The 140,191-nt window shown below is 39.6% G+C and overlaps 5 protein-coding genes across 12 annotated transcripts in view; 2 read left to right on the top strand and 3 right to left on the bottom strand.

Moving 5' to 3' along the window:
- The window catches only part of ulk4 (unc-51 like kinase 4), an 82,168-nt gene extending 74,045 nt beyond the window's left edge, over positions 1-8,123 (bottom strand). Inside the window, exons 1-16 of the mRNA XM_069693135.1 lie at positions 7,986-8,123; positions 7,540-7,639; positions 7,041-7,180; positions 6,787-6,940; positions 6,164-6,265; positions 5,835-5,918; positions 5,596-5,671; positions 4,194-4,334; positions 3,702-4,042; positions 2,596-2,665; positions 2,206-2,272; positions 1,898-1,990; positions 1,581-1,641; positions 1,268-1,464; positions 584-630; positions 12-90 (exon numbers count right to left, since the gene is read on the bottom strand). Of these exons, the coding sequence (XP_069549236.1) occupies positions 12-90; positions 584-630; positions 1,268-1,464; positions 1,581-1,641; positions 1,898-1,990; positions 2,206-2,272; positions 2,596-2,665; positions 3,702-4,042; positions 4,194-4,334; positions 5,596-5,671; positions 5,835-5,918; positions 6,164-6,265; positions 6,787-6,940; positions 7,041-7,180; positions 7,540-7,639; positions 7,986-8,123 (1,890 nt within the window). The remainder of the gene's footprint in view (positions 1-11; positions 91-583; positions 631-1,267; positions 1,465-1,580; positions 1,642-1,897; positions 1,991-2,205; positions 2,273-2,595; positions 2,666-3,701; positions 4,043-4,193; positions 4,335-5,595; positions 5,672-5,834; positions 5,919-6,163; positions 6,266-6,786; positions 6,941-7,040; positions 7,181-7,539; positions 7,640-7,985) is intronic.
- A 12,417-nt stretch (positions 8,124-20,540) lies between these two features.
- trak1a (trafficking protein, kinesin binding 1a) lies at positions 20,541-61,236 on the top strand. Of its 6 annotated transcripts, none has more exons than XM_069693114.1 (16): positions 20,541-20,739; positions 31,930-32,124; positions 43,857-43,933; positions 45,580-45,696; positions 45,972-46,072; positions 46,358-46,466; positions 47,000-47,078; positions 47,240-47,370; positions 47,474-47,548; positions 48,518-48,655; positions 48,792-48,868; positions 48,987-49,226; positions 49,542-49,870; positions 52,329-52,808; positions 54,312-54,414; positions 57,133-61,236. In XM_069693114.1, the coding sequence occupies exons 3-16, from the start codon at positions 43,883-43,885 to the stop codon at positions 58,223-58,225; spliced, it is 3,123 nt and encodes a 1,040-aa protein (XP_069549215.1). In that variant the 5' UTR covers positions 20,541-20,739; positions 31,930-32,124; positions 43,857-43,882; the 3' UTR covers positions 58,226-61,236. The 6 variants fall into 6 exon arrangements, with proteins under 6 accessions (XP_069549215.1, XP_069549213.1, XP_069549216.1 ...); XM_069693112.1 differs by lacking the exon at positions 20,541-20,739 and adding an exon at positions 28,519-28,707; XM_069693115.1 differs by lacking the exons at positions 20,541-20,739; positions 57,133-61,236 and adding exons at positions 28,519-28,707; positions 55,117-57,120.
- A 32,078-nt stretch (positions 61,237-93,314) lies between these two features.
- ccka (cholecystokinin a) lies at positions 93,315-99,205 on the top strand. The gene is made up of 4 exons (XM_069693109.1): positions 93,315-93,371; positions 95,042-95,121; positions 95,475-95,658; positions 96,285-99,205. The coding sequence occupies exons 2-4, from the start codon at positions 95,044-95,046 to the stop codon at positions 96,422-96,424; spliced, it is 402 nt and encodes a 133-aa protein (XP_069549210.1). The 5' UTR covers positions 93,315-93,371; positions 95,042-95,043; the 3' UTR covers positions 96,425-99,205.
- A 1,138-nt stretch (positions 99,206-100,343) lies between these two features.
- Positions 100,344-124,021, bottom strand: mroh1 (maestro heat-like repeat family member 1). 3 transcript variants are annotated; one of them, XM_069693106.1, is made up of 45 exons: positions 123,889-124,021; positions 123,171-123,276; positions 122,905-123,050; positions 121,132-121,263; positions 120,806-120,968; positions 119,671-119,769; positions 119,270-119,421; positions 118,142-118,282; positions 117,782-117,874; positions 116,750-116,828; positions 116,278-116,391; positions 115,966-116,039; positions 115,668-115,790; positions 115,040-115,147; positions 114,789-114,933; positions 114,583-114,623; positions 113,986-114,127; positions 113,840-113,892; positions 113,448-113,555; positions 112,674-112,793; positions 112,461-112,583; positions 112,220-112,366; positions 111,926-111,952; positions 110,392-110,514; positions 110,214-110,293; positions 109,760-109,901; positions 109,325-109,420; positions 108,879-108,983; positions 108,415-108,550; positions 108,000-108,112; positions 107,554-107,706; positions 107,162-107,218; positions 106,747-106,844; positions 106,381-106,543; positions 105,938-106,107; positions 105,695-105,832; positions 105,230-105,344; positions 104,844-104,990; positions 104,689-104,755; positions 104,376-104,497; positions 103,691-103,840; positions 103,463-103,597; positions 103,118-103,220; positions 102,812-102,877; positions 100,344-102,707 (listed from the first exon to the last, which is right to left on the bottom strand). In XM_069693106.1, exons 2-45 carry the CDS (start codon positions 123,190-123,192, stop codon positions 102,631-102,633), a joined length of 4,908 nt encoding a protein of 1,635 aa, XP_069549207.1. In that variant the 5' UTR covers positions 123,193-123,276; positions 123,889-124,021; the 3' UTR covers positions 100,344-102,630. The 3 variants fall into 3 exon arrangements, with proteins under 3 accessions (XP_069549207.1, XP_069549208.1, XP_069549209.1); XM_069693107.1 differs by having other exon boundaries at positions 123,921-124,021; XM_069693108.1 differs by lacking the exon at positions 111,926-111,952.
- Positions 124,022-125,835: 1,814 nt separating this feature from the next.
- Positions 125,836-133,910, bottom strand: ncam3 (neural cell adhesion molecule 3). The gene is made up of 16 exons (XM_069693105.1): positions 133,673-133,910; positions 133,004-133,075; positions 132,649-132,846; positions 132,417-132,554; positions 131,301-131,444; positions 131,055-131,172; positions 130,353-130,507; positions 130,135-130,268; positions 129,687-129,822; positions 129,417-129,584; positions 129,152-129,271; positions 128,480-128,607; positions 128,219-128,384; positions 127,874-128,048; positions 127,627-127,755; positions 125,836-127,487 (listed from the first exon to the last, which is right to left on the bottom strand). Exons 1-16 carry the CDS (start codon positions 133,737-133,739, stop codon positions 127,445-127,447), a joined length of 2,091 nt encoding a protein of 696 aa, XP_069549206.1. The 5' UTR covers positions 133,740-133,910; the 3' UTR covers positions 125,836-127,444.
- Positions 133,911-140,191: the final 6,281 nt, after the last annotated feature.

Raw genomic sequence — 140,191 nt, 5'->3', positions numbered from 1 at the left:
GTGTTTCATACCTCAGAAACAGGACTTTCCTCATCAAGGTCACTACAGTTGAGAGCCAGCAGACCCATCACTCTGAGAACCTTGCTCCGTCTGCAATAAAAAACAAGATGTATTGATTTCCAGTTTGGATATCAACACATGACTTTCTTTAAGTAGTAATTTCAATTGCTGAAATTCTGAAAAGAACAAAAACATTAAAGCTTGTAACCTGCAAACAAAAAGCACAAGAACTTTGTAAACTCTTACTTTTCTCTCATAGACCATGCTAAACCATGCTGTGTGTTAACAGCAATAATTATTATAGTTGTTAAAGAACTATTAAAAAAGGAAGGAGCAAGAGAGAGACAAAAGTAGAGTGAGTGGGGGATATGTGCACATTTCTAGGTGTTATGTCCTACAAGTGTGTTTCTGGCCATGAGGTAAAAAAAACAACATTTTGGGCTTTTATAGCATTTCTCTGATTGAAAGTTCAGTCACATCAAATGTATTGATAGTAGCCATTTTTCAAAAGTTCCTGCAACTTCAAATAAGCCATGCAGTCATGTCCCTGTTTCCCTGAGCATACCATACATAATGTACTTACACATCCCAGTTAGAAGCTTGTCGCAACTGCTTGGTCAATATTGGCAGCTGAGTGAAGGAGGGAGATCAGAGAGACAAAGAGAAAAAAGAAAGACAAACAAGATTAAAAATAAACATATATGTCAGCAAAACATTGGTTTCAGGTTCATTATGACTTTTTCATAGATTGCTAAAGCGACTGTATTGAGCACTTAAAATAAAAAGTAAAATAATTGTATATTCTTTCATGTCTAATGGATGAGAAGAACAGACAAGATGGACAAAACAATTACCATCATTGTATATCAGTCCTATTATGTCTTACAATTTTTTTTATTGAGTTAACTTTTTCATGTGTTAAGTTGCAACTAAATTCTTAATGTTCAATCGTTACCTTAAAAACATATAATATATGTTCTCAGGTATTCCTTATTTAACCCTGAATAATTATATGTGATTTTGTCCTTATACTAATGTACTGACTGCCACTTGACCAATGATTAGCTGGGAACAAAAATTCATAACATATAGAAATATGTTAACGTTTACAAACATACCAAGAAAAAACAAAGGTCTAAATTGTACAATGTAAAGTTTGTAGTAGTATGTAGTGTTGATATCTAAAACGTTTTGTCAAACTGCACAGGTATGCAATTAAACCAATAACATTCCCACAGGGATCCACAGTAAATATATGTTTTCCTACCAGCATTGAGTTAATCAGCTTGTTAGCAATAACTTTATGTCCGACCACAGACCAGAGGTAACACAGCAGGTTGAGTCTAGATCGAATGGCTGTGGAGGGAGGAGGAACACTGGAGGGGCTCTGTTCTTCCAGGGATGAACAGACCCGTGACAGAAACACAGTCCACTCTTCATCACTCAGAGACCGCAGCTTCTCAACTGGAGGAGAAAGGAGAGGAAATAAAATCAGCATCAAGATAAATTGGGGCCACTGAGATTCTCTTTACTTCCTGCAGGACACTAACCTCGCTTGATACCAACTCCAATAAACATACCTGAATATGCTGGTACACACAGGGTTTTAGGATTGAATCGCACAGGGGCACTCTTATAAATCTGATAAACAGAGAACACCACAAAGTAAGCTTCGGTTAGAGCTGTTTCTAGAGCCACTTGTTCCATTGTGTTCAGCCAAATATTGTTTAGCTTATACACATATATTGTGTGATGGGGTTATAACACAACACAAAAAGCAGGAAAGGCTTCTCACAAGCAGACTTACTACTTAAGATAATGTAAGGTCCAATAGATATATTTGACGGAATTAAAATACCCCGAAATATGGAATAGCCTGGGTACAATGTGCTTGTACCTTGGGGTTGTCAATGATTTGGGTGACAGTCAGATCAGAGTCAATATGGAGAAGACTCTTCACACAGGATGTGATGTCGGTATCAGTTCTGACCTGCGAGGAGGGGAAAGGAAAGAGTGACCATCAAAAAGTTTACCTCAGCAGAAGATAATATACGGGGTGTGTGTGTGTGTGTGTGTGTGTGTGTGTGTGTGTGTGTGTGTGTGTGTGTGTGTGTGTGTGTGTGTGTGTGTGTGTGTGTGTGTGTGTGTGTGTGTGTGTGTGTGTGTGTGTGTGTGTGTGTGTGTGTGTGTGTGTGTGTGTGTAACCTTAGGTGTAGGGTTCTGGTTTGAGGAGTCTGAGGTACTGAAGCTCCTTCTTGAGTTGGCACAGGAACTGGAAGAGCAACAGGAAGAGAAGAAAAGAGTCTGACCCCTGTGGCTATGTTTCGGAGAAGTGAAAGTGGATGTTCATCACTGGGGTCACTCACTCTAAAATTACATTTCATAAATTGATCACTTTTCCATCCAGCATTTGTAGGTGTGTGTAGAAGAATTTTAGAAAAGACTAACTTTAATGTAAAACATTTGAAATACAGTCACATTAGACTGATATTCTTCCACAAAAAGAATACATTAACTATTAGCTAATTGTAAAACAGGTTGACCACCTTAGCAAAATAACTATGACCCAGAAAGCAGAAAGACAAAATGGAAAACCTGAGCAGAAAAATGGCCTCAGTGTTGTCCTCATCCACGCCACTCTTTGGCCTCAGCTCTGATACATTATCTGGAACAGTAAGCACATTAAGTACAACATCAGATTTTGTAGGATATATTATGATACATCTGAAACACATGCCTTAGTGAAAGTTGGAGCAAACTCTTTAATCAGGGGTGAGATCTGCACAAATGAAACCATAGCAAACAGAAAAACAGCGTCATGTCTGGAGGAAACCAGGCATCGCTCATCACCTGGCCAATACCATCTCTACAGTGAAGCATGGTGGTGGCAGCATCATGCTGTGGGGATGTTTTTCAGTAGCAGGAACTGGGAGACTAGTCAGGATGGAGGGAAAGATAAATGCAGCAATGTACAGAGACATCCTTGATGAAAACCTTCTCCAGAGCACTCTGGACCTCAGACTGGGGAGAAGGTTCATCTTCCAACAGGACAACAACCCGAAGCACACAGCCAAGATAACAAAGGAGTGGCTTCGGGACAACTCTGTGAATGTCCTTGAGTGGCCCAGGCAGAGCCCAGACTTGAACCCGATTGAACATCTCTGGAGAGATCTGAAAATGGCGGTGCACCGACGCTCCCCATCCAACCTGATGGAGCTTGAGAAGTCCTGCAAAGAAGAATGGGAGAAACTGCCCAAAAATAGGTGCTAAGCTTATAGCATTATACTCAAAAAGACTTGAGGCTGTAATTGCTGCCAAAGGTGCTTCAACAAAGTATTGAGCAAAGGCTGTGAATACTTATGTACGTGGTATATTTTCATTCTTTATTTTTAATAGAACTTGCAAAAAAATTTAAACAAACTTTTTTCACTTTATCAGGTATTGTGTGTAGAATTTTGAGGAAAAACATGAATTTAATCGATTTTGGAATAAAGCTGTAACATAACAAAATGTGGAAAAAGTGAAGCACTGTGAATACTTTCCGGATGCACTGTGTCAGAAGATGTATACAAAATGTCTGGGTATGAACTGGTTTATTATATTCTAAAATTACATAGCTTAATGTGACCAAGTATTTAAGCCCAATGCCTAACTTAAACCACATAAACGTAACAAAAGACAGACATCAAGGAATCTCTTACCAAGTGTGAATGACGTATTGAGCTGCAGTGTGTGGCACATCTGCCGGGCTCCAGACAGCACGGGATCATCTTCAGGTTTTGGCTCTCCCTCCCCTGTTCTCTTCTTTGCTTCCTCAATTTCCAAGCCCTGGCTTTTCCTTAAGGCTCCACAGGACATGCGCATGTTAGATTGTTGGCTATCAGTCCTTCTGTCAGAGGATCTGTCAGTTGTTTCAGTTGTTTCATGTGAGGAGATTATTTTCTTCTTAGACATCCTATAGGCTGGCTGGGTGGTGTCTGGGTGGCTGTTGGGAAGCTTGTCTGCCTGTCCTGGAGAGAAAAGGTCACACGTCCTTGTGTGTCTGTGAAGATATTTAAAAAAAAAAAAAGACCAACTATGCATTACCTAATGTTTTGTAAGCAAATATACAGAGATGCAGTAAAATATCTGCAACAACATATCTGTCCTGTTGGAGCTTTAAAATCAAGAGAGATAATAATTGATCAACACACCTCAAGCTACCAACTTTGTTGTTGCCATTTCTTCCTCCCTCATCGTTTTTTTCATCCTCCTCTTCACCTTCTTCTAGATACTGTTCCTCCTTTAGTACTTGTGTCCAGAAAGGGTGATTCAGCAGCTCTGGCCAGTCCATCCTAAAGAAGAAAAATATAACTAAACATTAGGACCTATGAAAATTACACTAAGCCCAGCATGCAAAGAAGTAGCAGTCTGAAGCATTTCAACGATTCAACATTAACATTAAATACATTTCACTGTCTGAGAAACTCAAGTATTTTACTTAGATCAAGAACTAGACTTGCTTTATCAATAAAACTTCTTTATAATACTCAGAACAAGACAATAGCTTAATTGTGTGGAGGACTCATCAAAATATAACCAACTTGATTGGAAACCATAACTACTACACAACAATAGCATCTGCAGCATTGTGATGTTAACATCATATACACTCACTGTATTTGGAACATATGTAAACCTGCTTATTGGTTTAAATATCATGTGGCAGCAATACAATGCTTAAAATAATGCACATACAGGTCAGGAAGTTCAGTTAATGTTCGTATTAAACATCAAAGTGTGGAAAAAAATGTCATCTCAGCAACAAGTCAAGTCAGCTGGTTTGAGAATTTCTGTAACTGCTGATCTCACTGGAGTCTCTAAAGTTCACTCTGAGTGAAAAAAAACATTCAGGGACCAGCAGTTTTGCAGATGGAAACTCCTTTTTAATGAGAGGAGTCACTGGAGACTGGCCAGGCTGGTTTGAGCTGACATAAAGGCTACAGTAACTCAGATAACCACTCCGGGGTGAGCAGAAAAGCATTTCAGAATGCAAAACACGTCCAGCCTCGAGGCGGCAGACAGCAGAGGACCATGTCAGGTTCCACTCCTGTCAGCCAAGGATAGAAATCAACGGGCACTGGCTCACAAAAACTGGGCAGTTGAAGATTGGAAAAATGTAGTCTGGTCTGACGAATCTCGATTTCTGTTGAGGCTGCAGAGGGTTGGTTTAGAATTAGGCTTCGTCAGCATGAATCCATGAACCCAACCTGCCCTGCGCCAGTCAAGGCTGATGGTGGTGGTGTAATGTGAGGGGTTTGTTTTCTTAGCTCACTTTGTCCACCTTAATACTAACTATACATATTTTCAATGCCACTGTCTATCTGAGTATTGATACTGATCACATGCATCCTTTTGTGGGGCAAATGAGCAACAAACGCCAACCTGCTCAGTACATTTTTGTACATTTTTAGCTGGACATATGGATATTGAATCGTATTTGTGACCAAATCAAATTGCAAGCTCCCTCAAGTTTTCCAGCCCTGATAAACCTTATGATGATGGTAGTAAAAGCAGTAGTATAGTGTGTGCTGGGACTGTGTGTATGGACTTGACCTTTTATGTGGATTTTTGTTGAGCAAGCCTGTCAGAACACTCTGGAAGTCCTGACTGGGAGGATCTGCAGAAAACACTAACAAACAACAGTAATAACTTCATTAAATAAACCAAAAAAATACTCTATAACAGCAACATGCAAGACAAATGTATTTTGTCAAATATGACAATTGTGTGTGAGCTTATGTCCATGTGCAACCGTGTGTGTGTGTGTGTGTGTGTGTGTGTGTGTGTATGACCTGTCTGTCTGGGGGGTGATGGTTCCTGATGCAAAATCATCTCTGTCAGTTCAGTGTAGCTATCAGAGTAGAATGGAGGTTTACCTGGAAAACAAAAGCAGTTTAGTATAGTATTAGTACAGTACAGTATATTAACATACAGTTCTTTCATCAGCTTTCATCATCAATATTTTTTTCAGTCCAGTATTCATCAGAAATATCATCTTTATAATTCTCAAGAATAACAGACATCCAACAGAGCACAAGAGCAAAATAAATAAACAATAATGTTTTTCATAATTTTCAATGTATGCATGTGTGTGCGTGGGAGTGTGTTTGCATGCAAGTACCAGTGTACACGTAGTAGAGTATACAACCCAGAGCCCAAAGATCAGAGCTCATATTGGTTTCTGATCCCTGTAAAACCTCTGGAGCACTGTACGCTGGAGAACCTGAAAATACACATATAATAATTATAAAAACAAATATAGTACAAGACAATCATATAGTTAATGTTAGAAAACTTATTTAAAATACTGATAGAAATTGACATCTTTAGATCACTAAGCTCGCATATAGTACACAAGCTCCACAATGTATAGAAGTTTTAGTTTCTGATATGATCTCCATGTACCAACAACAACTGCTTCATCACCTTCTACCCCATCCACTGCCTCCTGACATTTTAAATCAAATTGCACAAGAGTTGTTTTTTTTGTCACCTCAGCTGAAATACATCTCCTGATGTTGCACACCTATAAGCATAAGATTCCTGCCTACCTTGTTCACATGATCCCCAGCTGCCACTTAGTTTACCCAAGTACACACAGAATATGCAGTGTCCTAATTCAACGGGATCCAATAAAAATGGTATATCTTGGGGCTCCTCTTAGCTAATCTCCTTAGCTTCTCCATGGATCAACTAAGAAATGACATACAGACCAAACAGGGGGGAAGATGGTGGTCATCTGACCTTGTAATCTTTTCCTCATGTTGTCAAAGTTGTCTCCTTCGCCTGGCTCCTCAGATATAGAGAGTAAGGTAAAGAAATCCTCCAAAGTCTCTCCCTCTGCCTTGGACAGACAGAAGTTACCAAACTTCAGAATGCCACTACCATCTAGTAAGATCTACGGGGAGAAAGAAAGAGAAGTACTGTATTTATGTGATGATAATAATAATATTGTTGTTGTTATACTTTTAGTCTTACACATCAATGCAAATGCAAACCTTTGCAGGGGTCAGGTCAGAGAAAACGATTCCTAATTCATGGATGTGTTTCAGTCCTTTGACCATGTCCCATCCAAACCTTCTCACCACATCTTCTGACAGACTTCCATCACGACTAACTACAGACTCCAGGGAACCGCCTGATATGAACACAGAGAAAACAAAGACATTGGTAATTTATCGGAAAATAGAGAGATGAAAGCAAGAATGAAGTAGAAAATAATATTAGGACCCAGATTGACTCCTGTTGCATTGTTTTAAAAACCAGCAATCAAATCTGTGTAAAAAAAAAAACATGTGCCAGCGTACAATCTAAACTTGAAGTGAATATGTGAGTAATGGCATAAAAACAGATTATAAGGCTACTATTTGTGAGACACTTTCAGTTTAAGATGTGCATCTCACTATATCTTTTTATAGATGAAGTTCAGCAGCATGTTGTTACATCTAATTGTGCATGACTGCTTATCTCAACTCCTTTCCAGACATAATTACTGACCTGTACAAAGCTCCACCACCAGCCAGAGGTGGTTACTTGTCTCATACCACTCATAGAAGCATACAATATTTGGATGGTCCACATCATGGCTGAGACGTACCTAACAGGACAGAGAAATATGTACTGTAGACAAGTTGGTATTCTTCACTGCAAATCTCAGTGGCAAAATCCACCCAAAAAAATTGCGTGCACTAATCACATGATCTCATGATTCATTCAATTTGAAAATAACAAAGGAGCCAAAAGGCTGATGTTCAAAGCATAGATTTATTGCAGAGCAATTTTTAAGCCTGTAACAATAGTGTTAAAAACAATTATATTGGAACCATTGTCGGTGATTTCTGCCTTCTGTAGCAGCTTAAAACAACCATTGTAATAGTAAATGAAAATAATGAAAATGTAACTGATGTCTTAATGAACTCATAAAGTTTAAAATGCTATCCTACATGGTTAGTGATCTCAGGTCTCTTTGCTTTGCCGGTGCAGATGATGGCCACATAGTTAAGGTTGCCCTTCCTCCTTCCTTTATAGACAACAGAGCTACGACCCACTCCAAGCTCCTCATACAGGATGAAGTTCTCCATCTGCTGTGGAAAAGAAATAAGAGGCCCCAAAGTTATAGTTACTCAAAAAGGAGAGTTTGTCATCAATGAGAAAAAGAAGCAGAAAAAGTAGACCCAAAACTAATCATACAATATCATAAAAGTTGAGTGTTTACTGGAATTGTTATCTACTCGGGCAGAAACAACATCATATTTGAAATACTTTGCTAATTATCAAAGTTTACATCATTTTAAAATGACCTGAAATCTCTTTAAAGTTGTGGGTTGTTTGGTCTGACAGTGGCCAAGTATTTATGTAACAAACATATAAATACACACAAATAGAGCACTCACGTTATGGGTTTATATGATCAAATCCAAAATAAATAAATGTAGTTAAATGTACACTTAGTGTGTGTCTACTGTACTCCTTTCCTGATAAGTTCACTATATAAGGAATTGACATCGAGCACAGGCCATTTTTCCATAATTGGTCTATAATTAATCAACGTCACAGCTGCTTGATCAGAGTGGAAAAAACTGTTTTAAGAGGGTTTTAACTTTTAGCCAGCAACACGGGACACTAAAGTGTGTGTTAACAGGGCATTTGTAAAGTAAACAATTTCACGTTTAAGGTGGCAAATAGCATTTATAGCGTTCACATAAACGGTCAATGAGAGATGAGCCGTTGGCCTGTTTGTGGTCTGGCGTCGTTAAAATTGTCGCCTAATCAGTTGTCCGCTTCTAACAAGACGGCAGTTAGATGCAATGCTTAAAAAAAAATAAACGTAATTACGTGGAAAAATGCACGTTACTACACGCAGCCTTAGAAAATGTACGGTCACGATTAGGGATGCTATTTCTTACACTTCAATGCAAATGTCAAAAGTACGTGAGAACTTACTTCTTCAACGACCCGCTGTTTGTTAGCGGAAGAGTGGTGGGCCACGTCTTTCAGACTGGAAGAGGGAAGTTTGGAAGTCTTCACATATAATGAGGGCTAAATCTACCTACTGTGATCAGAACAAATGCATATATACGTATATTTAAGTATAATAAGATGTTTATGTTTCCAAAAATTCAAGCAAAAACGTTCGTATAATGGAAATCATTTTATTGGCATTGACGAAAACACCTCCAAATGGTCTATTCCGACGTTGCTAGGATACTAGAGTGAACACAACAGAAAGCGCATGGAGGAGCGTCTCCATGGTGGATGGACACCGCACATGGGGTTTTTAAAAGGAGGCTATTTTACATAAATGTAATTTATCAGTCACACAATTTACAAAGCACAGTGGGTACGATTAGACATGCTGACAGATATCAACTGTGCTGGTGCACAAAGACCTTGTTGCAGTTAGTTTAGCCTATACTTTTTTTTTCCTGTAGTCTATTTCTTTTTTATTTTGTTGTTATGCTTTATTTTCTCTCTTTAGCTGACTTTTAGTGGCCTGTTTCCATCTAGTAGTAGTATTAATAATAGTAGTAGTGGTGGAGGTGGTAGTAGAAGTAGCCTAGTAGTGGTAGCCTTCAGTTATATTCTAAACAACAACAACAACAACAACAAAAAATCAAGAGTTCAACGACAACAAACGCCCAAAATGCAGCATAGCATTTATTTTGAAAATTGTTGACTATGAAAACTGCAGCCAATGTTGGCGTCGTGTGCAGGACACGAGTCATTTTCCTCCGGGCCACAGGGAGGCATACGAATTTAATCTACAGTTTCTTAAATTTCTTAGGTACTTGCATTTGCATTTTTCCTTAAAAATGTGATTGTAATTATATCCCTGATATTATTCTCTTCGTTTTTTGCACACCAGCCAAAGTTCATATGTGTTGACATAATTTTTTTTTTTTTTTTAAAACACGTCTTCGGGGCGCAAATAGCAGCATTCAGTGTTACATTGTTTAATCCGTACACCCCACCCACATGTCTCACTCACACATACACCATCTAATAGAGTAGCATGACATCATTCATTGAAAGAAACCGGCCGCAGGACACAAGGCACCCCTGGGACTCTCCTGAATGGAGTTTGCAACTGTGTGAAATGTGGCCCGGAGAGTTTCGGTGTAAAGATTTGCCTCGGGCGTCTTGAGGAAGCCATTAATCAGCCTATAAAAATTAAGCTTTTGACGAGTGTAGAAAAAAAGAAAACCACAGAACACACGAAACCGAGTTGAAGCAAAAATAAGCAATTTGAAACGAGTATTAAGAATACCTTCAGAAAATGTAAAGCTTAGGTAGTGCATGTCTGGAGAATGAATGAACAACGAGGGACAGCGGACAGCCTCCCAATGCATCCTGTAACTTAAAATGTTCTAACCTGTAAAGTTACATCAAGATATTAGGAGCACCACTTCCTGCAAACCAATTTCATTCAACAAAATATGTCACTAAAAGATTCAGTTTGTTATTTTGATTCGCATTGTTTCCTATCACAGTTTAAATGAAAGGTGTGGAAATGTGGCACAGTGCAAATCACCGAGAAACATGCCTATCTGCAGTCATTTACAGTGAGTGTCCTTCCCCTCATCACGTTATAATATTATTAGTAAGTAAAGGTTGTTGCTTTAAAAAAAAAAAAAGAGTCTAGTTTAAAAACAAGGAATGCAGCACATTTATGAAGTGTTTTTTGTTGTTGTGAAAAGCAAAGAAAACAGACTTTTAAAAATAGACAAGAGATCGTGGTCCTATATTTGAGACGAACTTGTAACATTAATGCAGTTTATTTTGAAATCCCTCAGACCGGATGTACTTCCATATATTTTCTACTTTGATTCAGCTCTGCAGCTTTGTTTCACATCGAGCGACCCATTCACTCCTGCAGAGGCAGCAAAAAAAAAAAAAAAAAAAAGGCTGCTGAAGTTTTGTGAACAGGCACAGAGCTGACTTTTGGACTCCAACCTTCGGCCTCTCACTTCGCGTATTTTTTTCTGCTGATACCGAGACACCGGTCGTGTCGTCGCGTCCCGGTTCGTTTTACATAGTCAGATAGTGAGCAGGGTCGCACTGAGTGATCCGTTCAACAGTCTTCAACCGGTCGCTCAAAAAAAGAGGAAACTGAATTGTTTGGACTCTTTGGGGAAGTTTGAGCTGCTGAAACGGTAAGAAGTCTTATTTTGAGTTTGTGACGGTGTAAAGTTTTCTGAACATATGGTGCGACTGGAGCAGGTGCAAAGTGTTTACTTGGGTTTCACCCTGCAAGAGCTGTGAAGCTGCGCTTCATGTCCTTTCATCCGGTTTCTCCCGGTAAGAGTGATCGTTTTCTCTTGTTGGATATCAGTGGAGCTGGTCTCCATGTGGAGACCTGGTTTTGCACGAGAAGAACTAGTTTGTTTGATCCTACGAAGCTGACTCTTTTGGCCACTCGTTGTTTGGCTCAGAAGTGGAAAATGTTCTGCCTTTAATCAAGGCATGTGGGCATCTTTAATGAGATTAGTTTCAGTTTTAGGTAGGCTTAATCCTCTCACAGTAAACCTGCCTTCATTCATTAAAAAATGCCGACCAACAGTCCGCAACCAAAAAAGATTAAATTGATCATTCATACTTAATATTCACAGTGAAGAAGCTGGAATCAGAATTTTTATATTTAATTATTAAAAAAAAAAAAAAGCCCCCTGATCATAAATTGATTATCAAAAGTAGGCTAGTTGCCGATCAACTAACCAATTAATCAACTAATCGTTGCAGCTCTTTATTACTCATCTTTTTACTCTGTTTGACCACTACCTTCATAAATCAGACCTGAATCTGAAGTTCTTGTAAGCAAATTAGAGCCAACTGAAGTACATTTATTAAACTTTGCAAACCAATCACTAAGAGGGGACTAGGCATACAGAGACAGACCAGCAAAGGCAGGAGAAGTACGCAGATGTTTTTATACATAGTGTAAAAAATATAATGATAGAGAAGTCGTTACATCACTATTGTAAATTCAGTGGATACTAAACTCTAATTTCTTTCACTCTGGGTTTTAACAGATGTGCACGTTTCTTGTGTAAAGTATGCCAAAGAGTTTCAAACTTTACAAAAAGGAGCTTTCAAAAGTATTAAATAGTTTCCATCAGCTGCACAGCTGAGAAGGAGCCGGTCCCAAGAAGCTAAATAAGGTTCTGGTTGGTTTGCCAACTAACAGCACATGATCTGTGGGAAGCCTGCAGACCGTCTCGCTGCTCAGACACACAGCAGCCCTCCCTGTTACTGGAGAAAGTTCACACGAGCAGCACCTAAACAGATGACCTAAATGTCTGTCAGGCAGAATTCCTGATAGATGGACTGAGCTGTTTGTTCCTATCTGACCTCTGTCTCAAACATACGGACTCATTTATTCAAAGTGCTGTGGCCCAGTGAAAGGGTTAACGTGTGTAGCATGGTAGCACTCAGACCTTCATGTAGGTGTGCTAGAGGCTTTGCATATTGTTAGACATTTCTTTAAAAGGACAGACTCAAAGGTCGCCTTTATGAATAAGGTCCTTAATAACTTCAAACCTATTTCATTTCCATTTTATTATCACTGATGACGTTATGGAATTATGGTCACAAGGTGATGAGTTACTTAAAAAAAACAGTGGGGAAAAAAAAGGTGAATTAGTATTACCTGAGTTTGAACAAATAATTAATTGCCGTTTTCTTCATTGTTATTGTGCTTTTGTCACTGGATTTGACTGCTGTTTTCCTAATTACGACTTATTATCACACTGATTTATTCCACCACTAATATCTCAACTTGGAGAAAAAAAATAGAAGAGCTCAGTGACTTTATTCAGAGACTCTCGTTTCCATTTCACATGAATCACCTGAAGTAATGAGATAAAATAATGAAATGTATGAACAAACAAAAATAAGTCCCTGTGAAATGATTTCCCAAATACAAGACATGTCTCACCACGGCATGTGTATGTACTGTATTGGCAAGCACAAGAGAAATTGTGCAGCCTGTGATTGGTGGACTATTTTATATTATAAAATGTACAACAACAACAAAAAACAAATAAAGCATGTACAACACAACGTATAAAAACTGTAATATAACATAGTATAACACAGTAGTTAAAAAAAGGGGAAAACATTTGTACTTCAGAATGATAGACTTTGGTGCAACACAGCTCAGCTGGTGTAGTGGAGGACAAATATTCTTCCATTAGATAGTAATCTAATTTTTCTTTATGCAGGATGGGTGTTCACAGTGCTGTGAAGTTCTTATTGGTTTCCAGACAGGACTAAATGTATAGATGTTTCTCGAACCCAGCCTTGTATACTACGCTGCTCCGGTTTGTTGTCACGGTTTGAATTCTCACTGCTGACAGAACAGCAGTGGAGAGCAATGGGACGGCTCTATAATACTGCATCATAAATTCAGCCTGACAGGACTGAAGGCTGCTCATAGAGAGGTTTTCTAAAGGCTCCTTAGCCATGCCAACTTTGGTCAATCCCAGCAGGATTAGCTATAAAGTCCAACACCATCTATGGCCTCCTGAGCCATAGTGAGCTGTCTGCTGTGTTTTCATAGCTTTTTCTTGCCTTGTAGAATAACAGCTGCAAATGACCAACTTTGTTTGTGCTTCAGGTCTCTGCTTCTCTGTCCTTTATGTATCACACCTTCTGCTCCTTCATCCATCTCTCTTTCTTCCCTTCACTGTCAGCCATTCCTCTGTTATTCTATCTCTTCTTTCCTCCATCTTCCTCCTCGTCAGTCTTCTTCATTCCTGCGGAGTGTTATGTCTCTTCGATGAAGCTTTTAAATGGGCTGTTCTGTCATCCCTTAACACTCTGCTTTGTTCTTGAATAGCAAAGTTCATTCAAGCATGAAGAGACAAGGGTTTTGAAAAGGGTGTCTCACCTTCCTTTGACTGATCATACGACTTTAAAAAAAAAAAAAAAAAATCCAATAACAGCTTCTGTCTTCCTATTTTTCCTCATCTTCTCTCTTCGTCTTCCTCTTTGTCTCTCCTTCCTGTGAAGACAGACTGAGGCTGTGTGTTTCCATGTGAGTGATGCTATCAGATCTCTTTTGTTTGACAACAAGCTTGCTTAGATTTGAGTCTGGAGGAAAACAAAGGACTTGTTGCCATGTGCCTTTGTGATCGCTCAAATTGAGAGGCTGGAGGAAGTACGTCAGAGACGGATAAAGTAAAATGACATGAAAGGACAGAAGGCGTTTTCTCCTTTATTCATGTTCCTTTCATCTAAACCCTATGCCACTCACCGTCAACAAATCACGTCACTGAGACCACAAGGACTCAAACTAAAGGATTTAGTGATGGGATTAGCTCAACAGGACGGAGTAGGTCTGCTCTGTAACTTTACTCAAACTAGACTTTAAAATGGGACTAAACAGGGTGACCTTGCCACCAACCAAGAAAGACGCCAAACAAGATCAGCTTGTCCTGTCCTGATAGAGAAGGAGGTCTAAAACAGGGGGCGGGTTTCATTTCTGTTTTATTGTGCCTTCACACTGGCAAACACAAGGCAAAGAGGACTGACACTTATAAACAAACGGATGTGAGGATGTAAAACCGACATGAAGTAATTTCTGACTTGTATCAACATTTGTCATTGAGCAATACATTTGACCAACATTTAGCAGATCTCTGGAATAACTTTTGCTTATTCTGTCCTGCAGTGGACATAAAGAAAGGTTACAGGTGAGAGCAATAAGATAAGGTAGCTAATTAAGAGACTATTGAACATAGCATGTTAGCATATCGTAGTAGCTCACTGGTTTGGCTTTTTGTGTGTTACAGAATATTTATGGAAAACAGAATATGTTGTATGCTAAACCTGGTCACAGGCTTATTTAAGCAAGTTCTAATTACATGCCTTTTCCACAACCAGACTTTACAGTAAATATCATCAAAGATGTCAGCATTACATGATTCACAAGTGTTAATCAACAACTTGTGTGGAATCCTTGAAATATATTTTAAATGGAGAATAAATCAGTCAGTGCTGATTTCCGTGTGTGTGTGTGTGTGTGTGTGTGTGTGTGTGTGTGTGTGTGTGTGTGTGTGTGTGTGTGTGTGTGTGTGTGTGTGTGTGTGTGTGTGTGTGTGTGCTAGGGGCCCCTCTGGAGCTCCAGTCTAACTGTAACACCGGTTAGGACAAACGTGGAAGAGCCGTTGGAGAGAGTTAATGTTAGCTGAATGTTAATGAGCAAATGAGGTTCTCGTGAATGTATGAAGCCAGGCAGTGTGATAGTAATAACAAACATTACCAAAGAACCTAAGCAACTAAGTCTCGCAATGTTTTATTTTTGTGTGTTTCAGCGGTTGTTACTTACTGGTTAGTGCGAACATAATAAAATGAATCATGTAAATATATCATGCTGAACATCGCGTTGAGAAATAATGAAGTGAAGTTGATCAATTCAAGTTTTTATTGAATTCTAGATCTGAACTTTTCACAACAAAACTGTTTCAGGTTTAATGAAATCATGTTGTTATTTTTTTGTTTCTTTGGTTTTTAAACAACTTAATTTATTTTTTAGTTGTTTCTGTTATATCTGATTGTTTTTGGTTGGATGTCTGGTCATGCTCAGGATAATGGGGTATTGATTGGATCCATTGATCATATACTGGCTGACAGGAAAGGCTACATCCTGAAATGACCTTAATTCACAGCCTAACACAAACATTTTGTGAACAGTGACATTTCTATCATGTTTTAAGAGAAGAAAAATGCCTCTTAAATTAAAAAAAAAAACCACACACAAAAAAACCGGTTTTTGACCCAACTTAATATGTAGTTTTCTGCGAGATATTTTGTTAAAAAGACACAAGATGTTTTTATGCACATATAACAGTGCTCTAAACACTGGAAGACATTTTCATCTGAGCTAAATAATTGACTTTGTTAAAATCTGGGACGTTGGGTAAATGGACAAAAGGTGGTGGCAAAACTGAGGGACTTTCACATGATGTGATTAACAGGTGAAGGAATAGGGGGTAAATGAACCGTTACCCCATCAAGAGGTAGTTAAAGGCCCCATTCAAACCTAACATTAATGTTCGTGGGGATCCAATCACAACTGCATTGCAAAGTATCTGTTCACACACAGACAGGTGAGACCAGACTAAATCCTGCAGGTCATTTTTTACCTAGTTAAGTTCAGGCTCTCTGTAACATTTAATCAAACAGTACCTGATTATTTTATTTTATATTTTTTTACATGGCTACTGTGTGACTGAGCAACAGGACAATATTGACATTTCAGTTTTCAATCGCAAACGATGTCTGCTCAAGTCCCCTGATTTCCGTCAACTACAACTGGTCCTTGCATGGCAAGGATTTTAATGTGTTGGCTTTATCTCCATGGTGACATTATAGAGCCCATTTTTACACATTTTAAGCCGGCTATTAATGTCTAAAGACTGAACAGGAATATGGCGCCTCACCCATCTGTCACTGAGGCTCTGACCTGTTTCTCAGAGCCGACAGAAAAAGAGTTTCTCTAACATGTCTTAAAGCTGATTTTAAGGTTCCTCCCCTTTGGCCAGAGTCGGTCCCCTGAGTGTTTCATGGCAAAGAACATTGACAGGAAAGTTGTTTGTGTGCACACCGTTTCCTGCATTAGAGCTCCACCTTATAGACCATCAGTCACAACATGTGGGTACACTCTGCTGCTACCAGATAGATAACCACTGGAAACAGTTGTCCATCAGCATGTCATACTATAATCCCATTAGCCAGGACACACCCAAACATGCAGCACATATTGAAGCACTGGAAACTACACTGCTCCAAGTCAAAATGCTTTACAATATCTGCCATTGAAAGTAAAGAAATCCCCTCAAGCAAGGACAAATCAAAGCACTCAGCTGCTAAAAAGTTCTGCAGAGGAATCTATTGTGAACGGATGGTATTGACGTCATGGTGCTTAACAGCAGACACGTTAGTGCAACGTATTGCTTTTCTTATCAAATCAATCAATCTTATCTTAATGCAACAGTGAGAACAAAAGGTCACGGCTCCGTGGGAGACCTGCATGTCAGAAAAGAGTTCAACACATGAGCGCATACACCTTGTAGTATTGTGAGTTGCCACATTAGCCACAGAGCATCACAAAAATATTGTAGTGACTTTGCTGCAGGGTTCACATGCATTGAGACTCACGTGTGATCGCTGAGGTCGTCAGTATGCACTTGAATTCCTGAATGTGGGGACATTTTGTGTAGGTGCATCAGTGCCACGGGACACGTGTGTGTGTGTGTGTGTGTGTGTGCGTGCGCGCTGCATTTGTTAGTGTCATGTGAGGATGTGTAACATTGTCATGTTGTGGATATTGGTCTGTTTTATGTGCCTGGTTTGTGTGTGGTTTTGCTTTGCTAATGTCTCTTGTGATCTAAACGTATTAAGAAGTTTGCGTTGCGACAGTCTTTGCCAGTAACACTAAAAACTCTTTCCATCCACCCAACAGAGGTTTGGGTGGTGCAGCCCTGGTTTCTTTAAGGAACTGAGAATGAATATTTGTGGTTTGTGTTGTAATGTTCATATTGCTAGTGTCAAGCACAGCCAGGAGTAACTGATTAACAGAATGCATTGAGAAATTAACTGTTGTTTGTCTTCTTCCACACACAAGATTAAATAGGACATAAAGTCAGCCTGTGATGGTAAAAGCAGCAAAAATAGAGCCTACATTTTCATTTTTTTTTAAACGGATACTAGCATAGTATTCACATAGGAATCACCACTTATGTACTGTACATGATTTTAATTTTCCTCTTGAAACACACATGATTCTTGTTGGAAAGAATACACTTTCCTAGAGGCGTTGGGATCTATCCCTGCAATTTATCATTTGAGAAATAGTTAGCAAGGTCAAAAATGGGTGCCATTTTATTCTCATCATGCATTTAGGCAGCTGGGAAAGAATAAAGTTCCCACTAGGTAACATCCCACTTTTTAGTTGAGAGTGTTCAGATTAGGTCAACAAATATGCAACATAGTCATCCTCAGAAATTGTGCTGTTTCTGCTGTCTGAATACAGAAAATGATAACCTTGTCATCGTCATTATAAACCAACACAGGAGTGAAATGGAGCAAATGCTATCAATATATAACTTGTACACTACATGTTTCTGTGTTTTTATGCTCTGCATTTTTTGATATTAAATACACCAAACAAACTAGGTAGGCTAGACTAACTAAGTCTGGCTATTTCACTGTATTTTTGGACCAATTACATCTCTTAATATTTGAAAACTGCTATTTTCCTTCTTCCCTGCTGCTCCTGAATGCACCAGAACCAAAATAGTTGATTGGAGAAATTATATGTGTCAAAAACAAAGAACATTCACTGAGTTATAGCAGCAAAAACTATTTTTTAAAGTTGTCAAGAAAACAGTTTTAAAGACAGAGTAAAACCAGACCTTGTCCTACATTTCCTGTTGTGTCTTTGGATCCGTCAGCACATTGAAATCCTCTAATGCCTCAAAACTCAACAAGGCCATGTTATTACCACCCAATGATAATGTTGTGGCCATAACATAGTAGATCCTGCTACCTTTGGTCCTGATGTAATTGAAATTTAACTCAAAAGCACAGTACTGTTCAATCATCATAAGTTATTTTGAATTGACTAATTCTTTATTCACATTCCTAACCTTAAAATAGTTCTGTAAATTTGGAAGAAAACAAGTGACTTGGACTACAAAAAATAATGAAAAATACACTACAGACTATCTCAAGAAACAAGTTTTAAAAAATGTCAACTATTTGCAGTTTAAAAAAAAAAAAATCTGATTTCTTTATTCGTCGAGCCTGGTGCCCAATTTAGAAACTTCTCTTAAATCATAGGAAACATTCAGGTCCTGACTTACAGCAGAAACTGCTGCCTGGCTTATGTTTTGCAGCGCCTGCATGCTTTGTTGTCATTAGCAACAGTGTTTGGGCATTTGGATGTCTGATACTCCTGAATGATGGAAACTTTGTGACCTAAATTCTACACCCAGTAATGCTGCATGAGATCTGACTCATTATGTCTAAGAAGAGGGTGGAAAAAGAAAGCTGGGAGAAGTAGAACGATGAGTGTGGATAAATACAAGAAGGAGAAAGACGTTATACACAGAGTTTTAGATACTGCAGTATCTGTGTTTTTTTTTGTAATAATAATAATAGAGTTAGTCGAGGTGTACACATCAAGAAGGTTGTCTTGAGGGTTGTGTGTGTGTTTTAAAGGGTTGGCTACAAATAGAAACAGAGGTCCCCTGGCCATGTTTCTGTTAATTGTTGATACCGGAGCTGAACTGGAAAATTTGCATTCTAGCAAGTTATGTTCCTGAGGAGCTTAATATCTGGTTTCCTGCCAGATTTGGCATATTTATCCCAACAGCCACTCTCTCAACGTGACTCCAGTTTTCAATGATCGTCATCTTCCAACATGATTTATAGTGATAATTTAATACAGTATTGTTGACACTTGACACTCATATCTTTTGCATGTATTTGAAGCTCATGTAATTTAGGCCACCTTACATGCTTCTTATTGAATGCTGTTACTCCAATAGATTAAACACCGAGTTAAGAGTTTTGTCGGGCTTTGCATAGACTGTATATACAAATGGATGTAGAAGTACCCTTAAGTTAAATTCCACTGAGGACCACTAGGGGCTGACTGAAAAAAAAAAAAACCTCGGGTAAACTTTCATTCAAACCTGGTTTGATTGACATGCCTGGAGTGCGCTCAGGTTGCCGGTATAGGTGGGCAGGCAGTGTCCTCGGGTTCTTAGTCAGATCGACCCCTCATCCAAATATGGTGATTTCTGGCTCCAAAAAAACAAGGTGGCATCCAAAATGTCAGACTCAAGGTTTCAAAGCAGCAGTTCACAAACCAATAGGTGATGTTACAATGGTAACACCTGTTTTTTACAGGTACACCAAATTAATTCATAACAGTGTAAAGTGAAGTCTATAATTATCTACACTTCAGCATGTATTCTGTTTATGAGCCAGTCAGCCATCATGCACATGAGTGTGACACTGTGTCTATAAATAGTACTTCTTGCTCCAGAGTGAGAAAAATACAGACCATCGTGTTTACTGTCTTAAGACTGGATAAACATACAGTATTGACGTGTTTTCATATATTTAAGTAATTAAAGCAGTTCACAGTTTGAACTAAAGCTTACAGTATGATGCGTTGTTTTATTTTTCAGAATCTTGCTGTATTATTTATTCAACTTCAAAAATGTTTTAATTAAAATTAAATTAAAAGTCTCTTTTTGTCCTCTGCTGCCCTTCTTTATCTTTCAGGTATCCAGGTGACCAAGTGAGGAGTTCTGGTTCTGCAACTGCCCCATCTGTCCTGCGCTGGTGAAACGACCTCATCCTTTTTGTCCTCCCCAGTAAAATAATGCACTTAAGACAAGTTTAACTTTGCTCTGCCCGATTCTTGTTTCGGTGGGTCCCAAGTTTTGCCCATGGCTGGTCCCATTTCAAATCGGTAACCACCCAGCGCCAAGCTGGACCCGAGGATCCCCCGTACCTGTTCCCGCTCCTCTGCCCCATCCCCTGATAACATATCTCAGCATCACAGCCCAGAGCTCCTATTGGCCAGCGAGGAAAAGGAGGAGGAGTATGTCAGTGAGGCAAGTCTGCTGGCTGCACCTCAGGAGTTCACGGCCATCTACAGAGATGCTGAGACCATTACTGGTAATGTTGCATGCATATGTTATAACCATTGGTAGAACAAAAGCTTACTGGAATCCATTTGGCTTTGTTGAATCAGCACTTTGTGCATAGGTAATTCATCTGTCAAAAATGCTCTACTTTAAAAGTCCATTTGGTTGCACAACTATATTATCTGAACTTAACCAATTAAAAGTTTACAACAATACCATCCCTAAATTTGGGAACAGTTTTGGAATAAATTGGCAGGAACATTGGAGGCTGAGGGAGATAGTGTGTATGAGCTGTGAGAAACTGGCCCTGTCTGTGACCCGTTTTTAATGTCACATCCTGTCAGTAAAGCAGCTCCAGGGGACCTCAGCTCTGGGTATCAGCCAGCATGTGAAAGAGAGAAGAGCTCCCTGTGGACTGTTTCTGTCAGGTCTCTCACTCATCTCCCCCTCTCTTTTCTCTCCCCATCATCCCTCTCTCCCACAGAGCAGAGGGACACCAAGGCTTGTCTTCAGTGGTCAGAATTTAGCTGTGCAGTGGCCAATCTCCTCTCTGTTTACAGTCTGGAGGAGCCTGTCTGGGCCTGATACCCTCCAGACACTTTTAACTGAAGTGATATTAAATACAAGAATGAATATTAATTTTTGTTTGTTGTAATGCTAATCATGCAGCACTCTATCATGTCCCAACTGGGTAACAAAAACTGATGACAGATAAATCTATCAGAATCATAGAAAGGCTGCAGTGTACAAGTGATGAGTCCAGCACACCATCTCCTGTTATAAAACTTGTCACTTTGAAGTTCAACAACACTGGCTAGTTCACTGTTTAACAGGAGCTTAGGCCCCTGAGCAACAGAAAGGAAGGGACAGGGGGCTGAATAGTACTTTGACACAGTCATAAAGGGTTGCCAAGAACTTGTACAGCACCAGACTAGAGAATCAGTTCAGCAGTGCCTGAGACTATGAAGCTTTCTAACACACAAACTACAGGAAAAGGCCCTCCCAAGGACCTTCCTTCCCACCCCTGAGCATGACCTCAGTTCCATGTATTTTTTGAACAGCAAGGTCCCTTAATTACATGGTGGGGTACCGAACTTCAATACTTTTATGGCACTGACCAAATCTGTCCAGCAATAACTTGCATGTGAGCCTGTTAATTGTAAATTCAGAAAACAACCTGGGTTACACTTTCCCCCTCTAAACTGCAAGAAAACTAAAGATTTGTACTGTAATGTGTAATTTCTTCAAATACATTTTATAAAATTGGTTTAAAACAAATATTTTTAAGGAATCTATATAAAAATCAAGGTATTGGGAGCAATATCTGAATCAAAAACATTTGAACGATGCCCTACTTTATTCTCAACCCAAAAACAGCCACATGGCCATAGCAACTTCCATCCATCTATTTAGCTTCTAAAATTGCTTATTATTTCACAGTGTACTGCAGGACTGCAGTCTATCGCAGCGTACATTTGGCAAGAGACAGGTTACACTGTAGAAAGGTCATAAGTCTATCACATGACTAACACATACAGGTAGACAACCAATTACAACTAAAAGCCACTTAAGACTTGTCAGTGCACCTGAGATCATTTAGCAAGATATCTTGGATGCTTCATGCTTGGTACAATAAATGGTTTTGGGAAAGTTGGACTGACAGGACTTCAATGTTCATGAATACAAGAGCTTCTTCAGGAAAATCCACTGCTGACTGTTGTGTGCATATTAGTAAAGGACCCATGCGGAGAGGGGATGCTATCTTTTCTGTGGTCAATGAATCAGTGCGTTAATGGCTGGACTGCATGCTGCTCAGGTTTTGGAGCAAAGTAAAAGGAACACCATACGGTGTAGTACACCACAGTGAGTTACAGTAGCCCTGCAAAGCTTATTTGATGCTTATTAGTTCCAGTTTTTTAAAACGGTGTCAGAGAAATTTCATAGGAAATTTAGAAGTCTTTTTGCGCAGTTACAAAATAAACTCCCAGGAGGAAAGTACCACAACACTGCATTATTACTACTGCTTTACTTTTCTCTTTCTCAAGTGCTGAATCTATGTCTAGATTAACGCGCATAGCTTTTTGTTTAAAATCGTATCCTTATATGTCTTTTAAATTGTTTTACCTATATTATACAGTGGTGTGAAAAAGTGTTTGCCCCCTTCCTGATTTCCAATTTTTTTGCGTGTCTGTGACACTTAAATGTTTCAGATCAAACAAATTTAAATATTAGTCAAAGATAACACAAGTAAACACAAAATGCAGATTTTAAATGAAGGTTTTATTATTAAGGGAGAAAAAAAAATCCAAACCCACATGGCCCTGTGTGAAAAAGTGTTTGCCCCCTCCTGTTAAAACATAACTTAACTGTGGTTTATCACACCTGAGTTCAATTTCTCTTGCCACACCCAGGCCTGATTACTGACACACCTGTTCTCAATCAAGAAATCACTTAAATAGGACCTGCATGACAAAGTGAAGTAGACCAGAAGATCCTCAAAAGATAGACATCATGCTGAGATCCAAAGAAATTCAGGAACAAATGAGAAAGAAAGTAATTGAGATCTATCAGTCTGGAAAAGGTTCTAAAGCCATTTCTAAAGCTTTAGGACTCCAGAGAACCACAGTGAGAACCATTATCCACAAATGGAGACAACATGGAACAGCGGTGAACCTTCCCAGGAGTGGCCGGCCGACCAAAATTACCCCAAGAGCGCAGCGACGACTCATCCGAGAGGTCACAAAAGACCCCACAACAACATCCAAAGAACTGCAGGCCTCACTTGCCTCAGTTAAGGTCAGTGTTCATGACTCCACCATAAGAAAGAGACTGGGCAAAAATGGCCCACATGGCAGAGTTTCCAAGACCAAAACCACCGCTGAGCAAAAAGAACATTAAGGCTCGTCTCATTTTTGCCAGAAAACATCTTGATGATCCCCAAGACTTTTGGGAAAATACTCTGTGGACTGACGAGACAAAAGTTGAACTTGTTGGAAGGTGTGTGTCCCGTTACATCTGGCGTAAAAGTAACACCGCATTTCAGAACAAGAACATCATACCAACAGTAAAATATGGTGGTGGTCGTGTGATGGTCTGGGGCTGTTTCATGGCCTGGAAGACTTGCTGTGATAAATTGAACCATGAATTCTACCGTCTACCAAAAAATCCTGAAGGAGAATGTCCGGCCATCTGTTCGTGACCTCAAGCTGAAGCCAACTTGGGTTCTGCAGCAGGACAATGATCCAAAACACACCAGCAAGTCCACCTTTGAATGGCTGAAGAAAAACAAAATGAAGACTTTGGAGTGGCCTAGTCAAAGTCCTGACCTGAATCCTATTGAGATGCTGTGGCATGACCTTAAAAAGGAGGTTGGTGCTGGAAAACCCTCCAATGTGGCTGAATTACAACAACTCTGCAAAGATGAGTCGGCCAAAATTCCTCCACAGCGCTGTAAAAGACTCATTGCAAGTTATTGCAAACACTTGATTGCAGTTGTTGCTGCTAAGGGTGGCCCAACCAGTTTTTGGGTTAGGGGGCAAACACTTTTTCACACAGGCCATGTGGGTTTTGATTTTTTTTCTCTCTTAATAATAAAAACCTTCATTTAAAAACTGCATTTTGTGTTTACTTGTGTTATCTTTGACTAATATTTAAATTTGTTTGATGATCTGAAACATTTAAGTGTGACAAACATGCAAAAAAATAAGAAGTCAGGAAGGGGGCAAACACTTTCACACCACTGCAGAAGAATGCAGTCAACATGTTTACTTTGTAGCAAAAAAGTTAAAACATTGAAAATGTCAAACTTGATCTCAGGCAGAAAAACTCTTACTTGTCGTCTTTGTCGGGAACAGATTCGTAACATGCTGGTGGAAAAATCAAATGTTGAGACATGCTGTGGTAATGTCATCTGTATCACTGAAGTCATTCAAGGGCAGGACACTAGACGTTAGGTCAGTGCTGCCATCTGCTGGTAAAATGTAAGTTAAATGTATGAATTGGTCAAATTCAAGTTCTTTCTCCTGTTTCCTCCTGTTTCACTCTCATCCTCCACTGTGTCATTCAGTCTCTCTAACTCTTTTTTTGAACACTTTCTGCCTGAGTAGTGTGTGTGTGTGTGTGTGTGTGTGTGTGTGTGTGTGTGCGTGCGTGATTTCACTGAGTGTAGAGGATGAATTAACATAATGAGCTGAATGGAGCAGCTCATTGCCATGGGGCAGTTCTTGGGTGTGAGGTTAATTCTCCGTGGTTACCAGCAAGCAATGATGTAAACAGTTGAGTAACAGTGAAATTATGGGATGCTCGGTGAGGAGAAGGATCACGAACAAACAGAAAGGAGACAGAGGACAGAGAACTTGAGTGAGACGCAGTTATGTAAGTGGACAAACAGAGGTGAATCCAAACTGCTGCGTGTGCTCCCTGACTCTGATCCAATCACGGCATGCTAAAACGTCCATTGTGCTGTAATGTTTAGAGGAGAGCATGATTTGGGTTCATTGTTTACATTATCACACACAAAGTAGCAACAGAGCCAAGTAACATGAGGTTCAAACTGCTGACCGAGCGGCGGATCTATAAAGTGCTCTGAACTGTTCTGTGTGTGTTGATAGATTAGTGTCAGTGAGCTACAGCCACTCTGACAGTGTAGTCAAGTTTATTTAAGGGAGTTTAGTCACAGTGTAAAAGTTTGACTCAAACTACACACATAAACTTAGTGTTGCCATAGGTACAGTGTTTTTGTACATGGAAAAACTGAATCTGAACAACTGAGAGTCAGGAGACTGTCTGGCTGCACACTTGACAGAACAAGTTGAACTGCATTAGTTTGGTTGTTACAAGAGTCTTTCAGTAACACTGCAGGATAATCTTGTGTTGACTCTTGTAACAAGCTCCATTGCTTTAGGGTTGAAACTATTTGATGGTCTTTTGCATCTGAATATAACGTATTATATAAAATATTGACTGTCAAGGCTGAGTTCATAACAAATGTAGCCAGACTGATGTCACCTTGAAACAGAGTGAACAAAGGAGAGTTTGTTTCCTCTCTTTGGATTTCTATCTCATTTCCCAGGCTCATGAAACTAGTGTTGTTCACCCACTCGTTTACATACAGTATCAGATGGAGACACATTTCCTGCCAAGTCCATGTCTCCTTACTATTCTAGCTCTTACATCAGTGTAGACCACATAACAGGAGCTCTAAAACTACAAGACTAAAAAAGGACTTTATCAACATCCTACACAGTTCTCGTGTTATATTCCAGCTAAGTGTTTTACACAGTTTATGTCTTTGTTTAGTCTTTAAAAAACTTTTTTTTTCTTTTATTGCTTTTAGTTACTAGTCTGGTAGGACAATTATCTTTAAAATGATCCTTCCCTACAGTTATGTATTTTTAGTGCACATGATGTTTATGTTTAACCATCCTGCAAAAGTTCCAACAAGACCAGCTAATCAATATCACCAGCTTACAATCACGTCCTGATCAACTGATACGATGAACTGATTTTGGATCAGTTTCTCTGGTGAGGTCAGATTGTCAGCTTTTCTCAAAAAATGTTCCTCTTTACCCTTTATTGGCAATAAATGACCATGAGGAGACATACTGGAAGTTAAACAAGCATTAACAATTTAAATCACATGAACAATAACCCAACAAGTGTTGGGTTATGTGTTATGTACTGACCAACACAGGAGCACTGTCATGTGTGGAAGTTCCCAGGGTTTAATCCTACATTGTAGAGGCTGGACTGGTGGACATGATAATATTTTTGACCAAATACCTCAATAATTATATTGTGACAATAGATTTTTGATAATAATCATCAGTAATGTGTATATAATGACTAAGTGAGTAAAAGAAAACAATATAGAACAGCTAGAAGAATCTGGTAAGTTCAGAACATTACATTACTTTACTGTGATTCAGCTTTTAAAACCAGGAAAAGTTGTTTTGATATTACAATATCCAAAATCAAGGACTATATCGAGTCTCATATGACATAATGTATGCAATATAATAATGATATATTGCTGGACTGAGTCAGAGTTCAGCCCATATTAAGACTGAGAATCAGTTAACCAAAGAGTAAAGTTTTGTCATGTTGTTTCAACAAAGAATACAAATGTCTCTTCAAGTTAAGTGGTGTAATGATATATTAGAATACCTGGGAAATAACCTGATAATATTTATGCCGCTCTCTGTTATTTCCTCTGTTTATGAAAAGCTGTATTCTCCTTAAAGATGTGATGTGTTGGTACTTTGTGGAAATTTACATTTGTAATGAGTCTGGACGTGTACTACCTGTCTCCTAGGACTAGTGGTAATTTGTTATTATTTCATACATGCTAGCACCTTGGTGAAGACCTGCACACATGCATCTGGACTCGGAGATGTAAAGCGTTGGCAGCATTTGAACACACTGGCACAAACTCCTCCATGTAGATCTTCTGTCTTATTTGACCACAGTGACGTACTCTACTGTATTTCATATGTGCACCCTCTGTGATCAGCTTGTGCTGCAGTCTAATTCTGAACAGGCCTGTGCTGCAGCTGCATGAGAGCAAAACTGGTCTGAAGTGGAGTGTAGTTTGCCCCAGTTAGGTGTTCTCATACAGTATATAGGTTCAGAGACTAATAGAAAGCAGCATGCTCTTTCCTAGAAATAGAGTTCAGAGTTCAAACAACCCAAAATGTGTTTTTTCATAAATATAGTCAATTGAATTAAAATGTATTTTAGATTAAATGAGCACTTTGAAAACATCTAGGAGAATACTTGAAGAACTCAGAGGAGAGTTGATTGAGAATTGAGGAGAAGATTTGGAAGGTGTTACGAATTTCCAGAATAACACTCTCCCAGAGTCAGATTTCTTCTTTGGATGGGTTTTACCAGTGGTAGTACATAAATCCAAGCACAATTTCCACTCAGAGTTATTACTTAAAACGTATTCAAATATTTCTAAACTAAAATATTTGAATCATCGGTTACTTGGCACTCCAACTGCTTGTAAACCACCATAACCACTCAAATAAACAGGAAATGTAGTAAAGTAATTCTAAATTGATTACGGTAGCTTTAATTGTCTTTTACACACACACACACACACACACGTGCAGGAATACATGTACTCATATCAGGTGCCATTCAATGCCAAAAGCTGGGATCTGTGAGATTACATGGGAAACACACTGAGTGGAGTTTTGGCAGTTTATCTGCTGCAGCTTTGCTCGTGTTGTACCGGATATGATTACTGCTGTAACAAGGAGACATCGTTTCCGCTGATTTGTTGCTCTGGCAGTTAAACACTCGATCTCTAATGTAAAACTGTAACAAAATCTCATTTATGTTGAGCTCTTCCTTTGGATAAAGGCCGTGTTTCCACCCCAATGATTAAAAAGCCATTCGTAATGTCTTTAATGTCTCCATCACTTCCTCACATTTGAATCTCACAATGTAAGAGTTTAACAGAGGAGCTGCTAGAAAGTCAAAACAGTACAGCGGTGTGAGCAGCTTCAGGCCTGCCATTGCACACACTGTGTTTATACAGGATGAGGGTAGAGAGAGTGTGTGTGTCTGTGTGTCTGTGTGTCTGTGTGCAGTTCGCTCAGCTCGTAGGAAGAGTCCAGCTGGGTTTGTTGGCTGTCAGAGTGAGAGAGAGAGAGAAAGGGCAAGTGTGGGGCGGTCCATGTGTTTCTCGTCATTGGCATGTCAGGCATGACGGACCAGTTTGGCTCGGGTCTTTTGCTCTTCACTCCTCCCTCCCTTCCTCCCTCCCTCCCTCCCTCTTTTTCTCCTTTCGTCTCTTGAACCCAGTCGCCGTCCTCTGAAACTTTTAGCACCCTCTCTCTTGTTCTTCCTGTTTCTCACCCTCCCAACACTCTTTCTCTCTCTCTCTCTCCTGTTTGTGTTCTTTTCTTGCGACCTTGCCCTCTTGTGGACCAGTGGAAAATGTGATTGGAGGGCAGGAGAGTTGGTGGTTGTCGGGCTTCAGGCACCATGAGTGAGTACCCTGAGCACAGAGTAGTTTTCTGGCAGTTTCAGCTGATCGCTGGTCTCTCTCTCATCGCTTTGTGTCCCTGTTTGGCTCTTTATGTCAGTCCGTTGTTGTTTTTTTGCCTCTTAAACTGTTATAGTTACAAGTAAATTGTCTTTACAAGTTTAAACATTTGTATTTTCAAGCCAATGTTTACTGGAGGTGTCTGAAAAACAAAGTGTCAACCCTTTCATTGGAAGTCCTCTGTGTTTTAACTGTTCAAGAGATTGAAATTTCAGGTGTTAAAGGTTAAAAGGTTGCAATGAATGTATTGTAGGAAGATCAACTTGGCTCTTAAACTTTCTCTTGGCCAAAAGTATCATTACTGCACTGAATTGGTCAACAGGAGGCAGCCATGTTGAACTTCAGTAGAGCTGCTGTTGGGTTCTTCTTTCTGTTTAACAACATTTCTGAAGTCATATCCAGGTGATTCAGAAATCTGATACAGAGACCACGTGTGGTTGGTTTGAGACCAGCTCACATGCTTGACTACCTTCTCTCTTCAGTGACCTAATTTAGGGTCTCAGTGTAGTGACACCACACGTATTCACACAGTACTGTATGTGCAGAATTGGTGCCTGTGTGGTTCGGTTGGTAGAAGGGTAATAAGACACTTCTGTATGACACTTGCACGTCTTGATTTAAAAATTTTCCGAACTTTTTTGTTTTAGTTTGACCAAACGCTGTAGTACTTTGTGTCCTGGACACATTGGTGTGTTTATTGCTCAGACTGACTGTGTGACTGTGGTCTATTCCTCCATTTGAACTTGAACTTTCTTGCTCTGGCAGCTACGAGCTGCTACCAATGTTGGCCTGTCCCTGCAGCTTGTGTTCTTTTTGACTCCTGTCTATGTTTGCATTTGAATATTGGACTTTAATTTCTCTTGGATATCGATAAACATATTTATTGATCCCAATGATTACAAAATTTAATTGGTGTAGGTGCTTTTTTAATAGTCTGATTTGGTATGAAAAGGGACAACTTTGTCCCTGATGGATGTGAAGTTGTCCTTGTGTTGCTTGTCACTGGGGGTGTGGAAAAGTGATATGATAATACTTATTGTCTCAAAGATAAGTGTAAATAAATTAATATTCATATTGTACTCGCAGTTATCACTGACAGCATGGTTACTTTGAACTTTGGACTGCCCCAGTGAGCTTTTTCTGCGCTCTTTACAACTTATTTAGTGAGTTTTCATTTCAGGTCTCTGAAAATAATATCCATGTAATGCAACCTAGATAAGTGAATACAAGTACAGGTTATAAATTACATCTATTGATCTGACAAAAAGAGAAAATGTTCAAATTGAAAGCTGGTCATGTTGTTTTATAACAGACGCACAGCTTCACCTGTCTTCACTGACCTTTTGTCAGCACACTGCACAGAAGGGTTTGGTGCTATTATTATCCCCAAACATGTCCTATCAGTCCTCATTTTAGGAGCTGAAGTGCATCAACCATATTTCATATCATTACAGAAGGAAAATATTGTGATATTGAATAGCAACATCCTTTTCATCATCAGGTTTGCTCATGCATCAGTTAGCTTTTATTACACGCAATGTTCCAAAACTGAGTAAAAACTATAAAGGGAGCTGCTGATTTACTGCTGTGCTGTAGACTGTGTAGTTTAAAGAGTGCTTATGTCAAATAAAGATTCAAACCAAATGATTCACCTAAGACAATAACAAGAATATTTTTCTGAGAATCATTAACACTATCAAGGGGAGACAAATGAGTCAAATTTGATCCCTGGTAAAAATATCCCTTTTCTGACCACACTGGTAATAATTCAGTACTTACTTGTGTGTTGAAACTCCACTGGCTGTGGTTTCTGAATGATTCCCCAGCTGCTGTGTGTGTGTTTCCCCTTTTCTAGCACAGTCAGTCTTTCAGTCTGGATTAGCAAACTGTAAGAGACGGCATTGTTAGAGAGACTTAGACAGACAGACAGTGGAGCAACAGAGCAGAGAAACAAAGGACATTATTTTTACTATGCTAATTCTGTCTGGCCAAGAGTTTCTCTGCTCCATATTTCTGTCGGAAAAGTGCCTAAAACCAGATTTTGTATGGGAACAGAAAGAATGTGAGCTCTAATAGAGCCCTAAATGGATGAGCATTTTAATAGCACACTATACTGATGTGGTCAGAGGCACATAGCTGAAAGCTGAGGTAAGGTGGTGATTCAGATTTGCACAGCAGCACACAAATGTGGTTTTCAGTAGAAGGCTGCAGTTCACTTATATAGAGTTTGTGTACCGGTTTGGCTTTTGTGTCAAAGATGTCTGTTTAAAATCTATAAATGATCACTGGTTTTACTTTTTTTTTTTTCAACCAATAGGAAGATAGTTAGTAGTTCTGTACTGTAAATAGTATGTTTTCTCTGTAGGTGTACTTATCTGATGATATCTATAAATTCGTACTTATTAATTGATTAATTATTGAAGTGCTTATCCTTTTTTTCTACAAAACAAAATTCAATTATATTGGAAAAAAAAATCCTTGAAATGCAATCTAGTTGTTATCACTCATTAAAAATAGATGAATATGTAAACATATATTCTTACCTAAACTTTTACAACTGGACACAAGATGTGTCATACTTCACTTTAAAGTCCATTCTCAGTGTTTGTGAAGTGCAGGTTTCAAGTTTACACATCATATTTGATTAAGTTAAATCAGACTGGGTTGGCTGTTAAACTCTTTATGATGTCACAAATCCTTCTCGTAGGCCTGAGCCCTAAAATTTGAAATTATTTTTCAGTGAACACAGTGAAATTTTCCCTCTTCAGCAGACGGATGTGAAAACGGCCTTGTAGTTTTAAACACAGACATAATTCTGCACAGCGAAGCTCAGACATTAAACAGAAGGAACAACAATGTAAACACATTTTTGATTGGAGGGGCATTTGAACCTTCATTCGGGTCATTTAAGAATAGGCTGTAAGGAAGGCTTGGCTAGTTCCTCAATGGGCCACTAGAGGGCCTCATTCACCTTCAGATCAAGGAGATTGCATGAATGTCTTGTTAGGCCACTTGATAAATGAAACATGTTGTCTATCTTTTATATCACAACACAGTTTATGTCTTGTGTCCACTGTCTATTAGCTATCTGTAATTACTTTAAAAAAAAATCTCACCAAAGAAAAGAACGATGACTGTACGGTATGTGTCTCTCTCCTTGTGCAGATGTGTGTAACAGTACTGATTTGCCGGAACTTGAGATTATCAGCTTATTGGAGGAACAACTGCCGCTCTTCAAGCTGAGGGCCGACACCATCTTCGGCTATGAGCAAGATGACTGGCTGCACACGCCGCTCGTGGACCCAAACTCTTCCCTCGACCTGACTACTGAACAGATCGAGGAAACCCTCAAATATTTCTGTAAGTGGATCACACACTGTATTCAAAAGATATTCACAGATATGTTCCTAAAACTAACACTCAAACAATGTCAAACACTACAGACTGACGGGAGTTTTAGTTTTAACCTTCAGGAGGCTGTTATTGGAGAGTGACAGTGAGAGATTTAAGATTTATGCTGACCTCAACCTCTTGGAATCAGAGAGAGCGATGGCCATCTGTCCGTCACAGTGTGACTGTGACAGCTGGCCTTGGTTGCCCAAACAAACATACTTGATTGGTTGCTCTCTCTCACTCCGTGTTGGTTGATGTTTTGCTCTCTTGCACTCAGCGCTCACGTTGTGTTTTTATGCACATGTCTGCTCCTGTCTTATCAAACTAAGAGCTGCCCTTTGGTTGTCATCTATGCCAGCTGTAAGCCCCCCCCCCTCACACACACACACACACACAAATAAATAAACACACTCAAATAAACACACACGGACACACTGCACACGGCAAACCAAGGGAACGTAGTGGGTTTTTTTTTCTTTCCCACCACTATTAATTATTCAGTTCTAAGTCGTGTCGACTTTAATAGTGACACAGGGTTAAAACACGTTCTAAAAGTAGATCAAGCATCTTATGAATTGGTGAAGCAGAGAACTGAGACTTCACCTCGATGCCCCTTGCTGACATGGTCACGTTGGCCTCGACATTCATCACAGACAGGCAGGCAGAGAGGAAACGACAAGGTCACGTTACATAAGAAAACATTACAAGAAATTATGCAAGGAGTGTTTTTCTAAAGAGTAAATATTGTTGTATGTTCCACACAGATTTTCTTTCCCAGTTATCCTCATACCTACTGGAGGCATGTTGCTCCTCATTATTGCCCCAACCAGATGGCCGGGTATTGACACCCTTAGGGGCCGAGATATCTGAGCAGCAATTGGCCATATTGTTTTCATTCTGGTCATAAAGCTTTTAATTGTTTTGAGTATGATCTTCTCTAAATAAAAAAATAATAATAATAATATTAGCCTTCATAATGTGCCATATAGGTGATGGTATGTAAGCATCTATTTATGTAAAGAATTGTCAAGTCTAAATTACCCGCAGAACTCATGTCATTATATTGTTTAACAATGAAAGGAGTTAGCAGGGTATCATGCACGCTGGTGCATCACCCGAGTGGTGGTTGATTTGACCCGCTCCATGAGAAGGACGTGTCCGAGAAGATTATAACACGGAGGCAGATGACCAATCGTGAGCAGCTATATGTTGTGATGACATCACACCCACATGTCTTACTAAACAATGGAGATGTTCATTGGTAGATTTTTCTCATGGGCAGTCTAGCTTCAGTGTAGCTGGTGTTAAGTAAAGTAAACAATATGAAAAATAATAGTTAATGCGATGTGGATGAAGAGTCATTTTAAACAAACCAGTGAATATTCAACAAATAATACAAATAAATACATGTGTGTCTGATTTCTTATACTTGTGTAATAATCTGGTGTTATTTTTATTTCCTAATCATAAAAGTTGAAATCTACATTTATATAGATTGTAGTGTTTTTAATGATATCTAAATGTTTGAGTGTTCTGGCATGCATACACCAAAAGGTGCTCACGGACGTAAATGGTTTCATGACTATATTAATATTAAAACGGTGTACAGATATCTCTGTATTGTCACAAATGTAGTGATAATACATCCTCGTGCAGAAAAAACATAGCGAGCTGTAACATCATTTGTAGCAGGGGGCTTATGCAACCTCACTGCATTACATAAGTCAAATTTGGAGCAGTTTTATGTCCCTCTGGGTCATCAGTATTAAACTGTGCAAGTCACTTTATTAGCAGCGGTTGCTTTTTCATACTGCCACAGAAACATTTACTGTTTCAGCCAGTCCCCTTTTAATAAGCATCAGTTTGCCTGCGGTTAGCCTGTTAGCACCCAGACTTGTGTTAGCACCATCCTGCGAGCATTAAGATGGATTGAGCCAAATATTTCGGTCTGTTAGCACTTCCGAGGTGGTTGACATCGAATTTGGCTCATATTGTTATTCAGTGGATCTTTTTTATTTTATTTTTTTGGTGCCGTGATCAGCTTTCTGTCCCCGTTGCATGAGCTTCATTATCACTCCCCTGAATGGCATGACTAAACCTTGGATACCCATTGTGTTCATTCATTTTGGGTTAGCCACGTCACCACTGCCAACGCTGCACTGCTTCCATGCTAACTGCTCCTACATGCTGCTCAACCGGAGGCCTTACGAGTCTGAGCCTGTCACTATAGCAACCACACAGAAGGACAAAGTCGAGGAGAGGAGGGGGAAATGCTGACATGTTAATGGTGGGCGGGAGTGAACCAGTGATACCACTTCTCATTGGCTGTAGCGACCCTCTAGGTCCACCCATCCTATGATGTCATCATTATCATCACTTCTGCTGCAAAACCCGTGACTGCTGCTGCTGCTGCTGCTGCCTGCTCGCTCTCTCTCCCTCTCTCTGTATCTCTGTGCTCATCGAGTCATTGTTAGGGATGCGGTGGGCCATGTGCACAGTTACAGCTGTCAGTGAGCAAAAGGGGAGAAAAAGGGTTTTAATATGACCTTATGAAGACAACACTGGCCAGAGGACACAGGAGCAGAAGATAAACTGACATGAAGCCATAAGCAGACGATGGAATTGGATATGTTTGCTGAAGCTTCGGAGTGAGTGAGGAAAACTAATGGAAAGAGAATAAGGAAGGCAGACTGAAGAACTGTCTAACAGACTGACAGGAGATGGTGAATTTGCTGAAACCGTAAAGAATTCCTGATGGATAAAGAAGATAAACTATCAGTGTTTTTCATCTGCTGACAACTGCTGACGCAAGTAACGGTTCCGTGGGATGACATGCAGAAATGGCACCAGCAACACAACAAATGGAGCATAACACGCTGACAGGCTACTAATTAGTGAAGAACACAAAGGACATAAGATGAGAATAGGCCCACTCGCACCAACAATGGCCGTGGTAACTACTAAGCATGCTGGGATAGCGGAACCGAGTACAGAGCAACCGACCAACGGGCACGATCAGTAACTAATTAAACTGGAGAGACAGCTGCTTGTGCCTGACCATGCTGGGACATTGGATTTGCCAGAGATGTTACAGCTAAGTATGCTGGGACATTGGCAACTAAACCGCTGTCTGTCAGAGCAGTGACGATGAAGAGACGAGGCCTGACCAGAAGCCCGAGGTTTGTCAAGTCAGACTACTATGAACTGGACTGGTACTATGAGGAGTGTACCGATGGTAAGAGCCCGCTTTAAGTAGTGACATGTAGTTGTTGAAGAGTCAAAAAACTTACTGTGTTACTGGGAATGCAGTGGTGTGGTAAGAGGTACAGTTGAATCCAATTGACGTTAATAGTAAAATCCTACTCCTTGGGTAGCTGTTGTGGGAATCATGTATATCACAACAAGGCTAATGAAATACATAGAGCAAGGCTGGCTGTAGTTTAACTGTTGTAGAATAAAATACTCATTATCTTTTGTTTTTATCACCAGTGGAATTGGTTTTCATTCCTCACAAACCATGTGAATGTGACCTTGTGGCTTGGCATTAAAAACCATCAAAGCCGCAGCAATAAAGCTGCAGCAGACACTGGCTCCTGGATGCAGTAGGTGTTGTGTGGCAGCTGAGTCAGTGTGGTTTCTAAAATAGAGTCAAGGAGTAGCTGTGGGTGTAAAGTGTAGGAAGTGGGACTGGGTTTTCATTGTAGTTCCTCTTTGTTGTTTCTACATCAGGACCAGAGGGATGGCTTGTGCTTTCTGTCAGCTACCTGCTTCTTACAGGTGCTAAAAAAGAATGACAGAATAACTTCAGTAAAATGATGTTTATTTTGACTGTATGTCATGAAATTGGTGGCAAAGCAACTTAGTGAAAGGATTTTCAAGAGAAACTTAAAGCAGTGAAAAAAAATCTCTACAACTGAGCCTGCACATTTTTGAAACCAACCTCAACATATAAATGATCCTAATGACATTGTATTAAGATTATAAACTTGAATAAATAAAAGGGGGGAAAAAAACAAATGTTAAACAATATAGCTGACAGGAACAAATAAGTATTATGAATAAAAAATGTCTGAAAAGCTGTCAAATGACCCTTCAACTGTAGATTCTGGTGCAGTCAGTGCTTTTATGTAATGTACCCGAGCTTGTTACGAAATCTTGTGGTATTGTCCGTCAGTATGTAACCTGTGTGGGTAATGATTGTAAGGATTGATCTTCTCACACACACATGGAGGATTGGTGGAGCCTGCTCATGTGACAGGGGTGACTTACAGCAGGTTACAGAAGCACCTGGTTTATTACCAGCCTGCCTTTAGCTCGTCCTCTCTCTTCACTCTGAGCCATATCTGTCTCTTCTGTCTCGCCTCGGTCTTGTTTTCCTCACACCTTAAAAAACAGATGCTGACTTGATGTGCTATATTACTATATTTTGCCTGAACACGGTTGTACACTTGTGATTTTTTTGGGGGGGTATTTTGATCGAATTGATCTGTGTATCTAATGTGAAGGGTCTGGTTGATGGAGAGAATATGATAGAGAAGTTGTTATATGTGCGATATTATGCATGTGTCAGAGATGCTCTGTAGAAATTCTTACATAACACTTTGAGACAGCTCAGCACCTTCCAATGTGAGCTGCGCAGCTTTATTATCCAGCTGTGGCAGCACGTCCTAGTTTGACTTCCAGTTTTTGGTGATTTGATTTTTTTTTTTTTTTGGAACAAATGTTCCCTGCTGAATACTGACAGTTTTTACAGTTTTTTGCTCAATGATTAAATAGCAGATGAGAGGGGGGTGTACAGTGTCTTTGATAAATCTTCTCATGGAGTGTAGAGGCAGAAATGGAAAGCAGCGGGTTTTATTCTGAGATGTACAGGGGAGGGATGAGGAAGTAGGTTGGTTTATATTTAGCCCAATGATTTGTATGCAGCTCCACTCTTGTTGATAGCAACCTGCCAAATACTCTTTGGCACTTTTAGCAGCCGAAAAAACAAATGGCTGAATGGACAGAGGACAACCAGGACAGAGGGGTGGGCCTGAGAAAAAAGGGCGACCTGTTCTTCTCGAGGGAATGTGAGGGATAGTTGTAGAAAACATGAATGAATCTGGGAGACAAGACATGTATTTTTGTGGCAGCATTACAGTTTTAATGGGGTTTTATAAATCACTGTGAATAAATTATGTTTGTTTCCATGTCTTTATAGATAATAGGTTTTAAGCTGCATTTGCATTTGCTTATTAACTTTTAAAGGGAAGAATTACTTGATCTCAGAGGATGTGTTAACTTATCTCACATTACCTTCTGTATTTTAGAGACCGGGGACACAACCCAGTTAGCAAGTGGGACACATAGTAGTCCTCTGTCTGTTGCTGTTCTCTTGGCTACAGTCACTATCACAAACGAAACAGTGGGTAAGAAATCTAAGAGGCTGTTTTTCATTTCAGCTAAGCGGATTTCTTGTGTCTTTAGTGGGGTTTTACACGTAACAATTATGTTAAACTTTACTTTTCTTGTCCAATTTAGTAAACATTTTTTCAAATATGCTGTTCAGAACATAGCGGAAGTACAGTATGAGATGGAGAGGTGGGAGGGGGGGGGGCATGAGAGTGAAAAAGGAAAACCTAGTAGAGCGTAAAGAGTGAATGTGACCACAAAAGCGACGGGGAGATGAGAAAACACGGCCCAGAAGCACTGAGTGGCGTTTGTCCAGAACTCTTTTGCTGCTCTCACCACTGCATCCATAGGACCATTGAGTGAGGTTACTCAAGCATCTGGGATGGTACCGAGCTGGCATCAGTTTTCATGACCAATTACAGTAATTACAACACTTGGGCAGTGAGTAATGAGCAGAAAAGTGGGCAGCTTTAATGTAGGATTGGACCTTGCAGGTTTCAGTAGTTCAGCTATGTGACATTGACATACTGCACAATACAGTATTAATTTGTAAAAAAAAAAAAAAACTACTGAAAACTTTAGTCATATTATGGTAACATTTTCTTTGGAATATTTAAAGTATATTTATGCATTATCCAATAAATCACTTGTTTTTAAAGGGAAACCTATTGAACTTTCTAACACTACACCCTCGGTTTATGCACCTTGTACATGGTGAGACAAGGGTTATAAAAGGCTCAAGGAAGACTCTCGTATTGAATGGTTAACTTATTGTTGGTACAGTACTACGTGTCAGTCTTCAGGAAACTTACAAATGTTATGCAGGTTCCACTTTTTAAGTTTGCCATTATGGAGACAGATGTTTAGTAAAAAGGTTTTGAAGTTTGGCATGCGAGTTGTCTTTTCTGGCCATTTTCCCAATTCCCCTATTGCAAATGTTATGCAGTCTGGTATAAACTTGACCCATAGTTGTATTTTCTTTTCTGTGCCAGTTTTCAAAGCTACAGAGCAACCCTCTCGTGCATCTTTAGTGTTCATAAGGTTTTAATTAAATATCATCCAACTGTTCACACTGAGGCAAATATTTTGATTATTGGCATTGTTAGATAAACATTTTTCTGATTTAAAGGAAAAGGATACCCTTTTCTCTTCGGATTCACAGTATATTATTATTTAGAGAGATAAAAGAGGAAATGCTTCAATTGTCGCAACTTTACAGCTTAATGTATAAATAGAATAGTAGATTAAGCTCACTTATTCCACATATCTCACTTGATAATACTGTCTAGAGGTTAAATATGCAAAAAAGTGCCTCTGCGTCTGGCTCCACCCTGGAAACAGGTGGATGTTTGTTATGTTTGCTCTGCCCTATTTTCACCATGGAGGCAAAGCGGGACTGTACCAAGTTGCTTTCCCTTGAGGGGGATTGTTAAGTGACTTATTTTCATTGTCAAGGTCCATGTTAAGAAACAGGTGTGTCACTCCTTCAGCCTTTTGTTCTTGTGATCAATGTGATTCTGAACCACTGTAATCCAAACATCACACGTGTTGAACAGTTGAGGATTACAGGGATTAAGATAAATATTAGAGATGTTAAATGCCCTCATCTGCTGTATTAAATCTATTTTAACGTAGTTTTTTTTTAACCTTAAAAAGGTGATAACCTACAAACAATTGTGTGTGTGAGCCAGTCTACCCTAATGTCTATGGGGAAGTAGAATAGGCCATTCACTGACCAGTCACAGACGAGGAGGGGAGGAGTCGGGTTATCTGGTCATCTCCTTGTGCTGCCACAGGCGACAAATGATAGACACACTTTTAGAAATGCATACTGCTGATACTACCTGGGACCTGATGGATATAAACACAGAGACTTTTTCCAGTTTTTTTTTTTTGAGTGGAGTGTTTAGAGAGACAGACTTCCAAAAAGAAACACACACCCTCTCTTCTTTGGAACAAACCTGGTGTTAGATGTGCACTTTGACATTTCGGCACACAGATTAGAGTGTAGATTCCAAGATTAAAACACACACACACAGGTACAGGTAGGAGCCATGGTGTCACACCTGTGGGCTTTTTGGTCTACTGGTTAGCTGCAGTGCCAAAGTGGAGGATGGCACTCTTCATGTCTGGCACTGAAGACGAGCTGCAATTTACTAACCAGCCTGATGAGGACGAGGAATATGTTTGTGTGCCCACTCATGAAAGCACAGAGCAGGAAGAAGAAAATGAAGAGGAAGAGGAAGAATATGTCGGTTTTCCTCATGAAAACTCCAAGCAGGAGGAGGAGGAAGAAGAAATGGATGAAGAGCAACAGGTTTTGTGTGAAGGTAGTTGTGGTCACATTTCTAAAGTAGGGCAGTATCTCTCCTTTTGTTTTTCGCTGGGATGTGCACTGTCTCTGTGTGTCAGACCTCTGTTGTTGTTATCTGATTATTTGTTCAGAAGAGATTGTGATTCTGAAGAGAATTCATGGATACCTGTGTAACCGTTTTGAGAGGTGCCATGTCTCCTGTGGGGCGTGGCTTCATCCTGCAGGTGCAGTCGCTCAAGTTGGTAACTTGGTTTTTGTATTTGGTCTCGGCACAACATGATTCATGTGTCTGCTTATGTTCAAATATGGGCTCGGCCCTCTATCACAGAGGTCATTTCAGTGTTGTGTATTAGGTGCCAGAACGTCAGTTTAAACTGCATTTTAAAATGCAGAATTATTTTTTCTTTGACATTTAGATGGTTCTCGTGTTTAATAATGTTGGTGTTCCTTTCAGGGATGATTACACTGACAGATTAAAGGCACTAAATGTTACTGTGGCATGACAATGTTTTACTGTGGCAATTAAGATGGAAATAAAGCCAGGTCCGAAAAGGAAATATTAGTGACATGCACTTGCATTACATTTTAACAGCTCTCCAGAGGCTGTGTTTGGGGTATTGATTTGAATAACAAGGCATCCTTTTTGTGCGTTGTCTTGGTGTTTGTTTGTTCTTTATTGTACTTGTGTGTTGCCCAGTAGCAGTCAGGGTCATTAGGCTGTCTGTAACTCCAGACCTTTGGCTCAATCAGTCCCCAAAGCACACTGACAGAAAACCAGGAGTGTCTATGAATAGCTTCATTTGGAGGTTTGATTACATTTCAGCTCAAAACTCGAGTTACCAAATCAAATAAAAGTTCTGAGTTTGTTATCTATACAGTAGCTCTGCTCATCTAGTCGGGTGGAACATACTTTCTAAACTTAACTCTGTTGTTATCCATATGGGTGTTGCTGAATAAGACCATATGTCTTTACTTTTCCTCTTTGTTATCCTCTGGGCACAAAAAAGAAAGGGAGGGAGAGAGAGTTAATTTGTTTGTCTTAAATTACCTATTCGTTGAATAAAATACCAAGAAAGCCTCCTGATCACCTTCCAATATTAGGTTACACCTGTTTTTACACAGTCCAGGTCATAGTTGCCTTCTGTGACCTGTGTTTTGTTTTGAATACCCATGTATGACTGAAGTGGATTAATAAAGTAAATCAGTAACATAATTATTATTTCCTGTATGTATATAAGCTTTTGCTGGTTAAGCCGTCTCCACTTGTTTGACGTGGGTGGAGTTTTACCATGGAAACTAACCAACATGTTATTTGATAGAAAGCACACACACTAATAGAAAGCAAGACATGTTGCACCTCGTCCTATCAAGTGTACAAACCCATAATGGGTCGGATAGCAAACGAATGCAAGTGATGCAGGTTTGTGTGTTTGCGCGTGTGTACATACATGTGTCTCCTGGTGATCCTCATGCCGATTTGTTCCCACAGTAACAATCTGTGCCTTAACAACCACCACCAGTGTCTTTATTGTGTGTTCGAATCACACTTGTGTCAGAAAGATCATTCTTTCATCGAGATGTTTGAAGTGGAAAATAACCCCTTCACTTTGAATGATCAAACTCGTATCTGTTTTTAGCAACACTAGCTTCAAGGTTAGCCTGTCAGTCCACTACTTTGACGTACATTGAAATACCTCAACAATAATTGGTTGTATTGCTATGAAATTTGGTGAAGTCATTCATGGTCTCCGGAGGATGAAGCCTTCTGACTTTGGTTTAGTTTAGAGTACCAATGTGGCAAAGTACAGCCTGACTATTGCTCACAGCTTCAGTCTTAGCTGTGATTACAGTCTGGAAACCCTGTTCACATTGAGGTTAACACAGCCACTCTGAAGTCAGACCAATCCGTGACCAATGGGAGGTAGCTAAGTGCGATGACACTTAAGTGTTTGTGACATTGGCAGCGATGGGAGAGTTTGGGCATATAGTATATAAAGGCTGCTCCGATAGTATTAGTTAGCCCGTGTTCTAAGCCCATTCTGATGCAACAACTGGAAAAGCCCTCAATGGAGTGTCCCCAGACCAATATATTCATGCAGTGAATTTGGATCTGATAATACCAGCCTATAGAAAAGCCACCAGCATGGCTGTAGAGTCTTAATGTGTAGTGCCTTGTGATTGCAAAGACAGCTTCAGTGTTTCCACTCATGAGTTGTTTGACTTGTGGTGGAGTCATTTAATGTGAAATGGTTCAAGTCTTTGACCACTCAGGACGCCGTAGAGTAAAGATAAACAACAGTGAACACGTTGACACGGCCTCATTTAATCAAACAAAATGACCCTGTGAAGCCACTTGGTGTCATGCATGTTCATTCAAACTTGCCTGGTTAGAAAAGCTTATTTAATAATGGATGATAATTATCCTTAACTAACATGTAGGCAGCTGAGGCCTTATGTGTATGTTTCCAGCAGCTCTGCACTTTCTATAATGTATGAAGATATGAAAATAAGCTTGTTTGCATGGGCCGAGTCTCTTTTGCATTCGGTGAGGCCTCAGCAACACTGTTGTCATTGTTCCTCTAGTTTTACTTTATCAATTACAATAAAAATAAAGGTCTGTGTGAAATCATTCATTTGTAAAGGCATGTAGTAGGCAGGTATCACATTGTCCTCTACACAGTGCGAGATGACACACATTCTCTCTGCAGCTGACGGTGCTAAAAGTGAATCATGATACTATTCAAAAATAGACCAAATCTGATACATCCCCACAGAGTAATCTCATCTACACGGACAAGTGAATGTTACTTCAGAAAAATGGCAACACATTTTTCCAATAAACCAAGGACGAGCTATGAAATCAATTTTGGGAATCAGTTACTCATTTGTTGTTTAAGGTGGCTGTTTCAGGTGTTTAAATTTAGACATGTAAATCATATTCATTTTAAGTTAGAACTTTGTTTGAGGAAGGAGTGAGTTCAGCTTGAATAAGGCAAAGCTGAGGTGTGGCCTTTCACACTGATGTCTGCACTCAGTCACTTATTTTTTGTGAATTACTTGGAAGTGGGCTGTGTGTGGGTCAGTGTTCAGGGTGTGTATGGGTGTTCGTCCTAGGAATATCATATGATTCATGAGCGTTCAGTGGAGTGGAAAAGAAATAGCAGAGTGAACACGGGCACATTGTTTACCAGTCAATCATGCAACTTGCAATATGAAATCCAACACGTAGACATGTTGCGTTAAACAGGGTTAGATCATTTGGACTTTATACTTGGCTGACTAAAACGAATGCCTTCCATACCCTTTATATCTGTGGATAAATATTGGAAACACCTTTTCTTATAATGCTATCAAGCTCCATACAGTTAAATCAACATCTCTAAAACTGAAGCTGAACATCAATATAAGGATCAGATTTGTCGTAGCATTAGGTTTAGGTAAATGTACCTAATACACTTGAAAGGTGTAATGTTCATGGAAACAAGGCTTTTTAGGCAAGTTATCATGCAAAGATTTGTATTATTAAAAAAAAGAGACAACATTTCAAAGAATAGGCATCAAGCCACCCAAACATTTGTGTCTAACCCTATATTTTATCCTGTTAAAAGGGTTTTACTGTACATGTGTGAACACTTGCCGTCAATTTTTTTTTTTTTTTAAAAGATCAGAATTTAATAAATTATTTAATATTGTGGCTAGCTGGCATCTAGCAATTCCATGTAAGGCATTAAGGGGACGTCTGTTAATTGCAGCTACAGAAAACAACCCGAGTTAAACTCTCCTCCTCTAAACTGCATGAAAACTACAGATTGGTACCATAATATTATTTAAAATGGATTATATAAAATTGGTATAAAAAAAGTAACATTTAGGAACCAGAATCACAGTCACATTGCATTTAACAGCCCTATTATTGAGTGCATTGAATGTTCATAAATCTTATTAAAGACCTAACCACTCTTTTCCCTTCCTTTGTCTGTCTTTGTCTCTGCAGTGTTGTGTGCTGACAGAGTGGGCCAGATGACGAAGACCTACAGCGACATAGACGCCGTCACCCGACTGCTGGAAGAGGTAAGATCACGGAGTAAAATAAGTCAAAGTACAGAGGACTGCAGCACTTGCAGACCGACTGTGAGGTACTTTGGTCAAATGCATTATGTAATAGTTTAAACGGGTTGGTTTATGAGGGGTGACAAGGGAGGTTCGATAGAAGGACATCACAAAACTTGTTTTGCCAGCTGATATTCAAATCTGACTGACCCTCCTCAGCTGCTAAGGGACCAACAGAATGTAAAGCAGGACATAACAAGTAAAGTACAAACAGAAAGGTTCCTGTGTTAAATGAACCATGACGTGCAGCAGCCAAACAGCCAGGCAACTATTGTCTAAACACAGCAAACAGAGAGGTCTTACCAACAGATGACCTTCATTGCTGTGAATTAACAATTGGTATAACTAGAAGTGTGAGGATTTCATTTGCTTTGAACAGCTCAGTAGTAGAGGCCAACCAATATCAGCCTGGTGATTTTATTAGCAGATATATTGGAATATGTTGTATTATTAAATTCCCCGTGAAGTTTTTGGAAGATCTTTTTACACTATATGAACATCGGCCCCGGAAATCCAGTATCGGCCAGGTTCTACTCAGTAGCACCGGATAGTATTTTAGTATTTCTAGTCTCTTTGTTTTCCTAGTACTCCTTAATACTGCCTCATTGTTATTGATATCACTCTGACCTACTGAAAACCAGGAACGTCTGGTTTCCAGAGGTCAAAATAAGCCTCAGTGTTGACTGATGGGAGTTTTCAGGTGCTTCAATGGGTTCTCACATACTGTACTTGTGTAGATTGTGAGATTTGTACTGTTGTGGGCAGTAAGAGGTTGAAGTATTAAGTTTCTTTTTGAATACCACAATTGTCCTTGTTGAGTGGCAAGTGGATATTGTGATGTGTTGTTGTTGAAATAAAACGTGTTAAATGAGCAGAGTGTAGGATTTAGTGGCATGTCCATCCGTCCATTATCTACACCCGCTTTTATCCTGAACAGGGTCATGGGGGGGGCTGGAGCCTATCCCAGCTCACTTTGGGCACACCCCAAAAAGCCCAAAGTACACCCCTCGCCTCACCCTGCCCTTCGAAACTTGTGGGAAAATCTTCGTTGTCCATGAAACTCATGAAAAATGCAAAGGCCCTCTGCAGAGCCAATGTTTGATTTGCTCACTCTGGGCTTCTGTAAAAACATGGCGGTGCAACATGATGTCCTCTGTGGGGGAGGACCTGCTCTGTATTAAGTAGGAATTGGCATTTCAAGCAAAAATACTATTCGGTATTCACTTCACATGTTTCTGCTGTTTGTACCAAAGCAGTGTTACAATGTCAACTGACAAACAGCTTTTAGGTGCATTACTGGCCCCCTCTGACAGTGGTAATGTGTTACTAGTGAACACTAAGAAAGACAGGAAAATGGGCAAAACAATAGTAACATAAACTATTAGATCTTTTTATTTTTTTATGACTTTTTGAAAACTCAAACATTATAGCCCATCCCTACTATTTAGATATATAGGACTCATTCTAAGCGAACTAAAACACTACGGTTCTTTGTTTGAGGTGATTATACACTAATGAGAACATGATTATGAATATTATATGCAAAATGTGTTTTAGTTTGCAAGAAATTCAATTGTTTTGCTAAACAAAACTTTGTGTTTGTGCAGAAAGAGCGTGACTTGGAGTTAGCAGCTCGCATCGGACAGTCACTGCTGAAGAAAAACAAAGCTCTCAGTGAGAGAAACGAACTACTGGAGGAGCAAGTAGAGCACATACGAGAGGAGGTACATGGCGACGTGTGTGTGTGTGTGTGTGTGTGTGTGTGTGTGTGTGTGTGTGTGTGTGTGTGTGTGTGTGTGTGTGTGTGTGTGTGTGTGTGTGTGTGTGTGTTTGGGAGTGCTTTTATATTTGGTGGTCTTCAAATGTGATATTGTCTGAGAAATGTCTAGAAGCATGTCTCCGTACACGCACGCAAAATCATTGTCTGTGGGTTTGGAGCAGTGAGAGTTGACGCCATCTCTTCTTTTACTCTATCTGTCCTTTTTGTTTCCACATCCAGGTATCTCAGCTGCGTCACGACCTGTCCATGAAAGATGAGCTGTTACAGTTCTACACCAGCGTTGCAGAGGAAAGTGAGGGGGAGTCTACCACCTCTACACCGTAAGTCTCCCCTCATCCCCCCTCCTCTTCATTACTTCTTTACAATACCACACAGTTATGCAGCAGAATTCAAATTAAATGCAAACAAAACCACATAATTAAAAATGCTAAATGACATTACTGTTTGTTTAAAAAGCTGATTATAACATCCCATGGGTATTTTATTAGAAGCAGATTGTTCATTGTTCTCTTATGAATCTCTACCGGTTTTTCAGTTTCTCAGTATGAACAGGTGAAGTAGACCAATACTCACAAAGCTCAACCCTCACATGTTTGTGTTTACAGTGTGCGTCCCAGTGAATCCAATGTGTCAACTCCAACTTTTTTCCCCCTGGACTCTTTGCAGAAGAAACTCAAAGATCTGGAGGAAGAAAACAAATCATTGCGATCTGAGGTATGTACGCATGCACACACGCACGCACACGCACACACACACACACACACACACACACACACACACACACACACACACACACACACACACACACACACACACACACACACACACACACACACACACATCCCCAAGCTCTTAGAAATGGCCTCCAATCCAATATGCTACATGCATTTCTTTTCAAAGTACAATATTATTATATTAACACAATGATTATTGTATCGACAAAATGACTTGAGTCCAAGTTTAAACCAAGAATAATCCGTAATATCTAATATTAGTCACATTATGAATAAGAGAGAAGCTCTTGCTTTTATCACAGATATAAAATAATCAAAAAATATATTCAGTGTAGCATTTCAGGACGATCCTAAAGCCTGTTTAATTTAGTCTCTTGGCAGCAGTGTTGTTAATCTTTTCATTAGAAAGTCTTACAGTCTCAGCACAACTTTTTCCTTATCTTTAATGACAAGTTATTTAATAGGATAATAATATATACATTACTATTGTCTGATTATTGTATTTCTCTCCAGGCGAGTCATCTGGAGACAGAAACAATATCTTATGAGGAGAAAGAGCAACAGCTTGTCAATGACTGTGTCAAAGAACTACGTGAGTATTTGACTGGATTCATGTTATCAATGTTTTGATCATTGTTTCAGTGCTGTCAACTTCTTCATCCTGTAAAGGCAGTATGTTTGTAGGCAGCCTGCTTTCTGGCAGCTTCTGCCTTTTTTATTTTTTATTTTCTGAACACGTGTTCTCCTTCCCAGGTGGTGCCAACCTGCAGATCTCCTCTTTGGCTGAGGAGTTGGCCAGGAAGACTGAAGATGCATCTAGACAGCAGGAGGAGATCACCCACCTCCTCTCTCAGATAGTAGACCTCCAGAAGAAGGCCAAGCTTGTATGAAACCCCTGATATCTCTCACAGGTCATGTTCAATACTGAATAATTTGGATGCAGTTTTTTTTTTTCACACCCACTGTCCTGATTTTGTCTGTTTACAGTACGCTGTAGAGAACGAGGAGCTGACGCAGCACTTGGGTGCAGCCAAAGACGCCCAGCGACAACTCACTGCTGAGGTAAGGCAATCCACAACCAGCTAACCGTGGCCTCATCACTGTACATTCTGCTGTGGTAGCTTCCATCAACTAATATTAATGGTCCAGACTGCTGAAGAGCCTGCCGAAGACGACCTCCAGTTTTTCAGTTATTTGTGTATATTGCCTTGGAGCATGCTCTGTTGTAGGGGATTTTTTTTAAAATATTTTTAGAGAATTATGTCTCATAATTTATCAATTTACTGTATAAAGTGCCCTGAGATGACCTATGTTATGATTTGGTGATATATATGTCATATACAATTGAAAATAAATAAACTTGGATTTCATTCTTAACTTTGGTACCATTATAACCCTACAGCCTTTATATAGTATATCATTAGAAACCATCCTTTAACCACAGATAAAGTACATGTGGGTGGTTTGTGTTAAAACTCAGAGCCTAGCTAAGAATCCAATATTACAGAAATGCATTCATTTACTGTGTATGGCAGGGCCAATCAAGAATACTTACAGTATAATGTTAATACATATATTACCACATGGAGTAAATCAGTCATGCGCACCCCTTTTCCTTTATTGTAACTGTATTATTATAATCAACTCTAGACAGCAGCCAACTATTAGTTACAGCTGCAAAGTGAATAAATACTTGTAATTGATGATTTACACAATCAACTTTACATCTCTTCAGCTTATAGAGAAACATTCGAAGCTTGTTGTCAGTCAATCACAGCACATGCTGTCGCTAACACGCGGGGTTCCCCTGATCCTCCCCGTCCCCACATTATCCTGTCACCAAGGTTACCAACATAGATTGTCGAAGACTCAAGATGCACACTCCTACATCCTACATGGGCCTGGTCTATGGCATTCACCTTACAGACAAACAGAAAACAAATAATCTCTGTCAAGGTTCAACACCATATTGCAAAGTGCTTCATTTTTTTTCTAAAAGGTTTCATGTCTTTTCTTTCTCCTCTTTTTTAGTTGCGAGAGTTGCAAGACAAGTACGCAGAGTGTATGGAGATGCTCCACGAAGCTCAGGAGGAACTGAAGAACCTGAGAAATAAAACTCTTCCACTCAGCACATCGAGGCGTTTCCACTCCTTGGGTCTGTTCCCGATGGTGAGTGAAGGGACTAAAATTTGTTAAAATCTCTGGCATTAATTTAGATAAAATTTACTCAGAATATCCGTCAGTATTACAGAATCTTCAGGCCCCGAGTAGCAAAAGAATCTATTTTAATATCTTTCTCCACCAGGACTCCTTGGCAGCAGAAATAGAGGGCACCATGAGGAAGGAACTTCAGATGGATGACCCGGACGTAGAAGAGCAGAGGTAAATCCAATTTTAAAACAGACTCGTATTAAAAAGAAAACATGATTTGTTCTCACATCATAATGTAGTATTCATGCAGTAGTTCCATGTTTACTGTATACGGTCCTGTTTCCTGCAGACTGCAGCCAAAGAGAGTCTTCCAGACGGTGAAAAACCTAAACCTGATGCGTCAGCAGCGTTCCTCTCTAGCGCCCTCCCCTCTCAACATCCCAGGCTCCAATCAGACTTCATGCTTCACCTCAGGGCGCTCCAGCAGGGTGGGCACGCCTCGCTCTGACTCCATTTACGGTAGCGATACAGGAAGTGGTATCATCTTGGACAACAGAACGAGCTGTATCCTGGAGGCTCCTGACGATGGGTATGGGAAATTTCCCTCCCCGAATACAAACTGTAGATATGAATAATCTAGTGTTTGACTCTCGCTGGATTTGATTTAGATTGGTCAATCAACAGAAAATCAATCTGCAACTTGATATTTCATGTCGTTTTGTTCTGGTTCTAGCTTCTCAAATGTGAAAATATTCTGTGTTTCTCTGCTATTTCTGGCAGTGAATTAAACAGATTCTACTTTTGAACTGTAGTGTCTTCAATTCACAGTGTAAATGTCATTTTTTTAGAGTGTTTTTTTTTTTTTACTGAAAACTAACAAGGTCAACTTTGTCTCCTTCTCCAGGTCAGAGGACTCTAACAAGCGCCCCCCTGGAACACCCGGGACCCCGGGCAGCAGGGACCTGGAGGCAGCCCTGCGGCGTCTGTCCCTCCGTCGTGACAACTACCTCTCAGAAAAACGCTTCTTCGAGGAGGAGAGGGAGAGAAAGCTGGCTTACTTGGCCAAAGAGGAGGAAAAAGGAGGTGGGGAGAACAGCGGAGGTCCAGGGACCCCAACAGAGAGCTTGTTGTCGCTCTGCTCCCATCCCTCTATCGGAAGCATCTGGTCGGGATACTCATTCACCGCACGGTCCTACCTGCCGGAGAAGCTGCAGATTGTAAAGCCGCTCGAAGGTGATTATTCCTCTACGAGCCACAAGTCCACTAATCCTCCACAGGATGAGAAAGAGAATCAAAATCTCAATGTTCAAGAAGTTTTGTACCATGAAAAGGAGATTTTAAAGAAAAAACACAATCTGAACCAAAACCTAGCCCAAAAGTCCAACCTCATTCCTCTAAACACGCCTAAAATGTACATGCAAATTTATCAGACCCAAAGCCAAGCCCTCCACAACCAGCAACAGAATCAATATCTGATAGTTCACAACCACAGTCAGTCCAAAATCATTCTTAGTGCCTCACTGGATCGTCACAAGCTGCAGAGGAGCTCCAGTTTGTTGGAGTTGAGCAGCCTGTCGAGATCACAGCCTCCCCTCAGAGCTCCGCTGGCTTTAGCCACAGGTCTGCTGGAGGTGTTGGAGCAACAGGAAGGTAGTCTGCATCTTCAGCACTCCTTTTATTTTAGAAACACACAGCCACGCTGCTGGTTTGAAATATAGGATGTCAGACAACACGCTGTGTGTGTAACAGTGCGACTGGTTTGAAGCATATAGTTAGTCAATACTCTTTTTAAACCAGATTCATGTTTTTTTCCAAGTCAGATTTGTCCTTCTCAAGCTCCATTCTCGATAATGAGAGTGTATATCAAATCATAAGAACTGCATACTGCTTTTCCAGTGATGAGTCGGTATGTTTTATTTGAAATGGTGCTTCCTGTATTCTTCAACACATGAAAAACCTTCTTATCCCCGTTTTTTTTTAGTGGAGGATCTTTATGATCCAAATATTTTATCATTTCCCTGCTGTATTGGTTGTTGAGTTTGTAGAGCTAAATTGTTAATACAGTACACACTGTATTATAATAACAATCAATTACAATGATGCGGCGCAACTGAATGCAATTGTAAACCCACATCCTCACACTGGCCGAAAAGCAACAAGAGCCTTAAACCTGATTTATTTTGGATGCTCAGTTGTCGTTGTTTTTAAAGCATTCCTCACTTTTAAATTAGTCCACTGAAAAAGGAAATATTTGTTCCTTATTACCTGTTTTATGGCACCACCTAGTGTTCAAATTGAGAGTTACAACCACTTGCATAACAGACACCTGATATCTAACACACTGGATAATATTTTAAGGTCAGAAAGATGAAGACAAAAAGATAAAGATATGAAATGTAAAGATGTTCTTTTACTTTAAGCATGAACAAAATTTCAAGTCTAATCATGGTTGGTTGATGTGAGAAACAATAGAATCATTCTTGGATTTTAAAGATTATTTATTATTTCTTGGTAAACTCAGATTATTTGCATGCCATCTGTCTTTATAATCATGTCATTCATAAATTTCTGGCTGCTGTCACATGTACAGACGGCATTAGTGTACCGTTCACCCCTTAACGTCCCCTCAGTTGGCTTTTTTTCTTTTCTTCATTTCAGCTTCAGTCTCTGCACTTTACTTCTTCTTCTGTTCTACTTGTCTGTTTTCTTTGTTGATGACTTCTTGAATAAAATAGTACTTATTTTCTCACCCTCCTTTTCTCCTTTTCTTTTTGTGTTAGTTTTGTACTGACATCTCTAAACTTGTATCAGGATAAGACAACCACTCATTAGACTTGAAATGAGACCGATTCACTGTGCAAGGACACTTCAGTGAATATAAAGACATTGCCTGCTTTGCCATCACATCCACTGTTACTGCTGTGTGTGTGAGACGCTCCATGTAATGCATGAAGAGATGTGATTAATCTAAGGATATTCCCGTCCCTGTCTGTGTGAGTATACAGTGTGTGCGTGTGCTTACATGACTCTTTTTACCGCTTGGCTGTGTACATGTTAGTATGTTTGAAAGTAAACTTAGAGGATTTTTTTTAACACAAATAAACAGAAATGTCTTGAACAGAATAAAAGGTCCATGTCCTCATCTGGTATGATGCTTTTATTTTTTGCAGCTTCTAGAGGTTAACAGACATAGAAGTTGATCTGACTCTAATTGGGTGACGATATTAAGCAGAGTGAAAGAGGACCTTTATTTTAGGTCTTGGGAGGGAAGTGTCTCTACTTTCTCAATATGCATGTTTAAGCTGAGGTTGACCAGTACAAAATCCATTTTATTTATTATAACTGCCGGCAAAAGTACTACACAACTCATACTTTGTAGAAATGTCATAGACTGATGAAACAAACAGTGTTAAAGCTGGAAATCTTAAGATAATCTCCACCAACACAACCAAAGTGCCTATAAAATCACAATTAAAAGCCATTATGAGACTATATATTTTGTTTATTGGCCAATATTTCCAACCTGTGAAACTTCTTAACAGCTTTTGTGGGAAGCTTCCTGTATTCATGTTTATAGGAGACATAGAGGAAGTGGAAAAAAATAGCTGGAACTGCTTCTGTCGTTTCCTGCCATTATAAGACAGCAGCTTTACTTCAGTTTTTATAACATGAGGTTTTCCTGTTTTTCCAGGCTCGGCTACACTCCATGCATGGCAGCAGTTGGCTCAACCCCACATGGGCGCTCTGCTGGATCACCGGCCTGGTGTGGTCACCAAGGGCTTCCGCAGTTTAGCGAACGAGCAGGAGCAGGAAGACGGCTGGCAACTGGACCAACCAGAGGAGGATGAAGTGTCATGTGACTCATTCACCGGCTGGTCAGGAGAGAGCTCTGCTCACGGGGATCTGCCTCGCTCTACCTCAACTCCCTCCGTCTGCTGCAACAAGGACGGAGACGCTGATGACAGTAGCCAGTCGGAAACACTGAATGGAGCAACTTGCGGGCCGAGAGAAGCAGTTCAAGGAAAAGATGGACATGTTGCAAGCATGCCTCTTCTTTTCTCCAGCCCCTCCCCTTCGTCTTCTCCTCCCCCCTCTTCTTCTGAGGTCAATGGGCACATGGACCTTGAGGAGCTCCAAGCCTTACAGCCCACCTCTGTGGACCGCATGCCTGGTGAGGGAGCCTCTTAGCTGGGGTTCACAGCACTGCAACCTCAACATCCTCATTTTTAACCCTGGAGCATGGGCACACAGGGGAGGAGGGAGAAGAGGAGGGGTGGGGAGGTTGAGGCACTGGGGGAAGGCATTCACTGGACATCTCACAACCCCACTGTGACATCACTTCCTGCATGCACACGCACCCATCCCAGGAGCAGTCCTTGTGTATGCAGCCATCGAACCCCACCAGAGCAGAGTACATTTTTTGGTTATTTGCTCTTGAATTTAATTTAATTTCACTTCACATCTTCAAAGTCTTCCTCCTCAGTTCATACTTTTCTTTCACTGCCACACTTTGCTTGATTCCAGCCAATCACACTCGTCTTTCCATCCGCCGCAACGCCTGTCCTCTCAACTAAATCTTATATTTTACAATGCACCTTGAGAAGTGATTAGAAGCACCACTTATTTTAGGGTTTGGTGAAGTTAAAAGAATTCACATTCGAAAAATATTTCTTTTAATTATCTGGCACTAAACCATACTATTGGCTATTCAATTTATTTAATTCCTGCAACAACCGTGTAGCACACAAACTCTGAGATCCAGAAATATCTCCAGTTAAAGTGCATGTATGTGCATGTGTCTATATCAGGTGTTATTAGTGCAGCTGTTCCAGTCACATGAACGCATACCATCCACGGCTGGTTAATATTGGAATTGAAGCAGCTTTGGTGTAGGGTCACCTTGACACGAACACATGGTACTCTTCATTGGTGCAAATACTACTGGACTGTTCCTCCAAACCACAGCTTGCACAAAGGGAAAAAAAATACTATTACTATTATTATTACTGCATTCAGTCAATATGTATATTACAGTCAGCTTTAAGTGGTGTTGGTAATGATTCTTAAATCCGCTTTAAAAGTAAGATTCAGTTTTACAACTCACCTGTTCTACCTTATTGTGGTGGGCTTTATAATTAACCGCATGCATTTTTTGGTATTTCCTAAAATTATTTAATATGGGAAATAATGCCAGATCAGACTGATAAATAAGTATTAACTAATACATTAGTGTTAATTATATGCATCTTCATATCTAAAATAGTCATCATTCAGGAGTCATGGAGATAAGTAATTTTGAGTTAGCATTAATAACATTAAATAGATACATATTATAATAAATACCAGTCAACAAAACACTTTTATACTACAGAGTTTTAGTTTGTGGATAGTCAGTAAATTCCTTTAATGACTGAATTATTTCGGTGATGAATTTAGCTGATGTCCTTTATCTTTTCAAGGCTCATTGCATGCAACTAAATTCTCATGAAAGACTCACTTGATATTTGGGACCTAACATCAGCTGGTTCTTTTGCTTGGGGATCCTTCTATGACTATGGCCTATTTTTTCCTCCACTTTGTTGTGCACAGTTTTTATGCAGTGCAGTGTTTGGTACATTTTGTGTCAGCACTAACAGCCTTCTCTGTTTTTATTTCCTCTGTTTCTGTCCTCCAGTTCATTTCCCAGGGAAGTGTATGTCCCACACGAGCTCGACGTACACCTTCACCACATGCAGGATCCTCCACCCCTCTGATCAGCTGACCTCTGTATCCCCCAGGTAAAAACACATCTTGCATACAATAAAATGTATTTTGACCAATCACTGTTGAATAATTACACTTAAAAAAAAAAAATGTCTCCATATAATTTTTTTTTGTTCTTGGTTTGTACAATGAATATGGGGGTGGAAAGGTTCAAGTAAAAAAATCAGCAGCTCGGTAATTCCCAAACTTTATGAACGGACAGGGTGAGGATCTGCCTATGATTAGTTCAACACAGCCTTCACAGCTCTTACTACAGACGAATGGACCTTCAGTGCTTCTGAAAGTTAACTGTGACTGCCCACTGCATCATTTTATAGTGGGAAATAAAAAGCTCCATGTTGCAGACTTGACATGAACCAGATCATACAGTTTGTGAACCGTTTCACCCCTAATAGATACAAGAAAGTATAGTCAACTATAATGAACACATGATGGCAGCCATCATATCTTTACCAAATGGCACAGTAAGGAGAGGACAATGTTTGGTAATCATAATTTATCAAAAAAGACCAACAATAATGACAGTTAGGAGTCAATTTTACTTAAAAACTGCTTAAACTAAAATCCCCACTGGGTTCTGTCATATTAGAATAGCTGCTTCTCAACCAAGGCGCAAAGTTTCCTCTCATTTCCCTCCAAAACTGAGTCTGATATTTTGATGCCACAGGACCTGGTCCATAACTCTTTATGTCCCTGCTGTCTGATTGGCTTGACAGGTCATGTGATGAGGATGAAGAAGTGGAGTTGTATCATTTGGTTGTCATGGCTGACGTAGAGCAGACCCATTGAGTGCACCTACTAGTGTGCACATGGGTGAGGAAAAGCATGGAAGTGCATTCCTAAAGACTTTGGGTGTGTGTAAACCCGGATAACAACAGGAGTTTTCTCTAACTCTCTGGTCACACCTAGTGGGCAGTGACGTGTGGGCAGCGATCTAAGGCAAATATTGGCAGTGCTGAAGCCAGGAAAATAACATTTTAGTATCATGCTAAAATGCTTTTGTCTCTAGTTAGCAACAACCCTATACATCTAATATGCATCAAAATGTTCCCTGTCAATATGTCCCTAACTAACAACCTATGACCTCAATCACTGATCAAATCTAACGATGTCCTACTTGACCTTTGGCAGCAGCTTGTGGTGGAAATAATCAAGTCCTAAAGGTCCACTTCTTGATTGGCTCCGGTGTCATTTCATAGCCTAAATCAGGTCCTTTGGTCAGGTAGTAACAAGTGGTCGCGTACAGAGAAAAGTCATAGCACCCATCTCAATTCAAAGTTGACCTTTGACGTCTTGTATAGCCAAAAAGCTGGACCTTCGTCCAAGGACTGGGCAGGTACCTCACGGCAGATAAAAGCCAGTGTCTGAACATCAGACCCAAACTATTCACATAATGTACTGTGAGGAGTTCTCACATTCAACACTAAAGGCTACCTTTGTATCAAGAGTGAGTTTACAATCTCCTCTTTGTGAACTGCTTTGTACGCCCACACGACCCAAAAACCAGATAAAGGCCACGTGATGGTGCCTGAGTCAGCTCAATGTACTGAATGACAGACACGATGTAGTTAAAAGATATGAAGTGGACTTCTTGGTTTAATTTCTTTTGTTCCTGTAGCTACTTCTGACAGCGCTCTAATAATTGACTTAAACTGTCTGGTGTGTGTACGATGGGCCAATAAGCCGTGATGCTCCTGACGCGAGTTAAAATTAAGCATTTGTAACAAATAACTGAGTGTGTGCAGATTAAAATAAGGCCTAAACTTACGAGACTGTTCCTGTTACGCAGCACAGTAATAGGCACAGAGCAGAGGGAAGCAAAAACTTTAGTGAGTCAGTATTCCAAGTTACATCGTATGAACAAGCACCTGTATTATTCGCATTTTTCTGATGCAGTTACAGTTTCACCATGGACCTGAAACTTGAGCAGAGAGTGCACATCAAAGTTTGTGCACATTTTTGGGAACAGAAAGAAGTTGCAGGGAGGCAAATTTGGTGAGGAGTGACGATGGAGTTGTGGCAGATGAGAAACCTTTGTGTTTTTAACGCACTGCGAGCTGGTGCATTGTCATGTTCCAGTTCCATGACGCCATAGTTCAGGTCATTTGCACCATACGTTTTCCTTCAAATGTCTCAGAGAATCACAGTAGAACCTGGTGTTGACAGTCTGACCCTGGGGGGTGAATTCCTTGTGCACAACACTGCAAATAAAAAAAAGTCCTAATTACGCCCAACCTGATGCGCCTATTTCTGTTTTGGACAGTGACGTTCTGCCCCTTTGGAAACGCAAATGTCCCTCTAAACACTTCTCCAGACTCTGCGTCATTGCCGTCGGGTTTCTGAAGCATTTTTGTTGCCGATTTCGCGTTTGGCGCAAAATTGATGTGCCCTCTCTGCTCAAGTGGTCACAAAAAATGTGTGCAACACACAACACTTGGTGTTGATCAAGTGATGTAACCTGGAAATGTTACGGCTACCGCCTGGTCCCTGCACATTCCTGTGTTGTGCAGTCTCTGAAGTTTTTGATGCACTGCTCAGTGGCCAAAATAGGAAAAAGTTTAATTCATGCATGGTCGTGTTTTAGGTTGATGATGTCCACATAATATTGGATGAGTCTTTGCAGTATTGACTTGATAACTTATTCGATTGCTTTCTGTCTCTGCACTCATGCTTTCTTTCATACTCCCTGCACACCCAATCCCTGCGTCGTCTCTTCATTTTACCATCTCCAGCCCAGCCATGGCCACATGTCACAGCAGTACTTACACAGGCACACCCAACCTCAGTCCCTCCCCTATACCCTTCTCAGCCCCGCCGACACCTTCCTACACCCCCTGCTGCACCCCACGCCGCCTCTCCCTCTCCCACTCCCTAGCTGAGTCCTCCACCAACCTTAGGGACTCCACCAAGACCACCAGCACCTCTCTGGGCCTGGTGCACCTCCTGCTGGACCATGGGATCTCCGCCTCAGTGTATGACCCCCGCAGCTGGGACCGAGGGTTGGATACCGGTGAAGCTTCAACGATTGTGGGAGGAGGGCAGACGGAGAGATGCTCGGACAGACTGGCGGAGAGCGAAGTCAGACAGATGAGGAAGCGGCCGGACACCCTCCTCCTCCTCCAGCCTTCTACCCCACCCAGCTCACCTTGCTCCAAATCTGCTTTAGCTGCCACCGCCACACGCCCCGTGTTCCAGTTCAGCCCTTCCACTGATGACCCGCCGTATTATGATGCCTTCCTCGCCTCCAAACCGGCTCGCACCATCCTGAGGGAAGTGCTGGGCGAGGCAGAGAGAGAGCGAGGGGGCCAGACGGATGATGACAGCCAAACAGAGATGACGAAGCTACGACTCGTGGACAAACTGAAACGTTTCCGCACCCTTTCCCCTTTTTCAGCTTCGGCTTCATCCGGGGGGCCTCTGTATGCTCCCTTTGGCTCCACTGGACTGGGGAACAGTGCACTGGGTGGGGGGCTTCCCGGTTTGAACGCAGGACTGAGGAGGAATCGAAGCTACCCTGCCATGGTGGGGGCCAGTATGGCTATGAAAGACCCAGGAGGACCCCCAAGTACAGAGATTGTCATACCACATACCATGCCCAAAACAGAAAATACACAAAAGACAGCACACACCCAGGAAATGGGCAAAGTGCAAACAAATCATACCCGGGTCACCAAGGCCATACACGTCCCACAGACTCTACATGCACTGGAAACAGTGACACCACACACGATAATACAGAGACACACCAGGTCCAACGGTGAACTGTGGGATTCAACGAGACACGACCAATACAGTGATGATGAGGACGATGAAACTGGGACGTAATATTCAGCATTTTAAAACACACAATCTCACATATTTTACACTACATTACTCATGATGTGACTACTCATACATTTATTTACAAAACCAAATACCATACATAACTATACAGCTATCGAGTCTCCCCAGATTAAATGATACCCACACAAACTCTAACAGTCATCTTTCTAAACAATCATCAGTGGATCAATGAGAACTGAATGAAATGTGGTGAAGAAACTGGTAGTGGCTCAAACTGTTACACTGTGTTATATACCATCAGGACAGACGGATGATGATGGAGTATGTTGCCTTCCTCTGTGTCTGTTGTAATTGTATATTGCACATGCAATATACTGTGTCATATAGTGTCATGTTAAAGGCCCAATCTGGTTTATGTACTGCCATTTTAGTACCATGAATGAGTGCAATATTACAACAACAAAAAAACGTAGTATGTGATTTTCAATGTGCTGCACTGAGCTGAAGATTTATTTTTTCTTAAGATTATTTATGAAGAAATTGAGATTATATGCAGTATATATTCTAGGATTACAATCACACAACACCAGATGTTACTGTTACTGTAAGAAAATGCTGTTTCATGGGTCATTTGCGGGCTTATTGTCGCTAACCTAGATGTTTTCTATCAACACAAACATCTCCTGAAAGCATTTCCACCACTAATGCCCTTCATAAAGGACACGTCTGTAAAACTGATGATTTAACAAACAAGGTCTTTTTTATTTTTTGGCTTTGCTTTTAAACTTGATAGCCGTAATTCCTTTGGTACAATTTCTGACATTTTGTGCGCGCAAAATAACTTCTTTATGCGTCATGTAATTTCAGTGTTCAGTCTATGACGAGGTGGCCTTGCCAAAGACAGAGAGACGAAAGTCAAAGTCAACCAAAGCTAAGCCAAAAAGTCTCCATCGAAAAACAATGCTGTTGGTTTTAAGACCATAATTGTCTGTCTGTATTGTGTTGCACTGGATTTAAAGTCACGCAGTGACAATGGCTCTATAGATTATTTTCTACCAGCAACTGTTTTTCCCCCTCCCTCTAATTCTGAAATTTGTACTTTCAAAGATAACCCAGATTGGGGCTTTAATGTGTCCTCTCGCTGTGACTGAATGTTCTTACGTGCCTAAAAACAAACATACTGTATCTCATTAGAAAATTGTTTTGCATTTGTTTTATTTGATGAATATTTTAACTTGCCTTTTATTACATGGTATGCAGTAAAGGTAGACTATATCAGAATATTTCTGCAGATTAATTTATTTGCAGGTGAACCTGCCCGTACATGCTCATTTGAGACGTCGCTTTGTTTGTTTTCCTAACGAGTGTCTGACTCTGCAGGGAACATGTGGTGCATAAATGATGATACAGAGCCGGTCCAGCTGGGTGGAAACCTGATAAAACACTGACTACAGAGAACACAAAACTTGTTTAGTTTTCATTTATGCTCACATCAGTTCTGTTCATATTCATATAGTCGGTGTAGGAGTTTGAGGTCGATGATGAATATAGGGGGAGTTGATTTGTGACCGACTCGTGAAAACGGGCACAAACATCTTAATTCAATAAAATACAGATGGAAGCTGCAACATCAAAAAAATAATAATCTGCCGCAAGCACTGCTGAACCCCGAGCTTTCTCTAAAAACCAAGGCTAGACCCTGATAAAGACCAGGAGTCGCATTTTTCTTTCACAATCATATTTTTTTTCCCAGATTAGAAGCGTGCACCATGTGTCCCTACAAATCAGCTCCACAGCAGATTCACATGCATACATTCTGACATCATATAATTTATTCTGTAAAACCTAAATAAAAACATATAACGCAATATTAAACAATGAAACTTGAATGTAACTAAAAAGAGAGACTTGAAATATCTAAATGATGGTTTTAAGAGATTTCATCTGTAACCGTTGTTTGCTGAAGGGAAGTTTTGGTATTACTAACCCAGTTCCAGAGTCCCACATATAGATTTAGCATGTTTCCTGATAAAGTCCACAAGGGCTCAGAAAATCCAAACAACCGCTTGTTCTAATTCTTCTTTAAACACTTTCTGTAAATTCAACTTAGTTTTATTTGAAAAGTGAGAAACAAACACTAAATTTCCTTAACCTACAAATGTAGTGTGAGCCTGTCCAGGTGACTTGTTGTCAGAGTGCTCAAACAGTGGTTGATCTGTTGCATCCATCAGCAGTGATGCACTTGTGCTGATCATGCAAGTTACATCTCTTAAAGTCTGAAAGTTTGGACATTGGAGCTGGACCAATGATTGATTGATTAATTGATTGACTGATTGATTAATAGAATGAACATGGGTGGCTGTGATGCTGGCAGTGAGCTGATGAATACTTTAGTTTTTATATATTTTGAATCATCGCACTGATATTTGGAGTCACTTTTCATCGTTCAGGTTTATGTTGTTGACGCTATTTTGAATAAAACAGCTTGTTGGAAACATTTCCATTGAAAGCAGTGAGCTGTCTACAAGCCTACAGTACAATGATGCTGCACATTACTTTGCAGCTGTGGCACATTTTATGGGAAAAAAAACAACAATTTACAGTATTTAAAAACAGTACTGAGTTGGAAGACTGAAGCAACAAGGAGTTGGTGTGTGTGTGTGTGTGTGTGTGTGTGTGTGTGTGTGTGTGTGTGTGTGTGTGTGTGTGTGTGTGTGTGTGTGTGTGTGTGTGTGTTTGTGTGTGCTTGGTTTTCTGTGTTCATCTGAATGTAAGTTATTGCAACCAGTAATTCTGCTGTAGAGTCATATATTTATGTACAGTATGTTGATTTACCTTAAGCTTGTGTTAACCTCATGAAGGGATCTATTATTACATTGTAAATGTATGCAACACAGATAGTCATGCTAACCTTTTTTTAATAAACAGTAGAAACAAATGTAAATCAGATGTTTATTTAGAGAACAGAGGGAAGTAAACTTTTCTGGACAGGGATTGATGAGTTCTATTCTACAGAACAGATTGTACTGTCAATAAAATAATAAATACTTAAAGACTGACTTGTCCGTTTTATTCAGCAAATATTATTACAGTTTTTTACTTTGCACTTTGAGTCCAGCTTCATTCAGTTTTAATGGGATGTGAAAACTGCTGGTTTTAAATTCCTACTTAAAGGAATTTGATCATGTCATAATGAGGATATAACCACACCACGACAAAGCTACATTTAAAGACAACGAATTATACAGAATTATTCAGACTCTCACCTTTTAATCCTCTCCAAGTTTCCCCACAACGCAGTACTTCTCTGTTCTGTAACTTAACCAGCCGTCGTCAAATCTTTCACTCCAGCACATGACGTGTAATCCTTTGCTTCTTCTCCTTCATTCTCCTTATACACAAAATTAGCAAGAATATCTATCAATGAGTGCCCAAAATGAAACATGTCACAGCTCAGAGATGGACTCAATCCACAGCGCCGACCCCTTTCATTCTGCACCACATTCATATGCCATAACCTACGCTAGTTCCCTCATGCCTTTATCTCACCATTGATATTTACTGCAGCCCATTCAATCTCAAACTGTCTACTAATCTTTGATCACGCGTGTCGTGATGACATGACGTACAATACAAGAGGTGTTGGTCTGTATTTACAAGAAACCCCCTCTCACATCTTAAAATGCTTATCCATTCTAAATTTTAAATGTACTCTTACCCTTGCAGATGTGGTTAATGAAACGCAGGAATATGGTTATTGGTGCCTGTGAATGTCAATGTGTTGAGTGCAATGAGTTTTGCTCCTGTAGTAATTCCACCTACATCTTTACTCCACAGGGGGGCAGTGTGTCACAGAGAACAGAGCTGACATAAACACAAACCACAGTCAACTCAAAGCCTGGGAAAGAAAGCAAACCAGCACAGAAAAACAACAATAACTTCACTATCACCTTCTTTGTTCAGTTATAAACTAATGTTAATGAAGCAAAGGAAATACAGTATTGTTTCACAGTTTGGTATTAGAAATATGGTAATAATTTGTTGCCGTCTGTGTGATGTCTCCTACTAGCCACGCTCCAGTGGAGAGCTGTTCAGTCGCTAAATCCTAATGGGTGTAGGTCTCAAGTTAATGTTGAAACTATTGGAGCAGCCTTTAACCAATTGGCATTAACCACCATATGACGTATGATGTGCGTCAAAACTCACCAAATGTAAACAAGAGAGACCTTCGAGCCCCAATGTGAGGAGATCACAATGCCATATTGGTAAATGGCCACTGCAGACCTTTTTAAATTGCATACACTGTTATTGCTCTGGCTTTAGTTCTTTGATAACGTGCAAGCATTGCTACAACAGCTTCAATCACTTCGTCTAGCGTGAATCCCGCCGCCATTGTTGTAACTATATTTCAAACCAAACGCTCGACTTCAACGTCATCTCACTTAGCTACCCCCTTCTGGTCACGGAGTGGGCCGCCCTTCAGAGGCGAACAGGGTTTCCAGACAATGATCACAGCAAAGACTGTAGCTATGGGATAGTTGGGCAGAGCCATTCTAGTATCTGAAAGAAAGAATAAAGATATATCATGCTTTACTCTTCCTTGAAAACCAGTAGTTGTGACAGCAGAGACACCCAGTAAGAGATGATGGAGAGGCAACTCCGATGACAGAGAGTATGGCTGTTCTCTGTATGAATGATGGAGAGAGAGCAGGGGACAAATGGATAGGCAGCTCTAAATGGTTGTAAAATGTTTTTTGATGCTTCGAAGAGGACTGGCAGGTGTGTGTGCTCCCACAGGGGAAATGAGAACATTCTGCAGAGCTGAGTCAGCCGGGACAGAAAAGTAAAGACACGCTCAAAAGGCCAAGATGATGGCAGAAAGGAAACTTTTTGTCCCTGGCAATCAGCTTGTTTGATGAGAATATTTCCGCTCAGATTCACATTGGTCTGTTGAAGTTTGTCATCTCTGGAGGGAGGGACTGTAATAAGATGAAGTAAGCTGCACTACACCATGCAGTTTTTAAGATCATTCCTCACGCAAACTTGTTGGACATCATAGAGAAAACATAAAACTAGAAGGGTGGACCAATAGTCCACTTATGATATGCAACAACTGTGGTGAATTTAAAAGAATTTAACAATTAATTAGATTTGATAAAAACACCCCTGATCCACAAAATACAGAAACCCTAAATGTGACTCGTTGAAACTGCCCTGAAGTAAAGCAAGTCTGAATCTCCTCCCTTTCTCCTTCAGCTGGAAATCCTTCAAAGCCAAGATTCCTCAAGAGACTCTTGGACACGGAGTAATTAAAGCAGCTTGGAAAGAAGGTCCACTTCAGCGACAAGATGTGTGATCGTAGCCTCGAGAGGGGAAGCATGATGTGCTGCATCCTTCACACTGTGACCAACACAAGGGTGTTTCAACTTGTGTCAAATGCTTCCAAAAACCTCTAACAAAGCCTTTAGAGAATTTATCTGACAATGGTTTGTAATATATACAATTAAATGGTGAAGGGTTTTACAGGTGAAACCCATTATTATTGTGTTATTTCTGTGAAAAGGGCGCCGGTTGTTTATTTAGCTTCATCTGCCAAATGGAGATTTAAAAGAAGAGATCCACTCACATTCAACTGAACATCACACGCAGGTCATATTCCCACTTCTCCCATCTAATACGGTATATCAACAATTAAATTGGGATGGTACATACAGGCATTCATGGTTCCCAGACAATAAAAATGTGATAATGTTATGGGTTTTAAATGTGCCTCAAAAACTACTATAATTGTCAGGATATTTGGTTTAGACCTTCATGTTAACTCTACAGATAGAGTATAGCAACACTAGTAGTCCTGTAGCTTCACATGTAGCAGCATCAAGTTGTCAAATTCTCTTTAGCCACACTTGCGTTCACATGGAACTCGTGATTACAACATCCAAGTGTCCAACAGATGAACAGAGTGAACAACAGATGAAGTCCAAGTGGTTAAGTCGTAAAAACATGTTGCTAGGCAATGGCAACATGACTTCATCTCGAAGCCACAGAGGCTATCAACTTAGCAAGCGAGAGCGAGGAGATAAAGTAATGCAGGAAGTGCAAAGGCACCGAGGGAAAAGATGAGGTCGTTGGGACGATCAACATTTTCTTCAGACGTAGGCCATTATCTAAGTCATGAATAAAAAACTCTACATGACTAAACTTACAATATATTAAATTAAAATCCAATGAAAAATGAACTTCCATGGATTCTGCCATTTCTGTAAACGTCAGCAAACACGTCACAGCTCGGGAACTCAAGGCTCATAGAAAATTGTTGCGACGTCATGAATACCACAAGGAGCCGTTCATATACAGTGCATCCGGAAAGTATTCACACCGCTTCACTTTTTCCACATTTTGTTGTTACAGCCTTATTCCAAAATGGATTAAATTAATTTGTTTTCCTCAAAATTCTACACACAATACCCCATAATGATAATGTGAAAAAAGCTTGTTAGAAATTTTTGCAAATCTATTAAAAATAAAAAACAAAAAAAAATCACATGTACATAAATATTCACAGCCTTTGCCATTACACTCAAAATTGAGCTCAGGTTCATCCTGTTTCCACTGATCATCCTTGAGATGTTTCTACAACTTGATTGGAGTCCACTGTGGTAAATTCAGTTGATTGGACATGATTTGGAAAAACACACACCGTCTATGTAAGGTCCCACAGTTGACGGTGCATGTCAGAGCACAAACCAAGACATGAAGTCCAAGGAATTTTCTGTAGACCTCCGAGACAGGGTCGTATTGAGGCACAGATCAGGGGAAAGGTACAGAAATATTTCTGCGGCATTGAAGGTCCCAATGAGCACAGTGGCCTCCATCATCTGTGAATGGAAGAAGTTTGGAACCACCAGGACTCTTCCTAGAGTCGGCCGCCCGGCCAAACTGAGCGATCGGGGGAGAAGGGCCTTAGTCAGGGAGGTGACCAAGAACCCGATGGTCACTCTGACAGAGCTCCAACGTTGCTCTGTGAAGAGAGGAGAACCTTCCAGAAGGACAACCATCTCTGCAGCACTCCACCAAGCAGGTCTGTATGGTAGAGTGGCCAGACGGAAGACACTCCTCAGTAAAAGGAACATGACAGCCCACCTGGAGTTTACCAAAAGACACCTGAAGGACTGTCAGACCATGAGAAACTAAATTCTCTGGTATGATGAAACAAAGATTGAACTCTTTGGCCTGAATGCCAAGCGTCATGTTTGAAGGAAACCAGGCACCGCTCATCACCTGGCCAATACCATCTCTATGGTGAAGCATGGTGGTGGCAGCATCATGCTGTGGGGATGTTTTTCAGCGGCAGGAACTGGGAGACTAGTCAGGATGGAGGGAAAGATGAATGCAGCAATGTACAGAGACATCCTTGATGAAAACCTTCTCCAGAGCACTCTGGACCTCAGACTGGGGCGAAGGTTCATCTTCCAACAGGACAACGACCCGAAGCACACAGCCAAGATAACAAAGGAGTGTCTTCGGGACAACTCTGTGAATGTCCTTGAGTGTCCCAGGCAGAGCCCAGACTTGAACCCCATTGAACATCTCTGGAGAGATCTGAAAATGGCTGTGCACCGACGCTCCCCATCCAACCTGATGGAGCTTGAGAGGTCCTGCAAAGAAGAATGGGAGAAACTGCCCAAGAATAGGTGCTAAGCTTATAGCATTGTACTCAAAAAGACTTGAGGCTGTAATTTCTGCCAAAAGTGCTTGGCCGTGAATACTTATGTACGTGTTATATTTTCATTCTTTATTTTTAATAGATTTGCAAAAATTTCAAACAAACTATTTTCACTTTGTCATTATGGAGTATTGTGTGTAGAATTTTGAGGAAAAAAAAGAATTTAATCCATTTTGGAATAAAGCTGTAACAAACAAAATGTGTAAAAAGTGAAGCACTGTGAATACTTTCTGGATGCACTGCAGGCTCTCGTGTACACAGTAAATACGACACCATTTAAACACAGCTTTAGTGTTTGGTGCTAACACAAAGTGATGTGTTAGCGTTGTCAGGGCCACACTAACCGCAACAAAAACAACAACGCAGCAGGAGAATATTGCACTGGTGTTTGCTCTGAATGAGCGTTTCTGCTAAACAAAGAGAAGGTAGAGGAGCATGGAGGAGATGTTTCCCTGACTGTGCAGCATGTCAAGTATGTGGCAACATTTTGGTGTGAAGTACGATTAAATTTAAGATGATTTATTGTTTTCTGTGCCTGAGCACTTGACACTTGCCATTACCACGACCCCATGTGGATACTGTGAGCGTTTGTCGATATTTTTTCTCTCTTTTTTTCTCTCTCTCTCGTTCTCTCTCACGCACATACACGCACACTGTAGGGTTTAAAAGTGCTTTCATTAGAGGTTTTCTTATCCAGTGTAAACACACTAAACATATGTTCACTGTACAACAGGAAGTAATAAATGTGAGAGTGAAGGTGAAAGATACTCCATGTATCTTTGGGTGATAATCAGTCAGTCAAAGTGCACAATTTATACCCAAAGGTACCCGTGTTACTGTGACTGAATATCAATATAAAATACATTATACATTACCTAAGCTGTCAATTTGTCACCAGGCACTCATACCACATCAAAATATGATTGTGGTCAAGCAAAACTATAATTATAACTACAAATGAAAATAAAAGTGGATATGTTATTATAAAACTTAAACTGCTAGTTAGCCACGTGCAGGAATACATACTCTGCTACAAAACTTATGTAAGATACCATCAAACAGTCTGAAAAAAGACAGAAACATGGTAATCGCTGCATTGACTGAATGTTTATCAATGACTTTGACTACTTTCAGCCTGAATAACTATTTTAATATAGTTTTAATATAATTTTTTAAACTACATTCATTACTTAGGGGTCAATCACGTTTCTTTTTACTACACTGTAGTTTCCCTCACTGCTATAATTCACTCCGCATTTCTTCTGTATTTGCATATTCAGAGGTAGCAGTGAGACTTCATGTTAATTAACATTAATGCCAACACAGAAAAGCTCTCTCATTAATATTTATATTGGAAAAGTATGGGCATGCATCTCTAATGTTTTCAGCTCTGCCAATATGCAAAAAAATACAGTATTTATTATCTTAATATCTGTCTCATTATGGTTTTGTTTGATCACCACGTCAGCAAGTTCATAATGTCTATACAAATTGAAACAATATTTTTAGATTTAATGCAGCTTCTGTCACCTTACAATTGGCTGAATCCTGTTAGAAAGATGAGGGCCCTCCAGGTACCTGCCAAGTCCTCAGCAGCAGGAGTGGGACGCTGCTTCATCACCTTTGCCCTGTGTATAGATGGAAACATGTAGGCTGCTATTGGGCTGGTGCAGATAATTTTTTCCCCCTCTAATTAGCATGAGGGCTTTTGTCAAATATATATTTTTATATTACAAAACTACCGAAATATGGACGAAAAGTAGTAATGTCAGAAAAGTTGGCTGCTTTTGCCTGCTGATTTTAAGATAACTGTCATTCAGAATTTAACATGGGAATATTCTCAGGTGTAATTGGTGGTTTAAATATGTTGTGTTTACAAGCTGAAATACGCTGTTCTGTGGTTTAGGGCAGGATTACTTCTGTTGTGTGCTCCATTACATTGTTGAATGCACATTCCCAAGTAAAGGAGGATCCTAAATGTGATTCCATTTTATGAATGGATAGTTACGTGGCTGGAATATTTGGAAGCGAGAACACCAATTTGGTAAGTAAAGTAAAAGTTACAGGTTTTTCTCTCCCTGTCTGCCTGTCTTGTATTGTGGACAATGAGATGATAGTGTGTTTTATATCGTAAGAGTGTCTGTTGTTGTCATTTAATCTCTATGAGGCTGCTGTATGGTTAAATAAGTGAGTTTTTTTCATGCAAAAAAGTATCTGCAGTGGGAAGTGGTACTTGTGAAATGTTGTTTGCCAACACATGTTGGAACATGAGCTCTATTAAACAAAATTGCTGCATCACATCTGCTGGTGTGCAGCTTCTAACTCCAATATTTACATTTTCAGGCTGCAACCACTGAGTCTTAATGTCTAATTTTCAGTCTCATTTAAATTAAACTTGGCTCACTGGTTATGGTTTGTGACTGCAACTGTGAGGCGCACATATCTCTGAGTGTTTGGTTTATCCTTGGAACGAACAGTTCAATACCTGCATGAGTTCAATGTGGACTAGATATCTCCTGCGAGAGGCAAAACAGAAGCTATTATCCACACTGTTATGTAATGAGTGTAACATTCTGATTGTTTGAGACAATATGAGCACAAGATAACTGTTTTCAATTTATTCCAGGTTGTGTATTTCAACACAAACATCCATTCATGTGATTAGAAACGGGTCCTGAAGGAACAACAAAATGAGAGTTAAATGCCTTCCCTTTCTGGGGGCTGTGAAAGGGAATTGTGTAAAGCGGGTCTTCTCCCTCCCCTCTCTCATTGTGACATTTTTAACTGTAACAAAATTTACAGCAGATTATTAGAATTTGCCAGACAGAAAATGTGATCAAGTCAAACTGCATTTCTCTCCATCTGCTTGGGAAACAAACATTAGCTGACATCAGACATTTCCTCCCAACACCTTCTGAAAACCTGAAAAGAACTCATCTGATGATGATCAGAATCACAAATCACCTAAAAACAGTAGAATCACACCATGTTGCTCATGCTGAAGCTTCACCCCTCGATTAGAGTGGATTTACTGGATTTGATAATGCAGGACTGAAAAGAACTAGAATCATAAAAGAGATGTATAATTTCAATCCAAAAAGCAATTGGGTAATATACAATACATCCTCCATGTCTTTCAGAGGCTGACTTTATTGCTTCATCCAAGATTTTGCCTACAGAACAGCACGGGTTCTCCTCATTGCTCAAATTTTGAGGTAGCTTGTTTGAATCATCTTTGACAATCTGCCACAGTTCTTCTGTGGATCGATGCCGCCTCAGTGTCTTCCTCTCCTGATGCACCAAAAGTTTGGTCCGTGTGATTTCAATATCTCACATCCAGCTGCCTCACAAGGTAAAAGTCTCCTTGTCGTCTCTTCCAGAAGTTCCAGACTGACTGAGTGATGTTGAGATCAGGGCTCTGTGGGGGTCGGACCATCTGCTTAAGGTCTGCTTGTTCTTCTTGTGGCTGAAGGAAGCTGTTTATGACTCTAGCTGGGCTCATTGTCACATGCTGTAAGAATAAATTTGGGACTCATCAGATAAACCGTGATGGTGCTTGATGGATAAGAATCTGCCTGTATTTCTTAACAATGAGGAGCCCACCAGTTCTGACCAAATCCCCAACTCCATTTGTATAGCTGCACCTCCAAACCTACAAAGAACCTCTACCATGTTTTACTGTTGCTTGCAGACACACATCCTTGTGCAAGGATAATATTTCACATTTTAACTCATCAGTCCAGAGCACCTGCTGCCATTTTTCTACACTCTAGTTCTTGCGTTTTAGAGCGATGGCAAGTCTTGGTTCACCTGTTTGGTGATCATGAACAAAGTATTTTTTTTTATCTGGTAAGTGATATAAGCACAAAAAAATAGATCTCACTGGAATATTTCACTGAGGGAACAGTATTCAAATACAACACATGTTCCACTCACAAATCCAAATAATATAAAATAACAGTCTAAGACAGTGATTCTCAGCTGGTGAGCCGTAACCTAAAAGTGGGTCAGTTTGGATTGTGGACGTGTGGTGAAAAAAAGTCAAATTGTCTTTGAAAGTAGTTTTTTTGATGTTCTGCTGTTATTTTGAAGGACATGTGTTTTCAATGATGTAGCAGGTGTGCAGTAGCGGTTTGCTCTCAGTGTTTTTAAGACTGTAATGACAAACTAAACGCATCACATCAATAGTTTGCTGTCATTCGAGCATTTGTAAACAGGTTTGGGGTTAAAGAAGTCTGCCTTTTTATTTCATAGGTCAATGGGGATTCTTGAAACTTGATGAGCATCGCTTGTACTTTTGCTACAAGTTTTTCTGTTTATTTCCTGTTTTTAACAGAACATGAAGGGATTGCAGATGACTGCACTATTTTTCTTTGGAATAAATTATAACTGGCTTGAAAATGTCTTAAATTGGTGTCACAATAATAAATGCGGAAAAATGTGGGTCTCCAGGAAAGACCAGCTGAGATGTATTTGTATTTTTTGTGAAACATCTAACAGCATTTTGTACAGAACTCTATAAGAAGTTAAGCATTGGCTTCTGTGCTCCTCCATGTCAAGACAGTAGAAAATCTAATTTATGAAATACATTTTTCATTACCATATTGAACAGTCACTGGGAAGTAAACTGAAAATGTACACAATATAACATCATGAATCTTTTATGGACCCAATGTAAGTGATGTCAGGAAATTAATTCTTGACATTTGTAGCTCATCCTGGTACACCTGAAAGTACATTCAAGTAGTACATATTTTATACTCCTGAGTATGTGTGCTTCAGAGCTGAAACTATTACTTGATGGACACTAAAGTAAACAAGTTTTTTTATATATCTACTTCCCACTATTTCTAGATATGTAACAGGACAAATGATTAACTGATCAAATAATTGGCAGATTTATTAACAATATAAGTAATTGTTTATTATTAGTAAATAAATGTTTGACACTTCAGTTGCAAGAGATGTGCCACAGAGCCTCTTTAAAAGGTCCCCTGTTGCATTAATTCAGTTTTTATTTTGTATTTAACAGCTGTGCAATTTGGACTTCTGTAAGTTTGTGATGTCACAAACTCAGGGTCATGTCATATGTCCGCTTTTAGCACAGCTCACTGTCCAGACTTGGACATAAACACCAAGTGGTCAATCTGTTGCAGAGCCAGAAAGATTGAGGAAAATCTGTGGTTGGCCTCGGCGTACATCACTCAGAAACAAGTCAGCCAATCAGAAGAGAAGGTCATTGACATTAATGCGCCTTAAAGAAACAGATACAAAACAGCTTGTTCAGCCTGGTAGAGCTCCAGAGAGAAGCTTGAGAGAGGAGATGTAAAACTATCTGACATGAAACCAAAACAATATCTTCTTATGGATATCAAAACTGCAAAATAAAACACCTGAAAAGTGTAAAATATTAGATCTTTAACTTTGATTCTGTAGCAAACAAATTGGCTATATGGACTTCTTACGACTGTGTTAAATAAATGTTAGTCATAATTTATGAGTTTCTATAAATTGTTCAAAGAGAAATTGGAGATCATCTGTGTTTGTTCTCACAGTGCCGAGTCAGAAGTCAGCGCCTGGTTAAACCTCTCTCTCTGTTTGTTTCCTGTTGGTCTGTGTCCCTTGAGTCACCATTATTAATGGCTTGTTTGGCATCTGCTAATTACATTCAAACTCCTTTGCATCCTTAGCATTTCTCAGTGTTGTATTTTACAAATTATTAAACAGTGCATAGCAGAAGTGGAGAAGGTGGAGAATAAATGATGAATGAATGCTGACAGTGATGGTGGCGATATATGGAGCAGATGTAAATTAGATTAAAATCCAGAAATTTGCTTTGCACTACCAGAATGTAAGCAGTTTATGTATTAAACATGGTAAGGTTTTTATTTGGGAACATGTCAGTGATGACATTTCCAGTCCAAAGCTATATTTAGCCATCTCTGCCCGTATCACCTGCGTCATCAGAGAGATGTAGAACAAGCTGACATGACATGAAAAAGGAGATGTCGCTTTTTTTTTTTTATTTGTGTCTATATGACTGACTGGGATTACGTTTCAGATTTTGACATTTATTACATACAGTGTGACGTAAAGCTCATAAAAGGGAAGGAAATCAAATTGAATATTGTTCCATTAATTCAAGCAGTTTCTGCTCATTCTTAAAAATAAGCCATACACATTGCGGTCGCACTAAGTGTGGAGGAAACACACAAGAAAAAATTTCGACTGACGTTTACAAGTTTAAAATTTTTTATAACCAATGTAAAACCATTCATAGCGAATGATGAGTGAACCTGACGAGGTAGGCGTCATATACTCGAGATGGTTTTACTATCATTATTTAAACAGAACAAATGTGTCTGAGCGCTGAAGCATGCAGCATTATGTAAGCACACACATTAATAGCGGTTATAAAATAGCATGTCCGTTTTCCAATGCTATTTGTTAACTATTGCTGCTTAGCTGTGTGTGGTTTTTGCATTTGTTACACAGATAGAGATTAATATTAAAAAAAAAAACGTAATTATTCATTTGTTCTTTAGAGTTTCAGATTAAAAGAGTGTCACAAGGACCCTTCATTTCCTTGATAAAATAATAACCCCAGCTCAAGTCTCTGTGCCTGATATTTAATGACCCACAGTAACCTCTCTAAGGCTCAAACCGTTTCCTCTACTGTTATGACGCCAGGTCGCATCTATGTCTTTTCATAGCAGGTACACAAGTCTGATATAACTACGGGAGACTAAACAACTGTAGAAGCTGCACATGAATGTGTAGGACTGAAGAGGATGGGATGAGTCAATGGACAAGAATTCTCATTATTTTTTTTAACCATTGTACTTCCTGTATTGTTACCTGCTAGATTATCATTTTAATGATGTTATGTTTACCAAAAAAAAAACCTCTGGTAAGGTCTTGATTTTGTTTAATATCTCAAGTTTTTTTTTTTATCTTTATTTGATACAGACAGACTGTCCATTTTCTAATTGGCCAATTTCTGTGCTTCAATAAGATGCGGTTACCTCATAATTCACAATGTTTCACAGTAATGTAAATTAGTGTAGCCAATTAAGCTGCCAACTCCCCTCACACCAGCAAATGCAAACGTAAATAGACTTAAGAACTGACCCAACTTTCGCATTGTGTTTGTCACCATCATCACCATGTCTAAAACTTGCTGAGTGTTTGAGTGTCCATACAAGAGACAAACCTCCAATTTTAACCTAAAAGCTGTTGGCAAACTGCCATTAAACAACAAAAGAAGAAGAAGAAGATGTGACTACCAGGTGTCGGTAAAATATGTGTCGCTGTGGGATTGGATGCTACAGTGCAAACATGAGAAACATGCAAAGTCCTTTTAAAAGGTTCTGTGTGGGGAAAAAGTAAATGAAAATGAGGTGTAGTGCAAACTGCCAGGTAACGCAAGGATATAAGTACAGTGAACCCTCGTTTTTCGCGGGGGTTACGTTCCAAATAGAAACCGTGATAGGCGAAATCCGTGAAATAGTAACCTTTATTTTACAATTGAAATAGATAGAACTGGACATTAAATATATCTACGTTACATATAGTCGTAATGTGATTTCAATGCACGATGCAAATCCGTGAAGCAGCGAGACCGTGAAAGGTGAACCGCGTTATAGCGAGGGTTCACTGTATACCACAGTTATGTAAAGTCATTTGAGCAGACGGTGCATCCACAGATCAACAATCAATGGCAACCTTTGTCACCAGACGAAGTGAATTTGATGTTAGACGTGCAGAGAAAACAACTACTCTCATCACATAGATGAAGCTGAAGACATGCCAAAGGGTCCGCGTCTGATGACATTTGTTAAACTCAAATTTACAGTGTGTGAGTCTCCCTCTTTCTATGTGTGTGAGCAGCAGGGTGGAGATGGTATTGATGCTAATAATAGTTAAATAGTTCCCAGTGAATACAGAATAGTATTTTTGCTTAATAAAGCCATTCCTACCACACACACAGATGTTCATATCCAGACTCCGTTTCATGTTTATAACTGGAACTCGTTGTTTCTTATCTGCTCTCCTCTTCGGCCTTTTGGATATCAGAAGGGTCCTATTTATTTGTGTACTTTATACACATTAGGGCCACATTTTGCTCTTGTGTGCGCGTGTTTAATGGCTCCCACCTCCTGTGGTTACATCTTGATGTCTTTATGGCTGCTTGTAAAGGCCAACAACAGATAGAAAAAAAATTATAAAAGGGATTAGAGGAAAAAAAACTGAAAGCTTTCGGACATCAGTACCAACCTGAAATTACACTGGAAGCAGCAGCTCCACTAACAATGTATTATGGTTTATGTCAGTGAAACCACTGTGACCACTAAATACATAAAACATCTTGTAAAAACGAGAGAAACAAGCCTCCCAATCACGTACTGTGTATAAATGTTTTGTTCATGTTATATATTGCTATATATGTTCACTGAAAGCAGTGAGAGGGAGAATCAGAACTACATAACTGTTGGCTGTGAAACCAAAACAATAAGCTAAAGGGCACAACAAGAGACTGCAGGTAAGGTTGTCATGAAGGAGGACACTAGTGAATGAAGGCGTGCTGAGAAGATAATTACAACACCAAATCAACTGAGAAATAAGACTAAGGAAGTACAGGATATATAAAAAAGATATGTCTGTTTGTCAATTTGGTATTTGCATTTTGGGTTTTTTTGACCGTTGCCATTTGGAGCCACAAGTGACCATATTTGGCTGAGCTGGGAAGGAGCGAGCAGTGAATCTGACTCAATCAGTTTGGGTACCCCAGTGCACGACACCCGAACAACGATAGTGGAAACCCAACTGCAGCCTAGGCCTGTCAGTTAAACAGAAATGGCCCCAAACATAGCACTTTTTGAGGCTTAATATCTAATTAATGATAGGATTACTTTCAGATGGCCCACCCAAATAATAATGGGTGACTTTAGCGAATTACACCAAAAAATTTATTGACTTTCCATTTCATGAGAAGTTGAATGGAAGTCTGTGTAGCTGGAGCCAACGCCCAATGGCCGTCAGTGGAATTGCACTTCAAGGTACTTCCGCGTCGGCCCTCCTTTTTAAGATCTGGAAACTACGTCCACTTTATATACATATGGTTTCTATACAGTATATGTCAAGAATATATGACACCTTGCTAACTTTTTTAAAAGCAGCTGCTTTACTCTGCAAGGACAACAACTCTGAGGACTCATCAGCTACTCCGGAGGCAAACGCTATTAAATACGATTTAATCTGAAGAAATTGTGTTAGTTTAAATTTGTTCAAATTTGATCTTCTACATAAATTGAAAGATGATAGACAGGGTTCATCACCATTGGTAACCTTTTCAATCTCATATAGCCATTTGACCCATCTTAAAAACAAAAATATTGATGAATGCAGCTGTGTGTGTGTGTGAGTGTGTGTGAGAGAGAGAGAGAGAGAGAGAGAGAGAGAGAGAGAGAGAACAGCTCCGAGGCCTTATATAGTGATTCTAAATGTTGCGAGCTGGAGCTCTTATTGGACTATTTGCCTGATGAGTTTTGACACCATGATTTATATTTTCAGGACGTCTGACTCTAATCAGACACGCTAATGAGAAACGCCCCCAGTGTAACTATTGAGCAACGGCAAACCAATATACCGCCATTAATTCAAGCCTCCCATTGAGAGAAATAACAACGAAAAAAAGAGAAAGACTGTCCAGAAAATACAGGCTGTGTATCCAACCAATGAGGAAAAGAATTTAGCTGCTAATGTCTGAATGCTGCATAATGTTCAGACATAGATATTAAACATTACAAATGACCTTTAAAACAAATAGGTTTCCAGGTAGGAAGACATGTAAACATGATAGAAAACAAAAATAAAAAATGCAATGCACTCCCGCTCAGCGCGAGAGCCTCACGTAGGAAAAGCATGACATCATCTGCTGTGCAACTTCACAAACACCGTACAAATGCCCCAGAGGTCTTATAAACACACACGCACATAAATAATTTATACCACACACATACATCCATAGAAAAGTACAAAAGAAACTGAGTCACAACACATACAAGCACAGGCTGCTGCTGCTGCTGCTTTCATTGTTCAGTGTGGCCACTTGACTTTGAGTTCATGACACTTGTTCGCATGCACAGGCACGGCGCTTTGCTAATCAGGGTGCTCACATCATGAGTGGACTCTCGCACGCTCCATCTGTCATTGGAAAACAGGGTGGGTCAAAACCGCAGCCTACATCAGCCTCTCTTGTTATGTCTCTGGGTTTTGGTTTGTACGAGTCTGTCATTGTGTCCTTGTGTCTGCCCCCTGCTTCTGACATCAAAAACAACATTGACAACGCTGCCTGCTGTCTTCTCAGCCGTGTTGCTTTTTTAACATGCTGCACACTGGTGAGCTGAAATTCTCAAAACTTCTCCACACTTCATCATCCAGCAGTAAATGTGACAAAGCTTCATAATTTTTACTCAAGATGACTAATCAGACAGGGTCATCAGGGTGACGCTTGGGGGAGCTGCACTTTCATTAAATCAGAAGTGGCCTCCAATCCCACCACATCGGATGAATAAAGAGTGTTTGAATTTTGAGAAGTTGGCTGAATCATATGATAATCCAAACATTTATCTTTAAAAAGGATACATCACTGTAGTCAGAGTTAGAGGAAGTATTTATATTATTTACTGAAGTAAAAGTACCAATACAGTAATGTAAAAATACTCCACTACAAGTAAAAGTCCTGCATGAAAGTACAAGCAGCAAAACGTAGAGTACTAAAGTAAAAGTACTAGTTTGGTCCCTCTGACAGATATATTATTGTGTATAATACCTTTAGATTATTAATAGTGAAGCATCAGTGTGTAAGCAGCATGTTACTGTTGCAGCTGCTGCAGGTGGAGCTGGTTTGAACTAAAGAAGAAACAAACTTTATGATCCATAAATCTGTTTTAAATTTTTTTGATTTGATTATGGATGAGATATCAGATCATTTGAACATCTATTGAAATGAAACTATGTGAGAAGTTTGGAGGGAAAAAAAATTAATTTAATCTGGTAAAGCCGTTAACAATTCAGAGACATCTGAAATGTGACCCTGACTACACACTGATTTCTGAGACAGCAGATGACAAACAGGTTGTAAACCACTTTAAAAAAAAAAAAAAAAAAAAGCTTCTTATATTATCCACTGTCAAAACTAAAAGCAACTATAGCTGTCAAATTAAATTTGTGGGGTAAAAAGTACAATATTTCCCCTGAAATGTCAAAGTGGAAGAATAAAGTAGCAGCAAATGGCAATACTTAAGTAAATTATCTGAAATTATACCTGGGTGCAGTACTGTGGTGTCAGATTCAGTCACAACTTCCTTTAAGTAAGAAAAAAAGACATACATCTGTTTATAATTGACAGTATGGCCCAATTTCTTCACAAACCTTTTTGAGGAGACCTGAGGGGATGATGTCAGAGTGGCACATTGTAGTTTTCAATTGATCCACAATTTTAGTGAGAGCTGTGAGGGAAACAGGTTAAAAGTGGTCCAACAGCAGCAGAGGAAGTGAAACGATTAGTTGGTTCCATGTAATGGGATGTAACACCTGACCTAAGTTTTGAGATTTTATCCTGGAAGAACCTAAGAATGGTGTCACACTGTGCCGGAGACATACTTGAACATGTAGGGATTGGGGGGGGGTTGATAACAGAGTTAATGGTGTTGAAGAGAATTGTTGTCCTGTGGCAGTGATTTGCAATTAAGTCGGAGAAGTAGCTGTTTCTAGCTGACTTAACTGCATTCTGATAGTTTGTGAGGGAGTTCTTCAAGATTTCAAAGGACACATGGAGTCTGTCTTTCTTCCATTTTCTCTTTTCTTCCCTTCTGCACTTCTGCCTGAGTGCCCGAGTGTGCAGTCTTTAATACTGCTTCTATGTATGGCATTGTCAACATTATTCAACATTTACAAAGCAATGTTGAATAATGTTGACAATGCCTTATTATAAAGACTCGTTAATACATTTGTTGTTGAACAAATTTCTTTTTTTAATATATGTCAGTAATTGTTTATTGATATTTGTTTTGCAGTGAGTGTGTATGATGAATTATTCAGCTGTGTATTATTGACTTTTCGAAGAGCCCCGTGTGGATCTACTGTATCCAGTACACCTGAACACTAACTCAACACTTTGGTCCTCAGACCTGTATCTGGCAAAGTTAAATATAAATAAATGACACCTGCGTACTGGTCACCAAGATCTGGTGAGCAAAAACTATAAATTGTGTCACCTGATGCAGGCGAAGGCAAAGCTGATAGCTCTGTTGGATACACAGTTACAGACCTAAGTGGACACACAGGGTTAATTGATTGATTTTTTTTTTTTTTGTCTGAGTTGTTATCATTAAGGTTCAACAGTGTTAAATGTGATTTATGATGCACCTGTACCACTAATAACTGTAACCCATCATGCAGCTCTTACAGTACTATTATGGTAATAAGCACAAGAAGCAGCAGTAGTGTGTGTAAACTGTGTGTCTGCAGAGCGGTAAAAGGGATTATTGATGGAGCTCATTATTTACTTATTTACTTCAAAAGGATACTAGATTTAAAAAAAAAAAAAAATCCTGTTCAGTGATTAATAGTTATTAATACTTTGTGTACATGTATGTGTGCAGGTGTGGGTGTGTGTAGATGTATGTGTGTGCTGTGTGCTCTCTGCTGGAGGGAGACAAATTTAAAGCTCTTGGCTACCAACACAAGAGGTATTGATTATCATTTGATAATTCCCAGTCCAGGATTTTGCCTAAAAGTTCTTCAGCATTTATAGTTAAAGTAATCCACAGCTTCTGCTGCTGATATCAAATTATACTCAGACTGGTTTGATCAGTTGTGTCAGATTGTGTTGACATATGTTAACATACGTTAATAAAACACACATGCCGTGTTCACATCAGGTATTAGCCTGTGATCCGATTGCAAGTGAACAGCTCAAAGTACAAATGTGAACGCACTCAGGATAATCAAAATAATACCCAATAGATAAAATATCCTGTGTGACTCTGCCGAGCGCAGCTGAACTATACTGAAAGTATATATTTTCATTATTATGTGACATGTTAGCAAAGGTTGTCTTTATTCTACGAAAGCTTTGTTCAGAGAAGGCCACTCTATAACCAAACAGTATAGTCTGCCTCTGCATTTTAGAAATAATTATTTGAAAAATATATAAATGTAATTTAATTTAATGTTCATAGCAGGCAAGTTTTATTTTCAGCAGATCTGCCGTTACATTTTCCCTTTTGGATTTGAAAGAATAGATCCAGCATAATTAAGGCTATTTTCATAGGCATGCATTATGGTAATTCCTGATTTAATAAAATAAGGGTTTAACACCCAGAGGGAGCATACACAGAAAAATGATTCCTCTAATCAGCCCATGTGGGCCTGCAGAGACTAGGAATTAAAACAATATGAAGTCAACCAACTTCTTTCATGGTGCCCTGGTGATGGATGGACTACAGCAGTCTCATTAGTTCACCACCCTCAGGTTTAGGGTCGGAGTTAAATGAGCTCCCACTGTGCTGGACAGCAATTAACATCTGAACTGATCGCACGCAGTAAAATTAACTCAATGTATCACTAATAACATCCAACATAAGAGGTGAGAATCACCAAGATACGATAGCATCACGATGATACGATATTGTTGTGATTTTAGATATTTTGTGACATGCTTAGTATTGTGTTATCATATGCTTCTATTGAAATCTGTTGCTTTTTTTTTTAACTGAAAATTGTAAAAACTTGGTCAAGTTTTGAGTCAGTTCTTCTCATTTCAGTCATTTTTATTTCAGCAAAATGGAACTATAAAGCTGTCAGATTGACCATCACTGTCAGAAAATTATGTCAGAAATATTGCATGCAACTGACAAATGAATTCATATTCAATACTATAATCGATGATTGCTGCCTGTGTATTGATACAATATTGGCATGCAATATATCACAATATTATGCTGTATCCATCCCGCCCATCTCAACACCACCCCTTTACAACATTGTTTTTTAACCTCAAATCTATCGCCTTTTCTCTTATCATAAATTTAAAAAAAATAAAATTGCAATTTATCCATTTTTAACAGAAACTCGTAATGATGTAATACTTCTTCACACTGATGGCAATCACAGTAAGGTCTTTTAAATGGACGTGTCCATTGAGGGGAATGAACACTTGTTGGCTCCTGTGACACAAAATCTTGCACTTTGTTTCTCAGATGTGATTATCTCATGACAGTCTAAGTACTTTATGATGTTGTTTGTGTTTTATGGGGCTTCCATAGTTTAGATGGATAGATTTGCTTGGCTGCCAGATGGATGATAATTTGAATAAAAGAAAGATGCACGAATGGGAGGACAGATGAGGATGACTGCACTGAAGATTAGTTACACACAGATGGATTAGTAGAGTAAATCTAACTGAAGAAACACTTAAATCTTTTCTCAGGGGTGATGAATCTTCAGATTAAAACTTACAACAGCTGAGTGGAAGAAAATACAAAATGAAAAAGTAACTTAAAAGCTCAGAAAAGATCATTTTGAACAGGAAATATATAAAATAATATCAAATACTGTTTGAGCCACAGCTGGTAAAGAGGTTAAGTTTGATTACTGTCCTCACTCTGATTACATTTGATATATATGACACATGTTCGTGTGAAAAATTTACAAGTCACACTTTAACTGGAAATATTTTCCTGCCAGACACCAACACTGTTTGGAGGAATTACGATATTCATAATTAATACGTGTAGAGCTCAACAGCATTTCTCTGAGAAGAAGCCTCCACAGACAGTTAAGCTGCTAATGGTGAGTCATAAAACATTGTGGAAGCTGGCAGGTGGTGAGAGCCGAGCGGTTAGACAATTACTTGAAATTTTCTGTTAAGAGCAGAAATTGCAAAACTGAAAAGCACTTAAGGATGCCCTCGTTCTGGCAAACTGTTCAGTGAAACCAACTCACTCGCCTACAGGTGAGAGAGGCTTCAGTTAAAATAAAGCTTCCTCAAATGTTTCTGGTGGTTTAAACTCTTCCCTGTTTTCCTGCATTTCCAGCTTTCACTTTCAGCTCCTCTTTGGAAGTTAAGTTTCCTCTGCTGGTGTTTTTTCTTTGCTGAATATCAGTAGAAATACGAGAATATGAGTTGAATATATGACAGCTGGGCTGTTCACCAATTTCTTTCATGTCTTTCAAAAAGTTATTGATTTAAGTATGCTGTTAAGGATGCTTTGTCAGCTGGACGTCAAAGTTGTCAACTCAGTGTAGGCAATATTCATTTCATCTCTTTCATCTCAGGCTCTGTGTACAATATGTGTCCTTGAGCAACCCTCAGACGTGCAGTTTATTGGTTTCATAGTGAAATCTTAAATTCCAGCAACAGTGAAGTATTAAACAAGATGGCCCACCAAACTGTTGTTGATCAGTGTGTTGTCCTGTTGTTGGCCAATTTGTAATTGTCTAAACTAAAATAATCCACCTATCTAATCCTATCTACCTAATCCAGGTATCAGGGCTGAGAAATCTCAAAATTTCAGTTGAGAGGAAAATAATCCAGTTATAATCAGAAGTAGCCTACAATAATTTAGCAGGTGTTGTGCTTAACTCACAGTACAATTACCTTTAGTTCATTTCTAGGATAAATTAATTAGATCATTTAGCTATTTATAAAGGCCTAATCTAAAGAAAAAAATTGTTTTAAAAAGAACAAATTAATGAATTTCTCTTAGTTATTCTGCTATTCTCTACTACGACACAAGAGAAAAGTTTAATCTCGTTGTCATGTTATATAGCCATGTTATATTTTTCTTTTATAAGAAAATATAAAGTTTTATGACATAAATGTTGCGTCGTTTATCAATAATTTTCAAAGTATTGTGTTGAAGTAAGGGATTGCAGTATTGTTATAACACTATAGTGGACTCCTCGCTGAATGGTAACCTGCAGGAGGGGCAGACGTTTCCCTGTTTTTTTGCCGATTAAAGGATCCAGGGAGTGTACGAGTTAATGTGTCACAGTGAAGTTGAAGTGATGTGAGGTTGCTATGACAACCAGCTACACTGTACAGTCTGTGGTGGAAAACCAAATCCATAATAAAAATGAGTCGAGTCGAGCCGTACCACGCGGTACAAAAACAGCAGAAGTGCGTCTCCACTGACCTCTGACATACTGCTCAACATTAAATATTGTCATCAGGTGGAAAATAAGCATTACGACTTATGTTCTTGGCTTCCAACTATTAGCAAACTTCAAATTTAGCCTTTATTTTGTCAATTTTTTTTTTTTATCACCCAGTCTTTGAACACATCATTTTGTAGCCAAAGCTCCTGAAACTTTTACTTTCCTGCATGTTTGCCTTCCTAAACAGGCACAAAACAAATTGCACATCTTTGCCGAGATGCTTGCCACTTGTTGACGAACAGTAAGGGGACCCCCGAGGCAGTAAAGGAAACACGCCAAATAATGTGATGAAAAAGCCTACATGGAAAATATTAGACTTTTAAAAAAGCAACAAAAATTTAAACATGCAAACAAAATTGCCCAACAAATGATCAAATCTCCTGATTTTCCCTGTCTGCAAAATATTTTTTTAAATTCCCTGATATTCCCTGACCAATGTTAAGCCTGCTCGTATCACTTCGTCCCACCTGCTGTGTGTCTCAAGTAAAGTAAAGTTATCAGCTAATTGGCCACGGATTATATGAATAAAGTGAGAATCCGAACCAAAACCAATTTCACCCTTTCTGTTCCACATGGGTAATTCTTCAACAAACCACTTTAACATTCAGAAAGATTGTTAGTGAAACTGGAAAACAGACAAGATCAGCACACAACACTCCGAGCTAACTGCAGTGCAGCGATTAAACCATAGTGTGTTTGTCTTTTAAATGAGTATCACTGTCAGTGGGTGTGTGTCAGATGAGCATTTCTTTGTTCTCAATGAAACGCAAATGACTCTGCAAGAATGACTCAGATCCAATTAAACCGCTCCTTCTCACTGTTCCTCGCTTCCTCAAGCCTCCTCAATCATGTGTCCCCAATCACAACCTGAGGATGTGTGCTTCAACTCCAACTGCTTTGACCTTCTTTCACAAATGTGTGTGGAAAATAAAAGAGCAATTTGAGCATGTCTGTCCATAAAAACCGCATTAGAGGCGTGATTAAGTTGGTTAACAGTGAGAATAAGTATCATACTGCATGAGGTTTTGGACAAACACCAGCAAGATATTTTATGCCTGTGTGGAGATCAAACACTCTGTCGTGACAGAAATATGTAAATCTGTGTTCATCCAGTTACAAAACCAGATGCCGTCAATTTAGTCCAGAACGGTTCAGATTTGTGTTCCTCTACTTTTTTTTTCTTTTTTTTTTTATTAACAGGGAGCATAATGAGCATTTTATTTCAAACTAAAATGACCTCTCACATTATAATAGATGATTCAATGATGAAGACCTAACCAGCATTTTCAGCCGTAATGCTATTTGTTGAAGTATTGGAGAGCACCAGTGACATGCACGAGTGCACACACGGGGGCATGCAGGGTTAAGTTGATGTGTCTGAGGTCTTTGGTGGCAAGTGTACATACAATAGTCAATAATGTATATTTCCTTCACTTTAATTTAATAAAGTCCACGATATAATCCTGCTAATTTGCTCTTGATTAGTCATATAAAGTGTGATTGTCTGATTTCTTTCACAATAGGCTCCTACAAATGTTTCACAATAAAAATAAAAGGCTTCTGTCTGAAATGCTAGAGGGCTTTTAATTTGAAAAAGGTAAAGGACATGTTGAAATGGTATTTAGGTGTAATGGAGTAACGTTAACAGGTTAACAGTTTTGATTGGCTCTCTTGCATGACATACGCTTTAGAGATAATTGGATGTTTAAGCATTTAAAAAATCTAAATGAATTTCAACCGGATCAAGAGAACTATGAACATGTCATTTCCTCACTTGAAGAGTGAAAGTGGAGGATTATCATTCAAATAAGCTATCACCAAATTAACCAAAATGACAAACTTCTTTTAAGTGTACAGACATTTATTTTTACTTATGATCTGATGAAATCGTCTACATTAAAAAGAGCTCAAGTTGATCAGCTACAATATGAGTAATTAATTTGAACCCATTTCTACCTGTTGGCTAAATATAGTAATAATAATAACAGTGCTGTTGAGAGAAAAACTGGGAGGTAAATGATGAATGAACATCATAAACAAACATTCATCATGCGAGATCATTGAGGGACATTCGTGCTACTCATCCAGCTGCTTTATATCAAATTACACAGAATAACAATAGGTTGTTGAGCCAGTGAGTCACATGCAGCGGTCATCAGCATTATGATGACTGATCACTGAACCCACTCTGGAGACAACGCTTTGACTTGTGTGTGTGTCCGTATATAAAATAAATGTATGACTAAGCACACCGCGTCTACAGCACTTACATGAGCATCTCATCCTCGTGGTTATACAAAAGGTCATCGAGAGAGTGCGTGTGTGTGTGTGTGTGTGTGTGTGTGTGTGTGTGTGTGTGTGTGTGTGTGTGTGTGTGTGTGTGTGTGTGTGTGTGTGTGTGTGTGTGTGTGTGTGTGTGTGTGTGTGAGACTGTATCTTTTAACCATAAAGCTAATGTTAAAGTTGACAGGTTATTCGTCATCTTGACATCCCTCCTGTGTAACTCTGTATTGCAGGCATATCTTACATTACATACACCATTAAAGGCAGATATAAACCAACTAGCTCTTCTTGATCACTGGCTAATTGGATAAGAGGGAATGTGTCCTTATAATCCGTGAAAAAAAAAAAACACACTTAATTCATATCTAAATTATTTTTGTTTTTAATCTTTTGTGGGAAATGATACCATATAGCTGAAGGCAAGGTTGACTTAAAACGTATCGTGTAACTTGGTAGCTGAGCCACATAATAGAAAGGGAACAAACAGAAAACACTGGAACCTTTATTAGCATGCACTCTTTTTTGGTTCAATACTCGTAATATTGCTGCATAAAACTGCTCGAGTGCAAAGTCTGAAACACTGAGAATCACTAAATTACAGTAATGCAGTAATTTAGTCACAATTTTAAGAACAAAACCTTTTTAAAATAATAAAAAACCATGAAGGAACAAAAAATGTTCATTGTTCTCATTTAAGAAGATAACAACAAAAAAAGATGGATAATATAGGATATTATATTAGATATAGATATTCTAGGAAACTATTATTACCAATATAAATATTTATAATAATATAATACACTATATCATACCTCTGTACATACACTATACAATGGGCAACTGTAGAGGGCCAACAGCATTAAAGTATCATCATCATCGAAGCTTAAAAGCTGGTGGGAAAAGGTTTCTATAGCAATTAGTGGCAAAAGGTCAGTGAGGGCAGCGTATAGCTGTTACTTAAAGTCAAACCTCAAATGTCAAACGTTCAGGATAAAACAACCAAACGGGCAGGCTTAGTGCCATTTCTATACATTTTAGTTCATACTTGGTAAAAATGGAATAAACTCATAATTTGAGAAAATAAAGGTGCCAGTCAGCAATGTTTTATAAACATTAAGGCAAAACCCTACAGAAATTGCCAAACACAATGGCCAACGGAGCACATCCTAAAAGCCATTTTGTGTCACTCCCTCCAACTATGGAGTTGTAGTTACAGGGAGATGTGTGTAAATTCAGACACGCATACAAGTTCATCAATATCACATCCAAGTGTTGTGTGGTGTAACTGTAATTCACTTAACGTGAATGTGATTATAGCTTATTATATCTGTCCTGTTAACCCCCTGATTCTCTCGGTATGTGTTTGTAGGTACTTGCATCTGTGTGTGTGCGGACAGTCACACTGATTTCAAGACATTTTCTTCATTCGGCCAGAAAAACCCGTCTATTTTCTGCCAGTGAAAGACCGCCTGAGGCAGGCCAGCAATATAACTGTCTGTACAAATAAGAGAGGAGAGGAGAGGAGAGGAGAGGAGAGGAGAGGAGAGGAGAGGAGAGGAGAGGAGAGGAGAGGAGAGAGAGGAGAGGAGAGGAGAGGAGAGGAGAGGAGAGAAATTTTCACGGTTCCTGTGTGATGCTTTTTAGCATGTAGTTACCTCCGGGTTTTTTTCTACCTTTTATAGCTTACTGTTGATTACGCAAGACAAAATTAATCCACCCCAGGACAGCATTCCCCCCTTCCTGTCTGCAAATAATTCAGAACAATTAAGGATATTTCCCACATCTGATAGTATTTAATAACATTTCACACTGAATATTTCTTCTCATAACAACTCAGTTTTCCCCTGTCTAACTCGCTGCTGCAGAACCTTTTAGAATTACCGTTTTACACACACAAACGCAGTGACATAGATAAAGAGACACATGCAACTGATAATGTGAAAATTACACGCACACTAAACACGTTTTTTATGGCCCACGGAGAAGCATTAGTATCGATGAAACGATCTATTAGAAAAAGCAGTTGAATGTAGACTCACGTTATTTCCCCTGAGATGCCTTAATAAGTCCTCACAGTTCTACACAGCAAGCCTGAACTCACAGATTGTTTATTTTACTTCAAATAGCTTACAGCTTTTTCATTAAATAAACAAATTTGCACATCACATCCTGAGACTTTATCAAAATTTTGATAATCCTGCAGAATTTGATTTTCTGAGTAGCATCAGTACGATGTGTAAAAAGTGTAAGAGAACAGCAAAGTTGCGGAAGATTATTTCCTGAGACAGGAGAGTTCAACAAACAATATCATATAGCAAGACTGGTGCACAATAACTCAAAAACTGCTCATTAATCTGTGCAGTGAACAACGAAATCTCAAGACAGTCGAGGCACTCTGCAGCGAAACGCGCTGCCCAGTGACAGAAAGCTCCGTCTCAGTCACAGATCATGGGTCCTCTAACAGGATAATAATCCAAAACACAAAGCTAAAATCCCCCAGAATGACTAAGAACAAAACAATGGACTATTTTTAGTGGCCTTCTTCTGGGCCTGATCTGAATGAACCCTATCAAACACCTGAGGGAAGAGCTGAAACATGCAGTGTGGAGAAGGCAACTTCCAACCTGAAACAGCTGGAGCAGTTTACTCTGGATGAGTGAACCAAACTACCTGCTGCAGGTGCAGAAGTCTCAGTTAACAGCCTTTAAAGGCAGTTATTGCCTCAATAAGGTTGTGCAGCAAAATATTTTGTGAGGATGCTATAATTTTTTTCCTGTTCCACTGTTAACTCACACAATCCAGGTAGCAAAATCAAGATGATCAGTTTTATGAAATTACAAGCAAAATGCATTGTGTTTTATAGTGTTGCCTCATGGTTGAAGTGTTTATGGTAGTTTTAGATAATAATATAGCCAGCACATTTCACTTTATAGCTCAAAAGAACTTGGTAATTGTTTTAAAAAGTAATCAACATGTTTTTCAGATGATCTAATTAACATTTTATCATTAACCTCATTTTTGCCCCCACCCACTTTGCCCCTCAGTCCTCATGTCTGCCCACGGCCGTCCCTTCATGTCCCACAATAGCGGATAAGCTGGTTGATTAGTGAATAAAGAGGGTCCATCTACTGAAGAGGTTTCTGACCCACACAACACAATGCTGAAATTAAGTCAAGTACCGTGACTCACTACTGGGAGGAGGAGAGACAGAATAAACATGAATGCATTCCTTGAAAACTGTGTGCATGGATGTTTTCTTTGATGACAACAGTGATGTCATTGTGATCACAGGCTTGTGTGTAACGACTTGTTTGGTTATTTTCAGCCGGATAGAAAATAATCGCTCATTCCAGCAGAGGGTTTACTTCATGTTGCATGAAGTGTTCTTGTGGAAGGACCCAGAAACCCCAAGTACATGCAGCTAAGTATTAGGGTTGGTTATTGTTTATTTAAGAAAATCCTTGATTGCAACATGTATGTCGTATAAGTGCTGATTTCTGTCCAGTTAAAAGCACTGTGCTCCACAGACACAAATGTACCTAATGACCATGAGTGAATTATATATGTAGGCCTGTCACAATTATTGCATAATCACCTAATCGCAATTATTTGAGCATAATTGTCATCTTTTTGCATAATCGTCAGATTTGTTTCTAATCATGTCTAAAAAAAAACAAGCTGGATGAAACTACAGAGATGTCATATTTCCATCAATATTTCACATCATTTTCCTTCGTTTAAGGTTTGAATTGTGCATTTTTTTTATTTTATGAGGTCATCCCATATCCCCCTTCTTCCGCTACAGTATAATGGCACATGAATAGAGAATTAGGCCCACAAACTGTTTATCTCGAGGTGCTTAACTTTCAATTTTCGACCAACCACATTTCAATGAGCATCTATTAACATAACCATCATGGATTTAGTTGCAAAGCCAAACACCACTGCCAATAAATGGCTCTTGTTGATTTAAAGTTGCATAAACTATGATCAGACTTACACAATAAATGTGGCATAATATGAACAGAAAAATACAATTAAATCATTAATCACAACTTTTGTTGACAATTAATTGTGAAATACAATTGCATGATCATGACAGCCCTAATGATACGTAATGTGCTATATAAAGCTTGTGTCTGAAGTCCAGGCTCTCCCCTCGTCATCCCTCACATGAACACAACAAGCTCACCACAACAGGTGTTCACAAAACTACATCACAGCTTCACAGAATCCAGCACCATGCAGACTTTATGTTGCCACTGCTTTGAGATTATAGCTCACCTGCCATGCAGAAGCAACTTTGTGAATCATGAATATGCAGCAAATTTACAGTTTTGTAGACTGAGCACAAAAAAAACTTATTTTATTAAATGATTAATAGAGGATAGTCATAAACAAATGGCCAATGCATGCATTTAAGCTCGGAGTGGCGAGGAGAACAGCTGTTAACAGAAGCATAAACCATGGAGAAGGAACTGTGCATCTTGTTCAAAACTAGATGAGGAATGTGTCAAACTGATTCATAACTGTGCTGTGATTGATTGATATTGTCTGCTGAGCTGCATTGTTTGAGGAGAAAATGAGGAGAAAATGTAAATGCGCCTACTTAAATAATACGTTTAAATCATGATGTGAATAATGTTAAATAAAACTCATGCTTACATAAGAGATGCCAACATACAACATAATCATGTGCCTAGTGTTTGCATGAAGCCAACAAACTCTCTCCAAAAAACAAAAAAAAACAGGCCACAACCTCAGGGGAACCACTTCAACCTCACACTCTTTTCTACTGCAGAAATCAGCATAATGAACCTCACAGAACAAGAACCAAAACAACATGCAAAAAAGTTGCACACAGCCAACATTAGTAAGCAGATAGCAGCAACAGGGCAGCAGAAAGCGGCAAAATGACTCCACGTGGCCCACAGACACGCAGCAGCGCGCGGAGCGTCACACAAACACACAAGCAACAACTGTAAAGACCCAAAACACAAACAAGCAGGCAGCACATGAACTCACCGAAGAGAAGCGGGGATCCCACTCGGCATCCCAGTGGGGAGAGAAGTCCATCCAGTCTCGTCCCGCGCGGCAAAATGACAGAAAAAGTCTGACCTCAGACCTCCGGTGCGCAGCAGGTGAGCTGAACACCTGCAGCTGCAGGGAAGGAAGGTGGTCAAAGCTTTGCGACGTGGCCTCCAGACCTAAGTGGATGTTGATACGGACGACCAGAGCAACATCTTGACGGGGGCGGCCCGTGGCACACGCGCAAACCGCTGGGAATGGTTTCATTTGCCAATTGGTTTACTTTTGTTGGGTATTTTTGGTTAATCAGTCTTATCAAGTCATCAAATCATTCAACCTGGTTGACATCGGTGCCCTGAATCTAGTGTGTGAGTTAAACAGACTATTCTTTGTAGGTCTCCTGCTCACAGACACTGTGTGAGTGAAGTTACACCACTGGGCAGAATCTCTATGTTCCAAATTAAAATCATTCTATAAAATTAAAAGCCCTCCTAGGTTGATTCGTTAGAAATGGGTTATTATATTTGTGTATTATTTTTATAACCCAATAAAATTAGTGATACAGTGAGAGAATCTGAGCCAGTAGACGCCTCTGATATGAGTAGAGGATGTGAGAAGGAAAATAAAAGATAAGGGATAGAGAAGGGAAGCTCATTTGGAAGGGAAAAAAACATTTACTGAAGTAATGACACATTTAAGTAAAAGGTTTTGGCAATTAGATTTTAATAATGAGATGCAGCTTCATTGAGTGATGTCCCAAATAAAGATAGGAAATACAGGACAGGACCAATCTGAGTCTAGACGCTGGTGGGGGTGGAGTGGGTCGCAGATAGAAAATTCAGGAGACTCCCTGGACATCCAGGAGGATGAGATGATGATGAGGAGGAGGAGGAGGAGGAGGAGGAGGAGGAGGAGGAGGGTTGTATGTCAGAAAGTGAAAGGAAAAATGACAGAATTTCAACAATTATTAAAGAACAGGGACTGATTGGATTGAAGAGTGCAGGCAGAAAGATCATTGGACAAGTAAAGGTGATGTCAAGATTGTGAATGAAGTGATTCTGACAGTGTGGGAAAGCAGAAGTGATGATGAGGCTTGCAGCTTCATCACAGCACCATAATGATTTTCTACAGGAAGTATTTTTTGTTGTTTAAATAGCCAGTTGTTTAGACCTCACATTCATCTTCTTTTTTTTTCCACGAGCAGCAGACAGAAGCTGTCTGATGAGGCTCACAGCTGTACTTCTGTAATGAAATCCTGAGGGAGGAGAGTGGATTAGTCGACTTCCAGTCATTTGTTCAGTTTGGCCAAAGCGATATCTCAGACACCACGGATTCGATTTTAAAACATGAAGGCTTCAGGCTTGTGGTTTCCACAAAATCTGAAAATACGTACTGGAACAATAAATAAGTCACATTTTACTTTATAAACTGTGCACAGCATGCAGGAGTAGGTTATGTTGAACAATTACCAATTGAATATGCAGTGCAGCCCAATGTCCAGTCAGGTGGTGTGAAAACGGTAAACAATTTCATAATGTTGTGTTTGTGCACGTGTCCTTGTTAGAGGTTCAACAGGTGCCAGTGACTGTCTTTGGGTCGCAGCCCCATCAAAAGTTAAGCAGCTGCTGATGACAGTGTTGGGAGACGGACTGATGTTAGCCTCATTTACATACTGCAGCAGAGCTAAAACAGACTGAGATAGTCCACCGGCACACTCTCACAGACGACACACAGCCACACTTTAATGTGTCTGCAGCCGAGCGGAGAACAACACACAACTCTGTTATGACTTTCTTTCACTTTTTTTCTCTTTGGTTTGAATTGAAACTTGTTTTGCTTTCTTTTCAGAGGTTATCTTTGCAACGTGTGGCTGATAAATGTTAATTTAAAGAGAAGTGGGAGTACAAAAAACAGTCCAACCTGGAAGAAAACTTAATTAAAAAAAAAACATCTCCATCAATAACTAAAATAAAATAAGAAATGAAGGAAAACTAATTCAAAGACTTACATTACAATGTTTAGTCCATATGCAGTAGCCTATTGCACATGATTTGTGCATTACTCACTTACTGTTGTGTACAGTACAAGTAAGTCTAGTGGTGCAGCTCTGCAGACCTCACAGACATGCAGCAACATTTTGTGACGAAATAGACCTCCATTAAAAAAAAAAAAAAACGTTATTCATTTAAGTCGACAATATCGGCAGGGAAGTTAAAGTTTCAGGTCCTGAACTACACAGAGATGAAAAGTGAAAATATTTATCAGAAAAGCTTCAAAGCCATCCTGTGACCTCAGCAGTAGCTGAACAAATGAAGACATTTTTAATGATTCAAAGAAACCCTGCAAAGAAATCACTAGTGAAGGTAGTTTAGTTGTATGTTTCTAAATGTTTTTAAAGCATTCAAGTATTGATTCATTGATGTGTTAAAAGCTAAAGTTTGTCCTCACAGCATTAATTAACCTTTTAAAACTGCATTCATGTTATTATTCCAGTGTGTGGTTCCATAAAATGTCTCGGTTTCATTCAGCCTGCTGTTTCTTTTTCTTTCTCTTTTTCCTTCAGACTTCCACAGATTTCTTTTTTCTAAACAGACATAAAAAAAACAACCTGAATGTTTGTTCAAAACTTTCTCGGTCGTTAACGTTGCCCTTGAAGCTTATAGTACATGCTGGTATTTCTTTTCAGGCTGTTAACGACATCACAACTGTTGAATGATGTTCAGGAGCATTTCTAAATCTTCTGTGAATTAAAACCATTGAATTCTGTAAATTAAAGCCCTGAAGAACCACTGTGTAGGATTTAAGAGAATCTTTTGGCACAAATATAATATCAGATTCATAATTACGTTTTCATTCGTGTAAAATCACCTGAAACAATCATTGTCTTTTAGCTGTATTAGAATGAGCCCTTCATGTTTACATGGGTTATGGACCCTCATCTACAAAGTGCACCATGTTGCACCACACTGTTTCTACAGAAGCCCAGAAGGGTCAAACTAAACACTGGCTCTGGAGAGGGACTTTTACAACCACCATAGATTCTCTTGCACACTTGGAAGGGAAGGGTGAGGGAAATTTAAACAATTTAAAGACTCATTGGATTTGCTGAAATGGATAATCACAAAGGATTTTTTTTTTAACTTATCAATGGCTGTTTTGGAAATTACTGGTTTTGCCAAGACAGAGCTCCATTAATCTCTAATGAAGGCTGTCGGAAGTTATTAAAATTGTTGCTAAAAAAAAGAAAGGATCATAGGTCTTCCTGACTTTAAATACTCACAATCTTTTTCATTGATTGAATTAGTGATTAAATGGACAAATCGCTCAACAGGCCTTGGAGCGGAAAAAAAAAAAAAAAAAAAAAAAACGCCTATATTGTCTGTAAAATCTCGTATTTCTCAGTTTTACAGACTCATTTTGTCAGAAGTTAGTCAGGGTTCACTGGTGGTGTGAAGAGAAGAAAACCCCAGTGATATTTATTTTCTTTATAAAACTGTCATACCTGAACAATGTCGCCGTTTCTCACACAGGTGAGCGAGAAGGAGGCGACACAATTAAAGCTGCCACCTTCGTCCTGAGTCATACACAGTTGAGTGTGTGTGTGTGTGTGTGTGTGTGTGTGTGTGTGTGTGTGTGTGTGTGTGTGTGTGTGTGTGTGTGTGTGTGTGTGTGTGTGTGTGTGTGTGTGTGTGTTAATTCATTTGTGCGTTTTCAGTATGTGTGCACGTTTGCGTCTTCATTGGCGTCAGTGCTGTCAGTTTATGCTTCAGCAACAGGCTCCTCCCATCAGCCCAGGCCCCACCCCCTTCCTCTCCATCAGTATAAAATATGGTTTCCCTTCTCTCACTCACCCACAGCCTCAACACTGGAGCAAAGTGCAACATCTTCAGCTCATCCTCTCCTGGTCTACGCCAACAGCTGCAGGTAAGAATTTTAAAAAAAAAATTTAAAAAAAAAAAAAAGCCTTTGCAGTTTATATGTTTACTAAATTGCAGTTTTCTACCAAATGTGGACAATTACATTTTAATCACAAATTCTTCCAAGAAAATAGTTTTGGTTAAGACTAATTGCTTGCATGAGTTTTCCTGGCTTTTTTTCCCGTAATCTTTGTATGGTACAAATACAGAAACTACATGTTTTATGTGAAAAGAGGAGAAAAAAAAAATTCTCACCATCTTTTACAGTTTTTGTTCAGTAGGTTGCAGCTTTAAGGAAAAAAATAATATTGATGTCTGAGACAAAACTGGAATGTTGATGACAATATTTAATATTCATAATGAAAAATGAGAGGAGGAGGAGAGGAGGGCTTTCACACACATTACAGTACCACATCATTAGCAGCCCATTGAATTATGAATGATAGACAATGACCAGCTGCTAACAGGAATTATATTAGCATCAAGAGAATGACTATTTACACCACCACTGTGTCATTTTAAACCAAATCATTTAAATAGACTGTTTAGATATATTTTAGATATAACTTGAGTGAAAACCACAGAGCTGTTTCATTTCACCATTCTCTACTGGACGTCCACTTTATTAAGGAGCATTGATAATGATAATGTCCAGTTAACATAACTGGAAGAAACTTTGAAACACAGCAGCTGTATTATCCAGACTGTTGAGAGAAGAACTGCTGTAAAACGACCATTCCTTGACTCGGTAAAGGAGAAACAGAGGGATCAAATGAGAAAAGACCTAAAGTAACGGTGATCACATGCTGCCACTAAGAGAGAAGACTGGTCCACAGAAAGCTAACCCTCAGACTGAGACAGCGGGGCTTTTGAATGATTGGAGATTGAAAACCTCCGAGCGGCTGGCGTTGTTGGTTTTATCGAATATTTTCCTCAGGAAGAACACTCTGATATAAAGCATCATTCATCACAAGTAATAAGCTGCTTTGTCAGGCTCCAAGACAAACACAGTGTTAGAAAATCAGCAAATTAGTCTGACAAATGTAATTACACACCTGCTTTATTGTAGTTTTCCCCTTGAGAACATGTCTACTCAATAAATAATGGTCTCAACAGATCGATGTTGGGTACATTTTTGAGGCAACAGATTAAAAATTTCAGCTCCTCATTACTTCATTTTGCAATAAATTCACATTATTACAAATATGCTTCAAGCGTTTTTGTGAGATTGTTAGTATTGACTCCTATGTCTTCACTGTAGATCCAAATTAAGATTCAGAGATAATTAGTGTTTCCTTCGGGATCCTGATAATGCTGGCAGTGTACATTCACACCACCAAGTGTGTGTGTTAAACATTAAATCGTACCGTTACTCTGTCGCACAGCGAGGAACTGTGTGACATAATAATGTTTTCCATATATTCCAGCAGAACCATGAAAGGTTAATCTTGTCCTCCATCGCAGTGCTTCACTGACTGTATAATTATTTACTGCTGCTTTCTGCAAAACCAACATTACCTGTGATTTTTTTTTCTCCCTCAACAAGCCGAAGGGAGGCAGCTAGAGAGAACAGAGGGCAGAGGAGAAACAGTAGAGCTAAAGACATCCAACAGAAAAATGACCTCATTAAATATATTGGATTTGTTATATTTTGTCCACTTTTTTTTCTCCGTCCAGTCATGAATGTAGGTATCTGTGTGTGTGTTATCTTGGCTGCCTTGTCCAGTGGTTCCCTGAGTCTGCCTTCACAGTCCATGGTGAGAACCCCCCCCCCCTCCCTCCCCCACACACACACACACACACACACAGTGAAGGAGGGCAGTACCTACTACCTACCAATGGATGTTCCATCTGTCAGCAAAACAATGTGTCCAGGTAGTCAATTTAATTTGGTTCAATGACAGAAACATACAGGTGTATAGTGTACGCTACAGTCGATACCAGACTGAATGAGGGCTATACCCCAACCCTGCTCATACTCACCTTATTGAAGCGCATTTAGGACCTATAAATGTTGATTTTTACATAGAATTTTTTTTTGATTTGATATATTAAATACAAAATTGTACTTAAGTTGTGGTAAAGTTTTCTTCATGTGCTCCTGCCACAGAGAGCTGAGAGTAAGGCTCTTGTGACAGACAGCCTGCCTCCCCCCTCACCCAACCACACACGCCAGGTCCGCTCTGCTCCAGCGCCCCACTCAGGGCAGCTTTCCAACTACAACCAACCCCAGGAGGATGCACACACTCCAAACAGCCTGAGCCAGCTACTGGCCAGATTCATCTCTAGGAAAGGTGAGTGGTCAGACGAATGATTACTGACGCAGGATGGAGAGCAGAGATGGACAGATAGAGGAATTGGAGTGAGTCTCTTTCCCTGTAGTCATCTCATCTCATGACACGCAGATCATTCCTCTGGTCTTATTTTGCTCCGAGCCTTGTTATTTCTCTCGTCCCGACACCCATCCCTCTGCAGTCTGCCGTCATTCACGCTGTGCTCGAGTCCCACCATCTGGCATTTCCCACATCCCCTCTGGCATCCTCGATTGTCTCCATCTTTCCATGCCTCCTCCTGGTTGCCTCTCTCGGTCTCTATCATGTTCGTTTCCCCTGATTTTCTCTACCAGCCTGCCTCCTCCATCTTTTCCCCGTTCACTCGTGTTCGTACCTCCTGGCCTCTCCCTCTGTCACTGTGCATCTTTATTCCTCCTTCAAGTCAACACTGTGTGACTGGGAGACCTGCTGAGCTCACCGGTCTTGCAGAACACACAATGACGGAAATAGAAACAAAACAAGTCAGCATGAGTTACTTTAACAGTCTCATTTAGAAGCTATATTGTTATTATACAGTTGCAAAAGGTAGGAGAATTGTGTCCAGCTGGTGTTATGAAATACACTGAGTGTTTTTCTATCTCGTCTAGGCTCTCCCTACCACACCAGATCCTCCCTCACCAGCAGAGCCAGCGGTCTGTCCCCCGGCCACAGGATAAAGGACAGAGATTACCTCGGCTGGATGGACTTTGGACGACGTAGTGCAGAGGAGTATGAGTACTCCTCCTAGAGGCATGGCTAGTTTTCATCCAACCCTGAGTTACATCGCCCACTAGCCCGAATAAAAGCCCACAGAAATGCTAAGCCCTTTTCACACTGCACTTCCTGTAACCCAGGGCTGACTTTACCACATCCTACAATTAATCCAGCATCATATACACAGAGAGTAGAGTCATTTCTCAAAGCACATATCCTGCAACAGGCTGAACATAAGACCACTTTTACACCCGTTCCTCACAAATAATAAGGCAGACAATTTTCCGTATTTTTGTTACTGTCAAGAAATCTTATAACCGAAACCAACAACGTCTCTCTACCTTCTTTTTTCCCCAACCTGCCGAGACTGTCCGAACCCACAGATCGTCTGCGCACGCAGTTTATTACGACCCACAGTTATGTTTTGAAGGTAAAGCGACCTCTAGTGTTCTTAGAAATAAAGACACTGCGGTGTCTCGTCATCAAATGACCTCTGGCCTTATATGTAATGCCCACAACTTCTTAACATGGCATTGCATAACATGGTCGGTACCAAGGAAAAAATGCCAAAGAAAAGTCAACACTCACGTGAGCCGGTGAGGTAACGAGGTTCAGATGACAACTATATAATGTGAGTTTATTCTTGATAGGTTGAAACAGTTTGTTAACTTTAAGGACGCAGTAACTTACCATTTTAACCCAAACCATTATCTTTCCCAAACCTGACCAAGTAGTTTTTGTGCCTAAAGTTAACCAGGGTTGCAATTTCTGGAAACACTCCAATGGGTCGTACTTAAGGGAACAAACGACCTGTGTAGTCCTCTGGGTTGGAGGACTTGTTGGCCCTTATAGTTGGGGTTAAGGATAGAAATAATCAAAAATGGGCCACAAATTAATTGAAAAAGGTTCTGTAACTTCCTAAAACAGCTGGGCTCTGTAGTTTTTCTCAAACATTAATCACACAATAGGGAACTATTGCAATTGTTTTGGACTATTTTTAGTGTTGGAAAAATACAGGTTTACTTTAGTGAGTTTTTGGGGTGGCAGGTGGGTTCAAAATAAACTACAGCTGTGACGAAGGGGCATGTTACCCAGTGTAATGATACTGTATGACACAAATAAAGCTAACATGCTTTAAACGGCAAATGCTTGTTAGTAGATCAATTAATTGTTGGATTTGATTTTTTTCCATGGAATTTGTGACGGTAAAAAAGTAAATTGAGTTTTCACTAGCGATAAGCCTGGTACAACACAGCACTGTTGTGTTATTAAAATGGCTATAAGTGTAATACACTATCAACATTTCAAAGGTGAAAGCACTGAGTATAAACCGCGGAATTTGCAAATATCCGTTCCTTAAAAAAATTAAAAAAAGTACTCTTCTTGATTTAGATTTATGTAATTTAAATTAGTGTTAAATTTCTCATTTCACTGACAACTCAAAATGTATCTTGGTCATTTTATCAGACCGAGCATTCAGCCAACTACAGCCCACAACCTCAATTCACTTCATCTTCAATCAAGTGCACTATAAAATTTAAAAAAAAAAAAGTCTTTTCATATCACATCATCTGGAATTAAAGAAAACAGTACGACACAACATTAAAAATCGTTTCATTTAGTCACAGTATAGAGTCGGTCACCACATGTCTGAACAGGATGAGAAGGGTTAGGGCAGCTTCAGTGCGTCCTGCTGGAGGTAACCCTGGGCTCAAACTGTGCAGTGTGAAAAGCACAAAAAATGTTTTGGAAAGCACGAGGTGTTGTCTGTATGAGATACTTGGGAGTCTCCTGATTATTGCATAATGGACTTCAGTGGCAGACACATTAAGATCAGGATTACAAGTGCTGTAGATATTACAGGTCAGATTTTATAAGACGATTATGTACAGTATGTATGCACACTGGTTAAATCTCTAATAAATAATATCTTTCTAACAACTGTCAAATTCAATAAAAGTCTAAATAAAGCTCAGCTTCCCTTTGACATCAGCAAAAAAATATTTTTGGGATAATGATGTTTCTGTGTTTGGAGGGCATTTTGGTGGGCTGATCCGCAGCATTTCATGCTGCTGCCCGAGTCCTGGACCGAGGAGTGTTATTCAGTGCTGGAGCAGTGCAACACCGGGTGTCTGCCTTTTCCTGAGCATTTGGTGTAATTCACCAGGGCGTCCTTCATCACATGAAAGCCAAGACATCATCATTCACGTCTATATTTTGCCCAGAAATCAGTCTTTTGATGGATTAGCTTCCTGAACAGAGTACACTGTAAAACCTGTCGGGAAAAGTTTTTCTGAAACATCTAATTTCCCGACTAAGGGTAAATTAAAGCACCTGTGTTAGTCCCGAGTGCTCTATAGTGGACTTCAGCTATGCTATGAAGACTTTAGTAGATGCTATTATATGATTTTACAGAATGTCTCCAGATAAATTGAATTAAATAATAAATAGAATTGAAATAAATGTTAACAAGAAGCAAAAGTGAATAAGTTTCTGCCACGCTGCTGAAAGTGAAGCTGAATACTGCCAATTGTAAATAAAAGCTAATAAATTCAAGCTTCTAGTTTGGAAATAGAGCTTGTCTAGATCATGATTTGATGTAAAATTTGTCTGTAAAAGTGATATAAAGCAATATCAATGTACCTGTATATGAATTTTTGATGAAAATAACACGAGGAAATGAAATGGTTTCTGTTGGCTGTTATTGTTTAAAGTGAGGATCTGAGGCTGCTCTTCATCCATCTGGCGGTTCAGCTGGGAGACAATAAAATGCTGACTGGTGAATTAAACTCAGTTGCCTTCACACACGTACATACTGCACACATTTAACACACTGATATTTTTTCACTTCAGCAGCTGTTCCTGTTGAGATTGTTTAAAAGTTTGTTCCTTCATCCTTTAAGTGTCCATGTAAAGTAGATCAGCTGTTCTCTCATTAAAGAGACACATTAACTGTAACACAAATGTACTGCGCATACACAAAAAGCCAAAGAGCAGAGAGTCATACAAAAACAAAAAAACTTTTCAAACAGTTATATCTGGAAAAAGGAAATGGCAAACAAATCAAGGTGACAAGTTCCTCTCTTTCTCCAAGTCGCACACAAACGACCAAATCTTATTTAAATCTCGAGTATGGTGTTCGTTAACATGACGCTATCGACCCGTCTAACAAACACAACACTGTCTGTTTACTGTCTGTCTGTAACTCAGCTCTAATGCAACAGATCAAGAGCTTCAGGTCCTGCTGCTGTTATAGTACACAAACAAACAAACAAACAAACCGATCAGCTAAATCTCCACAGTGCAACGACTCACTGATCCAGTTTTAGATGACAGACACACAACACAAGGGACAAACTAGGAAAGCATGACGCACACTGCACATTTACAGCGAGTACAGAGCACAATGAACGAGCAGACAGACGACTCAATGAATATGAGAACAGCAGTGACGTATGTTGCAATTAGTCTGCCGGCATTGTTCGACTCATTATTACACAGTTGCATTTGAATTAACTTCTGTCTAATCTATTGTGTTGATGCAATGAAGACAGACTGTCCATGAAGTGAACACAAGATTACTGTGACATGAAATTAAAGACGTATGTACTGAAATACTAATGATTTCTGTCGGTGTGTCATCAGCTGTTTTGGCTCTTACTGCACCCGTGTGGACACATGGGAAAGTACACCTCCAAATGTCCAATCTAAGGGAGACATACGTGTGCTGAGCGAACACAGAGGCAAAGGATAGTTTAAAAAAAAAAAAAATCCAGGGATGCAGACAGGTGGAGAGCAGGGTGGAGTCTCTAGAGCAAGAAATTAAACTACGTAATAATATACAACATAAACGTCAACACTGCGTCATTTAAAAGACAAAATGAGTATTTACAACAAGAGTATGAATAGTTTAGTAAATATCTGACAGACATAAAATGATCAAAAGCTACCAGTTATTGTTTGATGGATGTTTATTTCTTCCTTTTAAATAAGCTGATTGCATCATCACATTCTCTTCTGTTCCAGTAACACATTCACACATTTAAAGGTTTGAAATAGCCATACCTCCATGAGACTTACACATTGACACATACTGTACATTTACAACTTTCAACATATTAAAAACTAAAAAAAAAAATCGTCACGAAAAATCATATCAGTGATATAAAGTCTATAGCGGCTTTCAAAACAGAGAACGGAAACAAACAAGTAATTAGCATGAACCTTTCACCCAAAGCAAGTTATAGTGTTAGAAAGTGCTAGAAGCCATGAGTACCTGTTTGTAGAACAATAAGACAACTAATACAGATCCAGGAGCAGCCTGCCATGTTTGATTGATGAATTCATGTATCAATGTGAGTATTGCAGTTGTTGTTTTTCCTCACAAAAAACTTTTCACATCGAGGAGAAACATTAGATTTGTTCTTATACTTGAAAAATAAGAACTGAAACCATCTTTTTTTCTCAGATATCCATGTGCAAATATGAAAAAACAACATAAGACTTGTGACTCCCAACTTTTATAGGACATTAGCAGGTGTTAGGCTGCCAGGTCTCAGATCAGGGTCTTCATGGTAGAGCTTCAAAGTGCAACAGAAATATTGGAGGTATATTTCAATATTCACCTGATTCTGTGTTGAACATTTTGGTCACCAAATCAATTCAAATGGGGACACACAATAAATGTCTTTCAATGCCTCCTTTTTGGTCTCTGAGCGGATTAATTTGGATACATAAATATTGACATTACATGCTTACATAATTCATCGCTCACACACATATTTACATCATCAAAAGTGGCCTGCGAAGCCGCAATAGAACCCTAAAGCCACACAAACGCGATCATTTAATCGTACAATGAAACAACATTAAGTGCATTCAGAGTGAGAGAGTGAATATCAGGAACAGCTCTCTATAGTGCTACTATAATATGTGATATCGATGGACGTTTGGCACTGGTTTTATACACTGGACGGTTCTACCTAGCAACACTGGGATGTAATGCTTTGATTGGCTGGAACTGGCTAGTTTAGAATCATTAATTGGTGTCGAGTTCAGCCTGCTAACCTGACGAAGAACAGAAACGCTAATTAATGCTCCTCCCTCTCAGCATTATGCGTGGTTGTTATTTGGCTGGTGTTTCTATGAGGACTAATAAATAAGCTTTGGAAATGTTCGTGTGGATATTAATGTTGGTCGGAGGAAGTTTAAAAACTGTTGTGGCATGTGATGTGAAACTGAATGAACAACAGAGAGTGGTCACCAGGAAGAGTCCATTGTGGATAACTCGCTGTACATGTGGCAGTGATATATAAACAGCATCATTATGGTTTATTAACGGCGGTGTCAGAGGAATTAAAAAACCAAGACGTCTTTATTCTGTTCTGAACAAGCCAGTTCACGTGTTAGCTACAGCAGGACTGTTAGTTATAAAGTCCTGCTGGTTATAAAAGTAAACTAGTTACCGTCTGGTTATTGCTGGTTGATTTAATGGCTTAATGATCTGGACTACTAGATACAGTAATGAAACTACAAGCATCCTGTTTTCCTTACATCCTTCAGACCTTAACTTTAAGTCTGGCATCTACTGCAGTTCTTCTGCATTTATTTATATTATAGACTTCATGCCAAGTCTTCCACATGGAGCCAGAAATCTAAAAACATTTCACTGGGTCTTCGTGGAGGGCAGAGATGAGCTCAGAGCTGACAGAAGTCTAAAACCGATCCCACTGCACTGCAACTACCTCCAACAGAGATTGTGTGACTCTAAAACCGACATCCACCGACATTATCATGAAACGCTGGTACGACTCCAGACACCCTTTAGCTACCAGCCAGACTCACAGGAAACCGTTGCTCATTTGCACATATAATATTTGAAGAAACTATATTTATCCTAAAAAAAAAATCCCCTCACTGATCTCTGGTATTGTCACGCTGACAGGATGCTGAACTCTACAGACAACCTGTGAAGAGCAACACAGTCCTTGGTCACTATAATAGAGTTAAGAATTAAATGTATTCATCACATATATAAATGGGACTGTTTGGCTTCAGACTTGTTCCAGTTTTGGTTCCTATGAATGTTGCAGTTATTTGGATAAGGGCTGCACATGTGCAGGATATTTTTGTAAACTGAAATCATATGTTGTTTCAGTTTTGTTTTTTTACTTTAAATGGAATATTTTCTTAATCCTGAACTGATGACAAAAGGAAACTCTGACTTTTGCTCAGTGTGTGTCAGTGGAAACGTCCCATGGCCTCAGCGGCCTTCACTCTCACCACAGGATCTGGATCTTGGAGCAGCATCACTAAACCTGTGAATGAACACACAACACACAGTTACAACAGGTGAACAAACAGAATTATATATATATATATATTTATGTTTGAAGGAAATGAAGGGAGATCTTTGCCCCACCTTTGGTGACAGTGCCCATGTTGAGGTGGGAGAGATGCTCCTCTTGAAGATTCCCCAGCAGAAACCCTGACGACAGACACACTATCATCATCACGTAGGATCACATTTGCAATCGGTGACCAGCATGTCGTCATCAGGATACATGGTGGTTTGTTGTAAGATCAGTGATTAATCGGAACATTAATATCACTCATTTTGGATACAAAAAATATCTTTTTTCATTTTAAACTTTGTTTAAATGTTAATAATACTAATAATAATAATAACAACAATAATATGTGGTGAGTTTAGAGGGTGCTGCAGTACCTATAAACATGGCCGCTCCGGCTCTGACCTCAGACCAGTTGCTCTTGAAGAACTGAATGACTGAAATGTGGTAAAAGTTCAGCATGCCGGGAAAGTCCTGAATCTACAAGCCACAAAACATGCAGAGCATCAAATAAGAACATCTGTCACTGGATGCAGCGCAACAATATCCTCTATTCTAACTCTGCAAGGAAGTTTGAACTTTTCCAAGTAGCTTTGGTTCTTTTTATAGCAACACAAAACTGACCGGAAACCAAATCAAAGTGACCTCAGACAGAAACCTTTTAAAAGAAGACACCTCCTCCTCTCCTCCTTCAGCCAGGCTTAAATATGCCTGCAACTCACCAGGTACTTAGTGAGGTTGTTGATGAACTCTCCATAGTGCAAGCTCTTTTCCTCAAGGAGGTGGTTCTGAAACATGGCTGTGATCTGCTCCGATCCCACCACAGGAGCACACACTCGCATCGCATACTTACACGCCTGCACCAACGCAAGAACAAAATCCATATTTGCATGGAACAATGGAGTAGTTTTCCCTCTTTACAGCTACAATAAGAAAAAAAGGTGTTTTACCTTGACCACCTGTGTGTTCGGGTCAACCAGGTGTAACAGCAGGCTGACCAGAACATTGTGGATCTGGTCTTTGAACACCTGCTCTCCAGACCCAAACTTGGAGAGGTGCCCCATTAGATAGATGGAAGCACAGCGGATATCGTCATTCTCCTGGTTGAAGCAGAAGATACTGTTAGTGCTGGATGTGTTTGAATGTAAGAAAACATCTCTTTCTCATAAGACTGATCAGAACTACAGACACTACCTGACCTCTGACCTGAATGATTAAAAAAAACACATTTGTATGTTCTGTATCAAGGCTCCAATCATCACTCACTGCACACTATGAGCCAAAACAACGGCCTTATATCAAGTTTTAGTTTTTAGGGTTTTTAAGGATTTGCACATTTGAACAGACTTTGCACTCCGGGGTATTTCAACTATTGTATTTATTATATTTTGCTATTCATTGTGTATTTATCATCTTGTTTTTAAATTCTTCTGTTCTTTTCTATTCTGGTGCAGATGTGAGGGAGTGTGGCCTTACGATTTACATGTAGAGAATAATAAAGTATTTCTGGTTTCTGATTCTGACTAAACAGCTCCAGCACTATACACATAAAATACACAAACCTGGAAACTTATGAGAGTTATCATATGGTAAACATCATCATACAAGATCATAAAAGATCAGGACGAAACTCACACTTTCCAAGAATGGTTTAATCTTCATGAAAATGTAGACCACCAGTAAGTGGACATTCTTCTTGTCCAGGTGGAGGAGGACTTTAGACAGACCAGACATGGCCTCGAGGGTAATCAGCTTACCTGCAGAAGAGACCAGACATTTTAAATGAGCAGCATTTCTACCAATGACAACAAAACGAGGACGGCTAAACATGTAGGGAGTGAAAATAAGACTCCAAACCTTTAGCTTGCAAGCTTTAAAAAAATCACTGCAGTAAATCAGTTGAGCCAGATTGAACATTACTGTAGCTTTACCTTTGCTGTTCACTCACCTGGATCATCCTTCTCCTCCATCCCTGAACTCATAGCTGCCAGCAGCTCCTTTGCATATTTATTCACCTGGTGGGAGAAGCAGGAATGAGAAAGCTGTGAGTGATCTACAAGCTAGCGTACATATAGAAGCACCTAAAGGAATACGTGCGTATACCTTTTCAGGGGATCCCACAGCTATGTTGCCCAGCCCTCGCACAGCCAACATGCGCACGGTGCTGCAGGGATCCGAAATCCTCTCCATCATGTTGTTCATTAACACATCTATCAACATCAGCTCCGTCACCACATGATGGTTCAACAGCTGCATTCAAATGAGAGAAATACAAAAACAAACTTCATGTTATTCATGGTCCCTAACTGCTGGTCAATGAAGCTGCCGAGTACCTTTTATAATCTTAATCATTTATTGAAGGTACATAGTTTTCATACACTATATAAGCTAAATGGAAGTGAGTGACATTGAAAAAAGTCGTTAGTAATTTATATCTAACATGGAAGTTCAAGTTATATGACTGAGCTCAATAACACCGTATGTGTCACCTCAGAGAAGAAAGCAGTGACGGTGATTCTCTGACATTCGTAGATGTTGTTCAGGGACGGACACAGACACTCCACGATCGCAGGCAACCGGGGACCGGCATGCTTAGCCATCGCCCTACAGAACAAACACACCCACATTTACAAAAATAATGATAATATGGGATACATTTACTTTTAGATATAAATTCTCAACACTGTTTAAAATGAAGATCCTAACACATACTTTTCTCAAAGAGATTTAAACATTCAAGAGTCCAGATAAATGAGCATCAAACACAAAAGTTTAAAACCTTTAAATGAGTACATTGTATTGTTTTTCATGATAGAAGTTGAATGGGAGTCTATGGAGCCAACCCCTAGTGGCACTCGGTAGTATTGCAGTTTAAGGTATGCCCGCATTAGCCTCATTTCCCCAGAAGCTACATCCACTTTTACATCTATGGTTACATCGTCTACAGTTTGTACCTTGCTAGTAGTGTAACTCCTGTAATGTGTTTACTGGGTTCCTGTATTGCATCCCAGGCATTATCCTCATCCAGTCTTTTCATCACATCATCTAACTGGACTCGTGCTATCAAAATTCGCAGCGCCTCAGCTGCTACTCTGAAACAGAAAGAGGATAAAACCAAACCATTAGCCAACACACACGCAAAATCTGAACTTTAAGAGGACCAATATTTATTTCATGAGATATAAAAAGATATGTACCCTGCTACATGGATGGAGGCTGTGTGTTTAGAGTTGTTGTCCTTTGGTGCTACGACTCCAATACTTGCTGCCAGTCTGAGAGTGAGACAGGAGAAGAGCTGAGGAAAGCGACTGACTGCTGGTTCATGACTCTGGCCGTTTAAGAGCAGCTCTTTGAGACCACATGTCATCTGAAAGCAGAGACACACAAACACATGTGGACACCTGAGAATCATTTTCCAATCATTGTGTGCGAGTGTAGAAATGTAATTATTATCAACGGTAAATCTATTAAATTTCACATTATAACAAACGTCGCCCTTTATGTACACCTGTTACTGTTCCATTGTTTTTTATGGTATTACTGTCTTACTTCGCTCAAGGAGGGTGTGTGTGTGTATGTGTGTAAAAGTATTTGTGTCTGGATATCAGTGTAAGTGCTGACATGACTGTTGGTCACTTACAGCCAGTGGCTGATTGGCGGCCACCTTCGTTGTCCCTCCCCTCATCATTGATTCCTTTTCTACGTAGGGTGCCATGATGACAAGTTTCTCCATCACCATCTCGATGATCTGACTGGCTACAATGGGGTCAGCTCCCAAAGCCATCCACATCTCACTGGTCCAACTGCACAAAGAAATAAATCAGGTTTACGTATCTTCCAACAAAGGTTTCCCAAAAAACTTTAGGTAACAATAAAATGAGAGCAATTCTTTCTTTTATAAAGTCAAAAAGTAGAAATGAACAATCTCATAAATAAGGCAATCAAAATGACTTTATGATGACATAATTGTGGCCGAGCTGAGGTGAAGTAGTTTATCTATACATACCTGTCATAAGGAAGTGGTTGGTTAACTAGTGTATTGATAACAGTCTGTAGATGCTGAGACGCCAGGATCAGTACCGTCTGTCCCACTGCCACTCTCACCTAAACAACAGCACAATGAAACAGTTCCTTCAGTGTGACTTCATTATGAGTCTGTATAGATATCAGATAAACAGAAATAGTTAGATACCTGTAAAAAAAAAAAAAAAAAAAAAAAAGATAAACCTGAGCAGTAAAGTTCTCATTATTGCAGAATAAGCCTCAAAAGGGTTATTCCACTCTGCATGTCTTTGTTCTTCTGAACATAATAAAAACAAAACAATAAGAAATCTCATGAATAATAAATGATGATCATAAATATTATATGAGTAATAAAAGTATATCATATAAAAATATTTTATAGTCATATCTGTTCTTACCTGCTCCTCTGTGATACTCTGCAGACGCATATGTAGCACCTCTAGCATCTCTGGGACCTATGACACACACACACACACACACACACACACACACACACACACACACACACACACACACACACACACACACACACACACACACACACACACACACACACACACACACACACACACACAGAAACAAACAAGCACTGTGTTGATAATCCAGAACAGCTGTGTGTCAATATTTTATATTTAGATCATTTATCATTTATATTTGAAGACCGTAGCAGATGCAGCAAAGGGCTGTGTGTGTGTGTGTGTGTGTGTGTGTGTGTGTGTGTGTGTGTGTGTGTGTGTGTGTGTGTGTGTGTGTGTGTGTGTGTGTGTGTGTGTGCGTGCGTGCGTGTTACCAGATCTTGTAGTCCACCTCCTCTGTTCTTGAGCAGAGTATTTAGGATGACAGATGAAGCTCTGCAGCAGTTTGTCTGACTGTCGACCAGCCCTTCAAACAACATGAACACCAACGTGGTCAGCTGCTGCTGAGGCAGACGCTTACTCATCACCTGACACACACAGGGAAAGATGCAGTTACACACTGTTGTATTGTATGGGTTGTTACTGAAATTACTTTGACAACCATTAAAAAAAAGCCAACAGCATGACTACATGATGGTGGATGGAGTTAAGCAGAAAACATGCACAACAACAGAGAATAGCAGAAACAGTTTGTTGTTGAATGACACACTAAGGGACAATAAGCTACAATGGAAAATAAACAAAAGTATTAAAACACACTTAATAATAAAATTCAACTTTCAAACAGTTTTTAAGCCTTGCTGAGTGGTACAATGTGTACCTTGGTGAGGTGTGAGCAGGTCTTGTAGAGAATTGAGTGGTCAGGGTTTTCTAGTTGATCTTTTAAGGGCAGCAGACCGTCGACAGCTTCATCCTTATAATCTAAAGCAAAACCTAGGAGCCAGGAAAACATATAATCAGCTCATCAAAGTGTACAGAAAGTTTGAGTTGGATATGAACACTGTAGGTTATGATATAAATACTTATTTAAATGATTGAAAATATGCTGTACAATAACAAATAATTGTTGATTGACCTCTGACTAGCCAACCGCTGCTCTCTGCCCCCTTATCTCTATGACAGACAAGCTACAGGGCCTCCTGTTTACCATGTGTTTACCATCAATGCATGCTTTCTCCCCAAAAAATATAAATAAATAAAAAATTGTAAAATGTCAGAACCCTACACGTGTGTACCTTCGTATCGCAGCTGCATATAAAGCAGTGTGTATATACTGTCGATAGCAGCAGCGCGTACAACTGCGTTAGGATCTGAACAGCGTGGAGACAGTCGACCGAGCAGAGCTCCCAGGTTGTGGAAAGACACCATGTTCTGGACAGAGATGCACAGAAACACAAAAAAAGGACAATGTTAGTCTCATCAATAAAAACTGAAGGATATTAGTTCCGTCATAATTTAGGCACCTGCACTGGCTTTTATAAATGAACGTATAATTTACGTCAGGTCAGCGTCAGATAATAGTTTCTAAAACTAAACACTGTGTGCTGTGCATAAATCAACTTGAAGTGTAAAGAGAAAATAAATAATTCAATTGGATTCATAGCTAGTGACTGATTCCATAAAGAGTTATTATGGTACATCCATGTGTGACTGCAGATTTGTAGTGTTCATTAAGGTCCACATTAATGTGTGTGGGTACCTTGACGGTCAGGTTATCCAGATAGAAAGCCAGGATGTGAGCAGTGGCTGTGACGGCTCTCTCTCTATCATGGTCCTGTCCAGAGCTCAGCCATGATTCAATGTGCTGCACAAGACATACATATACATACAGATCATATCAGACAACACAGAGACACTGACTCATACAGGCAGGCATGTTACTGATGGTCTATGTATGGCAATGCACAAAATTCATCATTAAATCTAAGTAGACAGCTGAACAATTTATCAAGAAGTTTGACCAAGAAGGTTCCATCAAAGTAGTAAAAAGTATCTTTAGTAGCACAATAATGTCTAATCAGCTGATTCCATTTATGTCAAAAATATTCAAATAGACACGTTGAAAACATGAGCATGATGCTTCAACCCATTAGAAATGACAAAGATGAAGACAGGAGCTGCTCATGCTAAAAGACCAGGCGTTACCTTAAAGACACTCTGCAAGCCATCAGGAGTGGGATCCTTGGCCAGTACACTCTTCAGCAGCTCCTGCAGAGCAGCCAACGTGTTCTTGTACAACGCCTGCACACATTCAACAGAAGATGTCAATTAAAAACTGTCTCACACAGGTTGCCATGGAACCAACTTATTTACCACAGATGTGAGAAGCAGCACTGTTTAGTGTGAGTGAGTGAGTGAGTGAGTGAGTGAGTGAGTGAGTGAGTGAGTGAGTGTGTGTGTGTGTGTGTGTGTGAGTGAGTGAGTGAGTGAGTGTGTGTGTGTGTGTGTGTGTGTGTGTGTGTGTGTGTGTGTGTGTGTGTGTGTGTGTGTGTGTGTGTGTGTGTGTGTGTGTGTGTGTGTGTGTGTGTGTGTGTGTGTGTGTGTGTGTGTGTGTGTGTGTGTCCATCTGCTTTACTTCACCTTTCTCTGCTTGGGGTCGAGTATCTCCTCCTCTTTAGTTTTCTCTGGAGTGTGTGTTTCAGGTGGCAGAGAAAACACACTGTTCACACACACTTTGAGCAAGTCAAAGCCCTCATTCTCACTCAGCGGCGGGTCCAGCGGACTGAAGCACTCAAGGTCAAAGAAAAACCACTGCAAGATGACAGAATCACAAATTTGATAAACACAATCAATGATCATTCATTTTATATCAACCATGTTTTAGCTTTTATTTATCTTCTGCTGTGAGTCTTTAAGTTGCAATTTGTGGTTATCAAATGTCAAATATCAATACCCATGATCTTACAATGAATAGATGAATATCAAACTAACACCAAACACTGACTTCAAAGTGAGGCTTTATGTACATATCAAAACAACATGTTGGCTGTTATTTCACTGCAAAGTTCAGCTGTTGTACTAAAGTGAAGGATACATAAGGTTGGCACAGGTGCTCATCACAAGATGGCGTACTGGGGTCCTCAATGCATCGGCTGGCTCCGACTTGATGAAATCCTGACCAGGGTAGAAATAACAGCACGAGAGAGGTCAGAAAACAACTGTAGTAACGGTTTCTGGTTACACCTCAATAAATCTGTCTTCATACGACTGACCAGCATGACAGTAATGAGCTCCTGCTTGCGAGAGAAGACATATCCTTGTTTCTTCACACACTCGCTGATGGCTTTGGCTATGAGCCCAACACTCTGGATCAAACTTAGCTTCATAGTCAGGTCCTGGACGAAGGAAAAAAAACATGCAGGTGGACAAAGAGAGACAAAAGACACACAAAGATGATGAGACGTACCAAACGATTCAGGTCAAGGGACATTTTCAAAAAAAAAAAAATCATGAATACAAAGAACAAGGTGCCCTGCAGCCCCCTTTAGATGCAACTCTATGAATAGTTGAAGCAAAAAGCAAAACCAAATCAATCCAGCAAATTAGAAATCAATCAGTCCACCAAAGAATTTAATCAATCCAATATTGATATTGTAGATTGATCCTCCATGCCTGCGGATGGAGAGAAGTTTGAAATCAGAGTAGTGATTAGAGGAGATCGGTACAACATCAAACCATCTGCAGGCTCTGGTCTACAAAGACACACACGAGCTTCAAGCCGAGAGACGCAGACAGTTGTTAGACTCAAGCAAGAAATCACAAAAGCCCGTTCACATGAAGGGTGAGTCGTTGTGAGCAGTTCAACAACAATCCACCAAAGAATGAGTAGAATCTAGAGAGAAGGTCATGGAGATTATTATTCTCCTTCATCTGTACTTAAGAGTGAGATAAAATACACCCATGTAAACAGTCTGAGGCAGCATACAGTATTTTTGCCAAACTACTTGTGTTACACAAAAAAAGTGGTAATTACTGTTGTAAAATCTGCTTATAAAGAGAAAAAATATGTGATTGTTTAATAAAAAGCTTTCAGAGGAAAGTAAGCTATTTCGAGGACCTGCTGTTTTTTTTATCACCTGCTTTATCACTAGCTCATAAAAAGACATAAAAAAATGATTTGCATTATATTTGGATTCAGTAAAAATCAGACAATTTTATAACTGTTGCCTACATGATGCAAGTATTTGATATATATTTTCGATAACTTTAAAGCTACAATTAATTGAAAATTCCTTTATTACAATGAGCACAGCTATCGCCCACTTGCAATATGAGTTGTGGTCCATGTTTTCTACTTACTATTGTTCCCAACTGATCAATTTCTGCACGACAAAACAACTTTAAGTAACTTTAATTATGACCTAATTTTGTCTGGTAGGTAATAACTGGATTAGTTTGAAAACAAAAGTCATAAAACTGCACTTTTAAAATCAACAAGCGCTCCAGCACCTCAGTGGATTAATTTGAATGATAAAAATGTCATGCGAGCCTTTAAAGGGCAGTAAAATCTGAAACTTCACATGGACACAGCTGATTTGAGCTTAAAGAAAAAGTTGTGCCTTTATTGTTCTCAAGTTGCATTTTCTTGACTTTAGATTTTAGTGACGACATCACTGAAAGTTCGCAGAACAGAAGGGAAAGTTCAGTAAGCAATGCGAGCTAGATGAAACCGAGGAAACAGAAAATGTTAACCATCAAAGAGAAAACCAACACAAACTCAGAAGCCCTGCACTCCGGTGACGATACCTTTGTCTCTACTTTAATCCCCAGAACCTGGATGAAAAAGAGGTGATAAAGTCATGACCTCACATACAAAACCAGTCCTGACACCTGCAACATGAAGTTATATCTGATGTGCTCCTGACTTAACGAAAAGGCATCTCATCATCATCATCATCGTCACTTCTTGTATGAACTAAACTAGAGGGTGTGTCCCTTGTCTCTCAATAGTACCATCATCGCAGTATGAAAATCCTCAGCCCAAACCGCTCCTTGAACAACAAAGTCAGCGGTTGCTTTGTTCCTTAGTGTTTACATTACCTTGGTATTGAAGTGTTTACTGATGCAGCGAAGGATGTCTTGATCAATGCGGTTCAGGATCTTCTCTGGAGGAGCGTTCAGAGCCACCTGACCGTAGCACAGGATCAAAGTGCTTTTCACCTTCTCCACCTCAACATCATTACGTTCCTGGAGCAACACGGGAGAAGAGAGACTGAGGCTGTTTGCATTAACATTTAATACTATTTTCCTTTGTGATGTATTCAATAGCAGTTGTTCGTACTTTGAGCAGGTTGAAGATGCTTGGTGACTTCTTGAAGGCGTCTGATTTGCCAAACTCATCCAGCTTCGCTAGGGTTCCCTCTAAGTGGCTGTTGGCACACAGACCGATGCCCATTGCAACTCCCTGATAGGTACAGATGACAGAAAACAATATAAATTCAACAAAAGGTTTTCTGTGAGAGAAACTGTCATGTGACATCGGTGTTTCTGGTACCTCTCTTTCGACTGCGTCATTGTGTCGTGCTATGAGGAGGATTTCCTGCAATTGTTTTTTAACCACCTCCTTATTGAAACACTGTTGGAGCGTCACTCCTATAACTCGATACAGGAAGCTCTAAAGACAGAGAAGAAAGGGAAATTACAACCTGTCATATCTACACTGTTCCAAGCACTGTTTACCCATTAATGTTCTTTGTCATTGTTTCACTTTGTTGGGTTGCAAAATACTGTCTGGGTGTAATAAAATACTATTTGTATGATTCATGGGGAGGCTGTGGCTCAGTCGGTAGAGTGGGTTGTACACTAATTGGAAGGTTGGTGGTTTGATCCCCAGCTCCTCCTGTCCACATGCCTAAGTGTCCTTGAGCAAGACTCTGAACCCTAAAATTGCTCCCGATGGTGTCCCATCGGTGTGTTGCAAGTCACTTTGGATAAAAGCGTCAGCTAAATGAAATGTAATGTGATTCAAAAATTATAACCACTTGATTTTTCTAAACGGTTTTTGCTTACTGTTATTAACTAAACAGCTAAAAGTCTTCACCCGTACACTTCACCCATTGGTGGGGCTCCAGTTAACTATTCACCTGCATATATACACCCTCTATGGAGGCATGGCTCCGTTTAAAGAGACCTTGAAGAGCCACTGTCAGCTCTTGTTTTTAATTATAAATATGACTTGCAAGAAACTCAAAATTTGGTTTGCTGTGGGGCCTCTTGAACTCTCAGTTTGTTGGTCAAACAAATCTGTTACTGATAATAAAGCACTTACCTTCTCCTCCAAGTAGTTGTTATATGTGGAGAGGTATCTTGTTGCCTCAGCTGCCAGCTGACACACCCACTTGTCGTCATCAATCGTTACCAAAGTTTTAGACAAGAGCTGAGGACAATTTAAAAATGACAATTTACTCAATCAAGTCAGATTTAAATATTTCCAGATCAAAACAAAAACAAAGCAGACAGCATAATCTCCCTGTATGAAATTATGCATAATTTATAGTCTAAATCTATATAAACAGCCTAATAATAGTTCTGATTATCATTTAACATAAGAATCATCATGGAAATCATCATATTTGTCATTCTGGACTGCGTTTTTTGAAATGTAAAATATGAACACATTATAATATGAATAAAATGATATTCACAAATATGAAAGCACACCTTCAGCAGCTTCTCATCCCACTGCTTCTTATCCAGACTCTCTGCCATTGACTCTGTTAACAACAACAACACAGTCAGACTGCGTCATAAGCTGTGACTGAATATTGATAAATACAAAAAAACTTTATGTGCTCATATTTCCGTACCCTCTAACACTGAAAGCAGAGGAGGTATCTCCTTCTCCCAGACCACCTCTGTTTTGGGGTGGATGTTGGGACTGAGGATATGGAGGAGAGAGAGAGATGGAGCTCCATGACCTCTACTGTTGAATGGGAAAGCTGCATTCACCTAAAACACACCGTTACAAATCAAAACACAAACCAAGACACAGGCAGACAGCACTCGTTAATAATGCAAATTACATGAATTTTTATTTAGCATGATATAAATGACTATTTTATTTGTTTAGCAAAAGAGAAACAAATCTGGATGATTAGAGCTGCATTATGTTACTCTTTTCCCTGCTTTTCACTGGACACACAAATATTTATTAAACTCATATTATTATAATAATGGTCACAGATTATGATTTATTTGAGGGAACATTTGAGGATTATTTGCATAAAAACACAATTTATTTATTACATATAATTAAAATCTGTTGCCTGCCCAGGGATAAGTCTGCGTATTTAATGAGCTTTTATTGTACACTGTAGATGCAAAAGGAAATGCGTTTATCACAATGACTCATGTTTGTCTCCACATTAAGTCACCATGTTTTAACAGTGTGTGGATTCACTTACCAACAGTCTGATCATTAGTGTTTGAGGAGACGGCAGATTGACTAGAGGAGAGAAGTAAGAAACATTTAGCAGATTGTATAGCTAGAAAATGTATTTATTATGCTATCTTTTCAATATTTTCACCTCCCATTTCAACATGAACCACATAAAGCAGATTATTTTCCCACTTCACATCGGTGAACCTGGTCTATAACTACTCCACCTACCTTCCTGTGTGAAGTCTATTTTGAAGCTGGGCTCCTGGTTGATTTTCTTCTTGTTGCCCAGAACTATCAGACTCTTACAGAGAGGAGTGGTGGCGTTGTTGAACTGTGAAGGGGTCAGATAGTACAGCAGCTTGGGCCACAGCACCTTCAAACAACAAGTGACATGTGTTCAGTGTCTCAGTCATGTTCAGACATTTTACACACACAATGATCCTCAACTCTTGAAACACACAGACAGACACTTCACGTACATCAGCTAGTCGTCCCACAGTGGTGGTCAGGAGATGAAGAGTGTTGTCACACATCGTCCTCAGTGCCTCGTTAGTCACCTCCTCTGGATCTGTGGGCCTCTGGCCTCGCTGCAGACAAACAGGCCAATGCACAGTTTGAAATACATATTTCACTTTCCATTGGTTCAGCAGTCCATCTGCAGTGCAAAAATGTTGAAATCTGAACAAACAGCATCTTGATTTGTAAACTCTGTCTGCGGCTTCTTTAATCCGGGGAGTTAGAATGATTTAGAGTCCACAGAAATGAAACGTCTGTCGTCTCAGCAGCTTCACTGAACCTAAGAGTTGCATTTTTTTTAACTCCATACTTTCCACTGTCTTTATGTATGTGCAGTATTGGAGTTTATTTGTACTGTATGAAAGTGTGCAGTTGTATATGTTGACTCACTGCTTGTTGTTACATGCCTGTTCTGCTTTTTATTAACAGAAAATAAAAAATAATTTTGCTTTTACCGTTACTTTCCAGTGCAACCTACACACATAATCACACAAGCTACTGTACAAGAAGATACATTCATTAATCATTCAAGTGTAACTCTAAACAACTTCAAAAATGTGAATTTCAATATGATCACAAAAGCAGTCGTACCTGGTATGTGTCAGGTAAAGCACAGTGCTGAACTATGAATCTAACCAGTAACTCTCCTCCTTCTAACTCCAGGTAGCCGTGATGAGCCATTGCACTGATCACCTGGACCACACGCTTCTTCACCTGGGATACAGAAATACACAGCGAGACACAGAGTGAGTCCCATCAGTGATATGATTATCTGATCAATTAATATCTTGAGGGGAAAAAAAAAAAGAAAAAAAAAAAGAGAAAAACCTATTTATGAAACAGCAAAATCTCCACATAGAAGCTTTGACAAAAGTCTCTGTGTTCACACCTTGTTGCTGTGGTCGGCCATTGGCTGTCTGATGCTGGCTAGAATCAGCAGCTTTTTGGTCTCCATCGTAGAAGCTGTAACAAACACACACACATTCAGGAACAGACTTAAAAACACAACACAGCACAATAAAACAAATAAATGAGGAGTATAGGGCCAGCATTAGTGTGCACAGACAGAGATTTTCTTTCAGTTACTTCTCTTAAAATATCTGATCAATCACTGATGTGTGTTGAGCAGCAGATACGTGTGGATGGGGGTAAATCAGGAGTTGTGTGTGCCATGCTTGGGTGTGTTATTGTATTTCCTCACTGGTGGAGTTGATAAGGTGCCGAAGCACAGCCAGGGAGCCCATCCTGCTTCGCTCATTACTGTTCTCCAACTTCTGAAGGACAAACATAACCAGCCGGTCTGGGAAAGAGTTAGCTGGAGGGAGAGGAGAGGAAGTAGAAAGAGAAATTATAATTTGAAATGCATAAAAATTGTCACAGGGAAAATGAAAACAAGGACAAAACACAGTCAAGACAAAGACAACAGAGAGGGAGAGAGAAGTCGACCAACTGTCACAGTTAATATGATTATCTTGTGGTGGAAACCAGCGCACTAATGCATGATTTCATTATGGCTCTTGTGACCCCATAGAACTAGAACAGATAGAAAAGCCTGGAGCTGTTGGACAACATTCAACTGTCACACTAACCTTGGTCATAAAAAGACCCTCTTATATTACTGTTAAAGAAATTAGCACAGTTTAACGTTGTATGAGCAGTCAGACAGTCAGTACCGAGCAAACTGAAGCAGCGCAGGACTTCATTGTGGTTCTTGACAGTAGGAGGGTTACTGTAATCAACAGGGGCAGAAACCTGGGACAGACAAAGGAAACATTACATTTCATTTAAGTTACATGGGAAAATCTTGTCAGTCAAACTGTGGAACATGTTCATTCATTTGCCTAAACTGGCTCACTGTAACACATTTTTCTATTGTCTGTCCAATGGAGGAGCTAATCACACATAAGTCAGTTTAAAGCACAACGGTCACATGTGAGAAGTTTCAAGTCCGACCAGTTTCCTACTTTGTGTACATTTCTGAAACTGGAAATAAGAACCGAGGAATTGTAAAGGACCACATTTTTCAAAGCCTCCATTTGAATTTGGAAAACATGTTTTTAAAGCAATGTTTACATTTCATTCATAAAATGCTGTGCAGGATTATGACAGGAAAGATAATCGTATCTGCTGTAACAGGAGCTATAACATTCTGCTGAAGCACTCTGTGTCCTCAGCAGGAAACTCTGCGATCCACACAGATCATACACATATCAATATTGCAACATTCAAGGCATCGGGCCAAGTATCCGCTGAGTCACTGGGTTATGAAAACATCTGACTACAGTGACTCTCACTGTCATTTGAAACAAAAAATAAAACAATATTAGGCAATTGGTCCAAAAGGAATCATCAAGTCCACTATTTAACCACCGACTTGTGATTTCAATGTTCTGACCTGGAAACAACTGAAAACTATCAAATTCATCCTTCTTCAACAATCTGTGGCATCTTAATCATGCTGTTTTCACAATAAAACCAATATACTACAATAAAAAGATGTGATTTGGAAAAAAAAAAAAAATGCTCCAGACCAACATGTTTACATGTTTATAATCCAAACAAATTTTAATAACTACCTCCTCTTTTCGGCAGGCAAGCGTTTACTGTATTCTACACCTTTTTAGGAGTTTGAGTGATGCATCAATCACCTGGTTCACTCCAGTTTACAGCAGCAAAATCTATTTCTTAATGTGCTCAAAGCGTACCTGCTGATGCAGAGCAAAGAGAAGACTTTCCAGTTGTGTCTCCAGCACCCTGCTGCCCATGTTGACAGAAGCATCGAGGACTTGGCAAAGACTCTAGACAGGGTAAAGACATAAAATGCTCAAACTCAGATTAAGTTTGAAGTGTGTGATGTTGCAAGTATTAGATGTTACAAATGTTACAAGTAGAAACCAGTTTAAAAACACTGCTGAGGCAAATGTTTGCTGACACAAACAAGAGATTAATCCCTATTACAGGACACAGTTCAGAGATGAACAGAGTGATGTTCTCCTGTTTGTTCACACGAATGACAAAATCCATACTAAACAGTCCACTGCACTGATGCTGCACCCTGTACCCACCTTGCTAATGATGTAGTGCTCGTTGTTCTTCTTGTACAGGGACAGTATGACAGGAATGAGTTTGGGAATCTGCTCCTCCAGTTTATCACTGGCCATCAGATGGCACATAGAGCCCAATGCCTCCGCCACTGTCAGCCTCAACTGGAGCCCACAGAGTTAGAAACACAGGCGACAGACATGACAGAGATCAGGTGATGCAGATTCAGTAGCTTGTAGCGTTAACTAGGTGTGTGTAGGCAGGAAGGAAATAAAAAGGGGAACAACTGGCAATACAAATACGTTATATGAGATGAAGTAAAGATATTTAAATAACTGCAAATCAACTTGGATCTGTTTTCACAGGTCTACACTTCACTCCTGACATGAAGAAAGGAGATTATAAGTGATTAACTTAACTGTTCATTCACAGTGAGAGTATCGTTGTGAGTTAACGTCATTGAAACTCCTTATAGTGAATGTCGTCCCAGTGAACCATAATTAGCTGTAATGAGTTCCCTGCCTTCTGCAATGCAGCACGAAGGCACAGAGGTTTGATTGTTAAATCCTATTTTACATAGACTGAATACAAACACAAGCAGTTACTTCAGTAGTCACTAAGCCCTTTTGATCCCATAGAAATCTATTTTCACAGGCTCTAGCAGAACAGTAGGCCAAAAGCTGGTGGTTTATTTGATCAATTGAGAAACTAGAAACACATCACCACCAGAAGTGTTCTCAGAGGGTGTTTTCACTGACCACCATATTTCTCTTCAAGATGAGAATCACAAATTTCCCATTTAGAGCTGAAAACCAGATAAAGTCTTAGGAAAAGAAACTGTAATAAAAAATACTGCCGTAGGGATTTTCTGGCCATTCTTAGAAAGATTCATGGATTACACTGTTATATTTGCAGTGTGATTTTTCAGTTATGTTATTATGAAGTGCTTTTTTTAAACACAGTATGCCTTTTAGATTCTTCTTCTTTGTGTCTAAAATTCATAATGTCAAGCTTTAAATGGATGACCTCAGCTTCCTTTCTTACTCATCTTCCTTCACTGCTGCCTGAACACATGACTTAATGCCAACTGTGGGTACAGTAGAGTCCCCTGTATCTCAAAACATCTTGAGACACCTGTGCAGTGAGCTTACCTTGGGCTCCCTGCTTTGTACCCAGTTACTGAAGAGGATGTCAAACGCAGCGTAGATTTCACTGGAGAAAGTGTCTTTTCTGACGGTGGGATCGGGAGCCTTGTCCAGGTTGGCCAAGTACTCCAAGATGCTGTCGCTGAAATGACACAGAGCTGGAGGAAGAGAAAGCAACCGGAGGGAAACGGAGGAAACAACATGTGATGATAAACACGGGAGAAGAGAAAAAAGAGGAAGAGGAAATGTGATTTTAAAGTCGCAACTTTTGTTTGTTCAAAATTAGAAAATGGCAACATTTACAAATACTAATTTACAAATATCCCTCAAATTATAAAACACAAACACGCTATGACCATCTACATATTATTTATTGAGGGGGGTAAATATACTTGGGAGGTTCTTACCAGAGGAAAAGACCCACTTCATGTTGTCCTGTTTGGCCATGCTCAGCATAGGCAACATGGTGCCCAGAATAGCATTCAGGAAGGGGACCATGCCATAAACTAGAGACCAGCGAGAAGACAACAGAATTAATGTCACGTTTTTACTTATAACTTCCTCTATAAGGCAGGAAGACACACACTGTTCTCTTTTTTAAGACTTTAAACATCAGTGCTAATGTTTTTGTAGCGAGAAGGTACAAAACACAAGTATAGAGGAAAACATTTTTGACCTCTGGTGATTCCTATTTTTGCACACTGCAAAATTACAATTAATTGATTACCAAAGAACATTTTAAAATCACAGCCTGTATCAAAATAAATACAAATGTTAGCGCTGGCCTTAAAGGACAGTTACTCAGAGACGGGCAGCACAGATCAGGATGATTCAAGGGATTTATTTTGTCATCTAAAACTAATTATTCATCAGCTCCTTGCATTTCTTTAAAGTGTCATTCTGTTGTAGCAGAAAGGTTTGAACAAACTTTAAACACTCACAGCATGAAACAGAGACTCAAGTTTAAATTTAGGATTCATGACATCAGCCAAACTTTCAAGGGAGGAACAGATATTTAGAGATATAGAAGTTTAGCTTGGTACACTTGCTAACTGACACTGTCAGTGGAGATATCATTGTCTGAAATTGACATGTATTAGTTCATGCCTGCTAAAGCCGTTTATTCCCTCGTAGTGGTTTAAGAATAGATTTGGGACTATGTGAGTACAGTTGGGCTACTTTGAGAACTGGCACACTGAGCACAAAGGGTTACATAAACAAAAGACCACAGAAAACTATAATTGAGGGCTTGCATGACTAATCAATTTGAAATACACAGAAGTTCTTAACGTTCTAGCTGATGCCAAAACTAGGCTCCTTAGCGAGGGGGAAAAAAGAGCTCTGATCAGACACAAACCACAAAACATATTCTGGAGTTGTGCTTCGGCCCACAAACGCTGTTTAACAGGTTCATGTTTTTCTCAACGATCTCGGATTACCCGTCTTGTGTGCCAAAGATCCAACTTCTTGGTCTGTGCAGAATGTGGTCTTCCTCATGACAAAGCACTTTATTCTCTTTTTGTTTGTAAAATAATTGCTTACCATTTGAATCAGAGAGGTTGGCCAGAGTTTGGACCACAAAGAAGTGAGGCAGGACCCCTGGCTGGAACTTGCTGAGGATCTCCTCCATGATGTCATTGATGTGCTTGTTACCGACAGCAACCAGGATGTTACTGGCTGCCTGCTGCCAGTCAGGGACGACATCCTGCGTCAACCAAGAAGACAAAACACCAGTAAAAATTATGAGATGAAGAGACTTTGTAAGCTTTAAGACACAGGTCACATGAACTTTGTCACCTTATCCAAAATTAAATCATGTAATGTCTGCCTTCTGAACAAAAACTGATGATTAAAGCGACATAGTTTACCTTTGATCGGGTCATCTCATCCGAAGCCAGGGATATGATACTCTTTATTCTGGGAGGACTGATCACCTCGATCCTGCAGCCGACAATCAGCTCAATAGTCTGAAGAATCACAACTCTGTGGCTCACCACCAACTACAGGAGGAAGATACAAATATAAAGACAACAAGAAATGAAAAGTGAAGGCGGAATAACAAGATGATGCCTAAAACCCAACAGCGAAGCAAAATGGAATACTAATTAAAATGGCACAATATTTATTTATTCATCTTCAGCATAAAGTGATGAATCTTGTTTATTATTAAGGAATTAGTTTTCAGCTGTGCGAAAAGACATGATACAGAACATTTGACACAATATCAGTAAAAAAGGACTTCCTGTGTGCAATGTCACTGATGTTTCCCAAGACACATCCTCAGTGCAATGATGCCAACATCTGATAATCACATGATTAATGACTGTGACAGTGTGATATGCTGCTGCACCATCATCATGTACAGACACAAGTGACTCAGAGCTCTGTGGTGAAATATCTTGGAACAAAGTATGCATCAAAAACAAACAAAAAAACAAAAACAAACAACGAAGACAAGGAACTGAATTTAAGCGTTATTTTATCTTTAAACCTCAAACTACATTTGTGATTGTTTTTATTTAATTAATTACAACAACTCACGAGGCCAATGAGGGTTAAATGAATTAGTTAACTGACAGAATAATAACTGGAAACTATTTGGCTAATTTCACGATTAAACATGTAAAAAACCACAAGACATTTCAGCAAAGAGGATTTACTACGTTTCTGTCTTATATCATTGTAAAATCAATAGTTTGAGAATTGAATCAACAAAACAAGCAATATGATAAAGTTTTGGAAATTGTGATGGATGGACATTTTAAAGACCAATAATCTGTGAACCACAGAAATATTTGCCATATTATTTTATAATTATTCACTTTGCTTTACTACCATTTGTCATCTGGCTACTGATTGCAGTGTTTACATTTTGTACAAGTGTGAACCTCAAGAAGGAGAGTCTTCATATAACAGACAGGCAGATCACATGCTCGGGGCTCTGCGAGGCTCCTTTCAGTGACCAGGTTTAACAGATTAGCAGCAGACTATTGTTAACATTTGTCAAGACGAATCTTTAACAGCACCACATCTTATAAGAATGACCATTCACGCTCTCACTCACACCTAAAATTATGAGATGAAGAGACTTTGTAAGCTTTAAGACACAGGTTACATGAACTTTGTCACCTTATCCAAAATTAGGGCAAAATTAGGGCAATTCGAAGAACCACCAATTAACCTGAGTGCATGTTTTTTGGACGGTGGGAGGAAGCCGGAGTACCCGGAGAGAACCCACACAGGCACATGGAGAACCTGCAAACTCCACACAGAGAGGCCCAGATTCGAACCCGGAACCTTTTTACTGTGAGGCGACCATGCTAACCACTGCACGACTTATAGTGTCAGCTACAAATCTGCTTACCGTGATTATATCCGAAAAGGACAGTATTTCAGAAAGGAAGTTGATTATAATGGAGGATTATTAGGGAACTCCCCATTTAGCGTTCAGTCTGAGTGTACAGTAAGAGCAGTCGCTGAAGCTGAGCATGTATGTAACTGTGAGGTGTTTAAGTGGCAACATGTGCCTGTACTATTTACTTTCTGTTTGGTAATGTCCAGCAGTTACAGGTTATCACTATTTTAATAGGCAGCCCTGACTTGTGGCTGACACTGTAACGGAGGTGAAATCTGGGGTTTACCCTGGGATGTTTCAGCAGGTAGTCCTGACACATGGCCAGCACTCGGTCTGGCTGCTGCTTTCCCAGAGTCAACATAGACTTTCTGACTTGGTCCTGGACGTCCGAGTCTTTGTCGTTGGCTGCATCTAGTAGAGCCAGGGTCACCTCTGGATCGAAAACACAGCATGACAAAGACACATCTGAGCAGGGAATTTAAAGATGTAAAAAGAAGAGAGAAATCTGCATGGCTTGGACGAGACGAGACGAGACGAGACGATACGATACACGCTCTACATCTGTCTTGTCCATGGTGGACTGTGAGACGGCTGGCCTCCAGGACCCAGTGACCAAGGATGGGTCTTTCCTCCGAGGGGACGGACGAGCAGAGGTTGTCTGGGGTCGAGGAACAGAGTATCAAACATGGACATAACATTAATATGAATGTAAAATAAATTGGCACCAAGTCAAAATTGTTCAGACTGCCATGTTCGTATGGTGAAGCAGAGGTTTATGTTGGTATTTACACGTGATGTCACAAAACAAACAGATTAGACAACATGTACAACGAAGCCATCAACTTGACATCTTCTCATTCAGACACTGAGATCCTCCGGTTGACGAGCTGATGGTCACACAGGCAAACATCAGGACCTCACTGATGCTATGACTTACTTTAAGCTCTCAGTCTGTTCAGACATGCGCAGATGACACGTCACACCAGCTTTCTACCTGTTCGAGTCACCTGTTCGTTAACACCGCCGTCAAAAGCTTAACTCGGTCAGTCACTTCTGATGTCAACGATGCTGCACAAAGCAGTGAGAGTCAAGCGTTTTGTAACTCGTTTCATAGTTTAATATTCAGCTTTAACCCGGTTGGGTGGTGATGCTGCAGCAGCGAGCTAACCAGCTGACACACGTCAGCGTGCTAAGTTAGCAGCTGCTGCTGCTACGGAAGGAGTCGCGAGTCTCCTCATGGAGGAGAAACGAGGCGAGACGGATAACTCACCGACCACCGGACACCAAACAAGAAGCTCTCACCGCGAAGATGAGCCTCGTCTCGGTTTAAACACCAGCCTTCCCCGTCAGTGGCACAGTTCAGGGTCGAGATGAGTGAGTGTCGGAGGCTGCAGGTGTAAACACGTCTGGTCATGTGCTTCCAGTCAGCAGGAACGTATCAGGCGAGGGGGCGTGGCCAGTGTACAGATCTGAGACACATAGATCTGCCACCACGTCTGCGCTTTAGAAACTGTTCCACTGGACACAACTCCACAATCAAATGCATATCTCTTTACTCTGGGAAAAAAAAAAAAAAGGATCATTCAACATATTTTTTGACAGAGATAGTAATGATTGCATGTATGATCACAAAATACAATATAGGCCTGCTCTGTGCAGAGCAACGATATATGTGGTTTTTTTTTTTTTTACTGGACAGAAAGGGTATTAAACACTGTAATCGTAATGTTGATCATACAAAGAACAAAGTACAAAACTGTTCCTGGTCGAGCTATTACTTTGGAGAAAAGAAGTTACATGTTTCGATTACTTTAAACAAGATTAGTCCATTAAACATTTCAAATGCAGATGTTGAGCAGAGCACAGATAATTTGGACAGACTATATGTATGCTGCAATCGGCTGTTTAGTTCACCAGTCTGAAAGGAATTCACTCTTTTTGCGAAATTAAACACAACTTATTTAATAGTAGTAAAAAGGAATTAAGCATAAAATCAACCCCATCGGATATTTCAATGTAAAACAAAAAACAAAAACAAAAATAAACAAGGAATCAAATCAGGAAACACTTTAACGTGCTGGACAGAGTCTGGTCATTAAAACTGTCAGACAAATGTAGTGGTGTAAAAAGTACAATAAAGTCAGCTGTGATGGGCTCCAGCCTCCTGTCGCCCTGGTCAGGATAAAACGGGTATAGATAATGGATGGATGGATGGATCCATGACTGTGTGGAGGAAACATCAGGTGCAGGAGAAAAAAAATATATACAGTGAGATTATTACTGAATTTAAAGCTAGAATAAGAAAGGTGTTGAATAATAAAATGCATCATGCAGCCATCAGCACCCTCAGTGACTTCATTGCCACATCTTCTGTCAGTGAGTCTTTACTGAGAGTTTCACTCAGCTTTGACTCAGCCGTCCCTTCTAGACCAAACACACAACTTCCTCCGGGTACTCATGTCAGTGCAAAGCATACATTGGCAAAAGAGCTTTACTTAATTGTCTTCCCCCATGTGTGAATCAACACTTTTGCAACGTGAAGACTTCTGACAATACAGATTCCCCTTGTGTGACATACGGTGCAGGTGATGGCATGGCTTCAATAATCATTTACTCAATCTGTGATCCAAATGCCGCACCATCAACATTCACTTCACATGCTGATATGGACTTGAAACAGGGTGCCAGTCTTCATATGTAATATAACAAGAAAATAGTGTCTGATGACTGTGTCCTTTTTTTCCTCACAAGCACGTCTGATACTATTAAGTACTCAATGGTCAAAAGACCATTTCACCATCTCAATATTACAGCTGTGTGGTTTATTTCAAAACATATAATTACAACACTGTTTCTTCTGCTAAAATCAAAATAAATTGCAGATCTTACACAAGCAGCAAAGCTCTGACTGGCTCGTCATGCTCACTGAATGCTTGAATGCACTCGTGTTGGGGAGGAAATTTCTGACTCTCCAAACAGCAAAAATAGGGAACAGTGAATTATAGTTCTGTTTGTTGAAACTAAATTTGGATATGATGTTCAATGAACTGTGAAACCACTGTCACAGTACATGTGATCAGAAATCCTGCCTTGGAGTTAATCTTTCTTCAACTCTCTGAGTAGATTCCAGTAATTCTGATTTTACTGCATGTGACGTAGGTGCTGCGAAAATATGATTAAAAAAAATCATTTGGTGAGCAAAAAAGACATAAAACTGTTTCAGAGTTTAAGGTTTATCAACCACAAAGATGAAAGATGTAACATGTGGAACCATGTACAGTGTTAAATACAATATTACATTGTCACAATCACTTCATTGATCTGGTCAGGTAATCTGCAAACATGCATACCGTTTTTGTCAAAGTACAGAAAAAGCTGCAAGAGTTAAATACATATTTTCATGTGTAACATATATGTTACCTGTAAATAAGAATATGGCTATAAATACAAAATAACTTACGTTAGTCCATTTCATTTGTCGTAAATAATGACTATTATTACAGGTACTTTAAAGGAGGTTCTCAGAATGAGAGTGGCTTTTAATTACAGGACCCTTAAGTGGTCATTGTTTGCCTCTGACCATTCAAACATCATCACAACAAAGTGCTTCACAGCAAAGCTTGATCAAACATGGTTTTCAATTCTAAACCTCTCAGACTGAACATCTCTCATTTGATTATAGTGTCACTTAAAAATAATAAATATCAGCACGTTTTTACATCGGGATTAGTTGGGTTTAGTTGAAGATATATTTCCATTTAAATTGCTCATAAAGCTGCAGTATCAGTATTTGTACAATAAAAAAAATATGATGTTCTGTCAATGACACTGTTAGCAGAGCTGCTTCAATGCAACGGTAAGAAAATGTTACTTACAATAAAAAAGAGCTTTGAAGAACGCTTTGTGTGACATTCAGATGCAGCAGGTAAACATTAGTTGTGACTTTTATTTTATTTTTACAAAAAAGCAATTTGAAAATTACATAGTAAGAAAAAGAATATGAACCTGTAAAACGCAGACATTCAGATGAGCCTGTAGGAGGACATTTATCTTTTGAACTATTCAACATTAGAATGATCAGATCCCAACAAACTGAATGAGGGGCAAAGAGTGTGGGACAATGTGGGAAACATTAACATTGCTGTCTAAAATTTGTATATGTATGACCAACTTAGAAAATTAACACACACAATAGACTGCAGGATCCAGGTTAAGCCTTTAGCATGTGAAGAAAATATGATATATTTGACTGCAACAAGTCCCACATTATGCAAGTACTCACAGTAAGCTAAAAAGAAGCTAGTGAGGGCAGCACAGACCGTGACAGACGAACCTGCACTGGACCCACATGTGTGCAGTTTGATTGACATCGAGCACAGCCCTCCCTCCTTTCTTCGTAGACTTCGGAAAAAAAGACCGATTTTTGGAAAGCATCTGTCCTGCACTGTTGACTTTTGCAAACAAAATGTGGGACATTATCTCAATATGTGGGATAACATAAAGTGGGACACCTGGTCACACTAGTCTAAATGGGAGCAAACAAAACAACAAAAATACCTCCTGCCTGTAGCCTCTGTCAGTCTTCATGTCAGGAGAGGCTGCACACCACCTCACTGTCCTCTCATTTCAACAGCACGGAGGTCTGGATGAGCCCAGTATCAACACACTCAGGCAAAATCATTCAGTCTCCTACAATGTGTCAGTATGTTTGACCGCTTGCTTGTTTGGCACAGTCATTATTTGACTTCTTCTTTGGTTGTCTATTCAGTACATTAGCACTTGTTATTTACACTTTGTTTCCTGTTTCTTCAGGTTTTTTTTTTGTCTCATGCATCAGCAGCTGGCAGTTTTCTATGTGGTTGTGTTTTCCTGTGGGAAGGAAATTATTGTTAGTGTTGAAATAAATTGGTAGAGAATTGAAATGGACTAAAAAATTAAATATAGAGCAATGTTATTCTTAACATTTTTGTTTGTCTGCACTTGATGGACTATCTATGTATGAACGTACTCATGCTTGGTGAGGGGCGCCTTGTCGCAGGTGACCTCTGTGATCTGATCACTCTCCTTGTTGAGCGTCTGAACCCCAGCCTGTTGCAAACTGCCTCTTGAAGTAGACATACCCTTCATCTTTACTTCTCTGCAGCCGCGACACACACAAATAACAAATATTTGAATTACAATGATGACAGACTGACAGAAATATATGATTTATAAAATATACCTCTCACAGACTGAACATCCAAACATCTACTCACCCCTCTCCTTCTTCAAGTATTTTGAGGCCTGGAACCTTTTTTCCAAAGAGTTTGACAGCGATAGTCATGAGCAGGCCGCAGCGATTTGTGTAGCAGCAGGTGGCGTCTACCATCAGGAACACCACCAGGAAGATCACCATGACGATGCCAACCACGCTGCCTTTGGTCATGCTCACTTTAACAGAAGAGAAAGAAAGGAGGAAAAAGGCTGTAAATGACCAAACTGAAAGTATTTCAAACATCTATATTCTGGCAAGTAAAATATTCGAATATATACTTCTATAATGTACCATAAATAAAAAATAATCTTTCTAGCTATGGTGCAGAGATTGGGAGGCCACATACCAGACTTTTCTGCAATTGTGAAGTTAAAGGTGGCGGGTGTAGAGGAACCATTAGCATTGATTGCTGTGACTTCCAGTTGATAGTCAGAGCCAAAAGACAAGTCTTTGAGGGAGACAGAATCAACAGTAGGTGACAGCTGCATTTCCTTCCACTGCCCTTCTGTGTCCTGTTTAAGAAGAGCAGAGGAGACAAAAAGAATCAGTCACTGAGAAATTGATTGATTGAAGGATTTCACAGAGACGAACTCATACCGTCTCTCACCTGTCTGTATCGAATATTGAAGTGCTGCACAGGGGTCCCACCATCATCTGTCTGTTTAAGAGCGATGGTGAAAGAGTTTCTGTCTAATTTCATGCTATCAGATGACAAAACTGGCGTGTCTGGTTCACCTACAGGCAGGAGGCAGAGAGAAAGGAGAGAATTATAACCAAATTTAGAAGTGACAAAAAACAACAACAACTATCAATTGCATTTTTTGGTTTAGTAAATAATTGTGAGTACTTTACCTCCTTTGAGTGGGTGACAGTGAATTACATGGTGTCATTGGCAGCAGAAGATGATGGCATGAACATGTTATGATGTTGGTTGCATGAGAAATTAACAAGAAAAAAATAGTGACAGCAGATGAGGAGCTTTACTTAGTACACACACAATATCACACACACACACACACACACACACACACACACACACACACACACACACACACACACACACACACACACACACACACACACACACACACACACACACACACACACACACACACACACACACACACACACACACACACACACACACACACATTGTACAATAAATAATTCACATCTTCCTACGGGTGTATAAACATATGTTACAAGGCATGAACTCAGGATTTTGTATGTGTTTTGAGGGATTTATAGCTGATGTGTTGTTAGTGTGCTAAGAACTTACGTATTCCTTGGGTGCGAACGCTGTTTGTGTCTGAGAACTGTCCCACTCCCACTGCATTCAGGGCAGCCAAACGCACTGTGTACAACGTGTACGACTTGAGGGACGTGATTGCTAGTGGAGCTACAAAAGCACACAAACACATACAAAAAAAACTAGCATCAGGTAATGTATACAATTAACTGCTACTGTTTATTTATGTGAGTTTGAGGTGTAAACAGATTAAAGTATAAATGATGACTGATGCTTCGTGCAGAGCAGATGATACCTGAAGCTGGGACTGTGGTCTCTTTCCACTGTTCTGCTGGACTTTGTCTCCACTGCAGGACAAAACTTGTGATTTGTGTTCCTCCATTGACAGGTAGAGTTTTGAGTGAGAAGAGGACTGAGATTGGACCCGGAGAGACCGATATGTAGTGAGGTGGACCGGGCTGGGCTGTAGGCGGGAGGAAGGGTGGGCAATGGATGTTACAAGAATGAATCTACACTTCCTTCCTTTAACTTTTTTCCCAATTGAAAGACAGACGCAAAGTCTTACTGTATATTGCGACGTCTCTTGATGCATTTCCAGAAATGCTGACAGCCATGCAGGAGTACAATCCCCCGTCAGAGGGCATTACCTCATCAATCTCCAACACACCATCCACCACACGGATATGACCAGAAGTTAAATCCTGACAAAGAGGAAGAGAAGAAAGTTCTGACACAAATCACATAATAGAGTACAATTTATCACAAAGAGGTCCACATATAAAAACCAGACTCCATGCACAGAGCCGCATCATTACGGTACAAATCACACACAATAATGTCTGTTAATGTGAATACTCAGTGCCAAATTTGTCAGTCAATGTTATAAGTAGTAAATGACTGTTGTTTAAACCACAGATCATAGCCACAGTTATAGATAGCAAAGAGAGGCATGATCTTCATTTTAAACAGTACATTTTGTAACAGTGTAAGTGTGTATGCTTGTACACTCTTACCAGTGTGCGTCCATTGTGCTTGTTGAGCCAGTATAGGTCAGGCTGAGGATGACCAGACACGTTACAGGACACGGATACACGTTCACCCAGCAACACACGCTGCTGCTCTGCTGGCACAAACACCTCGGGGGCCTCTGGAGTCAGACAGATCCATCAGCATGACATGAAAAATTACTTAAATAAATGCATTTCCAAATTATTACAAAGGCGCAACCAACCAAAAACATGAAGCATAAATGTGGCACTGCTCTCAGCTATCTTGTTAGTGGCGGTGCAGATGTACTCTCCGTAGTCGGCCCTGACAACAGACTGAATAGTCAGCTGGCTGCGGTCTGAGTTGAACTGATGATGGGAGGCATCAAATGTCACCGGCCTGGGAGTAGGAAATAAAAAGCAAAATACAAGTTAATGTGAAGTAATTTGTTACTTATAAGGACTCAAAATATGAGGCAGTGGAGTTTGATAGGTGTTATGATAGGAGAGAGGCCACAAGAGGGAGGCAGAGAGGCAGCTTCTAAAACTGATGAGGATATTTCTTTGCCTCTGTTTTGCACACAAAAACAGAGAACTTGGACACATGCACTCTGCTCCCCCCACAGACGACATGTTACACTACATTAGTAACAGGAGAGTCAGAGGCACTCGCCTAAATATCAACACAAAGTGACAGTTTTGGCGACGATGGTAAATCTAGCGAGGTTGTAATTAAAGAAAAATACATTCCTGATCTTTTATGAAAAACATATGAACTGAACATAAAGGGGAAAAAAATGATTGCAACGCAAAACCTTGTTGAAATAAAACAGGCTTTTTAGTGTTTTGACTTTTGCTCTGCTTTTAAAGAGAGAGAGAACAGTTTCAGCTCAGCTTTCATTGAGCTTGTACATTATTAACATGAGGCAACAAAAATCAGGTCTTACATGGTCCAGTTGATGATGGGTTTTGGTAGACCGTCCACCAAACACAACAAAGAGACATTGGTTTCAGGTCCAGCCAGCACTTTTTTTACTTCTTCTCTCAGGCGTACAGTAGGGGGAGCTGCAGGAGGGGAACAAGTTTTAGATTTGCATTAACAAAATGTTCTGTTTCAAGTAAAATATGCCAGAGCAATGATATTTTAAACCACTGGACACCATTTAAATGTTAGAGTAAAAAAGGATACTAACAATTGACGACAACAGAGAAAGACTGCTCCTTATGAACTGGCCTTCCTTCGATCTGGGCACGACACACGTATGTCCCAGCGTCCTCTCGCGTCACATTTTTAAAGAAGATTGTGTTGTCAGCCATCTGATGCACACGCATTCCCCCTGAGGTGAGAAAGGGCAGCAGAGAAATATAGAGACAGAGAGATTAAAAGAGGTAAACACAAAGTCATGTTTCTTGGCTATGTCCATTTTTGAGTGATGTTACAACGGCTGGACAAAGTAAGAACATTTTCTACTTCACCACACCGACAGAACTATGAGAAACAAACCAAAAATCCTGGATTACATATGTATGCTTCAGAAACATATCTGTATTTACATCTGATTCTATGTCTGCAGTGTGTACAGCAATTCATTATGGACAAAAAGTAAGTGTTTACTCAAACACACTGTATTTGAATCACTGTAAAGATTTGGACATGTCAGGTTTTATTAAGGGTTTGGATTTAATTTGTCACAGAGTACTGAGACATGCTAAAATGTTTACATTTTTGTGACTTAAATTGATTTTCTCTTTTGAAGCGGACGATAATCAGTCACTATGATAGGCTCCGTTTATATTACACATCGTTTTTGGAACTACTTTTAACATAAAAATATTCATACGTGCAGCTTTAAGAATGATAATAACTCACTTAGTTTATTATAATTCAGTGCACTGAATGTAAATTAAATATTTGGTGTTTTTTTAGATTAAACTGATACTTTATAAATATACGTGAAAATAATATGTCCAATAAACTAAATTATATGACTGAAATGGTACAGAAGATTATAGTGTGTTTATAACAATGGGAGTTTTTGATCTAAAGCGCAATCAGCACTAAGCTGAGCTGTTTAGTGTCTGTCCTGTCAGCCCTCCAGCCATCTTGGCATCAACCATGTAGTCAGAAATATGCTGCTATCATAAGCTTTTCAGATTCTTTGTCATAGTTGCACTTAGTGTTGATTACAGAGTAGAGTGTAGATACCACACAAAGCCTTCGCAAGTTTAAAAAATGTGGACAACTTTTTAAATGGTAAAATAACCCTTAATCATGCAGGGAAGCCCCTCATCCTGGGTGCTGGTCTTACCATTAGATGAGATTTGTTTGTTGTCTTGGAGCCAGTGAACATCCACTGTTGGCTGTCCAGTCACCGGGCAAGGCACCATCCCATTTTTGCCCTCCAGAAACTCATGGTAGGTGCTGGTGCTGACAAATGATGGGCCCTCTGAAAGAAGAGGATAAAGGTCAGAATGTCTACTTTCCATTAAATAAAGCAACAAAGTCACTCAGGTATGTGTGTGTAGCCAATTGTTTCTTACCATAAACAAACACCACCGTCTGAACGTTGTCGCTGTGTCCACTTTCGAAGTCACACTGACAGGTGTAGCTGCCTGCATCCTGCATCGTCGCCTTCTTAATTAACACGTTAGAGGACGACTCATCCAAGCGTTTCACAAGTTCCTCATCATCTATGTCCTCCCCATTTTTTATCCATGTTATATCTCCATCTCCTCCAGCTGGGAGAGGACAGGAGAAGGAAAACAAGGAGAGAAAATGTATCTGGAGGCTTATTATAAGATATTAAGAAGACGTTTAAGCTGATTATAGATGGATGAATAGTTACATTCAAATAAACACGTTTCATCAGTCAACAAATAGAAAATAATGACTCACCTTTACACAACAGTGAGATCTCCTCCCCCACACGGAAATCTTGCTTACTTATAACAATTTCCATCTTAGCATCTAAAGGAGAGAACAAGAGAGGATTTGTGTTTTTCTTTTGCACCTTTTTCCTCTTAAACAGAAGACATTGAGAGGACATCACCTGTCCACTGATCCAAACCAAATATGTTGTTCTATACTGATTGTAACTTTTTTGCTTACTATTAAGTGTTTAGTGGTCCAAGGCACTGGTCTGATCATATTTAGACTCACATGCACAAAGCCTTGTTTAAAAATGTCCAGAAAAAAGTTATCCTCACTTTTTTATGAACTCTTTGTCTCTTCTTTAAGATTTCCCAGCTAACATTGGCAACAAATTAACAATAAGAATTACACTTTTAAGTCCAAGGACTTGACCATGATGACAACAGTTTATCTTTTTCTAACTGTAAAACAGGTAAAATCCAGCTAAAACTTGTGTTTTTCCTGTTTATACAGACACGGACTCTTAAGAACAACAATCCAATAAAAGTTATCTCATGAATTATTTCCTGCTTACGCTGACCAGCTTACATTTGTTCACAGTCTCAGTCTTTCAGAAAAATGGTGTGTATCAAAGTATATCATCAAAACACTGCATCTCTGGCTAAAACCACTGATAATGTCCACAGATCTTACCTGTGCTGTACGCCAGCAGCAGCAGCAGCGAGGCCGCTCTCAGGACGAGGGTTGATTGGTTCATCATTTTTACCTGTGCTCCGGTCACACCTCAAATCAGAACTCTGCTGACAAACCCAACTGAACACAATACTTTAATGCCTATCTAATAAAATGCACAAAATTATCTAAAACAAAATCTGCCATATAACAAATGAAATACAAGTAACACAGAGTCACAGACATCTGTTGCTTCCTATCCACCTAACACAGCTATGACAGAGACGGTGTCTGTGTCAGAGGTTATATAGGGGCACAAGTGCACATGGAATGAGAGGAAATGAGGAGGGGTGAGGGAAACAGAGAGAGCCGCATCCCTCCTTAAACCCTACCAGTGACTGCGGATCATTCATGAAGAGAGATGGGAAGTAATTGATTGAATGATACCTCGTTCCTCTCCTAAATCTCTCGTTTTGTTCACTCACAGTTGACCCATCCATTATCTCTATCTTTCTATATTTTTACCTCTTTGTGTTTTCTATTTGCCTCCTCTCCTTTTCCTCCTCTCTCTCTCCCTCTCTCTCTCTCCTCCCTGCACCCTGTCTCTCCCCCCGGCTACCGGATGAAAGCCGGGGGAGGCAGACCTCCAGGGAAAGATGAGATGGAGAAAGATATTTTTTATCACTCCATCGTTTTTTCCTCTTCCATTTAAAAAGGGGGTCACATTTCTTCTCAAGCACATGCACCAAACTGTATAGTAGGCCAAAATCACTACAATGCCACCATTCACAACTGGTGAAAACATACATCCTGTAGGATGCTGTAAATCAACAACCTTCAATGCTACCCCAAGGAAAGCATTTTCTTAACTTTGCAAAACAGCTAATACACTGCCAAAGAAAGAGAGTTTGATGGTGTTAATTGTTGGCGAAGTACATTTTATCATCTAATTCAAACACAAGGTTGGTTGAGTATAATCAAAATATAATTCAAAGACTTTAATTAAAGTAAAACTTTGTACAAAGCAACAAGTCCAAATTTATAATTTCAACTTGTTTGGTAAGAATGAGGTGTTTTCACAGTAAAATGTCTTTATTAATTGTCACAATATGACACAATGACAGAACAAGCATGTCCCACAGGCCTTTGTCACAGCAGACCTTTTACATGTCACTGTAAACAAGTATAGATTTAAATATTAACGTTAATGGTGGCTGAATTCCATTTAGTTGCTCTGTTTTCTGGGAATTGTATTTAGCATTCTTGCTCTTTCTCACACGTTGATGTTATTAGCATCATCTGTGATTTATACTGTGATGTGTCCAAATGTCTGCTCAGAAAAAAACAACAACCACAGAAATGAAATGAAACGCAGCCTTCAATAATGTTACAGCTGTGTTTGACATGATGACATGACTTTTATTTGCGACCTTTAAATTATCTTCCTCTCAAGAAATTCTCTTTCTCAAACACAAACGCACACAGGCGGACACACACAGACATCGTACAGTAGTTTTATCTAATCTGTCATCTCTCAATAAACCCATGATCAGACCACAGTTCAGGGCTTTGATGGTGAACACCCTACACTCACTGAATTGCTTGTTGTCAGCAGCAATGTAACACACACACAACACACACACACACACACACACACACACACACACACACACACACACACACACACACACACACACACACACACACACACACACACACACAGATGTTTTGATAGCATAGCATCAGATGAGATCCCTGAACAAACTGAGCATTACAGACTGGAGCAAATCTTCATCTAAAAGATTCGCAAAGGGTAAAAATGTGAATGTTTCAAAATGTAAAAACATCCGTGATCTAAAAAAAAAAAAAAAAAAAAAAGGCTGCTACAGGCTGTTTGTGTGCAATACCAGGATGATGTAACTGAAGCAGCAAAATGGAATCCAGTCATTCATGTTATTATATACACCTCTGATTTTCATACTGTAATATGTCAAAACATCTGCTCTGAAAAACATCACAGGGACATTCTCACAAAAATCTCCGTAAAAATCAAACAAGTATAATCACAAAACTCCTCACGTCCATTTCGATCATCACCCAAATTCATGAAGATCGATGCTTCATACTGAAACGTGCCTCGGATATAAGGGTCAACTAAATGACCTTGCATGACTGAAACACCCAAACACACACACACACACACACACACACACACACACACACACACACACACACACACACACACACACACACACACACACACACACACACACACACACACACACACACACACACAGTTGACGTCACCTCCCTTTCATCTATGTGGTGTTGGTGCCCATTGCCAGTGAGGTTTTGTCCCTTTGGGTCCTATCACTTCTATTGGCCAACGGCCAGCCTGCCCCTCCACCTTCCCCTTGATAGCCTATCAGTGTCTCCAAACCAACGTCCAGGCAGCCAATCAAAGCTTGGAGAGTCCAAAGGGGCCACCTATCCGGTTGATTATCAGGAGGTGTTATTATGGCTCATTAGAGCGGAGTGTGCTCATAATGAGGCCATTAACGAGGGTGGGCACATGCTGATAGCTGCTCCCATGAAACTGAGAATAACCATTGAATACTGAGAATATCAATGTTGCCGTTAGCAGTGGGTCAGCTCAGGCCAGAGACTCTATAACATTAGCTAGCTAGTTAGCTAATGCTAATTATCACAATGCTTTTTCCAATTTGAGGATTATAATCTTTATAACTGCTCCTGATTTATAATTTAAGCCAAGAGAAACTAAATAGTGAGTGAATATTATGAGATTCATTACTTTTGTCAGGTGGCCAAGGAGCACACTTCCAAATAAGTGCTGTGTCAGCGCTGGTGTCCACTTGTTAAGGATTTTGTCAGGCCTCAAGTGGCCAAAGAAACTGAGTATTACAGCTTTAAATTTGACATACAAGCTGACTGTCAGGTTGGGTTCAGAGGCGTGAACATGACTTTAAAGATAAAAATCTGGCATTTTTGGTCCGTTATCCATTTTCAAATGTCATATTGTGGGGAAATAAAATAAAAGGAAGTAGCTCCAGACAAATTTTAACATCATATCACTCTGCGCTCATTTGTTAATAACATTAGCCAGTGACTCTATATGTTGCCTGTATTGTATTTATTAACCTAATACAGCCTTCTTATATGAAGATACAGAACACACAAACACACAAATATATAGACAAACAACACTACAACACAGAGTGCTTGGTGTCCCTTTCTTTGTGTTTGTGGTCAATAAATGAACAAAATGTTATAAACTAGCGGAGCTGTTGGTGTATGTCATGCTTAGTAACAATAAACTCTCATACACACAGAAATGCCCCAAGGTAGGCAGTCCATTTCAATGATTTGACGAAAAAAAATACATTAACCCGAAAGTCAAATTGTTTGTCTTTGGACAATATTAGATTTTGAATTGGGTTGATCTGTGTCAACAGCTAAGCAAAGTGCTTGTTACAGTAGACTCAGGTGTGAGAGGTCAGGTGAAGGAAGGCTGACGATGTTGGAAGTGATGTGTTTGATACTGCTGAGTTTGTTTTTGTTGAAGTAGAAGGGGGATCATTTGAGCTAAATTATTCTTCGGGCAGGGGGAAAAAAAGGGGACACTAACTGTATGAAGTCATGAGGTCTTTACTGGCATAATGTGTGAATATCGTAGTGTGTTTGTCAAAGCTGACACACGAAATGCATATGATTGTGTACTGATGTTTTCAATTTTGTCAACAAATACACAAAAAATACATTGTAATTACAGTAAAACTTAATACAGGATCTTGGTCAAATCAACTCATCTTTTTTTTAAATTTGTTAGTTGTTTTTAAAATTCCAGTTAATACAAATTAAAATGTCTGTTTTAATTTTCACACCATTTTATAACTTAGAAGCAAGATATCGTTTAATTTGAGCTGCTTTAACATAAAATTATGAGTTCAATGGACAGCAGAAAGTTCACTGGACTCATTAAATTAAGTTCCTTAGAAACAAAACTATAAATACACTTCCGAGTCCACATTGCTGGAAAGTTAAAACTCCAGACTCCTATTTTTGTATTTTGAATAAAAAGACATTATTTAAAACTTTAATTGAATCACGATGTTTGTTTTTATAGTAGTGAAGATATTTGTAACCCAGCCAAACGTTAGTAGTGAATTCAATATCTGCCTGTAGACTTATAATGTATCCAGTTGCTACTTCAGTTGAAAATGACTTCAGCAACTACAGCTGGACAGTAAAGTTGTCCGTGTTATATAAAGAACAAACTCTTTAATCTAAAAATTTTTTTAAAAGGAAAGTAAGTCCATCCTTAACCATTGTTCACTTAACTAAACAGCCAGTTCAACTTAATATCATAGGTTTATTGAATTTGTTTTCTCAACTTTATATAACTTACCACAAGTCAGCTAGTTGTACAATTGCACAACTCAACAGATGACTGTAAATTAATCAATTAAACTGCAGTTAACTTCAGCCGGGGAACTCACATATTGAATGTATTCATAAGTTTATAATAATAACATAATACATTACATAATGCATCCTTGTGTCTGATGACATAAAAATGTATACACAAACACATACAAAGAGACTGACTGAAACAACAATACGACAGCTGAAGACATGAGGACGAGACAGGCAGGAAGGAATTAGAGACAGAGATAGACTCTCGTGACTTGAGAAGACACACCCTCACTCTCCACTTTGTTTGAACTATCCAGACCTGCGTGTGTGTGTGTGTGTGTGTGTGTGTGTGTGTGTGTGTGTGTGTGTGTGTGTGTGTGTGTGTGTGTGTGTGTGTGTGTGTGTGTGTGTGTGTGCGTGTGCTTGTCCTCAAGTAGCTTTACTACACCAATAAGCTTGAACTTATTGTGTGTGTGTGTGTGTGTGTGTGTGTGTGTGTGTGTGTGTGTGTGTGTGTGTGTGTGTGTGTGTGTGTGTGTGTGTGTGTGTGTGTGTGTGTGTGTGTGTGTGCGTGTGCTTGTCCTCAAGTAGCTTTACTACACCAATAAGCTTGGCTCTGGGTTTTCATAGGGTTTATCACGGTACGTCTCTCATTTATAACAACTTTAATAAAAAAGGACAGAAAATGTTTCAAGACAAAGTCACAGACAGAAATATATGATATATATTAATATATAATAGGAAATAAGTCAAAATGAGGAGAAATCATGTCATTGTCCCCATACATGCTGTCAGTCACTGTATAGTATCAAGATGCAGGACGTAGTTCATGCTTGCACTCAGAGATAATGATCAGTGCTTAACTGGTCATCCTTATGTGAAACTAAAATGCTTTGTGTACATGTTTGTGTGTAACCGCTGACATAATGCAAAAAGCAGAGCGACCACACTGACTTATAGGTTAGAATAGATTTAAATGCTGTTTTTATTTCACTTCAAAACCAATTTGAAATGTCAGTGACAAGGACAATATTAAACTCACATTTATTTATAGTTGTTTTTATTCCCTTAACTCTGGTAATGTGGTAGCTATCTGATAAATAAGATACATTTATGAGGCAAGTAATTGTACACTGTCTTAAGTAAACATTTAATGACGTGATACAATTATTTTACAATGCAACCACGTAGTCTTCTTTTTCTTACTCCTATTGCCTCAGCTGAAATATAGCCTACTGAATGTTCACATAGCATAATGCAAAAGAAAAAACATATTTTAATATTCTGCAATTACCTGATTAGGAGTTTTAGGAATTATAGCACGCTACCAGCATTATGGTTTATTAAGTAATATAAATTCAATGGCGTATCAGTGCAGCTACAATTATTTACCAGCATCGTAAGCAAAGTTCTGCTTTTTGCTCGCCTATAGAGCCGTGGTAAGCGCACGTATGCAACATAATCACTGTTACTAAAATAATGACAGACCGGGCTCTTAACAAAAGGAGTATTTCCCTTCACCTCTATTCTGTCTATTGTTATCATTGTCAAAGTGACCGTGATGCTATACTTGTCCTGCTTATATTTATTTACAGAAAGGAAAGTAAGAGTGACGCTCCGTGGTCACAGGAGCCTGTTTAAGCCAGCCATTGTTGTCATATAAATAACTAATAAACAAACACTGCAGTGTGTTATCCCCACGTACAGCACATTTGTGTGCACCCCCACATTTGTTCATTCAATAATGGGAGGGACTCTATTTCCTGCTTAGTGCTCCTCTCTCCCTGACCTGCTGTGACATACAGAGGACAGAGATAGGTGAAAGACGTGGCCTTGTAATATCTGTTTGCTTGGTTTTCTCTGGTTTCATCTGTGATTTCATGTCAATTAAACAACAGAACTAGGGTAGGTTAACCAGGTGTCCCGCTTTATGTGGCACTGCACAACATTTTTATTTTATATTTTATTTTCCAGCCTACATGTTGCAACCTGATATCACGGCAAAGCGGGAAATAAACAGGTCCCATCAACTACAGCAAAACGTGACATGGGCACGCTTTGGTCTGTCCAGGCAGGGAAGTTACACATTTTCCTGTAGTGGAGAAA

The sequence above is a fragment of the Brachyistius frenatus genome, unplaced genomic scaffold (genome assembly GCF_029030835.1).
Source record: "Brachyistius frenatus isolate BFR_SWC_R1_liver_20210118 unplaced genomic scaffold, ASM2903083v1 Contig_14, whole genome shotgun sequence".
NCBI lineage: Eukaryota > Metazoa > Chordata > Actinopteri > Embiotocidae > Brachyistius > Brachyistius frenatus.
Note: the sequence above shows the minus strand (reverse complement) of the source record. Positions and strands in the feature narration are given on the sequence as shown.

Coding starts and splice junctions, on each gene's coding strand:
- mroh1 (XM_069693106.1), bottom strand. CDS start 123,192: ATGGACAAGACAGATGTAGAGC. Junction 110,515..111,925: donor GGATTAAAGTAGAGACAAAG/GTATCGTCACCG, acceptor TCCTTCGTCCAG/GACCTGACTATGAAGCTAAG. Junction 104,756..104,843: donor CTGTGGGATCCCCTGAAAAG/GTATACGCACGT, acceptor TTCTCCCACCAG/GTGAATAAATATGCAAAGGA.
- ccka (XM_069693109.1), top strand. CDS start 95,044: ATGAATGTAGGTATCTGTGTGTGTGTTATCTTGGCTGCCTTGTCCAGT. Junction 95,122..95,474: donor GTCTGCCTTCACAGTCCATG/GTGAGAACCCCC, acceptor CTCCTGCCACAG/AGAGCTGAGAGTAAGGCTCT. Junction 95,659..96,284: donor CAGATTCATCTCTAGGAAAG/GTGAGTGGTCAG, acceptor TATCTCGTCTAG/GCTCTCCCTACCACACCAGA.
- ncam3 (XM_069693105.1), bottom strand. CDS start 133,739: ATGATGAACCAATCAACCCTCGTCCTGAGAGCGGCCTCGCTGCTGCTG. Junction 130,508..131,054: donor CCCATCATCAACTGGACCAT/GTAAGACCTGAT, acceptor TCCTACTCCCAG/GCCGGTGACATTTGATGCCT. Junction 128,049..128,218: donor CACAATTGCAGAAAAGTCTG/GTATGTGGCCTC, acceptor CTTCTGTTAAAG/TGAGCATGACCAAAGGCAGC.
- trak1a (XM_069693111.1), top strand. CDS start 39,662: ATGGCACTCTTCATGTCTGGCACTGAAGACGAGCTGCAATTTACTAAC. Junction 46,073..46,357: donor GAGTCTACCACCTCTACACC/GTAAGTCTCCCC, acceptor TTGTGTTTACAG/TGTGCGTCCCAGTGAATCCA. Junction 49,227..49,541: donor CTGGAGGCTCCTGACGATGG/GTATGGGAAATT, acceptor CTCCTTCTCCAG/GTCAGAGGACTCTAACAAGC.